The 123,682-nt window shown below is 61.8% G+C and overlaps 6 protein-coding genes and 2 long non-coding RNA genes across 11 annotated transcripts; 6 read left to right on the top strand and 2 right to left on the bottom strand.

Annotated features, from left to right (window-relative positions):
* Positions 1–5,818: 5,818 nt before the first annotated feature.
* On the top strand, positions 5,819–25,328 carry LOC128837273 (tyrosine-protein phosphatase non-receptor type substrate 1-like). 2 transcript variants are annotated; one of them, XM_054028301.1, is made up of 8 exons: positions 5,819–5,958; positions 7,535–7,864; positions 8,274–8,573; positions 17,206–17,493; positions 17,742–17,780; positions 19,308–19,415; positions 19,647–19,988; positions 22,679–25,328. In XM_054028301.1, the coding sequence occupies exons 1-8, from the start codon at positions 5,904–5,906 to the stop codon at positions 22,714–22,716; spliced, it is 1,500 nt and encodes a 499-aa protein (XP_053884276.1). In that variant the 5' UTR covers positions 5,819–5,903; the 3' UTR covers positions 22,717–25,328. The 2 variants fall into 2 exon arrangements, with proteins under 2 accessions (XP_053884276.1, XP_053884275.1); XM_054028300.1 differs by having other exon boundaries at positions 17,203–17,493.
* A 2,688-nt stretch (positions 25,329–28,016) lies between these two features.
* On the top strand, positions 28,017–37,182 carry LOC128837202 (NFATC2-interacting protein-like). Its single transcript, XM_054028172.1, has 9 exons — positions 28,017–28,056; positions 28,606–28,770; positions 28,994–29,063; positions 31,893–32,028; positions 32,359–32,430; positions 33,042–33,222; positions 33,868–34,012; positions 36,227–36,360; positions 36,666–37,182. Exons 1-9 carry the CDS (start codon positions 28,045–28,047, stop codon positions 36,822–36,824), a joined length of 1,074 nt encoding a protein of 357 aa, XP_053884147.1. The 5' UTR covers positions 28,017–28,044; the 3' UTR covers positions 36,825–37,182.
* A 397-nt stretch (positions 37,183–37,579) lies between these two features.
* On the bottom strand, positions 37,580–38,909 carry LOC128836946 (arylamine N-acetyltransferase, pineal gland isozyme NAT-3-like). Its single transcript, XM_054027678.1, has 2 exons — positions 38,871–38,909; positions 37,580–38,507 (listed from the first exon to the last, which is right to left on the bottom strand). The coding sequence occupies exons 1-2, from the start codon at positions 38,889–38,891 to the stop codon at positions 37,665–37,667; spliced, it is 864 nt and encodes a 287-aa protein (XP_053883653.1). The 5' UTR covers positions 38,892–38,909; the 3' UTR covers positions 37,580–37,664.
* A 1,624-nt stretch (positions 38,910–40,533) lies between these two features.
* Positions 40,534–61,966, top strand: LOC128837200 (protein spinster homolog 1-like). The gene is made up of 13 exons (XM_054028170.1): positions 40,534–40,608; positions 41,744–42,017; positions 42,302–42,367; positions 42,539–42,675; positions 45,423–45,574; positions 45,968–46,034; positions 56,825–56,967; positions 57,395–57,550; positions 58,351–58,540; positions 59,255–59,320; positions 59,661–59,759; positions 59,858–60,029; positions 61,479–61,966. Exons 2-13 carry the CDS (start codon positions 41,795–41,797, stop codon positions 61,571–61,573), a joined length of 1,566 nt encoding a protein of 521 aa, XP_053884145.1. The 5' UTR covers positions 40,534–40,608; positions 41,744–41,794; the 3' UTR covers positions 61,574–61,966.
* A 281-nt stretch (positions 61,967–62,247) lies between these two features.
* LOC128837201 (linker for activation of T-cells family member 1-like) lies at positions 62,248–79,999 on the top strand. The gene is made up of 13 exons (XM_054028171.1): positions 62,248–62,302; positions 70,582–70,692; positions 71,032–71,131; positions 71,409–71,461; positions 73,321–73,384; positions 75,675–75,736; positions 76,145–76,171; positions 76,434–76,500; positions 77,969–78,054; positions 78,519–78,572; positions 78,915–78,977; positions 79,407–79,472; positions 79,910–79,999. Exons 2-12 carry the CDS (start codon positions 70,587–70,589, stop codon positions 79,463–79,465), a joined length of 741 nt encoding a protein of 246 aa, XP_053884146.1. The 5' UTR covers positions 62,248–62,302; positions 70,582–70,586; the 3' UTR covers positions 79,466–79,472; positions 79,910–79,999.
* Positions 80,000–88,608: 8,609 nt separating this feature from the next.
* Positions 88,609–92,284, top strand: LOC128837370 (uncharacterized). Of its 2 annotated transcripts, XR_008444931.1 has the most exons (4): positions 88,609–88,647; positions 90,178–90,205; positions 90,412–90,479; positions 91,697–92,284. It is a non-coding gene; the product is annotated as an uncharacterized LOC128837370 (long non-coding RNA). The 2 variants fall into 2 exon arrangements; XR_008444932.1 differs by lacking the exons at positions 88,609–88,647; positions 90,178–90,205; positions 90,412–90,479 and adding an exon at positions 91,223–91,445.
* Positions 92,285–95,787: 3,503 nt separating this feature from the next.
* Positions 95,788–109,224, bottom strand: LOC128836484 (sulfotransferase 1B1-like). Of its 2 annotated transcripts, XM_054026808.1 has the most exons (8): positions 109,159–109,224; positions 102,395–102,810; positions 101,001–101,129; positions 100,792–100,889; positions 99,693–99,819; positions 99,325–99,419; positions 96,441–96,621; positions 95,788–95,965 (listed from the first exon to the last, which is right to left on the bottom strand). In XM_054026808.1, the coding sequence occupies exons 2-8, from the start codon at positions 102,573–102,575 to the stop codon at positions 95,853–95,855; spliced, it is 924 nt and encodes a 307-aa protein (XP_053882783.1). In that variant the 5' UTR covers positions 102,576–102,810; positions 109,159–109,224; the 3' UTR covers positions 95,788–95,852. The 2 variants fall into 2 exon arrangements, with proteins under 2 accessions (XP_053882783.1, XP_053882784.1); XM_054026809.1 differs by lacking the exon at positions 101,001–101,129 and having other exon boundaries at positions 109,159–109,222.
* LOC128836485 (uncharacterized) lies at positions 96,834–99,298 on the top strand. Its single transcript, XR_008444783.1, has 3 exons — positions 96,834–97,380; positions 97,476–97,610; positions 98,936–99,298. It is a non-coding gene; the product is annotated as an uncharacterized LOC128836485 (long non-coding RNA).
* Positions 109,225–123,682: the final 14,458 nt, after the last annotated feature.

Here is a 123,682-nt window from a genome sequence, read left to right as displayed (position 1 = left end):
GCTTTGGGGACACAGGGGGCGGGGTGAGGGGTTATATGGGGGGATATGGGGGGTGCAGGGGCCGAGGTGAGGGGTTATATGGGGAGCTCTGGGGGGTGCAGGGGGCAAGGTGAGGGGTAATAGGGGGCTAGGGGGACGGAGGGGGCGAGGTGAAGGGTTATATGGGGGGCTATGGGGGTTCAGGGGGCGAGGTGAGGGATTATGGGGGGGCTATGGGGACGCAGGGGGCGAGGTGAGGGGGTTATATGGGGGGGCTACAGGGGTGCAGGGGGCGAGGTGAGGGGTTATATGTGGGGCTATGGGGATGCTGGGGCCGAAGTGAGGGGTTATATGGGGGCTATGGGGGTGCAGGGGGCGAGGTGAGGGGTTATATGCCGGGCTATGGGGACGCAGGGGGCGAGGAGAGCGGTTATAGGGGGCTATGGGGATGCAGGGGGCGAGGTGAGGGGTTATATGGGGGGCTATGGGGGTGCAGGGGGCGAGGTGAGGGGTTATATGGGGGGCTATGGGGACGCAGAGGGCGAGGTGAGGGGTTATATGGGGGGCTATGGGAGTGCAGGGGGCGAGGTGAGGGGTTATATGGGGCTATGGGGACGCAGGGGGCGAGGTGAGGGATTATATGTGGGGCTATGTGGACGCAGGGAGTGAGATGAGGGGTTATATGTGGGGCTATGGGCAGTGCAGGGGGCGCGGTGAAGGGTTATATGGGGGTTATGGGGGTGCAGGGGTGAGGAGAGGGGTTATATGCCGGGCTATGGGGTCGCAGGAGGTGAGGTGAGGGGTTATAGGGAGCTATGGGGACACAGGGGGTGAGGTGAGGGGTTATATGGGGGGCTATGGGGGTGTGGGGGCGAGGTGAGGGGTTATATGTGGGCTATGGGGATGCAGGGGGCAAGCTGAGGGGTTATAGGGGGCTATGGGGACGCAGGGGGCGAGGTGAGGAGTTATAGAGGGGGCTATGGGGTCGCAGGGGGAGAGGTGAGGGGCTATAGGGGGCTATGGGGACGCAGGGGGCGAGCTGAGGGGTTATAGGGGGCTATGGGGACGCAGGAGGCAAGGTGAGGAGTTATAGGGGGCTATGGGGACACAGGGAGCGAGGTGAGGGGTTATATGGGGGGCTATGGGGGTGCAGGGGGTGAGGTGAGGGGTTATATGGAGGGCTATGGGGACGCAGGGGGCGAGGTGAGGGGTTATAGGGGGCTATGGGGATGCAGGGGGCGAGGTGAGGGGTTATATGTGGGGCTATGGGGACGCAGGGGGTGAGGTGAGGGGTTATATGTGGGGCTATGGGGACGCAGGGGGCGAGGTGAGGGGTTATATGGGGGGGCTATGGGGACGCAGGAGGCAAGGTGAGGGGTTATAGGGGGGGCTATGGGGACGCAGGAGGCAAGGTGAGGGGTTATAGGGGGCTATGGGGACGCAGGGGGCGAGGTGAGGAGTTATAGGGGGGGCTATGGGGACGCAGGGGGCGAGGTGAGGGGTTATAGGGGGGGCTATGGGGTCGCAGGGGGAGAGGTGAGGAGTTATAGGGGGCTATGGGGACGCAGGGGGCGAGGTGAGGAGTTATAGGGGGGGCTATGGGGACGCAGGGGGCGAGGTGAGGGGTTATAGGGGGGGCTATGGGGTCGCAGGGGGAGAGGTGAGGAGTTATAGGGGGCTATGGGGACGCAGGGGGCGAGGTGAGGGGTTATATGGGGGGCTATGGGGACGCAGGGGGTGAGGTGAGGGGTTATCGGGGGCTATGGGGACGCAGGGGGCGAGGTGAGGGGTTATATGGGGGGCTATGGGGACGCAGGAGGTGAGGTGAGGGGTTATAGGGAGCTATGGGGATGCAGGGGGCGAGGTGAGGGGTTATATGGGGGGCTATGGGGACGCAGGGGGCGAGGTGAGGGATTATAGGGGGCTATGGGGACGCAGGGGATGAGGTGAGGAGTTATAGGGGGCTATGGGGATGCAGGGTGCGAGGTGAGGGGTTATATGGGGGGCTATGGGGATGCAGGGGGCGAGGTGAGGGGTTATAGGGGGCTATGGGGATGCAGGGGGCGAGGTGAGGGGTTATATGGGGGGCTATGGGAGTGCAGGGGGCGAGGTGAGGGGTTATAGGGGGGACTATGGGGATGCAGGGGGTGAGGTGAGGGGTTATGGGGGGCTATGGGGACGCAGGGGGCGAGGTGAGGGGTTATAGGGGCTATGGGGATGCAGGGGGCGAGCTGAGGGGTTATATGGGGGGCTATAGGGGGTGAAGAGCTGTGGAAGCCGAGCTGAAAGCCGGGGACACGGCTGAGGAAGCATCGAAGGACTCGCCAGACGCAGACGGGGTGGGGGAGCGGCGTCGCTGCTCTGAACGCCAGAGGCGTAATAGGAACATGCCGATGATGAGCAGTCATTTAATTTGCCTGATTTTTATACTTTTCCCTCAGAGGAGTCGCCTGCCTGACGAGCGCCCAGTGGGCTCCTGACCTTTACCCAATTGATGCTTTAGGAGGAGACTGCGGAGCGGTGCCAACTGGACCTGACCCACATTCACTCCGGTATCGCTCATTCCCTGCAGCCCCCGCGCGCTGTCCCTCAAGAGGGTCGAGATGCCCGGTCGGCCCATGTGCCACTCAGGATGTTCTACACGTGTCGTTTGCTTCCCAGGGGACGGCGTCGCTGACCCGGAGATCAGGATGGATCAGACACGCAGCGTGGAGCCGTCAGCTTCACCTCGGCCGCCTGCCTGACGCCGAGAGAAGGATTCTGCTCCCAGAATCCTCTTCCGCAGTTCAGCCATGTCAAGCCGTGTTCTCCCCATTCATTCAGTAGGGCCACACCAATTCAGCGCCACCCAACTACCCCCTGCCCCAACGGAACCGCCTCCGATCCCCATGTAACCCCCCTCCGATCCCCACAGAACCCCCCTACCGATCCCCCTACGATCCCCATGGAACCCCCCTATGGACCCTCCCCCCATGATCCCCACGTAACCCCCTACTTACCCTCCTGATCCCCACGGAACCCCCCTACAGAACCTCCTACGATCCCCACGGAACCCCCATCTGATCCCCACATAACCCCCCTACCTATCCCCCTCAGATCCCCATGGATCCCCCCTACGAAACCCCCTCCGATCCCCTTGGAACCCCCCTACGAAACCCCCTCCGATCCCCATGGAGCCCCCCTCCGATCCCCATGGAACCCCCCTCTGATCCCCACGTAACTCCCCTACCTAACCCCCTCTGATCCCCACATAGCCCCCCTTGTGGGGAGCCACTGGATGTGTTGGGGTCCCCCCGAGCCCGCCGGCCCCGACAGCCTGGGTTCCCTGGCACTGGGCTGCTGTGTCAGGCCCTCAACCCCCTTCCCAGCACACACCAGGCCAGGCCAGGCCAGACCCAGCTGCAGACACAGACTGGAACCGGCTCTGTGTAGGCGGATCCAGCTAGGGGCTGCCGGGGTCTTGTTCTGGCCTGGGGGGAGGGGCAGGGGAAAGGCTGTTTGGGGCGGCTCTGGGCCCAGAAGGGCTGGATCTAGCCCACCTACAAGGCCCTAGTGGGGGCAGGAGCAGGGCCGGGGCCCCGGGGAAGGGGGTGGGTGCAAGGATGTTTGGTTTTGTGCAGTTAGAAAGTTGGCAGCCCTACGGGGCCCCACCCTGAGCTGGGGGTTTGGGGCTGTGTTTGTTTAATGCTGGGCACGTGTTCGGTTTGTTAGCGATTCAGGGGCAGCGGCGCACTGCGATCTGCCTGGCCTGGCTCGGCCTTTGCCTTTCACTTTCGGTTTGGGATTTAATTCACTGTCTGGCTGGGAGCTGGAGGCGAGTTGGTGTGGGGGGGGTCTGCACGGCACCCGACATGATGGGGGCCCCGACCCTGATCTGGGGGGGGGTGTCTGCGCAGACCCCGGCATGATGGGGGCCCCGACCCCTAATCGGAGGGGTGGGTCTGCTCGGCACCTGGTGTGCCGGAGGCCCCGCTCTCGGGGGTCGCTGGGAAGTGCTGCTGTAACAGATAATAATAAAGAGCCGTGTCGGTAACAGCGTTTGGGCTCCGGATTTAACTCCCACGCGGCCTTGGCAGCTTTTAAAACCCAAGTCAGCAGAAATCAGCTTCCCTCCTAAACGCGCCACACGTCCTGCTTCTGCTTTCGCTGGAGATGGGACGTTTCTACCCCAGGCTTTGGCGGATGGCCTGGTGCTGCCCGTTCTCCTACGTGGCGTTCCTCATTCCCCTCTGGGTTTGGCTTTGGGGCAGGTCTGTGGACACGGGGACGCAGGCTCTGGACCAGGCGTTGAGGCGAGGGATTTGCAGCCTGGGAACGTCTCCGGCGGGACAGAAGCGAAGGTGTTTGATTAATTCCCGAGTGACTCGTTTACAGACCTCGGTGCTCCGAAGAACTTTGCAGAATCGTCCCTTCCACGCCAGCAAAGGCGACTCGGCCGAGCCTGAGCTGGAGGGAGGGAGGGAGAGGGACCATCCAAAGGACGTGCTGGGTTTAGACGGGCCCGAGACATAGACCAGGGGATGAAATTCAATTCACAAACGGGAATTTCGCAAAGATCTGCAGGAGCCCTGAGCGCCGTGTCTAGCACGCCGAACGCAGTCCCGTCTGTCTGTCTCCAGCCGGCTGTCGTCTCTCCTCGTGCTGAGACTGTACGGTTCTCGGGGCAGGGACGTCTTGTGCAGCCCCTGGCACGACAAGGCCCTGATCCCGGCTGGGGGTCCTGGGGCGCCACCGTGAGGCAAAGAACAAATAATAAAAATAGCAGCAAACCAGGTGTGCGGGTGAGCTGTGTGGATGTAATGCACCCCTCCCCCCCCCCAGGGACCGGGGTGCAGCTGCTGGAAAGCAAAACAAACAGGGCTTCTCCGTCTTCTCCTGTATCTGTTACCGTTCTCTCACTAGCAGCGGAGTTCGGGCTGGACCCGGGGCCCGGGGCCTGCTCAGAACTGGGCGACAGTTTTTTGTAGCGGCTTCTTCACCAAAATGACAATTTTTCACCAAATTTAAATATTCCAGTTTATCATTTTAAAAATGGTCAAACTTCCTGTTTTCAATTAAAAAAACGTTGATTTCTGAGAACAGAAGAAACTCCCGAAGCAGGGCAGGTTCCCGCTGTGGGATGAAAAGCCAGGAAAAGTTTGCAGGAAATTTTTTAAAAATTAATTCCCTGTGAGAAGCGTGCGGCATTTTCTGTCCCTCTCTGATGAGGGGTGCGCGGCCGGCCAGGGGAACCGGGGCAGCTCCTGGCTCTGACACCCCCGGGCCCCTGAACCAACCCCACCTGGGCAGGTTTCTAGGTGGGGCGGGGGCACCGCCAGAACCGACGCCACCACCCGATGGGCCGAGCTCAGAGCCCCTAGGAGCCGGGACCCGGCCAGCGCTGACCCATCACCCGCCTCCGGGCCGGGCCTGAACCGAGCCAGACCCCAGAGCAGAGAGAAACTCGCTGGGCCAAGAGACCCCATAGGGAGCTGGACAGCGACCTCCAGCCTGAAACACACGGGTGACGGGGGGAGCTGTCCTACCCACCGGTAATGGGGGGCGGGTCCCCCAGCTCCCAGCCTGGGGCTCCCCCCGGAGGGATCCTCCGATCTCCCCAGCCCCAGGGGTCCCGGACCTTCCCGCTGGGATCCCCCCAGCGCACCCCCCATTGCTCCACCCCCCCAGGCAATCCCGCTCCCCCGACGGGTCCGCCCCCGGGTCCCTGCCCGGGTCTCTGCGCGCTGGGGCGGTGGGTCGGTGGCGCTCGGAGCCCCGAGCGGTGGGTCCCGCCCAGCCCCGTATCCTGCCCTTATCTCGCCCGCCCAGCCAGGCCGGCCCCTCCCCTCCCCTGCCCGCTGCAGCAGCGAAAGTCACGGGGGCTGGGGCCGCCCCACACCGCCCCACACCGCAGCGCCCCACACCGCCCTGCAGCGCACCGCACGATGCCCCTCGCCGTGGCGCCCGGCCTCCTGCTGCTGCTGCTGGCGAGCGGGGCCCGTGAGTAGCCGCCGGGGCCGCCCCCTGCTCCCCGGCCCCAGACCCTGCCCCAGGGGGGCGGCGTGGGCAGGAAACCCGGCCCCGGGGCCAGCCCGGGCGGTGCCTTGGCGGGATGGGGGTCCGGGCTGGGCGCAGGGTCCCGCCGGGCCTGGGGGGGTCTCCGAGCCGGAGGGGCTGGTGGGTGAAAGGGGGGACTGGGAGCCAGGACTCCTGGGTTCTCTCCCCGGCTCTGGGAGGGGAGGGGGGGCTGGTGGGTTAGAGCAGGGGGGGCTGGGAGCCAGGACTCCTGGGTTCTCTCTGGCTCGGGGAGGGGGGGCTGGTGGGTTAGAGCAGAGGGACTGGGAGCCAGGACTCCTGGGTTCTCTCTGGCTCTGGGAGGGGAGGGGGGGCTGGTGGGTTAGAGCAGAGGGACTGGGAGCCAGGACTCCTGGGTTCTCTCTGGCTCGGGGAGGGGAGGGGGGGCTGGTGGTTAGAGCAGAGGGGCTGGGAGCTAGGACTCCTGGGTTCTCTCCCACACTGACACACCCCATGGCCAGCCCCCACTACAAACCCAGGTCGCGCTCCCTCTAGGCCGCTCCTGCCCCCCAGCCCCATCGCACCCATCGCCCACAACCTGCCCTGGGGTTCTGGGGCTAAATTTCAACACCCCCCCGCCCCCCACAGGGACCAGCTCAGAGCTGACGCCAGGGCCCTGGGGCGACCACTGTGGGGCTGGCAAGGGGGGTGTCATGGCCACCAAATTGGTTAACGCTGCTGGGGGGTGCACGGAGCCCTGACCAAGTCAGCCCGGAGAGTTGCCCGATTAGTAGGAAGGCGGGTCGGGCAGGTGGTGTTGACTTTGGGGTGGGGGTTGGGTGTGGCGCTGACGTGGGGGTCAGACACAGGGCAGGGGTCCTGCTCACCACCCCAGCATGGGAGCAGTTGCGGGGAGGGTGGCCCCTGAGGGGAGCTTGAAATAGGAGACTCAGGCTGTGGGTACAGAGGGGGCAGGTGGGGGGCTGGAGCCAGGGGCTTAGGCGGGGGTCACAGGGCGAGTAGGGGCTGGGGCAGGGGGCTCCGGCTGGGGGGCACAGGGGGCAGGTGGGGGGCTGGGGGCTCAGGCTGGGGGGCACAGTGCAGGTGGGGGGCTGGGGGTTCAGGCTGGGGGCACAGGGCGGGTGGGGGGCTGGGGCAGTGACCGGGGTGGTGCCGGGGAACCATGTAACGGCCCCACCACAAGCTGCGCAAACAGGAAGCGTGTCGCTTCCTCTGCCTGACGCTCAGTGCCGCCTGCCCCCGTGGAAACCCAGCGCCCGGCCCACGTGGGACACGAGGCTGCCACGCCTCTGCCTGGAGCCCCCTTCCCCCCACCCCCAGCACTGACTGGCCCTTGCCGAGAGGATGTGGGCTCCCATGGTGCTGGGGCAGGTGGGGGGCTGGGGCAGGAGGCTTAGGCTGGGGGGCACCGGGCGGGTGGGGGCTGGAGGGGGTCAGTCCCGGGGGGGGGGGAGGTAGAGTCTCCCCCCTGGCTGCCCCACCCCTGCCCCCATGCCCCGCAGAGCGGCGAGTAATCCCGTCCGTCTGTCTGTCTGCGCAGGGGGTGCCCTGGTGGTCTCCGTCCCCACTTCCCCGGTGCGGGCCCAGCCGGGCTCCGACCTGCTCCTGGGCTGTCACTTCTCCGTGGGGGGCACCATGGACATGGAGCTGCTGGTGGTGCAGTGGAAGGTGGGGGACCGCCTGGTGGCCGAGTTCGATAGCACCCCGTCGTACCCCAGGGCCGGGGCCAGCCTGTCCCTGGAGGGGCTGCGGGTCGGCAACGCCTCCCTGCTCCTCCCGCGGGTGGGGGGCGCCGATGCCGGGCTCTACACCTGCATGGTCATCCACTCCCCGAGCCGGGAGAGCCGGCAGGTGGAGCTGCGTGTGGAAGGTAACTGCAGGATGGGCTGGGGGGGGCAGGGCTGGTTGGGGGGCAGGGTCCCAGGGCAGAGGCCAGAGGGGCCGTGGCTCCAGCGTTGGGTCCAGAGCCGCCCCGTGGCCCCAGCTCCTCTGGATAGATCTGTGTTGGGAGCTCCTGCCCACATGGCGATCAATGGAGGGGAGGGTCCCAGCTGCTTTGAGGGGTCAGCCCCACTAAGCCACCTCCCCAGCTGCCCCTTCCCCATGGCCCAGCCAAGTCTCCATGGACAGCACCGTGGGGGCAGATGGGGGCGGTTGGGGGTGGATGTGGTGGTGGTGGGGCAGATGGGGTGGGGAGCAGATGAGGGGTGTGTGGGGCGGTTGGGGGCAGCTGAGGGGGTCTGGACCCCATTGACTCCCCCCTTCCCTTCCCCCCCCAGCCCCGCCCCGTGTCTCGGTGAGCGGCACCGTGGTGAGGGCCGGTAAGCACAGCCCGGTGACCTGCAGCGTGAGCGGCTTCTACCCCGGGAGCGTGAACGTCACGTGGCTGCGGGACAAGCAGGTCCTGGGGGGCTCCGAGACGCCTCCCGCCCAGCTGGGCCCCGACGGCCTGTACAGCACGACCAGCACCCTCCAGCTCGTGCCCAGCATCTCCGACGACGACGCCAACCACTCCTGCCACGTGCAGCACGTCGCCCTGGGGGAGCCGATCCAGGAGCCCTTCCGGCTGAGCGTGTTGTGTGAGTCACCCCACAGCACCTCCACCGCACCCCCCCACTGCCAGAGCCCCACCCCACCCCACTGCACCCCATTCCCCCCACAGCACCCCCACAGCACCCCCAACTGCCCATCCCCTGCCAGAGCCCCACCCCCCCACTGCACCCCATTCCCCCCACAGCACCCCCACTTCTATATACACCCCCACCGCACCCCCCACTGCCAGAGACCCACCCCCCACTGCACCCCATTCCCCCCACAGCACCCCCACTTCTATAAATGCCTCCGCAGCACCCCCACTGCCAGAGCCCCACCCCCCCACTGCACCCCATCCTCCCCACAGCACCCCCACTTCTATAAATGCCTCCGCAGCACCCCCACTGCCAGAGCCCCACCCCCCCACTGCACCCCATCCTCCCCTCTGCACCCCCACTTCTATAAATGCCTCCGCAGCACCCCCACTGCCAGAGCCCCACCCCCCCACTGCACCCCATCCTCCCCTCTGCACCCCCACTTCTATATACACCTCCACAGCACCCCCACTGCCAGAGACCCACCCCCCACTGCACCCCATTCCCCCCACAGCACCCCCAACTGCCCATCCCCCGCCAGAGCCCCACCCCCCCACTGCACCCCATTCCCCCCACAGCACCCCCACAGCACCCCCCACTGCCAGAGCCCCACCCCCCATTGCACCCCATTCCCCCCACAGAACTCCATCCCCACAGCACCCCCACTTCTATATATACCTCCACCGCACCCCCCACTGCCAGAGCCCCACCCCACCCCACTGCACCCCATTCCCCCCACAGCACCCCCAACTGCCCATCCCCCGCCAGAGCCCCACCCCCCCACTGCACCCCATCCTCCCCACAGCACCCCCACTTCTATAGACACCTCCGCAGCACCCCCACTGCCAGAGCCCCACCCCACTGCACCCCATTCCCCCCCACAGAACCCCATCCCCCCCACAGCACCCCCAACTGCCCATCCCCTGCCAGAGCCCCATCCCCCTACTGCACCCCCACTTCTATAAATGCCTCCGCAGCACCCCCACTGCCAGAGCCCCACCCCCCCCTGCACCCCATCCTCCCCACAGCACCCCCACTTCTATATACACCTCCACAGCACCCCAACTGCCAGAGACCCACCCCACTGCACCCCATTCCCCCCACAGCACCCCCACAGCACCCCCCACTGCCAGAGACCCACCCCCACTGCACCCCATTCCCCCCACAGCACCCCCAACTGCCCATCCCCCGCCAGAGCCCCACCCCCCCACTGCACCCCATTCCCCCCACAGCACCCCCACTTCTATATACACCTCCACAGCACCCCCCACTGCCAGAGCCCCACCCCCCATTGCACCCCATTCCCCCCACAGAACTCCATCCCCACAGCACCCCCACTTCTATACACGCTTCCGCAGCATCCCTCAGTGTCCATCCCCCACCAGAGCCCCATCCCGCCGCTGCACCCCATCCTCCCCACAGCACCGCGCCCCATACTGCACCCCACAGCACCCCCATCCTCCCCTCAGCAGTGCCTACTCCACTGCCAGAGCCCTGTCCCCAGTGTAGCTCCCCCTCCCTGTACAGCACCCCATTCCCATGCAGCACCCCCTCACTGAGCCCCCCGTGCCACTGGGGGCCCCCTTCCTTCTGCCTGGACCCCACAGGTGTCTGTTCCCCTGCTCTTACCTAGAGAGCCCCCCTTAACCTGCAGCAAGGGAGGTTTCCGTTGGTGTGACGAACTGGGACTGTTCTTACTGTGGTGTGTGAATGCTGACAGGGGAGTGTGGCTAGGATAGTCTGCATTGGGGGATGGGAGACTGACCGGAGAATACCTGAGCAGGTAACATGAGAACCCAGGAAGGGGTTAGAGGCCAGGTGACACCTTTGCCTGGGATACAGAAAAAAGGCTGTGGGGGGGTTGCTGAAGGGGGAGTTTCAGGAGCTGGCTAGGGACTTGGCTGGGAGGCAGACGGGGCTCTGACCTCCCAAGGGGGCTGGGGGCGATTAACCCCTGGGAGTGTGTGACCAGAGAGAGGGGACTGTTGCAGTAACAGGGTCCCCCGGGGGATCGCAGCGAGTGGTCCCAGGGCGAAGGAGTCTGCAGCTTGACCCTGGCAGAGAGGGGGTGACCTGAAGAAGGGCTGGCACACTAGGGGTGCCCCTGGAACGGTGGAAAGCGGAGAGCACAGGCCGGCGAGTGGCCAGCAGGAGGATGGATGCTAAACACCTTAAGAGCGACCTGGTGGAGCTGTGCAGGCAGAGGGGGCTGCGCATTGGGAGGTCCACCAAAGAACAGCTCATTACCCAGCTGGAGGAGAGGGATCGCTTGGATGAACCGAGCCCTGTTCCTGAGAGAAGCCGCCCGGCGGATGCAGCGTGGGCCCCGGGGCCTGACATGGCTGGGAGAGGTCAGACTGCTGCCGAGGACATCCCGAGACCCTGCCTACCTATACCTAGGGGAGGGGTTGGGGGAAGCCCAGCAAATACTGAGGGCACCCCGACCCCGGCAGCCAGCAGGGGATCGTCCCGGCAGAGCTCCCCGTCCCTGGAACAGATGCGGCTGGAATGCGAATGGGAGATAAGACGAGAAGAGCTTGAGTTAAGGATGCAAGAACTGAAGCAGGAGCGGGAAGAGAAGGAGAAACAACGTCAGCATGAGCTGGAACTGGCCAGGCTGAGGAGCAGTGGGGCCCCGGCTGCGGTGAGCGAGGGGGGACCCAAGACTGCAAAGAGCTTTGATAAGTGCTTCCTGGCCCAGCGTAAGGAGGGGGAGGACATGGATACCTTCCTGACGGCCTTTGAGAATACCTGCGAGCTGCTCCAGGTTGACCCTGCAGACAGGCTCCAGTTTCTCATCCCCTCACTGGACCCCACAGCCAGGGAGGTGTACAGCCGACTGAAAGGGGCGGAGACAGGGGACTACGAACTGTTCAGAAAGGCCCTGCTCCGCGAGTTTGGGCTGACCCCTGAGATGTACCGGAAAAGGTTCCAGAGTCAGCGTAAAACCTGTGAGGTCACATACCTACAACTAGCCAACCGGGCACAGGGGTATGCCCGCAAGTGGACAGCTGGGGCCCAAACTATGGAGGACCTGCTTGACCTATTCGTACTGGAGCACGTGTATGAGCAGTGCCCATCCGACCTGAGGCGATGGTTGATGGACCAAAAGCCAGAGACCCCGCAGGCCAGCTCGCCGACGAGTTTGTGAACAGTCGGGCAGGGGATAACAGAGAGGAGTCCCAAAGGAACAGGCCCGTCACAACGCAGAGAGAGAGTCACCATGGGACCTCCCAGCGAGGAAATAGGGAGAACCCCCACCAAAGGGGAACATCCAGCATCAGGTCCATCCGACCGGCTCGAGGGGACCCACGGGACATGGGCTGTTATCACTGTGGCCAAAGAGGCCACATATGGGCCCAGTGCCCCAGGCTCAGGGACAGACTGAGCAGACCCAACCCACAGAGGGTTGACTGGGTAGAGACCCAGCCGGGCGAGGGGCAGCGTTCCCAGGCAAGGGGGGCTAGCAGAGTACCACCTGCTAAGGAGGGAGGAGAGCTCCAGGCCAGCTCCTCTAGGGGGCTGGATGCTCCAGACTCAGGGTTTTTGGTTTATACGGTGGGCGCGGGGCTGTCCCTCCGGAGAGAGTACCTTGTTCCCCTGGAGGTGGATGGGAGGAAGGTCAATGGATACTGGGATACGGGCGCAGAGGTGACGCTGGCCCGGCCCGAGGTGGTGGCCCCAGATCGGGTGGTGCCTGACACCTACCTGACCCTGACGGGGGTGGGTAGGACCCCATTCAAGGTGCCTGTGGCGAGGGTACACCTGAAGTGGGGGGCCAAGGAAGGCCCCAAGGACGTGGGGGTACACCCGTATTTGCCCACTGAGGTGTTGATGGCCGGCGAGGGGCACTGCGCCCTGGCCTTGGGGAGGGTGCCTTGCCTGAGGCGCAGGACCCTAACCTGGTGGGGAGGGAACACCCAGGGACACGGCTCAGGGAGGCTGCGGCTTCAGACCCAGCCGGCGAGAGAGAGCAGGTGGCCATCCCTGTCCCAGCTGCTGAGTTCCAGGCCGAGGTGCAGAAAGATCTTTGCCTGGGAGACAGAAAAAAGGCTGTGGGGGGGGTCGCTGAAGGGGGAGTTTCAGGAGCTGGCTAGGGACTTGGCTGGGAGGCAGACGGGGCTCTGACCTCCCAAGGGGGCTGGGGCACCCGGGGACCCCAAGATGGACCTAACTGGGGGGTCCTGTTGTCTGTGCCTGCAAGACCTGTCTTGGACTGTGTTCCTGTCGTCTAAATAAACCTTCTGCTTTACTGGCCAGCTGAGAGTCATGGTGAATTGCAGGAAGCCGGGGGTGCAGGGCCCTGAGTCCCCCACACTCGGTGACACCCTGCACACCCGGCCCCTCCAGTTTCACGCCCCTCCACTTAGGTTGGGTGTGCTCGATGGCACTCATAGTTCGCATGTGGGACGGTTTATGCGGCCTGTGCCCTTTTCCCACCCCCATACCTCTGGGGCTCCAACTGGGCTGTGGTCTTCTCCCAGCGCTCCAGTCTGGAGGTCTGTGCTTTGGGCTCTCTGGGTTTAGAGCCGCCCTTTTTACCCTGGCCGCCCTCTGGAAAGGATCCTTATTGCTGGGCAAGGGTCCTAAAGCTGTTTTCCCCTTGTCCCAGGCCTTCCTCCCCCTCTGACAGGGGTCACGGGATCGGCAGTACTGTCGGACAGTAACAAAGACCCCAGGCCAGTAAAAGCTCCGTAGCAGCCTCTGCTGGGTACGCCAGGTTCCCTGGTGCCCTGAGAAGGGAATGTCATGGGCCCGGCACAGCAGCTGGCGGCGATACTTCTGGGGTACCACCAGCTGCCTCCTGATCCCCCCCCTGACTCCATTTTCCCTGGGGGAGCCCATTCTCGGTACAGGAACCCCTTCTCCCACAGGAACCTTTTCCGTCCACCTCGTCCCATGGTCTGTACCGCATTGAGGTCGGCCAGGTCCCTTATCTTCCGCAAGGAGGGATCTCTCTGCAACTCGGCCTGGAACTCAGCAGCTGGGACAGGGATGGCCACCTGCTCTTTCTCGCCCGCTGGGTCTGAAGCTGCAGCCTCCCTGAGCCGTGTCCCTCGGTGTTCCCTCCCCACCAGGTTAGGGTCCTGCGCCTCAGGCAAGGCACCCTCCCCAAGGCCAGGGCGCAGTGTTGCTCGCCGGCTCTGACAACGGGTCACAACCAGAGGACCTTGGGGGTTGCTTGGCCAGTCCTCCAGCTCCCCCCCCCATCAACACCTCAGTGGGCAAATACGGGTGTACCCCCATGTGACGAACTGGGCCTGTTCTTACTGTGGTGTGTGAATGCTGACAGGGGAGTGTGGCTAGGATGGTCTGCATCGGGGAATGGGAGTCTGCCCCAGGGAACATACCTGAGCTTGTAACATGAGAACCCAGGAAGGGGTTGGAGGCCAGGTGACTCCGGGGGCCGGGAAACTGAACAAAGGCTGTGGGAGGGGTCGCTGAAGGCAGAGTGCGGGAAGCGAGCTGGAGAGATGGCTGGGAGGCAGAGATGGCTCTGACCTCCCAAGGGGGGCTGGGCTGGGATGCCCTGGGACCCCAAAATGGACCTAACTGAGGGGGTCCCTGTTGTCTGTGCCTGCAAGACCTGTCTTGGACTGTATTCCTGTCATCCAAATAAACCTTTTGCTTTACTGGCTGGCTGAGAGTCATGGTGAATCGCAGGAAGCCGGGGGTGCAGGGCCCTGAGTCCCCCGATACTCCGTGACACCCCACATCCTTGGGGCCCTCCTTGGCCCACCACTTCAGGTGTACCCTCGCCACGGGCACTTTGACTGGGGTCCTGCCCATCCCCGTCAGGGTCAGGTAGGTGTCGGGCACCACCCGATCTGGGGCCACCACCTCGGGCTGGGCCAGTGTCACCTCTGCGCCCGTATCCCAGTATCCATTGACCTTCCTCCCATCCACCTCCAGGGGAACAAGGTACTCTCTCCGGAGGGACAGCCCCGCGCCGACCGTATAAACCAAAAACCCTGAGTCTGGAGCATCCAGCCCCCCAGAGGAGCTGTCCTGGAGCTCTCCTCCCTCCTTAGCAGGTGGTACTCTGCCAGACCCCGTTCCCTGGGAATGCTGCCTCTCGCCGGGCTGGGTCTCTACCCAGTCAACCCTCTGTGGGTTCGGTCTGCTCAGTCTGTCCCTGAGCCGGGGGCACTGGGTCCGTATGTGGCCTCTCAAGCCACAGTGATAGCAGCCCATGTCCCGTGGGTCCCCTCGAGTGGGTCGGATGGACCTAACGCTGGATGTTTCCCTTTGGTGGGGGTTCTCCCTATTTCCTCGCTGGGAGGTCCCATGATGACTCTCTCTTTGAGTTGTGACGGGCCTGTTCCTTTGGGACTCCTCCCTGTTATCCCCTGCCTGACTGTTCACACACTCGTCGGCCAGCTGGCCTGTGTGCTGTGGGTTCTCTGGCTTGTGGTCCATCAACCATCGCCTCAGGTCCGATGGGCACTGCTCATACACGTGCTCCAGTACGAATAGGTCAAGCAGGTCCTCTATAGTTTGGGCCCCAGCTGTCCACTTGCGGGCATACCTCTACGCCCGGTTGGCTAGTTGTAGGTATGAGACCTCACGGGTTTTACGCTGACTCCGGAACCTTTTCCGGTACATCTCAGGGGTCAGCCCAAACTCGCGGAGCAGGGCCTTTCTGAACAGTTCGTAGTCCCCTGTCTCCGCCCCTTTCAGTCGGCTGTACACCTCCCTGGCTGTGGGGTCCAGTGAGGGGATGAGAAACTGGAGCCTGTCTGCAGGGTCAACCCAGTGCAGCTCGCAGGTATTCTCAAAGGCCGTCAGGAAAGTATCCATGTCCTCCCCCTCCTTACGCTGGGCCAGGAAGCACTTATCAAAGCTCTTTGCAGTCTTGGGTCCCCCCTCGCTCACCGCAGCCGGGGCCCCACTGCTCCTCAGCCTGGCCAATTCCAGCTCATGCTGACGTCGTTTCTCCTTCTCTTCCCACTCCTGCTTCAGTTCTTGCTGCCTTAACTCGAGCTCTTCCCGTCTCAGCTCCCTGTCATATTCCAGTCGCATCCGCTCCCAGGACGGGGAGCTCCGCCGGGACGATCCCCTGCTGGCCACCGGGGTCAGGGTGCCCTCGGTATTCGCTGGGCTTCCCCCAACCCCTCCCCTAGGTATAGGTAGGCAGGGTCTCGGGATGTCCTCGGCAGCAGTCTGACCCCTCCCAGCCATGTCAGGCCCCGGGGCCCACGCTGCATCCGCCGGGCGGCTTCCCTCAGGGACAGGGCTCGGTTCATCCAAGCGATCCCTCTCCTCCAGCTGGGTAATGAGCTGTTCTTTGGTGGACCTCCCAATGCGCAGCCCCCTCTGCTTGCACAGCTCCACCAGGTCGCTCTTAAGGCGTTTAGCATCCATCCTCCGGCTGGCCACTTGCTGGCCTGTGCTCTCCGCTTTCCACCGTTCCAGGGAGACCCCGAGTGTGCCAGCCCTTCTTCAGGTCACCACCTCTCTGCCAGTGTCGAGCTTCAGACTCCTCCGCCCCTGGGACCGCTCGCTGCGATCCCCCAGGGGACCCTGTTACTGCAAACATCCTTCTCTCTGGTCACACACTCCCAGGGGTTAATCGCCCCCTGAACCGTCTCTCTGATTCTTCAGCCCACCTGGTCCCCGTCGATCCCCCTTTGTTTTACTGCTCCCCAGTCACTTACTGCAGGAAGCGCCGTCCACGGGGTGCAGTAGATCCCAGCGCTGCCACCAGTTGTCACCGAGTGTGGGGGACTCAGGGCCCTGTACCCCCGGCTTCCTGCGATTCACCATGACTCTGTCAGCCTGTAAAGCAGAAAGTTTATTTAGACGACAGGAACACAGTCCAAGACAGGTCTTGCAGGCACAAACAACAGGATCCCCGGGCACCCCAGCCCCTTTGGGAGGTCAGAGCCCCATCTGCCTCCCAGCCATATCACCAGCCAGCTCTGAAACTCCCTCTGCAGCGACCCCTCCCACAGCCTTTGTTCAGTTCCCCAGCAAAGGTGTCACCTGGCCTCTAACCCCTTCCTGGGTTCTCAGGTTACATGCTCATAGGGTGACCAGATAGCAAGGGTTAAAAATCGGGACAGGAGGTAGGAGTAATAGACATCTATATAAGAAAAAACTCCAAATATCAGGACTGTCCCTATAAAATCGGGACATCTGGTCACCCTACATGCTCAGGTATTCTCCCTCAGTCAGTCTCCCATCCCCCACTGCAGACTATCCTACCCACACTCCCCTGTCAGCATTCAAAGAACACAGTAAGAACAGTCCCAGTTCGTCACACAGGGCCCTGTGTCCCCCCACACTCCGTGACAGTTGGATGTTAGGAAAAAGTTCCTAACTGGTTAAACACTGGAATAAATTGCCTAGGGAGGTTGTGGAATCTCCGTCTCTGGAGATATTTAAGAGTAGGTTAGATAAATGTCTGTCAGGGATGGTCTAGACAGTATTTGGTCCTGCCATGCGGGCAGGGGACTGGACTCGATGACCTCTCGAGGTCCCTTCCAGTCCTAGAGTCTATGAATCTATGATGGTCCCCTCTGGGGGCCCCAGCCCATGGGGAGGGAGCCCAGCACCCTGACCTTGTCTTCCCACCCAGCAGCCCGGCCCTCCCTGACCCTGCAGACGGTGGTGACACCGGCGGGGCTGGGCGCCCTGCAGGTCCGGGTGAGTCGCTACTACCCCCCCAACATCACGGTGGAATGGCTGCGGGACAGGGCGATCCTGCACAGCATGGAATCACTCCCCACACGGGAACCGGACGGGTCCTTCACCCTCCGCAGTAGCTACATCCTCGACCGCCCAGAGCCCGACACCCGGGTCGCCTTCACCTGCCACGTGCAGCACCCGGCGCTGCCCACCCCGCTGGCGCAGAGCGTCACCTGGAAAGGTGAGTGTGACGGGCGGGGGGTTGGGGTGGGGGAGTGTCTTTGACGAAGTGGGGATTTTCCCTTGTTACGTTGTGTTAAGTAAAAAGATTTTTTTTTTTTTTAAAGAATTAGGTAAGCATAGATGATATTGAAGGGGGGTTATTTGTGGTATTGGGAAGACTGACAAGCAGCTTCAAATATATGGTGCCATAGTGGCCAGTTATATACATTCTTTTATTAATTTATTTGCATTTATTTGTACATACAGAGACAGATGTTATAAGTCAAGACAGAACCCCAAACAAAGGTAAAAATAAGAACAGTGCGTACATATAGAGGTTATTTTATTTGCATTCAATTTGTATGGGTATTTTGCGGAAGAAGGAGGCGGGGGGTAGGGATGAGTGCTCACAGACATCCGGTGGGTTGTGAAGGGAGGGTCAGCGTTGTTCTTTTTTACTATTAAGCTGAGCTAAGTTACTAGGTATTGACAGAAACGATGTCCTTGCTTTTTAGCAGATTCTGTCTTTTTTGCTGGCTGAATTTTAACTCCTTCCTAACAGTTGTATGCGAGTTTTACTGTTTTGCATGAATACGGTTTGTGCCTCAGTTTCCCTGTGTGCTGCACCAATACCTCGGTGGTGGGAATAGGAGTGTGTGACTTTGGCTGAGACCTCTGGGGCAGGTGAGGCTGGGCCAGCTATGACTGGTGCCCTTCCTAACCTGAGACCCAGGAGGGGGATGCGACCAGGTGACTGTCCGGAAAGCGAGACAAAGAAGGAGGAGGAGGAGCAATGGGAGTGTTGGGGGTGGGCTCGCTGGAAGCTGGGCAGTTTGCTTGGGGGGAATGGAAGAGGGGAAGTCCAGGCCGTCTGGCCCACGACTCCCCAAGATGGACTTGGCCGAAAGTCACTGATTTCTGTGCTAACAAGCTCTGTCCTACGTTGTGTTCCTGTCGTCTAATAAACCTCTGTGTTACTGGCTGGCTAAGAGTCATGACTGACTGCGAAGTGGGGGTGCAGGACCCTCTGGCTCCCCCAGGACCCCGCCGGGGCAGACTCGCTGTGGGAAGCGCACGGAGGGGCAGATGCTGAATGCTCCCAGGAGAGACCCAGGAGGTGAAGCCATGTGAGCTTCTTGCCCTGGATGTCAAGTATCAGAGGGGTAGCCGTGTTAGTCTGAATCTGTAAAAAGCAACAGAGGGTCCTGTGGCACCTTTGAGACTAACAGAAGTATTGGGAGCATAAGCTTTCGTGGGTAAGAACCTCACTTCTTCATGTTCTTACCCACGAAAGCTTATGCTCCCAATACTTCTGTTAGTCTCAAAGGTGCCACAGGACCCTCTGTTGCTTCTTGCCCTGGAGACAGTCTGCTCCGAGGGAGAGGAGGCTCCCCAGAGTCCTGACTGGCTTTGTGGGGAGCAGTTCCAGAGCATCCCCCGGGGACTCTGTGACATGGTCTAACACCCCCCCAGGCCTAGCCGGCCTCAGCATCGCTCCGCTTGTGCTGCCCCCTTCCCTGGCATTGGTCCCTCCCTGCTCCCCCAACTGTGTTCAGATGACCAGCCTCCACCTTCATCTGCTCCCGCGGGCGCCGGGGAATCTGTGAGCAGAGTCTGTCTCAGCCTAGGGCAAGGTGGGTGGGTGGAGCCCATTGCTGGAGGGAGCAGCCTGCTTCGTCTGTCTCTGTTTTTGGTGCTTCTGGGGCATCGTCCTGGGCTCCAGACACTGAACCCGAGTCACGCCGCAGCCCCTGGCAGGAGCCTGGATGGTCTTTAACTGCTCTGGGTGTGGGGCTGGGAGCGGAGCAGTAACGCTGTGCCTCTCCCTCGCAGGACCCGAACCAAGCCCAACTCGGGTCTGGATGTGGTTATGGCTGGCCATGGTGTCCCCACTGGTCGTGGTCTTGCTGTGCATCGGGTACTGGAGCTTTCGCATCAGCAGTAAGTGGGCCCAGACCCCATCCCCGAGGGGTTCCTCCTCCCTCCCCAGCCTCATGCTCTGCGCTCCCCTCCCCCACCACCCCCTCCCTCCGCCTCATGCCCTTCCCCCGCCTCCCCTTCCCCACGCCCTCCTCCCTATGGGCTCACACCCTTCCCTCTCCCCCACACCGTCCCCTCTCCCCCAGCCCCACAGCTGCCCCCACCCAGCCTGACGCGCTCACCTCCCCGCAGTGTCTTCGATCCGTGTCTGGGAGTGTTGGCCGGAGGGCAGCGTGACAGCGCTGCTCTGCGAGGCTGAGGGGAGGCTCCGCGACACAGACAGCCTGACCTGGAGGAGCCTGCGCCCGGGGAAGGAGCTGGGGGCTGGGCAGCCCGGGGAGCTGAACACGCTGATGCCGAAGCTGGAGCAGCACCACGTGGTGACGTGGCGGCGCAACCTCGGGCTGGGCAGGCGGCGGCTCACGTCGGTCCTCACCATCCAGACCCCGCGCGAAGACGACACTTTCATCTGCACGTTCCAAGGCGCGAGGGGCATGAAGCAGAGGCACATCACAATCCCCGGCATGCCGGCAGGTGAGCGGGGCACGGACCGGGGGAAAGGGGCTGTGGGGGTGGCAGATCAGCGCAGCGGGAGCAGGAGGCTGTGGGGTGCAGGGCTGCAGGGGCATGTGTGGATTGGGGTGCCATGGGGAAACAAGGAGATTTGGGGCATAGGGGGCACAGAATGCAGGGGGAGGGAAAGGGGGTTCTGTGGGATATGGGGTGCAGTGGATGTCACGGAGTCCCTGGGCGATGCTCTGGAACTGCTCCCCACAAAGCCAGTCAGGACTTTGGGGAGCCTCCTCTCCCTCGGAGCAGACTGTCGCCAGGGCAAGAAGCTCACACGGCTTCACCTCCTGGGTCTCTCCTGGGAGCATTCAGCATATGCCCCTCCGTGCGCTTCCCACAGCGAGTCCGCCCAGGCAGGGTCTTGGGGAAGCCAGAGGGTCCTGCACCCCCCACTTTGCAGTCAGATGTGACTCTCAGCCAGCCAGTAACACAGAAGGTTTATTAGTTGACAGGATCACAGCGTAGGGCAGAGCTTGTTAGCACAGAAATCAGTGACTTTCAGCCCAGTCCATCTTGGGGAGGGGGGAGCCCAGAACCAGGCCTGCGCCCCAAGCCAGCCGAGACCGACTCCTTCCAGCTGCCTGGCCCCTGCCAGCCCGTTGCTCCTCCTCCGTCCTGGTCACATCCCCCTCCTGGGTCTCTGGTTATGAAGGGGCCGTCATAGCACCCATGTGTTCCCTGCACCCCCACTTCCTGCAATTCCCCGGGACTCTCAGCCAGCCAGGGACACAGAGGTTTATTAGCTGACAGGAACACAGTCTAAAACAGAGCTTGTAGGTACAGGAAACAGGACCCCTCCGTCAAGACCATTTTGGGGGGTGGGGAGCCCAGACCCCGGTGCTGGGCCTCCCCCATCTCCCCAGCCAGCTCCAAACTGAAACCCCTTTTTCCTGCCTTCCACAGCCACACACCCCAACTCCTCCTCCCCCTTTGCCCAGCTTCTGGGGCAGAAGTTGTCACCTGGGCCCAACCTCCTGGGCTCAGGTTATGAAGATCAGCCTAGTCTACAATCTGTTTAAGAGATAGGAAGGCTGGTCCTGTGTGATTTCCCCACCCCCCAGCATGAACCCTACAAAGCCAGGAAGCGCCAAGTTCTGGGGCAGCTCTGAGCCGTCCCCTGATGCTCCCACAACACGTTTCCGGGGCGGTGACAGACTCGCACCTCGCAGGGGAGCTCCTGGGGCCTGGAAGGGGTGTGCCCAGCCGCTGGGACGCGCCATGCTCAGCCCGGGTCGACAGACACGCACTCAATCTGCTCCAGCTACCGCCTGACAATAGCCGTGTGGGCACAGCGGGGGGTGGGGGGCCAGGCTAGCGCCAAGTGCGCCCCCAGGGGCCAGGCAGGGCTGTACTCCGGTGACTAGCCTGAGCTCCCGCGGCCACGCGGCTGTTTTTAGCACCAGCGCATCTGTCTGTCCCCGCAGGGAATGACCCCTCCCGGCTGCTGTGTAGACGTGCCCGGCCAGATACGGACACACTGCAAACAGCACCCGCATCTCCCTGCCAATACACCACCAAGCTGTCCCTGTGAGCTCCTGCTCGCCCCCCGCCCCCCCGTACACACAGCTCTCTGGGGTCCTAGCCTGTGCTCAGCTCAATGCAGAGCGCGGGGAGATTGTCAGCACCTTCGGCCGCAGCCCTGCGCCAGTCAGTGGGACTGGGAGCTTTTCACACCAGGGCCAGAGATCCGTTTGTTCTGGTTCGTTCCTCCCCGGCTCAAACGGCTGCAGGGCTCCTGCCCAGACGTTACACGAGTCACCTCGGGGACCAAACCTCACAGGAACTTTAGCAAAGGTGTAGAATGAAACCCCTTGTGCAGCCGTAAAAACAGCGTGTGCAGCATCGCCCACAGCAGCCTGGGGCAGGCGATAGGGCAGGGAGGTCGCCCCTTTCCTCCAAGGAGGGAAGGATTCCCTGGGATTTAAGGGCCAGCTGGTGATCCCCTCGTCAGGGTGGGTAGCAGAGCTAGAGTCACCTGTCAGCAGGTTCCCCTGGGCTCGGCCGTTACAAGCACATTACGAGCCCCGGGGGATTCCTGGCCCAGTCCTGGTGCTTCCTTGTTTGGGTGCGTGGGATTTAAATGTTTTCACACCTCAGCTCGGAGAGAGCCAAGAGCCAGGACATGGGCATCTCGTGTGAGATCAGCCCTGTCTGTCCCCACCCGCCCCCTTTCCCAGCGGCGCCTGAGTCAGTTCCCTGGAGAGACATGTTAAACTGTCCCCTTTACCAGCCAGTGTGGGACATATCTCCGCTCTCCACACTCCCTCACCATCAGCGCCCAGGGTGGACAGTACCTGACCATGCTGGCAGCCTGGTTCTCTGGCCTGGGGAGGGAAGAGCTAACGAACAGCTCAGAGGCTGGGGGGGCTGTTTCCCCGATACCCAGCCTGGAGCAGTTACAGCCAGGTCTGAGCTCGGTATGTCCCAGGATTCCCAGGGCAGGCAGCGAGCTCTGGGGCCCCCCCAGAACCCAGCACCCATCTGGGTGAGGTCAGGGGGTGGTTTCTCCCCCTCTCGGGGCAGGGTCTGTTCTGTGGATGGCAGGGCCTGGGCAGCGTTCGGAGCAGAGGTGGGTCAGCTCCCAGGAACTGAGCCTGGTGTATTCACAGGGTCCCCAGGCAGGGGCCTCATTCCCGTTCTGTTCCTCCCTCCAGGTGGCCCGCTTCTGGATGGAGACATGGCCATTTTTTGACCGTCGTGCACTCACGCTACGGCCGGTGCTGGGGAGAGAGAGAGCCAGCTGCAAACTGCTCGTAGAGGAGAGAACAAACTGACCCCTTGTGATGCTGTGTGATTGACATGTGACTGTGTACAGCATTGGTGTGGCCACTGTGCTACAACTGCAAGAGAACTTGTACCAAGTGCGTCATGTCCGGTGTCACTGGAAAAGTTGCGAATAGCTAAGTATGGATATCCTGCTTATATGTGTACCACCCCCCCGCCCCCGTCCACTGGCCCAGTGTGAGGTTGTTCCAGATAGGGGAAGCCTCTTTGTGACCTTTTACACAACTTTAGGGGACTGGGCCTGAGGCTCCTTTGTGTGCTCTGCGTTGTGTGTCAGTGTGTTCACCTCAGCCCAGACCCACTCAGACAAACCACCAGAGAGCGCGACCGCACTGTCCCTTTAAGGCGCTTTAAGCTGCTAAGTGTCGACTCAGGCTACGGCTACACGAGAGAGTTCAAAGCGCTGCCACCTGAGTGCTCCCGCAGCAGCACTTTGATGTGCGAGTGGGGTTGTGCGCGAGACAGCTCTCCCAGCGCGCCTGGTAATCCACCTCCACGAGGGGAGTCGCTCCGAGCGCCGGGAGCCTGTCTACACTAGCGCTTTAAAGCGCTCAGACTTGCTGCGCTCAGGGGGGTGATTTTTCACCCCCCTGAGCAGCGGCGGCTCCAGGCACCAGCGCCCCAAGCACATGCCTGGGGCGGCAAGCCGTGGGGGGCGGCAGTCAGGCAGCCTTCGGCAGCATGCCTGCGGGAGGTCCGTGGTCCCGCGGCTTTGGCGACAATTCGGTGGCAGGTACGTCGAAGCCGCTGGACCGGCAGACCTCCCGCAGGTGTGCCGCTGAAAGCCGCCTGACAGCCGTGTTTGGGGCGGCAGAAAAGCTAGAGTCACCCCTGCCACTGAGCCAGCAAGTTAGAGCGCTATAAAATCTACGTGTAGACAAGCCCTTAGCCCTTGTGTTTGTTCCTGGGGTAACACCGCCCAGGCGTGGACTATCCGAGTTCAATGGCCCATTAAAGGAGACTCCCCTAACCATACAGGGAGCTGGTCCCGCCAGGTGAGCCTTCCTGTGGACGCCCCAGCCAGAATCCGGGTAATGGCTGCCGCTGTGAGTCAGCAAGGCGTGTAAGGTCATGTGACATGCTCATGTGACCCTGGGCTCCATCTTGGGCCAGTAATTTTCCACACGCTGTGCCTGTGGGCTTTGTTTGGGACAGTAACATTCCCAGCACATGGCAGAGGCTATCAAAGACCCCTGAGACATCTCCAATTTGTCTTCATTTCCTGCTCCGATTCTCTGGACTGGATTTACAGCTACAAGGGTCATTTGAACTATGGACCGAGGACCATCCAATCTTTTGGAAATTGGCTACAAGACTTTACAAGCCAGCCGTCTAGTCCATCACTGATTCACTGCTACAGCCCTGATCCAAGAACATTGCCATTATTGTATGCATATGAGCTAGTAACCATGTTTAAGGCTTGTCGTCTTTTCTCTATTAATAAACCTTTAGATATTAGTTACTAAAGAGTTCGATTCTGCCCAGAGGGAGGCAGCTGCAGGAAGCCGGATGGACGGCTGGATGAGCTGGGGAACAAAGGACTGAGGAGGGGCCTGGCAGGGTTGTTAAGTGTGGGCTGCTGGAAGATGGAGACTCTCGTCAGAGGGCGCTGGGCTGAGCAAGCAGGACCCTGCTGTAACGTTGTGTTCTCTGTTTGCCAACCAAGCCGTTCTGGGCCGTGTCCCAGACAGCTAATAAACCCGACTGCTCTCACCCCGGAAGTTTCAGTTCCTAACAGCCAGAAATTTTCTGTGGTGAATGGAGCCACTGACTTTCCTTGTGAAAGATCCAGTGTGGGTAGCTTAGAGAAGGTCTCAGATGGAGTAAAAGCTGTTAAGGAATTTAAACAGCCCTATGACCAAGTGGCTGTGCTTGGCCAGCTTGTTGGGGAGACAAGGTTGTTGGGACAGGAAGGTCTCCAGGCTGATTCTGGGAGTGACCAGTCTGTGACTCCGGTTCAGAGGGAAGACGGGGTAGCGGAGTCTGCAGAGCAGGACAGCTGAGCAGTGAATCTCTTGAGAGTTTACCTGCCATCCCCTGCATTCTCATCTCTAGATACTTGGGAGATGACTTGTAGTCTCTCAGTGAACTTAACATCTGAAACCCTAAGCCATAAGGATTGAGATCCCCAGTCACTGACTGGAGTCACCCTGAATATGGACATTGGACTATAACCTGGACCTGGGAAAGTGACAGAACAACCTTTTGCCTTCACGTCAGTTTGGGTACATAGTGCTGACAACTTCCGCTGGCAGCATGGACCATGGGGAAGCAAGGCGAAAACACTGGAGGCAAAATCCTGGGATTCTTTTTCTAAAACTTGTAAAACAGACATACTAATAAATTGTTCAAATGGAGAAAAACAACAACCTACGGACTATTTCTAAAAGGACTTTTGGCAACTACAAACTCACCATCTCTGCTGGGTATCTGAACCTCAAGAAATTGAACTCAAGTCTGTCTGTATATTGATCTTTTAACCAACACACTCTTTTCTTTTTTAATAAATTTTAGTTTAGTTAACAATTGACTATAGCGTGTATTTTGGGTAAGATCAAGTTATCATTGGACCTGGGTGTGTGGCTGATCCTTTGGGGTTGGAAGAACCTTTTCTTTTATATGATGAGATCAGATTTTCAGGAATCATCATCATATCTGACGTGTGTGTCTGGACGGAGGCTGGACGCTGGGCACTTTAAGGGAATTAAATTATTTGGACTTCTGAGTAACCAGTGAGGTAATACAGAGGCTGTTTTGGGCTGGTTGGGAAATCTAAGTATTGGAATATTCACCAGCGTTTGGGGTTTGGTGCCCCGTTCTGTTTGCAGTTCACCCTGATTGAGTGACCTCAGCCGGCTCCCACAGGCAGCACCGTCACAGCAGCGCAAGACGGTACAAGTTTGGGTTTATCGTCTAGAGGGGGGGGTGTATTTGAGTACTGGGCAACTCCTCAGCTGATCTCAGCATCCCTGTGTACAAGCTGCAGTTGGGTGTGTCCCTACAGCTGTGAGCTGGAGGGGGTGTGAGAGCCTGTCACAGCAGCACAGGGTAAAGGGAGCCCAGGCTGGTGGGTCAGGCGGGCTCAGTGGTACCCCAGTTCCAAGTGGCACCCCGGGGGGATCCCGTCACACCCGGATCCCTGAGCTGGAGCCCAGCTGGGCTGCCCTGTCCCATCTCCCAGGCAGACACAGTATGTGGTTCACTTGTGGAACTGGCAGCTGCAGGGTGTGACTGGGGCCTCCCCACACAAAATCACTCAGGATGGAACTGCGGCTGCACTGGCCCAACCCAGTGTCCCAGGCCAGAAACCCCCAGGGGTGGGGGCTGCTTTGCGCTGGCTCCCCCCATACCCCGATAACCCTGGGCGCTGGGGAGGAGCCTGCAGACACAGGGAGAGCGCGTCTCTGGCTTGGTTAATGGCAGGAGAGGTTTTGGGGATGGAGATCCCGCTGGCAGGGCCTGGCTCTGGGGCTGTCATGCTGGGGGCATTGGTACCAGCAGGGGGTCTCAGCCCAGCTCCGGGACTCAGGGTGAACTCCCAGCCTGGGAGTCACTGCAGGGTGGAGACCGGAGGATGGCACATTGTTCCTTCCGGGGGTGGAGGCCCCGGGGGCCCAGAGCGAGGGGACTCCTTGAGGGGCCCCACTGCACAGACAGGCTGCTGAGGGCTCAGAGGTGCGGTCACCGGAGGCAGCGGAGTCAGAGGGACCTAACCCCAGAGAGAGAGCGCAGCCTTCGCGGGGGGCTGTGTCACACCGAAGTGAGAGCCTGATAAAGTATTAAAACACAAAGTGAGAGCCTGATAAAGTATTAAAACACAAACTACCAATGTCACGTGACAGCAGATACAAAGGCAAAAGGCTGAAGTCAAATTCAGGCATTCGCAAGCAGCATTCTTCTTACTTTGCCTGTTTGCAAACCTCAATGATCATCCATGGGACTATTGTTTTGTGAGGCCTGCAGCCCCCTGCTATCCCAATGGGGCCAAAGCCACCTGGTACCACTCGAGAGAGAGATCTGGGAGTCACTGGGGACAGTTCTGTGAAAACATCTGCTCAGTGCGCAGCGGCCGTCACAAAATGAGCAGAATGCTGGGAATCACTAGGAAAGGGAGAATGAGACAGAAAATATCAGGTTGCCTCTATATAAATCCATGGTATGTCCACACCTTGAATATTGCGTGCAGATGTGGTCGCCCCATCTCAAAACAGACTGGAATTGGAAAAGGTACAGAAAAGGGAATAGAAATGATTAGGGGCATGGAACGGCTGCCATGTGAGGAGAGATTAATAAGACTGGGACTGTTCAGCTTGGAAAAGAGACGACTAAGGTGGGATACGATAGAGGTCTGTAAAACCCTGACTGGTGTGGAGAAAGTGGATAAGGAAGTGTTGTTTACTCCTCCTCATAACACAAAACGAGGGGTCACCCAATGACAGTAACAGGCAGCAGGTTTAAAGCGAAGGGCAGTGTTTCGTCACACAGGCTGGGAGCCCGTCTCCGGTGCTCCCTCGAGGTTGAAGCTGATCGCTTTCACAGGGTTTATTTTTCATGGGTCCTTAGGAGTCTGACCCTCGAACTCGTTGGCCGACGTGGCAGGTGGTGTTGGAAGACGGGGTTGGCCCATGATGGCTGCGTGACCGTTGTCTTTCCTTTCTTTGGGCCTCCCCGTTTCCTTTCTCCTTTGGGGCGTTGGGCGCACGGAGGTTGTTCTGGTGGGTGGACGTCGGGCGCACGGTGCCTGCTGCACCTCAGCGGGGGCTGGATCACCGGGGCCTCGACGCTGACGATGTTGGCGCCTCTCGCGGACACTGGCATTGGCGCGACAATCCTCCCGCTTTACGGCGAGGCGGTGCCGGTGCTGGCGTGCCAGGCTTGCGCGGGGTTTCCTGTGGTTCACCCAAGTCTCCCAACCACCGGGCCGAGCCCCCCAGCCCCACCTGGGAACTACAACTCCCAGCGGCCCCTGTGCTTCAGGGGGTGGAGCCGAGCCCCAGCCCCACCTGGGAACTACAACTCCCAACAGCCCCTGTGCCTCGGGGGGGGGGGGGGGTGGAGCCGAGCCCCCCAGCCCCACCTGGGAACTACAACTCCCAGCGGCCCCTGCGCCGCGGGAGGCGGAGCCGCCTGGTCTGGCGTCACCGAACCTCCGGAGCCGTGGCCAATGGCAGGGCAGGGGCGGGGCTGAGTGGGAAGGTCTAAGCCAATGGGTGGGAGCGACCTGGGAGCCCGCGCCATGGCGGAGCAGGTGAGTGGCGAGGGTCTTTGGGTGGGGCTGGGGGCTAGTCAGTGGGGTGGGGCTGTGGGGGGCAGGAGGGGTAGTGGGGGTCTCTGGGGAGCGAGGCTGTGGGGGGCTCTCTGGGCAGGGGTGTGGGGCTGTGGGGGGTCTCTGGGGGGCAGGAGGGGCAGTGGGGGTCTCTGGGGAGCGAGGCTGTGGGGGTCTCTGGGGGGCAGGAGGGGCAGTGGGGGTCTCTGGGGAGTGAGGCTGTGGGGGGGTCTCTGGGCAAAGGGGTGGGGCTGTGGGGGGTTTCTGGGGGGCAGGAGGGGTAGTGGGGGTCTCTGGGGAGCGAGGCTGTGGGGGGGGGTCTCTGGGCAAAGGGGTGGGGTTGTGGGGGGTCTCTGGGGGGCAGTGGGTGAGGGGGCTTGGGGTCTGCTCCTCCCTAGCCCCTGTCTTGGCGCAGGGTCGAGGGGGCGGCTGGGCAGGTGGGGGGAGCCCCCCTGGGGCTGCACTGGAGGAATCCCAGGGTAGAACCTAGGAGTCCTGCCCCCTAACCCTGGCTCTCCCATCCCCATCTAGGTTGGCCCTGCCCCACCCCCAATATACGTGGGGGGCAGCAGCAGCAGTGACAGCGAGGGGGAGCTTGTGAGACCCCCGAGGGGGGCAGCGGGGCAGCCGCGCCCCAAGCGCCGGCGTGTCCTGTGCAGCACCGAGATCCCCGCTGTGCCTGTCTACTCGAACAAGGTAACAGGGACCCAGGCATCCGAGCACCCCCTCTCCCCCAGCACTAACCACCAGACCCCTCTCCACTCCTGGAGCCGGGGATAGAACCCAGGAGTCCGGGCTCCCAGCCCCCCCCCCGCCCCCCGCCATGCTCATCCCTCTTGTGCCCATCCTGAGGCTCGTGCTCCGATGGGGGTGCCCGTGCAGCAGGGCCCTGTGGGTAACATGCCCCCTTCCTCTCCAGGTGAACAGCAGCTTCCAACTGTGCCCCGCGGAGCTGCGCCAGGAGGTGCCCGCCCTGCAGTGGCAGGGAGGTAAGGGGGTGCTAGGGCTGGGCGGGAGTAGGGGGGTTTGGCCTCGGGGAGGTGGGGGCTATGTATGTGCTGTGGGGGAGTGGGAGGAGGCAGCAGGGATACATCTCGGGGGCTGTGTCTGGCCGGGCTGTGGTTGGAGTCCCCACAGGGGTGGTGATGTTTGATGGCCTCCTGTGCCCTTAAAGTCTGAGAGACCCCCCCGATCTGATCACAGACCACAGAATCTCCCTCCAGCTGAGTCACTGACATCCTCACATCATGGGTTAAAGTTACAGAGACTCCACCACTGACACTAGTTCTAGCCTGTGAGTGACCCGTGTCCCACGCTGCAGAGGAAGGTGACCCCCCCCCCCCCCCCCCCCCCAGGGTCTCGGCCAGTCTGACCTCGGGGAAAAATTCCTTCCCAACCCCAAATACAGCGATCAGTTAGCCCTGAGCGTGTGGGCAAGACCCACCAGGCAGGTACCCGGGAAAGAATTCTCTGTAGTAACTCAGAACCTCCCCATCTAGTGTCCCGTCTCTGGCCGCTGGGGATTTTTGCTACGGGCAGTCGCACGCCATTGTAGGCAGTCCTGTCATACCAGCCCCTCCATACACTTATCAAGCTCGGGCGTGAAGCCAGTTGGGGGGTTTCCCCACTGCTCTCCTTGGGAGGCTGCTCCAGAACTTCACTCCTCTGATGGTTAGAAACCTTGTTAATGGCCAGTTTATAGCCATATGTTCTGGGTCCACATTGGCGCTTAAGTTAAATAACTCCTCTCCCTCCCTGGTATGTATCCCTCTGATGTATTTATACAGGGCGATCCTATCTCCCCTCAGCCTGCGTCTGGTCAGGCTAAACAGGCCAAGCTCTTTGAGTCCCCTCTCATGAGGGAAGTTTTCCATTCCTCGGATCATCCTAGCAGCTCTTCTCTGCACCGGTTCCAGTTTGAATTCATCTTCCTTACAAATGAGAGACCAGAACATCTTTGCCAGAAGCTGGGAATGGGCGACAGGGGATGGGTCACTTGATTCCCTGTTCTGTTCATTCCGTCTGGGGCACCTGGCTTTGGCCGCTGTCAGAAGACAGGATACTGGGCTAGATGGACCTTTGGTCTGACCCAGTCTGGCCGTTCTTATACAGGACTCCAGATGAGTCTCACCAGTGCCTCGTATAATGGTACTGACACATCCCTTTCTCCACTGGAAACACCTCGCCTGATGCACCCCAGGGCTGTTATCCTTTTTCATGGCCACATCACATTGGCGGCTCCTAGTCAGCCTGTGATCAGCCAATACACCGAGGTCTTTCTCCTCCTCTGTCACTTCCAACTGAGAAGTCCCCAGCTTAGAGCAAGACTTCTTGTTGTTGGTCCCTCAGTGCACTTTGCACTATTAAATATCATCCCGTTTCTGTTACTTCAGATTACAAAATCATCCAGATCTTCTTGTAGGATATTCCGGTCCTTCTCCATATTGGCAACGCCTCCCCACTTTGTATCATCCCCAAATTTTATTAGCGTGCACCCACTGTTTGTGCCAAGCTCAGTAATAAAAACGAGGGCTGTCAAGCGATTAAAAAAATTAATCACAATTAAAAAATACCTATATGTAAATACCTTGCAAGCTGGCTACAAAAGTGCCATGCAAATGCCTGTTCTCACTTTCTGGTGCCATTGTAAACAAGAAGCAGGCAGCAGTATCTCCTGTAAATGAAGAGAAACAAGTTGGTTTATATTTAGCGATTGGCTGAACAAGGAGGAGGCTGAATGGACCTGTAGGCTCTGAAGTTTTACGTTGTTTTGTTTTTTTGAATGCAGTTATATAACAATCTACATTTGTTTAAGTTGCACTTTCACAACAAAGAGATTGCACTACAGGACTTGTATGAGGTGAACTAAAAAATACTCTTTCTTTTGTCATTTTTACAGTGCAAACATTTATAAAAAAAACTATACACTTTGATTTCAGTTATAATACAGAATACAATATATAGGAAAATGTAGAAAAACATCCAAACTATTTAATACATTTCAATTGGTATTCTATTGTTTAACAGTGCGATTAAAACTGTGATTAATCACGATGACATTTTTTGAGTTAATTGAGTGAGTTAACTGCAATTAATCGACAGGTGTAATAAAAATGTTAAATAAGGTTGGTCCCAAGACCGATCCTTGAGGAATTCCACTAGTAACCTCCCTTCAGCCTGACAGGTCACCTTTCAATAGGGCTGGTTGCAGTCTCCCCTTTAACCAGTTCTTACCCACCTTCCAGTTCTCCTATCAATCCCCCTCTTCTCCAATGTAACAAATAGTTTCCCATGTGCAACTGGATCCAAACCCTTCCGGACATCCGGGTGGATTGGATCCACTGCACTTCCTTGGTCTAAAACATCCGCTCTCTCCTCAAAGAAGGAGCTCAGAGCGGTCTGGCAGGATCCACCTTTTGTAAAACCCGGTTGTAGTTTATCCCAGTTACCGTTCACCCCATGTCCTTAACAACTTCCTCTTTCAAAATTGGTTCCAAGTCCTTGCGTACAATTGAGGTCAAACTAACAGGCCTGGAGTTTCCCGGATCACGTTTTTTTCCCTTTCTTAAAAACAGGAGCTAGATTAGCAGCTCTCCAGTCATAGGGTACGACCCCCGAGTTTACAGAGTCGTTACAATCCTTGGTGTTGGGCTGGCAATATCCGGAGCCAGTTCCGTTAATGTGTGGCTGTGTGCTGGATGTGTTTGGGGGGGTCGGGGTACGTGCACTGGATGGGGGTTTATTGTCTTTGGGGGGCAGCTGTGGGGAGAGGTGCCCCCTGCCTGGCCGTCACAGCTGCTGTCTCCCCTCCCCGCCAGGGGCGGATCTGGACGTCGATGAGATTGGCCCTGTCACGCCCCCCCGGCCGGAGCGGCCTCACGCCCCACGCCTCCCCCAGGGCCCCTGCACTGACTGGCCAGAGGAGGAGCTGCAGCAGCAGGGGGCAGCGAGAACGTAGGTGGGGGGGAGGGACTGCGGCAGGGTTACCGTGGGGGGTGTATGGGGGGAGGGGACAGGACTCCAAGGGGAGGTGGGGGTATCGGGGTGGGGGCAGGGTTACCATGGGGGTATATGGGGGGAGGGCTCTAATGGGAGGTGGGGGCAGGGTTACCATGGGGGTAGGGCTGTAAAGGGGAGATGGGGGCGTGGCTCAGGCTCTGTGGCCTCTGGCTTTGGGGTCTGTCCCCTGGGGGGGGTCACTTATGGGGCACAGCTTCCCAGGCCCCCTTCACAACAGCCCCCATCTCACCCCCTGCGCGCTCGCTTGCTCACACTCTCTCTCAGGGTCCGGGACGAGTCTCCCTCTCCCCCTCCCCCACCACAGCCCACACGCCGGCAGAGGGGCCGGACCCGACGGTGAGTAGCTCCCCGGATGTGGGGGGGGGGGTGTTGAGGCTGGGTGTGGGGGTCTCTGCTGGAATCTCTGCCCCGTCAGGAGTTGTGGAATTGAGGGACAGGTTCTCTGGGGGGCACCTCTCTTGTAGAGAGCGGGGAGGGTCTCTGGGGGGGATCTGTCTGGGGAGTCTCTGGAGGTGGGGAATGGGGGGAGTCTGTCAGGGGTCTGATGGTACCTGACCCCAGGGAGAGGTGTGTGTGTGGGGTGTCTGCGGGGCACAGGGATCTGTGGGGTCTGATGGCCCCTGCCCCCAGGGAGGTGGGGGGGGGTCTGTGGGGGTCTGATGGCCCTGCCCCCCAGGGAGGTGTGTGTGTGTGGGGGAGGTCTGTGGGGCACAGGGGTCTGTGGGGGTCTGATGGCCCTGCCCCCCAGGGAGGTGTGTGGGGGGGGTCTGTGGGGCACAGGGATCTGTGGGGGTCTGACGGCCCTGCCCCCCAGGGAGGTGTGGGAGGGGGGTCTGTGGGGCACAGGGATCTGTGGGGGTCTGACAGCCCTGCCCCCCAGGGAGGTGTGGGAGGGGGGTCTGTGGGGCACAGGGGTCTGTGGGGGTCTGACGGCCCTGCCCCCCCAGGGAGGTGGCACGCCAGCTGCGGGGTCTCAGCACGTGGCTTTCGGCCGCCCAGCGCAGCCTGCGGGAGGAGCCACCCGAGGATGACGTGATCCTGGTGGAGCCGCCCCCGTCCCCCGCGCCCCGGCAGCTGCAGCTCAAGGTGCGGTGCCGGGCCGAGATCCACCGCGTCGCCATGGAGATGGTGAGTGACCCACCCCCTGCACCCCACACCTCTCAGCTTTTCCACATCCCCATGTGGCTGGAGAGTGAGCCCCCCATCCCCTCAATGTGTGCCGGGCCCCTGTGCAGGCCGTATATATCCCCCATGCCACCGCCCAGCCCCACAACCTTTCCCCCCCGCAGACACTGTATCTCCAACCCTGCCCCCACAGCCGGGCTCTGAGCTAGCCCCTGCCCCAGCGTGCAGACCCTGGCCATGCCCTTGTGGGGTGGAGGATCTCGGGGAAGGCAGAGCGCAGATCACACAGCGCACCGCTCAGGCGGGTGTGGGTAGGGCATGGGAGGTGCCGGGGCAGGACAGCGGCCAGGTGGAGGAAGGGTGTCAAGGGGCTGGTTCACCCCCTCAGTGTAGAGCTGGGAGGCCGGGGTGGGATTAAGACTGATTGCAGGGGGCGGCGGAACTGCCCGACACTGGATCTCTTGGAAATGGCCCAGGGGCTGTATGGGCCCAGCTGGAGTCACTCGGTGGTGAATGTACCAGGCGATTGGCACCGGCCGTGCCAGCCCTGCTGCCTGGCTCACGCTGGCCCCGAACAGCCCAGCAGGCTGCCAGGCTGAGCCGAGCTGTCCCCCTGTCCCTCCCTGACTGTCCCCTCCCCCGGCGCAGTCACAGCCCCTGCAGGCGGTGGTGGAGCACATGGCCGGGAGGCTGCAGGTCCGGCCGGAGCAGATCCTGCTGCTGCTGCGAGACACAGAGCTGCCCCCCGACAGCACCCCCCTGGGCCTGGGCCTGGGCGTGGCCGACATCATCGGTGAGTGAGGGGCAGGGGGCTTCTCTTGGCACAGGTGCAGGGTCTGTGGGCAGAGCGGGGCAGGCGCGGACGGGCCGCGGTTGTGGGACAGGCAGCTCTCGGCTGGGGGTGTGAGCAGCAGCGCTGTATGTGAGACACGGGCGGGAGCTGTTCCACGTGCGCTGGGCAGGCCCAGCTGGAATGCCAGGGGCAGCTCTGGGCACCGGGCGTTAGCCAAGTGGGGACAAAGGGGAGAGTCCAGAGCCGGGGTCTGTAACCCTGACCCGAGGAAGGTTAAAACCTGGGTGAGTTTAGAGCCCAGCAGCCGGAGGGGCCCTGAGAGCAGGGGTCAGCTCTAGCGAGGGCTGGTATCGGAGCCACGGGAAATGCCGTCCATGTGCCAGACCCCCTGGGGTCTCCCTCCCGCCAGGCTCGGCCACGCAGCCTCACCGCCTTGGACTGAACCTCTGGGCTGCAGCCTCCTGCTTCCCCCGTGAGCTCTGCCCAGCGAGTCCCCCTGAGCCAGACCCTGGCAGAGACGTGCCCATGATGCCGGGACGGTGCCCCTCGCCCAGCGTGGCAGGGACAGCCCCATAGCGCTGGCGTGCAGTCGGGTGTGTTAGCTGGCCATGGCACAGAGAGCCCTTAGGGTAGCGCAGAGGGGTGCAGGTTACAGCCCAGTCTGTTCTGCTCAGCCCAGAGCCCCGCCAGGCTGTGGGGAGTCCCTTGGGGCAGGCTGTCTCTCGCTCACTCGCTCTCTGACTTCCTTCCTGAGTCTGTTCCCGGGTGAGAGCCCCCAGCGTCCACCTCGCCCCTCCTAGCCCCTGGTTCCCCAGCTGGGGTCTGTGCCAGCTTCCCACTGAAAGCATGGGGCCAGGAGTCAGGAGCGCTGCCATCGGCTCTCTGGCCCCACTGCTGATCTGGGGCGGTTTCAGCCAGTTCCCTAATGACTGTTCTTCCACCAGCCAGGGCGGTGATGCGCAAACCCCGTGTCTTAGGCTGCCCTGAGAGCAAACTTAGTCCTCCCCTGGCACTGGGTAGCCGTGCAAAGTATAGGGGAAACCGAGGCAGGCGTGAGACTCCTACAGATGCTACAGAAAATTCCCCGTTCGTCACAGGGATCAGTTATTCTCCATGTTCGCTGGAGGCAGGACAGGCAGTGATGGGCTCCGTCCATGGCCAGGGAGACTTAGGTCGAATATTAGGAACCACTGTCTAACTGTAAGAGGGGGAGCTCGGCCTGGAACAGGCTGAGGGAGGTTGGGGAGTCCCCTGCACGGGAGGTGTCTAAGAACAGGTTGGACAAAGAGCTGTCAAGGCCGGCCCAGGTTTGGCTGGCCAGGGGCTGGGCACGGTGACCCTGTCACGGAGTATCGGGGGACTCAGGGCCCTGCACCCCCGGCTTCCTGCGATTCACCATGACTCTCAGCCAGCCAGTAAAGCAGAAGGTTTATTTGGATGACAGGAATACAGTCCAAGACAGGTCTTGCAGGCACAGACAACAGGGCCCCCCTCAGTTAGGTCCAGCTTGGGGTCCCAGGGCATGCCAGCCCACCCCCCTTGGGGGGTCAGAGCCATCTCTGCCTCCCAGCCATCTCTCCAGCCTCCTTCCAGCCTGCTTCCAGCACTCTGCTTTCAGCGACCCCTCCCACAGCCTTTTCAGTTTCCCGGGCCCCGGAGTCACCTGACCTCCAACCCCCTCCTGGGTTCTCATGTTACAAGCTCAGGTATGTTCCTTCGGGCCGACTCCCATCCTCCGATGCAGACCATCCTAGTCACACTCCCCTGTAAGCATTCCCACACCCCAGCAAGAACAGTCCCAGTTCGTCACAGACCCGTCCAGGTCCCTTCCCGCCCCACATTTCTGTGTTCTAGGGGTGCCCGATGCTGCACACGGCTTTCCAGCGGAGCTGTCCCCACAGCATCTCTGCTGCACCCGCCTGAGCCGTGCTGGGGTCCCCTTGCCTCCCCCATAGCCGCCTCCCACTGGTGGCTCATGGTGGCCCCACGCACCAGGCCTCTCTCCCGCTCCATGGCGGCCAGCTGACGAGTCCGCGGCCAGTAGCGGAAATTGGGTTACTGGCCCCGAAGTGCATGCTGTGCCCCCTGGGCTGGGGCGGGGGGTCTGACATCAGTGGGGGTCCCCCAACCCGGGACGGGGGGAAACAGGAGTGATCAGTGCAGCGCCCCCAGCTGCCCGCCCCCGCGCTCTCTGTCTCCGTCTGTCCCCTGCAGATTGCGTGGTGGACATGGCAGCTGGGGAGCCGCAGGGTGGGGGAGAGCCGGGGGCCAGGCCGGGCCCTGGGGAGCTACGTCTGACCGTGCGAGGCCAGGAGAAGGACTCACAGCTCACACTCAATGTGCCCAGGGTAAGGGGGGGCTACGGGGGGGGGGTCATCATCTGGGGGGGCACCTACAGGGGGAGGGGCCATGCCAGGGGGCTGTGAGGTGCTGTTTGCAGAGGGGAGGGAGGGGGGGTTGTCACAGCCTCGGGGGGGAGGGGCTGTTGACTGAGGGGGGGCTGGGGCAGTCGCGGGAGGGCGGCTAGTCTGGGGCAGGCCCCTCTCCTCCTGGGGCTGCTTTGGGAGGGATGCTGGGGCAGTCCCTGTAGTGCCCCCTCCCAGGCATGTCTGCGGCGTGTGCTCCCACCCTGCTAACCCCCCACCCCCGGCAGGCGGAGCCGCTGCACTGGCTGATGGAGCGCTACCAGGAGGCCATGGGGCTGGGTGGCCACCAGCTCCGCTTCTTCTTCGACGGGCAGCGCCTGGCGGGGACCCGCACGCCCGAGCAGCTGGGCATGGAGCCCGACGACGTCATTGAGGCCTGGGCCTAGCCCCCCCGGGATGCCCCCGCCCCTGCATAGCTGGACATGGAGCCCGATGGAGGCCTGGGCCTAGCGCCTCCTCCCCCCCCCGCGGGATACCTCCCCACAGCTGGGCACGGAGCCGGCTGCTGCTGTCCCTGAGCCTGGGGGATCCCCCTTCCTACCCCCTGCAGCAGCTGGGCACGGCCCTGCCCCCACTCCCTGCACCTAGGCATGGCCCGGAGCCTGCCCATCATGTCAGCGAGGCCTAGACCCAGACCCAGCCCCGCCGACCTGTTCTGTAAATAGGGGACTTTAGGGGCGTTTATCCCCAGCACTGAGGGGGGCGAAGCTGCTTTTATGAAATAAATAAATGAACCCAGCTGTCGGTCCTGAGCCTCTTGCCCTTTACTTGTGGGGAGGGGGTGGGTGGATGCAGCTGTGGGGCCAGAGCGACTGGCACCATGCCAATCCCTGCCCCCAGGGCTCAGGGCCCCCTCGCTGCTCAGTGTGAGACAGGCCCTGCACCCACAGAGCTCACACGCTCAATACACAGCAGGGATGGACCCACCCAGGATCACACAGTCTGTGTCCCAGCCAGCCATGGAACCCAGGAGTCCTGGGCCCCAGCTCTGCCCCAACCCCCTAGACCCTGCTCCCCACCCAGAGCTGGGGACAGAAGCCAGGAGTCCTGGCTCCCAGCCCCCCCCCCCCCCGCCGCCCCGTTCTTCCCTTTGGGCCCAGCAGCTCCCCCCAGCCAGGTTTCTGCCCTGGCCGGCCTGTTTTACAGCTCACCCTCCCGACAGCTCTGAGCCGGGCACCCAGGGGTGTTTCTGGGTCCCTCCACCTCATTTCTCGGAGCTCCTTCATTCAGTGGGGGGGAGCTGGCCCCATCTCCTCCCCCTCGGGGGGCGGCTGTATCTCCTGGTCCTTGGGCACCAGGGTCCCGCTCAGCTGGGCCCCGAAGGCGTGCTGCAGCAGGGCGGGGATCTCGTGGGGCTGCAGGGGGGTCTCCGTGCGCTCCCCGCCCCGCGTGGCGATGAGACGCCAGCCCATGTAGGTGAGGCGGCCGCCGCCCGGCTGGGGCAGGCTGCAGAAGGACTTGCAGGCGAAGATGGAGCTGGGGGCCTGTTGGTGGTAGCAGCACATGGCGGCGAAGTCTCCCAGCTCCCGCTCCTCCAGCGTGAAGGTGTAGAGCATCTGCCCCTCCTCGCCTGGCGCCCGCAGCCGCTCCAGCGCCCAGACGCCCCCCGCCAGGCCCAGCCGGAAGGTGCCGCCCTCCTGCGGCTGCTCCAGGCCCGGCTCCAGCCACAGGGGCTCCAGGAAGCCGTCCCCGAAGCCCACGTCGCACAGGAAGCGCTGGTCCCCCAGCCGGGCCAGCAGCACCAGGTGGTCGCAGGGTGGCCCGAGGCGCCCGGTGAAGCGGTTCCGGACGCGGCCGGCCAGCCCCACGACACAGAAACCCAGCGCCCGCAGCAGCCACTGGAAGAGCCCGTTGTTCTCGTAGCAGAAGCCGCCGCGCCGCCGCCGGACGATCTTGTCGTAGAGCAGGGGCAGCGCCAGGGTGATGGGCTCCCCACAGTGCACGCTCAGGCTCTCAAAGGGCACCGAGAACAGGTGGCAACGGTGCAGCCCCCGCAGCGTCTCCAGGGTGGGCTCTGTCAGGCCCTGGTACCCGATCCGGGAGAGATAGGCACCCACGTCCATCCCAGGCTGGGGGGCAAAGCGGGGACTGTGAGCAGAGAACCCAGGAGTCCTGGCTCCCAGACCCCCACCCGAGCCAGGGATAGAACCCAGGAGTCCTGGCTCCCGGCCCTCACTGCTGGACCCCCCTCCCCACCCTGAGCCAGAGTTAGAACCCAGGAGTCCTAGCTCCCGGCACTCACTGCTGGATCCCCTCCTCCCCGAACCAGGGAGAGAACCCAGGAGCCCTGGCTCCCGGCACTCACTGCTGGATCCCCTCCTCCCCGAGCTAGGGAGAGAACCCAGGAGCCCTGGCCCTGAGCCCCCCGCTCTAACCCCCCAGCCCCCCTCCTCTCCCAGAGCTGAGTTCGAATCCGGGCCTACAGCACTCACACTGGGGTTGCAGCTGGCCATGCCCAGGGTTTTGCTTCCGCATCTCCAGGGGGGCGGGGAGGCACGTGGTTCTGCCCCCCCCCCCCACGTGACAGCTCCTTAACCCCTCCTAGCCTGGCAGGGCCTCCCTGGCCTCTCCCCGGTAGCCATGGGGCAAAGGGGGTTGGCATCATCTGTGGGAGCAGCCCCCCACTCTCCCACCTACCTGTCCAGGGGAGGGGAGGTAATCACCCCCCAGTCTCCCAACTCCCCCTTCCCAGTGCCAACAGATCCCCTGACATCTGAGGCCCCTGTGCCCCCCATGCCCTGTGTTCCCAGCCCCCATTGCCCCCCCCCCCCCCCCCCCCGTTAACCACTGAATTCAAAGCACAGGGAGTATTACCTGTGCACCCCCGCACACACACACAGGTGATTTGATGAGTTTCGGAGATGATGGATTGGGGGGGCAGGGGCAGCAGGGGGTGAGGTCAGAGGTCAGCACAGGTCACATGGCATGGTCAGCAGGTGCACGCTCCTCCCGCTTGGGGAGGGCGGCTCCGGGGCACTGACAAGCAGCCAGAGGTGGGGCCGGGGGCAGAGCATGGGCACCTGCTGGGCCTGCACCTCCCACCCCTGCCCCAGGGGGGCGTCATTGGGCACCGCTGTGGGCAGGGGCTGGCAGCGGGATCGGGCACCGGGGCCACTTGGGCAGCAACTCCCCCTGCTCCTGCCGCTGCCAGCCCCGGGCGCCAGCCTGTCAGGGGTCCAGCAGCCACAGCGCCCGCAGGGTGGGCATCCAGCCGCTCCACCAGCCGGGCGACGCAGCCTCTTCTCCCGGTGCTTGGCCTCCCCACTGAGCCCCCCACCCTGCCGCACAGCGCCCCCTAGTGCCCCACTGGGGCCAGCCCTGACTGCGGGGGAGAGCGCCCCCCGCTGAGCCCCCCACCCCACCGCACAGCGCCCCCTAGCGCCCCCCTGGGGCCAGCCCTGACTGCTGGGGAGAGCGCCCCCCGCTGAGCCCCCCACCCCACCGCACAGCGCCCCCTAGCGCCCCCCTGGGGCCAGCCCTGACCGCGGGGGAGAGCGCCCCCCGCTGAGCCCCCCACCCCGCCCCACAGCGCCCCCTAGTGCCCCCCTGGGGCCAGCCCTGACTGCTGGGGAGAGCGCCCCCCACCCCGCCCCACAGCGCCCCCTAGCGCCCCCCTGGGGCCAGCCCTGACTGCGGGGGAGAGCGCCCCCCGCTGAGCCCCCCACCCCACCGCACAGCGCCCCCTAGCGCCCCCCTGGGGCCAGCCCTGACTGCGGGGGAGACCATCCCCCACTGAGTCCCCCACCCCACAGCGCCCCCTAGCGCCCCCCAGCCCCGCTCCCGCTTCCGGCGAGCCGAGCCCGGCCCCCCCGCCCCGCCCCGCCCCGGCCCTGGCCCGGCTCCCCCGAGTGCCCCCCCCGCCGGGCAGCACTCCCCGGGGCCTGGGCTCAGCGCCTGCGCACGGAGCCGGTCCCGGTGGTTGCCATGGTGACGGCGACAGGGGTTGCTGTGGGGAGGGGGGTTGTCCCGGTGGTTGCCATGGTTCTGTCTCCGCTGGAAATCAGCGGGGGGTCGCGGCTGGTTACCATGGTGCCGCGGGGGTTCCCCGTTACCATGGTTACCGTGGCTAGGGGTCAGCGGTGACGTCCCGGAAGGGGCGGGACTCGCGATGGGTCAGGTGACGCGCAGGGGGTCACATGATCGAAGCAGGGAATAGCGTGCCCCGCATCGGTAATGGGGTCATGGCGGGGGGAGCCGCGGGGTTATGGTTATGGGGGGCGGGGGGATCGGTGGGAGGAGTTGTGGAATTGCAGGGGCCGGGGGGATGGGGAAGCTGCGAGTTTGGGGTTACGGGGGCGGGGGGGATCCGTGGAGGGAGCTGTGGGGTTGGGGTTACAGGGGATGGGGGGGAGCTATGCGGTGACGGGGGGTGGGGGGAGTTTCAGGGAGAACTATGGAGGTGGGGGGAGCTATGGGGTTACGAGGGGCGGGGGGATGGGGGAGCTGCGAGTTTGGGGTTATGGGGGTGGGGGAGCTGTGGGGTTGGGGTTACGGGGGCGGGGGGATCTGTGGGGTTATGGGGGCGGGGGATCCATGGGGGGAGCTGTGGGGTTGGGGTTACAGGGGATGGGGGGAGTTATGGGGTTATGGGGGGCGGGGAGAGCTGCAGGGAGAACTATGGGGCGGAGGGATCGGTGGAGGGAGCTGTGGGGTTACGAGGGGCGGGGGGATGGGGGAGCTGCGAGTTTGGGGTTACGGGGGCGGGGGGGATCCGTGGAGGGAGCTGTGGGGTTGGGGTTACAGGGGATGGGGGGGGGAGCTATTGGGTTATGGGGGGCGGGAGTTGCAGGGAGAACTATGGAGGTGGGGGGGATCGGTGGGGGGAGCTGTGGGGTTACAGGGGGCGGGGGGATGGGGGAGCTGCGAGGTTGGGGTTATGGGAGCGGGGGGATCTGCGGGGGAGCTGTGGGGTTGGGGTTACAGGGGATTGGGGGGAGCTGCGGGGTGGGGTTATGGTGGGCTGGGCTCTTGGGGGGGTTGGGAGGTCATGGGGGGTTGGCTATTGCTTGGATGGGATATCATGGGACGGGGCTATTGGGGGTTGGGAAGGTGATAGGGGCAGGGTTATGTGGGGATGGGAGGTCATGGGACGGGGCTATTGGGGGTTGGGAAGGTGATAGGGGCAGGGTTATGTGGGGATGGGATATCATGGGGCGGGGCTATTGGGGGTTGGGAAGGTGATGGGGCAGGGTTATGTGGGGATGGGAGGTCGTGGGGCTGGGGATATGTGGGGATGGGAGGTTGTAACTGGCAGGGGAAGCTGTAGTGCTGGGGTAACTAACCTCTCTCTCTCTGCCCTCCGCAGGCCTCGCTCCGGAGCCGGGCTCCCTGTGAGGCGGCTGCACAACTCCCGGCCATGGCGACCCGGCACGGCCCCCACCCCGACGCTGCCCCATTCCTGAGCCAGGCGGATGAGACGGAGGAGGAGGTGGCGGAGGGGGGGCCGCGGGCGGGTCGGGGGCAGCCGGAAGTGGGGGTGCAGGCCGTCACCGGGATCTCATACCCCCGCTCGGTGATGATCGTCGCTGTTCTCTGCTACATCAACCTGCTCAACTACATGGACCGCTTCACCGTGGCCGGTGAGGGTTGGGGGTGCGGGGGAGGGGGCGGTGGCCCTGTTTGTGCGTGGGAAGGTTGTGGGGGGTATTGGTGGACGGGGTGGGAGCTGTGGGGGTCGGGGCTGCATGATGGAGAGGGTTGTGTGAGCAGTGGGGGGTTGGGGCCAGCAGAGGTCGGGGGGACTGCATGGGGTGTGGAGATCTGCCGTGGGAGGTGGGCTAGGGGTTGGCAGAGGTGGGGGGTTGCAGGGTCCATGGGGGGCTCTCCCCACTTTTTAACACCCCTCCACCCCCGCTTTCCCCAGGCATCCTGCCCGACATTGAGTCGTTCTTTCGCATTGGAGACAGCAGCTCCGGGCTCCTCCAGACAGGTATGGGGGCAGGGGGAGGGAGGGAGGGAGGGGATCCCATAGCGATGGGAGAAGGGACGCACCGGGTATGTGGGGTGACACCCTCTGGGGGCTGGGGCGGCGTCTTCTCTGGTGGGGAGGGGCTGTGCCCCGCACAGTGCACCAGTTCTAACACCCCCCCCACCCCCGCAGTGTTCATCAGCAGCTACATGGTGCTGGCCCCGATCTTCGGGTACCTGGGCGACCGCTACCACCGGAAGCGGCTGCTCTGCTTGGGCATTGCCTTCTGGTCGGCCGTCACGCTGGGCTCCAGCTTCATCCCCAAGGAGGTACCGGCTGGCAGGCCGCGCGCGGGGGGGGCGCTGTGGGCTGTGCGTGGGGGGAGCTGTGCGCGCAGGCTGGGGGCGTTGTGGAGATGAGGGGCTGGAGCGGTGCAGGGGGTACTCCTAGGTGAATTCTGTGCCACTGCGCAATGCAGAATTTTTACTCCTGGGGGAATTCTGCACCAAAAATTTAAAATTCTGTGCACAATATCTTAAAATTCTGCATATTGTATTTGTCAAAATAACACCATGTAATCACACCAGTTTCAATTATTTTTGGTCATTTATTTTAAAATTCTGTCAGCCAGTACGTCTGAAACAATACAGACAACAAAAAAGATTCAGAAAATCTCTTTTTGACAAGTAGATTCCTTACTAGGCATATTAACACAGTAACAATTCATGTAAACTACCATACGGAACCGTATTTCCCGCCCCCCTCAGAAGCAGGGCAAAGGCTGGGGGGAGTCAGGGGTAACGCAGGAGCTGAGGGAGAGGGAAGGAGCCTGGGTGTGAACTTGGAGGGTTGTTGGGTGTGGGTGCGAAAAGTCTGGAACAGGTTTGGAGGGGGGGGGGGGGGGGGGGGATTGTTAGGGAGCTTCCCCCATGCAGACTCTGGCTGACCCCTAGCCTCTCCCATTCAGTCAGGCACATCTGCCCTGTCCCCGCCACCCCCATGTGTCCTTGCACCCCCTGTCCACATGTTTCCCTCCACCTAGACTCAGACACCCACTCCCCCATCCCCATGTGGTTCTGCACCCCCTTCCCCTGTCACTTGTGTGTCCCTGTACTCCCACCCCCATGTGTCTGTGTGCCTCCTCAGCCACCCCCTGTCCCTATGTGTCCCTGTACCCCCTGCCCCCATGTGTCTGTGTGCCCCCACTCAGCCACCACCCAGCCCCTATGTGTCCCTGTACCCCCTGCCCCCATGTGTCTGTGTGCCTCCTCAGCCACCCCCTGTCCCTATGTGTCCCTGTACCTGCTCCCCCATTACCATGTGTACCTGCGCCTCCACTCCCATTCATCCTCTGCCCCAGTCTGTCCTCCCTCACTAGCCCCTATGAGCCCCTGTGTGACCCCCCAGCTCTTCACGCTGTCTGCCCCCCCCCCCCCCATAGCCCCTGTCTCCTGACCTGGCCTGCTGCAAAGAAGGCCGTCTCTTTCTCTTTCTTCGCTGGCCGGGAGCTGCTGCTGTGTTCTATCGCCACAGCGCCCTCTGGTGGCCAAAGGTGGAACTGCAGAAGTTACTGTCTGCTGGGAGCTGCTTGTTCTTGTGCCACAGCACCCTCTGGTGGGCAAAAGGCAGAACTGCAGCAACGTTTCGGTAGAAGCTTTTTTCTGCATAAAAAATGTAAAATATGCACGGCTTATTAATTATGTGCATGCGCAGTAATGCTGGGATATCTAGCAGAGAATTCCCCCAGGAGTCGATTTTGCAGAAATTAACGTGTGCGCAGAATTTCCTTTCCCCACAGAAATGGGCTGCAGGGCTTCAGGCCACCACTAGGGGCTGCTGGACCCACAGAGCCCAGCTCGTACATAGAGGACACTGCTGGGGGGAAGGGGAGGGAGCTGGAGGGCTCCTGGAAGCTGCAGTTCCCAGCATGCCTTGGGGGAAGGAGACGGTGGTGTGCAGGAAACTCCATGCAAACCTGGGACTGAACATCAGGCTGTTTCTCCCTCTGGGCTTTGGGGCGGAGGGGGGTGAGTGTCTGGGCAAGGGGGGTCGGGGCCTGTGGCTGAGTTCTTGGGAGGAGGAGGGCAGGTGCTTGGGCGGGGGGGGGGCCACGGCTGGGCTCGGGAGGGGGTGCAGGTATCTGAGCAAGGAGGGCCCTGCGGCTGGCCTCTGGGGAGGGAGGTGTTGTGAGTGTCTGGCCCCCTGGCTGGGCTCTGGGGGGGGAGGGTACCTCGGCCGAGGGGGATTGCGGCTGGGTTCTGCGGGAGAAGGGGTGCTGGTATCTGGGCCGGGGGACCCTGCGGTTGGGCTTTGCGGGGAGGTGTTGTGGGTGTCTGGCCCCCTGGCTGGGCTCTGGGAGGGGGAAGGGGGCAGAGAAACAGGAACTGGGTTGTCAGAGGGGTTTCTTTAACTCTCTGCTCCTGGGGGGATTTTTGTGTGCGTCTGTATTGTTTCAGACGTACTTGCTGACAGGTATGTTGAAATAAATTACCAAAATAATTGAAACTGGCATGATTATGTAGTGTTATTTTGACAAATAAAATTTGCAGAACTTCAAAAGATTGTGCGCATAATTTTTAATTTTTTGGTGCAGAATTCCCCCAGGACTAAGGGGGGTGCAGAGGGGCTGGGGGCTGTGCGTGGGGAGAGCTGTGCGCACAGGGGGGTGAGGGGCTGGGGGCTGTGCGTGGGGGGGGCTGTGCGCACGGGGGTGAGGGGCTGGAGCTGGGCGGGGGGCTGTGGGTGCAGGGTGGAGGGGGTGAGAGCTGGAGCGGTGCAGAGGGGCTGGGGGCTGTGCGTGGGGGGAGCTGTGCATGCAGGGCGTGGGGCGCAGGCTGCTCCCCATGGCACTCGGAGTGAATCGTTACAGACAGGGTTCCCCCCCGTACTGGGTTCCCCCATCTCCAGGTTCCTCAGCGTGATGGGGAGTTTACTGTCGTGGGGTGGCCGGGCCGGACCTGTGGCTCGTGGGGAGCTGGGGGGTGAACTCCCCATTCCTGGGCATCTCAACCCCTCGGCAGGCTGGGGTGCGTCACCGTCTCTAAGCCGTCTCTCCCTCTTCCCCCCCCCCGCACAGCGGTTCTGGCTGCTGCTGGTGACGCGGGGGCTGGTGGGGGTGGGGGAGGCCAGCTACTCCACCATCGCCCCCACCATCATCGCCGACCTGTTCGTTAGCGACCAGCGCAGCCGCATGCTGGCCTTCTTCTACTTCGCCATTCCCGTCGGCAGGTGAGGGGCGCTGGGGGGCACAGGGCAGGCCGGGGAGGGGGTGGGAGTCACAGTTCTCACCTCCCCTCCCCCACAGTAGGCGAGGGTCAGTGTAAGGAGGTAGGTGTGGGGGGTGTTGAGGTCAGTGGAGGCGGGGTTGGGGATGTTGAGGGACAGGTAGGGGGCTGGGTAAGGGGTGTTGAGGTCAGAGTGGGCAGTGTGGAGGAGTCGGTGGAAACAGTGGGGGTGGGATGGGAGCCCAGGGGCAGGGTGGAGGTGGAAGCCTGGAGTTGGGGGCAGTGGGGGTATGGCGTGGGTGTTGGGGCCGGGGGCAGGTTTTGGGGCAGTGGGGGTAAGGGGCGGGTGTTGGGGTGTTGGTGCGGGTCCCAGCTCTAACCTCCCCCTCCCCTGCAGCGGGCTGGGCTACATCGTGGGCTCGAAGGTGAAGGACTTGGCTGATGACTGGCACTGGGCCCTGCGGGTGAGTCTGGGGGGCTGGGCGGGGGTGGGGTGTCACGGGGGCCGGCTCGGAGCTCTGGAGCCCCCCTGAGTGACATGCTGACAGGACCCTCTTGTCCTGTGACACCCCTCGGGGAACATTATCAGTAGGGGGAGCGTCCTGGGTCTGACCTCAGAGCATCCGGCCCCCCGTTCACTCCATGAGCTCCCCTCAACGAGTCCCCCTGGACGGGGCCGTGGGGCAGGCGGAGGGGCCCTGCCCCCCCCCCCCACACTCCACAGCCAGCCGGGACTCCCCCTCTCCTCCCCCTTCCCCCCCGCCGCCAGCCGGGACTCCCAGCCAGCGTGTGACACAGACAGGTTATCAGCCCTCAGGAACTCAGCGTAGAACAGGGCTTCTTAGCACAGACATCAGGGACTTCCACCTAAGCCCGTCTTTGGGGGACCCTGAGTCCTGGACTCTCCCCTCCGAGTCCCAAACAGGAGCCTGCCCAGTTCCAGCTGCCTGGCCCCAGACCTCCTGTTCCCCCCCTCCATCCTTTTGTCTCTTTCCCAGGCCAGCAGGTCACCTGGTCGGCACCGACACCTCCCACCTCTGGCTGGTCCTTGCAGAGGATGGGCCCGGCCATTGCCTGCCAGGTGACAGTGTCGGCCGTTCTCTGTCCCAGGCAGCCAGTCGCAGTCACACCTGCCCGCTAGGGGTCGCTGCAACGATCACACACCCTCATCCCACCACCAGACACTTAAGTAACACATAGGGGAAACTGAGGCACGCACAGTATTCAGAGAAAACATGAAGACCATTCCCACTTTGTCACATTCCCAGTTTGTCGTCGGGAGCACAGCGTAGAACAGAGCTTGTCAGCACAGAAAGCAGGAACTGTCAGTGAAGTCCAACTTGGTCGAGCCCGGGTTCTCCCCTCCAGACCAAGGACCCTCCGTCACACCCAGAGTTGCCCCTTCTTGTCCTTTGTCGTCTTTCCCAGGCAGACCTTTGTTCTCCATCCCAAGGTTCTCTCTCCCCCCCCCCCCCCCCCCCGCCATCAGTTGCTAAGTTACAAAGTGTCTGATCATTGGCTGGGCCCAGGCAGCTGCTAGGTGACAGTCACACCTGGTCTTAGGCAGGGGTTCTCCTGTGCCCCTTTCAGGAGTCTCTGCAAAATCCAACGCTCTTGCCCCACCACAGAATGAATTGTGCAATACATAGGGGAAACCGAGGCACATCGAACATTCAGACAAAATATTAAGAAAATCCCCCACTTTGTCAGATCTCTCCCATCTTCAAGACTGAACTGAGCGGGGGTTGCTTCAGCCTGTGACCTGGGGAAGTTCAGGCCCCCCTCTCCGTGACAAAGCATCGGCTGTAACGTTTGCACTTCCCTTCACGTGGACCACGTCCATCTCCTAATCCTGCAGGATCAGGTTCCACCTCAGGAGCTCGGCGTTGGCCCCTCTCAGCTGGTGCAACCATGGCAGGGCGAGTGGTCCGGGTACACAGTAAAGCGCCGCCCAAATAGATCCGGCTGCAGCGTTTTAAGAGCCCACCCCAGGGCCAGGCATTGCTTCTCTGTGGCCCCATAGCCCTGCTCCCGGGGCAGCAGTGTCCTGCTCCGGTACCCGATGGGGGGTCTCTCCCACTTAGCTTCAGCACCGTGCCCAGCTCTGCGTCTGGGGCATTGGTGAACACCATAAAGGGCTTGTCAAAGTCTGGGTTTCCCAGCACTGGGCCCCTGACCAGAGCTTCCTTCAGCGTCCGGAGAGCCTCCGGTACGGCCCAGTCCAGACCAGCTTGTCTGGCTTCCCCTTCTCGCATAGCTCAGTGCTGGGAGCTGCCAGGGAGATAAAGTGGGGCACAAACCTCCGGTAGAGCCCCCCTATCCCAGTAAAGGCCTGGGCCCGTTTCATAGAATATCAGGGTTGGGAGGGCCCTCAGGAGGTATCTAGTCCAATCCCCTGCTCAAAGCAAGACCAACCCCCAACTAAATCATCCCAGCCAGGGCTTTGTCAAGCCTGACGTTAAAAACCTCTAAGGAAGGAGATCCCACCACCTCCCTAGGGAACCCATTCCAGTGCTTCACCACCCTCCTAGTGAAATAGTGTTTCCTAATATCCAACCTCGACCTCCCCCACTGCAACTTGAGACCATTACTCCTTGTTCTGTCGTCTGCCACCACTGAGAACAGTCTAGATCCATCCTCTTTGGAACCCCCCTTCAGGTAGTTGAAGGCTGCTATCAAATCCCCCCTCATTCTTCTCTTCTGGAGACTAAACAATCCCAGTTCCCTCAGCCTCTCCTCATAAGTCATGTGCTCCAGACCCCTAATCATTTTTGTTGCCCTCCGTTGGACTCTTTCCAATTTTTCCACATCCTTCTTGTAGTGTGGGGCCCAAAACTGGACACAGTACTCCAGATGAGATCTCACCAATGTCGAATAGAGGGGAATGATCACTTCTTAACCTGGTTCTCAGTCTGGGGAGCGGCCAGTCTCTGATCGCCGCCACCTTAGCCGGCTCTGGCTTTAGGCAGCCACTCCCCACCTTGTGGCCCAGGTACGACGCCTCTGCCATCCCCAGCCTGCACGTCCCAGCTTTTACAGCCAGCCCTGCATCCTGGAGGTGACCCAGCCCCCTCTGCACCTGGGACACCTGGTCCTCCCAGCTCTGGCTAACGACACAGATCTTATCCATGATGTATGCCAGGGCAAAACTCTCCACCCCCTCAGTAACTGATCCCCTGCTGGCAGGTGACCGGCATCCTTGAGGCCGAAAGGCAGGACCAGGAGCTCACAGAGCCCAGGGGGTGATAGGAGCAGATTTCAGCCTGGCCTCTGGATCCAAAGGCACCTGCCAGTCGCCCTTGGTAAGATCCATAGTAGTGAGGTAATGCGCCCCCCCCACACACACACTTGTCTAGGGTCTCGTCAGGCCCAGGCATGGGGCAGGCATTGGACACGGTGATGGCACTGAGCTTCCGATAGTCCACACAGAACCGGATCGACCCGTCTTTCCTGGAGACCAGCACCACGGGAGAGGACCCGGGGCTGGAGGACGGCTGGATCACCCCCAAAGCCAGCATGTCCCCGACCTCTCTCTCCAGGCCCTGGGCTGTGTTCCCAGTGACTCTGAACAGGGAGCACCTGATGGGAGGGTGGGCTCCTGTCCCCACGCCATGGCCAGCCAGGTTAGTGAGCCCCGGCTGGCTGGAGAACACCTGCGGGTAGGAACATGGGGTCACGAGTCAGTCTCCTGGCCGCTCTGAATGAAGTCTGTCAGGTCTCCGGGGCAGCATGACTCCTCTCACTCTCACCAGCGCAAGAAGCCTGCTTGGCTTCGGCCTCCCTGGGTCTGACCTCGGAGCGTTCAGTCCCGTTCACCCCATGAGCTCCCCGCAGTGATCGGACTCCTGGGGAAGCCTCACATGCCCCTCAAAGGGGCCCCCCCACTCCGCAGCCAGCCGGGACTCCCAGCCAGCGTGTGACACAGACAGGTTAGTCGACAGGAACCCAGCATACAACAGGGCTTGTTAGCACAGACATCAGGGACATTCAGCAAAGTCCATCGTGGGGGGATGCAGGGCCTGACACCCTGCCCCCCCCCCCCGACTCCAGCCAGCCCGGCCTCAGACACGCCCATTGCCCCTCCTATGTCCTTTGTCCCTTTCCCGGGCAAAAGGGTCACCTGGTCTGCACCCCTCCCCCGGCTCCACCTTGCTGCAGGCACCGTTGCCGGGTTACGGAGTGCTTCCGCCATTCTCTGGGCAGGCAGCCAGAGGCAGCCCCACCAGCTCGGTCTTGTGTAACACACGGGGAAACTGAGGCACACACCGTATTCATGCAAAACCTCAAGAAGAAACCTCCCACTTTGTCACATGCGGCACTTCTCTGATCTCTGCCCGCTGGGCCGGGGTTGGCTGGTCAGAGAGGGGAGCTGATTCCAGCAAGGGGCCGGCTCCTGGCTCAGGGAAGAGACCCCCCCGGGGATCTTCCCCCTTCTCCCATTGGCCACACACGGCCAGGACCAGCCTCTCCCTGTCCCAGTTCAGCTCCATCACGTTGACCTGGTCCTCTCGGTGGCTGTGAGCCCGGCTGGGCAGTTCCACCGCATCGTTCTCCTCACTCGGCTGCTGGATGACCTCGAAGGGCCCGTCCCAGGTGTTGCGGAGTGTGGGGGAGTCAGGGCCTTGCACCCCTCTTCCTGAGATTCACTGCGACTCTCAACCAGCCAGTAAAGCAGAAGATTTATTTAAGGACAGGAACACAGTCTCAAGCAGAGTGTGTAGGTCTGACCAGACCCCCTCAATTAGGTCCCTCTGGGAGGTTCAGGGAGCTTAGACCCCAGCTTGGGGTTCCCTGCGTTGCACCACCCAGCCCAAACTGAAACTAAACCCAAAACTCCTCCTGCTGCTCCTCTCTTCCTCCTCCCCCCAGCTCCTCCTCTCCTTTGTTCAGTCTCCAGGGCAGAAGGTGTTAATTCTCCCCACCCCCATTCCTGGCTCATGTTACAGCTCTGGTAGCTCCCTTCAAGGGAAGTCCCATATCCCCACTGCAACCCCCCTGCAACATTCCCAGGTCAAATCTGCCCTGCTCCCTGCTCCGTCACATCTCTCCCCCCTTCGAGACTGAACTGAGCGGGGTCACTCTGCCTGGTGACCTGGGGAAGTTCAGGGCTCCCTCTCCGGGACAACGCGTCCGCTATCAGGTTGTCACGTCCCTTCACATGGACCACATCCATGTCATAATCCTGCAGGAGCAGGCTCCATCTCAGGAGCTTGGCGTTGGCTCCTTTCATCTGGTGCAGCCAGGTCAGGGGAGAGTGGTCGGTGTGCACGGTGAAGTGATGCCCAAAGAGATATGGCTCTAGTTTCTTGAGGGCCCAAACCATGGCCAGGCATTCCTTCTCGATGGCCGCGTAGTTCTGCTCCCGGGGTAGCAACTTCTTGCTCAGGTACACGATGGGGTGTCTCTCCCCCTTTTCATCCTCCTGCATTAACACCGCCCCCAGTCCTGTGTCTGAGGCGTCGGTGAACACCATAAAGGGCTTGTCAAAGTCTGGGTTTGCCAGAACTGGGCCACTGACCAGAGCCTCCTTCAGCGCCCGGAGAGCCTCCTGGCACTCCTCGGTCCAGACCACCTTGTCTGGCTTCCCCTTCTTGCACAGCTCAGTGATGGGGGCGGCTATGGCGCTAAAGTGGGGCACGAACCTCTGATAGTACCCTGCCATCCCAATAAAGGCTTGGACCTGCTTTTTGGTTTGAGGAGCGGGCCAGTCTCTGATCACCTCCACTTTGGCTGATTCCGGCTTTAGGCAGCCGCTTCCCACCCGGTGGCCTAGGTAGGATACCTCAGCCATCCCCACCTTGCACTTCTCCGGTTTTACGGTCAGCCCAGCCTCCTGGAGTCGGTCCAGCACTTGTCCAACCTGGGATATGTGGTCCTCCCAGGTCTGGCTAAAGACACAGATGTCATCGATATACGCCACGGCAAAACTCTCCATCCCCCTCAGTAGCTCATCCACCAGGCGCTGGAAGGTGGCTGGCGCTCCCTTGAGGCCAAAGGGCAGGGTCAGGAACTCATAGAGCCCCAGAGGGGTGATAAAGGCCGATTTCAGCCTGGCATCTGCATCCAGCGGCACTTGCCAATAGCCCTTTGTAAGATCCATAGTGGTAAGGTACCGAGCACCTCCCAGCTTGTCTAGGAGCTCGTCCGGCCTGGGCATGGGGTAGGCATCGGCTACAGTGATGGCATTGAGCTTCCGATAGTCCACACAGAACCGGATCGACCCGTCCTTTTTGGGGACCAGCACCACTGGCGAGGCCCAAGGGCTGGAAGACGGCTGGATCACCCCCAAAGCCAGCATGTCATTGACCTCTCTTTCCAGGTCCTGAGCAGTTTTCCCTGTGACTCGGAAGGGGGAGCATTTTATAGGCGGGTGCGATCCTGTCTGCACCCGGTGGACAGTCAGATTAGTGCGTCCAGGCTGGTTGGAAAACAGCTGTTGGTACAGATGCAGCACCCTTCCGATCTCAGCTCGCTGGGCAGGGGTTAGCCGATCAGAGAGGGGAATTGCTTCCAGGGGGAAGCCAGCTCTTGTCCCAGGGAATAGATCTACTAAAGGGTCATCTCCCTGCCCCTCCCACTGTCCACACACGGCCAACACCACATTCCCCCTGTCATAATATGGCTTCATCATATTCACATGGTACACCCGGTGGTGGTGTGCCCGGTTCGACAGTTCCACCACATAGTTTACCTCGTTTAGTTGCTTGACAACCTTGAAGGGCCCTTCCCAGGCGGCCTGGAGTTTGTTTTTCCTCACGGGGATGAGGACCATCACCTGATCCCCAGTGGCGAAGGCGCGGGCCCGTGCTGTGCGGTCATACCAGACCTTTTGCTTCCTTTGGGCTCTGGCCAGACTCTCCCTGGCCAGGTCCATGAGCTCGGCAAGTCGTTCCCGGAAGGTCAGGACATACTCCACCACCGACTCTCCATCAGGAGTGGCCTTCCCCTCCCATTCGTCTCTCATCAGGTCCAGGGGCCCCCTTACCCGCCTTCCATATAGCAGTTCGAAAGGCGAAAACCCGGTAGACTCCTGGGGTACCTCTCTGTACGCAAACAGCAGGTGAGGTAAGTACTTGTCCCAGTCCTGCGGGTGCTGATTCATAAATGTTTTCAGCATCATTTTTAGCGTCCCATTGAACCTCTCCACCAGCCCGTTGGATTGGGGGTGATATGCTGAGGCCCAGTTGTGCCGGACCCCACATCTCTCCCACAAGCACCGGAGTAGGGCCGATATGAAGTTGGACCCTTGGTCCGTCAAGACTTCCTTGGGGAACCCCACTCGGCTGAAAATGGTCAGCAGCGCATCTGCCACAGTGTCTGCTTCGATGGACGATAAGGGCACTGCCTCGGGGTAGCGGGTGGCGAAATCTACCACCACCAGGATGTATTTCTTCCCAGACCGGGTCGTCTTGCTGAGAGGTCCCACTATGTCCATGGCCACCTTCTGGAAAGGCTCCTCTATGATGGGCAAAGATCTCAACGCTGCTTTCCCCTTGTCCCGGGCCTTCCCCACCCTCTGGCAGGGGTCACAGGATCGGCAGTACTGCCGGACGTTGGTGAAGACCCCGGGCCAGTAAAAGTTCTGTAGCAGCCTCTGCCTGGTGCGCCGGATCCCCTGGTGCCCTGCGAGAGGGATGTCATGGGCCAGGTACAGTAGCTTGTGGCGAAACTTCTGGGGAACCACCAGCTGCCTCCTGATCCCCCACGACTCCACTTCCCCTGGGGGAGCCCACTCTCGGTACAGGAACCCCTTCTCCCACAGGAACCTCTCCTTGCATCCTCTCCTCATGGTCTGTACCACACTGAGGTCAGCCAGGCCCCTTAGCTTCCGCAGGGAGGGGTCCTTCTGCAACTCGGCCTGGAACTCGGCGGCTGGGGAAGGGATGGGGACCTGCTCCGTCTCGTCGGCTGGGTCGGAAGCCCCAGCCACCCCGAGCCCTGTCCTTGGGTGTTCCCTCCCCACCCGGGTAGGGTTCGGTGCCTCCGGTGTGACATCCTTCCCAAGGTCAGGGCGTAGTGCCCCTCGCCGGCTCTGGCTAGGGGTCACAACTAAGGCGGTCTGGGGGCTGCTTGGCCAGTCCTCTAGGTCCCCCCCCATCAACACCTCAGTGGGCAAATGGTGGTGCACTCCCACGTCCTTGGGGCCCTCCTTGGCCCCCCATTTCAGGTGTACCCTCGCTACGGGAACCTTGAATGGGGTCCCGCCCACCCCGGTCAGGGTCAGGAAGGTGTTGGGCACCACCCGATCTGGGGCCACCACCTCGGGCCGGGCCAGTGTCACCTCTGCGCCCGTGTCCTAGTATCCATAAACTTTCTTCCCATCCACCTCCAGGGGAACAAGGCACTCGCTCCGCAGGGACAGCCCCGCGCCAACCCTGTAAACGGAGAACTTTGAATCCGGAGCATCTGGCCCCCCAGAGAAGCTGGCCGGGGGCCCTTCTCTCTCGAGCAGTTGATAAGCTGCCAGCCCCTCTTGCGTGAGAAGCCTGCCCCTCGTCCGTCTGGGCCTCTACCAAGTTAACCCGGTGCGGGTTCGGTCTGCTCAGTCTGTCCTTGAGCTTGGGGCACTGGGCCCGAACGTGGCCTCTTCGGCCGCAGTAATAGCAGCTCATGTCCCGTGGGTCCCCTCGAGCCGGTCGGTTGTCCCTGACGCTGGGCATTCCCCGTGGGAGGGGATTCTCCATATTCCCCCTTTGGGAGGTCCCAGGGTGACTCTCTCTTTGCATCGCGGCGGGCCTGTTCCTTTGGGGCTCCTCCCTGCCACCCCCTGACCGGCTCTTTACAAACTCATCGGCCAGCCGCCCTGCGTGTCGCGGGTTCTCTGGCTTTCTGTCCATCAACCACAGCCTCAGGTCGGATGGGCACCGCTCATACAGTTGCTCCAGTACCAGCAGTTTAATCAAGTCCTCCTTCGTCTGGGCCCCATCAGCCCACTTGCTGGCGTATCTTTCCATGCGGACGGCTAGTTGCAGATATGAGATCTCAGGGGTTTTATCCTGATTCCGGAAACTTTCCCGGTACATCTCAGGAGTCAGCCCAAACTCTCGTAGCAGGGCCTTTTTGAATAGTTCGTAGTCCCCTTTCTCTGCCTCTTCCAGTTGGCGGTACAATGCCACGGCTTTGGGGTCCAGTAAGGGTGTAAGGACCCGGAGTCTGTCCGCGGGATCAACCCGGTGCAGCTCGCAGGCCGTCTCAAAGGCCTCCAGGAAGTCATCCATGTCCTCCCCCTCCTTGCGTGGGGCCATGATGCACTTATCAAAGCTCCGTGCAGTCCTGGGTCCCCCCTCACTTGCCGCAGCCGGGGGTTCGCTGCCCTTCAGTCTTGCCAGTTCCAGTTCATGCTGTCTCTGTCTCTCTTTCTCCTCCCGTTCATGCTGTCTCTGTCTCTCTTTCTCCTCCCGTTCATGCTGACGCTGTCTCTCTTCATGCTGATGCTGTCTCTCTTCACGCTGTCTCTCTTGTTCACGATCCTCCAGCTCTCTCAGTTTTAGCTCTTTCTCCCATTCCAGCCAATTCCGCTCCACGGATGCCGAACGTCGCCGGGAGGATCCTCTGCTGGCCAGCGAGCTTCGCCGGGAGGATCCCCTGCTGGCCGGGGGGGTCACGGCGCCCTCGGTATTTGCTGGGCTCCTCCCCACCCTTCCCCTAGGCATAGGAAGGAGGGGTCTCGGGAAGCCCTCAGCAGCCGGCTGACCACTCCCAGCTGGGACAGACACTGGTGCCTGCGCTGCATTTGCCAGGCTGCTTCCCTGAGACACAGGGATCAGTTCATTCGCGCGATCTTCCGCCTCCAGCCGGGCAATGAGCTGTTCTTTGGTGAGCCTCCCACTGCGCAGCCCCCTCTGCTTGCACAGCTCCACCAGGTCGCTCTTAAGCCGCTTGGCATACATCTTCCTGCTGGCCACTCACCGGCCTGTGTGCTCACAGCTCCCCACAGTTCCCAGGGGGCCCCCTAGTGTGCCAGCCCTTCTCGAGGTCACCACCTCTCTGCCAGGGTCGAGCTGCAGACTCCTCCCCCCCTGGGACCACTCGCTGCGATCCCCCCGGGGGACCCTGTTACCGCAAAAGTCCTTCTCGCTGGTCACACACTCCCAGGGGTAATAACCGTCTCTCTCTCACGCTTCAGCACGCCTGGTCCCCGTCGATCCCCCTTCGTTTTACTGCTCCCCAGTCACTTACTGCAGGAAGCGCCGTCCACGGGGTGCAGTAGATCCCGCCGCTGCCACCAGTTGTTGCGGAGTGTGGGGGAGTCAGGGCCCTGCACCCCTCTTCCCGAGATTCACTGCTACTCTCAACCAGCCAGTAAAGCAGAAGGTTTATTTAAGGACAGGAACACAGTCTCAAGCAGAGTGTGTAGGTCTGACCAGACCCCCTCAATTAGGTCCCTCTGGGAGGTTCAGGGAGCTTAGACCCCAGCTTGGGGTTCCCTGCGTTGCACCACCCAGCCCAAACTGAAACTAAACCCAAAACTCCTCCTGCTGCTCCTCTCTTCCTCCTCCCCCTAGCTCCTCCTCTCCTTTGTCCAGTCTCCCGGGCAGAAGGTGTTAATTCTCCCCACCCCAGTTCCTGGCTCAGGTTACAGCTCAGGTAGCTCCCTTCAAGGGAAGTCCCACATCCCCACTGCAACCCCCCTGCAACATTCCCAGGTCAAATCTGCCCTGCTCCCTGCTCCGTCACACCAGGCAGCTTGTGGCTTGTTCTTCCTCACCGGGACGAGACCCCCTCACCTGGTCCCCGGTGCCATAGGCTGAGCGGTCGTCCCAGAGCTTCTGCCTCCCTGGGGCCCTGGCTGGGTTCTCCCTGGCCGGACCCATGAGCTCAGCGAGCCTTTCCCAGAAAGTCAGTCCATGCTCCAGCACTGGTTCTCCCTCGGGGGAGCCTTCCCCTCCCCAAGCCAGGGGTCCCCTCACTCCCCTCCCATACAGCAGCTGCAAAGGGGAGAACCCCGTGGGGTAAATACGTGTCCCTGTCCTGCAGATGCTGGTCCAGGAAAGTCTTCAGCATCATCTTCAGGGTCCCATTGAACCTCTCCACCAGCCCCCGAAGGGACTGTTTCCCTGCAGCCCCCCTTTAAGGGTTCCTCGGCGCTGCGGCCAGCAAGGCCCTTCAGCTTGTCTAAGGAGGAATCGTTCTGCAGCTCTGTCTGAAATTCAGCTGCAACACACAGGGGAAACCGAGGCACACACAATATTCATACCAAACATTAAGAAAATCCCCCCATGGTGACACGGGGTCACCCTCTCTGCCCCCCCAGGTGACACCGGCACTGGGCGTGGTGGCTGTGGTGCTGCTGGTCACGGTGCTGCGGGAGCCGCCACGGGGGGCCGTGGAGCGTCACTCCGACTCCCCCCTGCGCTACACCTCCTGGGCCGCCGACGTCCGGGCACTGAGCCGCAAGTGAGTGGGGCGGTGCAGTGGGGCCGGTGATGAGAGAACTGTGGGTGCTCGGCAGGGGCCAGGGATGGGAGGAGCAGAAAGTGCGGGGGTGTCAGACAAAGAAGGGGTCAGGAGGAGGTGGGGCTGGGAGGAGCAGGGTATAGGGCTGGGAGGGGTGGAGATGGGGAGGGGTGAGAGGCACTGGGGTCAGTGCAGCTGTGAGGAGTGGGGCTGAGCTGGGGATTGGCAGGGGACTGGGAGGAGTGGGGTGGGGCCAGGGGGCTGGGAGGGGTGGGACTGTGGGTCAGTGAAGGGCTAGGGGAGCAGGATGGGATCGGGGCAGAGGGGGGGGCGGGGCTGGGGATCAGTGGGGGCGCTGGGAGGAGCAGGATGGGATCGGTGCTCGGGGGGGGCTCTCACCTCTCCCCCGCCCTCCCCCCCCCGGCAGCCGCAGCTTCGTGCTGTCGTCACTGGGCTTCACGGCGGTGGCGTTCGTGACGGGGTCGCTGGCACTGTGGGCCCCGGCGTTTCTGTACCGCTCCTGCCTGGCCACGGGGCAGTGCCGGCCCTGCCCCGACGGGGACACCTGCAGCTCCCAGCAGAGGTGAGCGCCGCTGGGGGGCTCGGCCCTGAGCTCCACTCTGGAAAAGGGAGTCACCCAGTGACCCCTGAACTCTGACCCCCAATGTCGGGGCTGTTCTCTCCCCAGTAACTCCTGAACTCTGACCCCTGGTGTCAGTCGTTCCCTCCACAGTGACCCCTGAACTCTGACCCCCAATGCTGGGGCCGTTCCCTCCCCTGTGACCCCTGAACTCTGACCCCCAATGTTGGGGCCGTTCTCTCCACAGTGACCCCTGAACTCTGAACCCTGGTATCAGAGCCGTTATCTCCCCCAATGACCTTTGAACTCTGACCCCCTGGTGTCAGGGCCGTTCCCTCCCTGGTGACCCCCAAACTCTGACTCCTGGTGGCAGGGCTGTTCTCTCCCCAGTAACCTCTGAACTCTGACCCCCTGGAATTGGGGCCGTTCTCTCCCGCAATGACCCCTGAACTCAGACTCCTCTCCAACGTCGGGGCCGTTCTCTTGCCGTGACCCCTGCACTCTGACCCCCCCAATGTTGAGGTCATTCCCTCCCCAGTGACCCCTGAACTCTGAACCCCGGTATCAGAGCCGTTATCTCCCCCAATGACCCCTGAACTCTGACCCCCTGGTGTCAGGCCCGTTCCCTCCCCAATGACCCCTGAACTCTGACCCCCTGGTGTCAAGCCCGTCCCTCCCCAGTGACCCCTGAACTCTGACCCCCGGTGTCGGGACCGTTCTCTCCCTGGTGACTCCTGAACTCTGACCCCCGGGTATTGGGGGCCGTTCTCTCCCTGGTGACCTCTGACCCCCTGTCTTCACAGCCTGATCTTTGGGCTCATCACCTGTGTGACGGGGTTCCTGGGCGTGGGGTCCGGCGTGGAGATCTCCAAGCGCCTCCGCAGAACCAACCCCCGGGCCGACCCCCTGGTCTGCGCCGCCGGCCTGCTGGGCTCCGCGCCCTTCCTCTTCCTGGCCCTGGTGTGTGCCCAGGGCAGCAGCGTCGCCACCTACGTGAGTCCTGGGGCGGGGGCTGGGGGTGCCTGGAGCCGGGGGGGAGGGGCTGGGGGGGCCCAGGGCAGCAGCGTCGCAACCTACGTGAGTCCTGGGGGAGGGGGGCGGGGGCTGGGGTGCCTGGAGCCGGGGGGGGGAGGGGCTGGGGGGGGCCCAGGGCAGCAGCGTCGCAACCTACGTGAGTCCTGGGGGAGGGGGGCGGGGGCTGGGGGTGCCTGGAGCCGGGGGGACAGGGGCTCGGGGGCCCACCACCTATGTGAGTCCCGGAGGGGCCAGGGAGAGCAGGGCTGAGGGGAGCAGGGCTGGGGGGTGCCTGGAGCCGGGGGTGCCTGGGGCCAGGGGGTGCCCGGGACTCCAGAACCCTGTCTTGTTGAGCCAGACATGCTAGCCTGCTGCAGCACAGACCCAGGTCTGGTCCACGCCCCCAAAGCTGCAGACTTTAACCAAAAACTGCTCAGCCGGTCACCTATCTCCAGCACCCAGATTTACCCAGGGCTGGGGGGTGCCTGGGGCTGGGGGGTGGCCGGGGCTGGGGGGTGCCTGGGGCTGGGGGTGCCTGGGACCGGGGGGTGGCCGGGGCTGGGGGGAGCAGGGCTGGGGGGTGGACACCCCACACACTCGTGTGCCTGGTGCCCAGCGTTGGCCGGGGAGGGAGGACTCAGGGAGGGGCAGGGGGGGTCCTTAGCCTCAGTAACCGGCTCCCTCCCCCTGCAGGTGTTTATCTTCATTGGGGAGACGCTGCTGTCCCTCAACTGGGCCATCGTGGCAGACATCCTGCTGGTGAGTCCGTCCTGCGGCCGCGTGTCCAGAGCCACAGGGCCAGCGCTGCCCCGGCCCCTGGGAGTGATCTTCACCCCGGCCCTTAGCCGGCCCCTGGGAGTGATCTTCACCCTGGCCCTTATTCGGCCCCTGGGAGTGGCACCCGCCCTCCGCACTGGCCCCTGGGAGTGACACCCCCCCGCCCCGGCCCTTAGCAGGCCCCTGGGAGCGACCTGGGGCGGCAGGGACAGACAGACGGACACAGAGCGGGGGAGGGGGCAGGGGCAGACGGACACACAGCGGGGTGGATGGGGGGCAGGGCCCCCCCAGCCTGTGCTGACCCCGCCCCTCTCACCCGCAGTACGTCGTGGTCCCCACACGCCGCTCCACGGCCGAGTCCTTCCAGATCGTCATGTCCCACCTGCTGGGTGACGCCGGCAGCCCCTACCTCATCGGCGTGGTGAGTGCGCGGCAGCGGCACTGCTGGGGGGAAGCTCGCAGCACCGGGGGGGTGCTGGGGATTGTGGGACGGCTCCGCTCACCCTCTCTGCCCCCCAGATCAGCGACAGGATCCAGCGGGGCCGCCCCCCGTCCTACCTGCTGGAGTTCCACAGCCTGCAGTATGCCCTAATGCTGAGTGCCTTCGCCGGGGTGCTGGGGGGCAGCTTCTTCCTCGCCACCGCCCTCTTCATCCAGGGCGACCGCAAGCGGGCGGAGCTCAGCACCCAGGGTACGTCCCCTGACCCCCAGCACCCCCTAACCCCATCACCTCCTGCTGCCCCCTAACCCCGTCGCCTCCCGCAGCTCCCCCCGGCCCCCCACACCTGCCCTCTTCATCCAGGGCGACCGCAAGCGGGCCGAGCTCAGCACCCAGGGTACGTCCCGCCGACCCCCAGCGCCCCCTAACCCCATTGCCTCCTGCTGCCCCCTAACCCCATTGCCTCCCGCAGCTCCCCCCCGGCCCCCCACACCTGCCCTCTTCATCCAGGGCGACCGCAAGCAGGCCGAGCTCAGCACCCAGGGTACGTCCCCCCAGCGGCCCCTAACCCCATTGCCTCCCACTGCCCCCTAACCCCGTCGCCTCCCGCAGCTCCCCCCCGGCCCCCCACACCTGCCCTCTTCATCCAGGGCGACCGCAAGCCGGCGGAGCTCAGCACCCAGGGTACATCCTCCCGACCCCCAGCGCCCCCTAACCCCATTGCCTCCCACTGCCCCCTAACCCCGTTGCCTCCCGCAGCTCCCCCCTGCCCCCCACACCTGCCCTCTTCATCCAGGGCGACCGCAAGCGGGCCGAGCTCAGCACCAGGGTACGTCCCCCCAGCGCCCTCCAGTGTCCCCCAAACTCCTAACCCCGTCGCCTCCTGCTGCCCCCTAACCCCATCACCTCCTGCTGCACCCCCACCCCCCCACGCTGCCGCCGAATTGAGCAGCCAGGGTATATCCCCCCCCAGCGCCCCGCAGCCCCCTAACCCCGTCACCTCCCTCTGCCCCCTAACCCCGTCACCTCCCACAGCTTCCCCCGGCCCCCCACACCCGCCCTCTTCATCCAGGGTGACCGCAAGCGGGCGGAGCTCAGCGCCTAGGGTACGTCCCCTGACCCCCAGCGCCGCTCAGCGCACCCCAGCCTCCTGCTGCCCCCTAACCCCGTTGCCTCCTGCCGCTCCCCCCTGAGCTCCCCACACCTGCCCTCTTCATCCAGGGCAACCGCAAGCAGGCCAAGCTCAGCGCCAAGGGTACGTCCCCCTGACTCCCAGCGACCCCCAGACCCCTAACCCCGTCACCTCCCGCTGCCCCCTAACCCCATCACCTCCTGCTGCACCCCTGCCCCCCCACGCTGCCGCCGAATTGAGCAGCCAGGGTACATCCCCCCCCCAACCCCCAGCGCCCCGCAGCCCCCTAACCCCATTGCCTCCCGCTTCCCTCTAACCCCGTCACCTCCTGCTGCACCCCCAGCCCCCCACGCTGCCGCCGAGCTGAGTGCCCAGGATACGTACAGCCCCACAGTGCCCCCCACTGCCCCGAAATCTTGGTAATCAAGATTCCCCCCCCCCATCCCCAATGGCACCTGCAGCTCTGTGCCCAGGCTGCAGCCCTGGTGCCCCCACATCGAGCCCTGCCCCAGCCCTGCCCCACTGCCCACCGTGTCAGCCCCCCTGACTCTCCCCCCTCCCTCCGCCAGGCCTGCTGCCGGAGGAGACCGAGCCGGAGGAGCGTATTGTGGTGCCGAAGCGCGGCCGATCCACCAAAGTGCCCGTCTCCAGTGTCCTCATCTGAGAACCACCCACACCCCCGGCGCTGGGGCCGGGCACCGCCGGCCATGCAGAGACTCTCGCTGCCCCCCACTGGCCGGGCTCAGGGCGGGCGGAACTGTGCCAGTTTGGGGGGCTGGTTTTTATGTGGGCGTGGAGCCCCCTGTGAAGGAAACGGGGTCAGGGACATGGATGGGGCACCCTGGGCTGGGACAAGCCAGGGACCCCCAACTGAACACCCCCAGGCCCCTGGCGCAGGGAGGGCTTAGGGACTATGGGGGGGCTCTTGGATTCCTTGGGGAGGTGGGCTGTGAGGCCCCCCAAGGTCATACAGGTCCCCATTGCATTGTGGGGGGCTGGGGTCCTGCCCCCATCCAGCCACCATATTTTCACCCCATTAAACTCTTTGTTACGTCTCCTGCTGCTGGTCTCTGTCCCGGGGGGCAGGACTCCGGGCCATGCTGCGGGGCCCGGCTCCCCCCTGGGAGGGCATTAGCCCCCCACTACGCCCCCCCTACCCTGGGTGTGAGCTCTGCTCCTCGGTGAGCCACTCGCCCCCTTGCACAAGAGCGTGAGCCCTCGTGCCCCTGTGGGGGGGGCCCTCCGAACCTCGCACACCTGCCGCTCGCTCAGCGCTACGACTTCCTGCCGGGAGCTCATTGCCCGCCGCAGCTTCCTGCCGGGGGGAGAGCGCGAGCAGCGCGGCGTGGGTGGCAGCGCCGGAGGAGCCAGCGCCGGACGCGCCACGGCCCAGGTAGGTGCGGGCCCCCCCGCCCGGCTGCAGCCACAGGAAGCCGGACGTGGCGTCTGTCCCCCGGGGCCGGCCAGATGCACGGACGCTCCCCTCCGCCTCCAGCTGCTAGCATCAGCCTGCCATCTGGGTGACCCTATTGTGCGCTGGATTCGGGGCTGGGGCCCTCTCGGGGGCCGGGCGAGGGCCCTGGACTGGGGGGTCTCCAGCCTGTCCTGTGGGTCTGAGCCAGACTCTGCTTGGCCCCCTGTCTGTGAAATCCCCCCGCCTCTCCTGATGGGGAGTTGGAGTGGGGGGCCTCTCAGCTCCCCCAAATCTCCAGTCACTGGCCCAGACCCACGGCGCTATTCCCTGGACCCCGCGCGGCCACTCCCGGAGACGGGGGCTGTGGCCCCCCAGCCGGGGCTTGTGCCTGTGACCCCTGCAGGGACAGAGGTGGGGGCGAGGCTCAGTGGGGGCCTTGGGCGCTGTCCGGAGATGGGGCCTGGACCAGGCATCTCCCCTCTGGGGCCCGCTGGGGTTCGCAGATGAGGTTGCGAAGGGGCCAGTGGTGACCCTGGGGGGCTGCCCAGAGCAGGTGTTGCCGTGGGGCACGGTGGGGTTGGGCACCGGGGGGCAGCGTCTCCAGGGTGTGCCGCGCCCCCCGATACCATCTCGGCTTTTCCTGTTTTGCTGCCTCGAGCGCGAGCTCCATCCGCGGGGCGTTGGCGTGGGCACGGCGCCCCCCTCGGGCCGGGACAGGCAGTGCAAGCATGCGGCCAGGGCCCACGCGGAGCCGGATGGTCACTCAACGGCGCCGTGGGGTTGGGACCCTTCAACCCCAACCCACCGTTAGCCCTGGGCTCCCCTGCTGCTCCCCCACCTATCCGGTGTCACTCAACCCTGACCCACAACCCCCATTAGCCCTGGGCTCCCCCCTGCTCCCCCATCTCTCCACTGCCCGTCAACCCCGACCCACAGCCCCCATTAGCCCTGGGCTCCCCCTTGGCCCCCCCCCACCTCTCCACTGCCCCTCAACCCCGACCCACAGCCCCCATTAGCCCTGGGCTCCCCCACTGCCCCCCCACCTCTCCACTGCCCCTCAACCCCGACCCACAGCCCCCGTTAGCCCTGGGCTCCCCCACTGCCCCCCCTTCCAGTGCCCCTCAACCCCGACCCACAGCCCCTGTTAGCCCTGGGCTCCCCCTTGGCCCCCCCACCTCTCCACTGCCCCTCAACCCCGACCCACAGCCCCCGTTAGCCCTGGGTTCCCCCCTGCCCCCCCACCTCTCCACTGCCCCTCAACCCCGACCCACAGCGCCCGTTAGCCCCGGGCTCCCCCACTGCTCCCCCCCACCTCTCCAGTGCCCCCATCAGCCCTGGTCTCCCCACCCTACTCCTGCTGGTGCCCCTCAATCCTGACCTTGATGGGGGTCCCCCCCATCTTGTTCTCCAGCTCCCCTACACCCCCCCCTGGTTCCTCTCGAGTGAGTTCCCAAGCGCTGCCGGTTTCCGCCCCTAACCGACCCGGTGGTTTGTGGTCGCCCCTTGGCCACGCTCCAGGGCTCAGGCTGCCCGGCCAGGGCCTGTTTGCAGGAGCGGCACTGGCAGGGCCTGGCCTGGATGGGGGCCTGCCAGGGAGACGCGTCCAGCCCTGTGTGGGGCTGTGCCCCTCTGACACATGGGGACTGGGACAGGCGCAGGATGGGGGTCGTGACTGGGAGCCAGGACTCCGGGTTCTGTCGTGGTTCGGGGGTGGGGGGTCTAGTGGGTAGAGCAGGGGGGGCTAGGGGTCAGGACTCCTGGGTTGTCTCCCCGGCTCTGGGAGGGGAGTGGGGACTGGTGGGTTAGAGCAGGGGGTGCTGGGAGCCAGGACTCCTGGGTTCTCTCCCCAGCTCTGGGAGGGGAGTGGGGGGAGGGCTGGGAACCAGGATTCCTGGGTTCTTTCCCGGGCTCTGGGAGAGGAGTGGGGGCTGGTGGGTTAGAGCAGGGGGGGCTGGGAGCCAGGACTCCTGGGTTCTCTCCCCAGCTCTGGGAGGGGACTGGGGCCTGGCTGGGAGCTGTGTGACTTGGGGCTGGTCCCTGCTCCCAGCAGAGCGTCAGTTTCCTTTCTCACCCTTTGTGTGTTTTGGGCTGCGAGTGCTGTGGGGCTGGGACTGTCTCTTCCTCTGTGTCTGGGCAGCACCTGAACTCATGGGCCTTTGATCTGGGCAGTGGGGGAGGAGCAACTGGGCAGAGCCCAGGGAGTTTGGGTAGGTCCTATTATAATAAGGGACAATCAGAGAGGTGTGACTCTGGCGTGTGTGGGGATGGTGCAGACGGCTGGGGCAGCGGGAGCCTGGCGCACCCCGGGGTCTCTGGCCCAGGGGCCTGGCCTGCGTGTGAGCTGGGCCCCCCTGCGGCTGTTTGCCGGGAGCTTGGTGCAGGCCCCAGCCGAGGCTCCCCGGGGGCGGCAGCTGCAGCGAGAGCTGGGCGCCGCTGGGGTGGAAACCGCAGCTGCAGAGACGGAGCCGAGCGGCGCCTGAGCCAGCAGCCCCGCTCCCTCCACCCACCTGCTGCAGCAGCAGATCCGGCCTCCCCCACCCCGGTGACTCAGCCTCGCCCCCCAGGAACCGGCAGGATCCGGTCCCACCATCAGCCAAGCCTGGGACCCGGCGCGCTGGGCGCTGCACAGACCCCACGAGAGACGGGCTCAGTGATGCCAGGCTCAAGGGTCGAGGGCCTGGTGCAGATATCACAGCCGGGCAGCAGCAGAGCCAGGGATGGAACCCAGGTGTCCTGGCTCCCAGCCCCCCTGCTCCAACCCACCAGGCCCCACTCCCCTCCCAGAGCCGGGGAGAGAACCCCGGAGTCCTGGCTCCCAGCCCCCCTGCTCCAACCCACCAGCCCCCCTCCCCTCCCCTCACAGAGCCGGGGAGAGAACCCAGGAGTCCTGGCTCCCAGCCCCCCTGCTCCAACCCACCAGCCCCCCTCCCCTCCCCTCACAGAGCCGGGGAGAGAACCCAGGAGTCCTGGCTCCCAGTCCCCCCTGCTCCAACCCACCAGCCCCCACTCTCCTCACAGAGACTGGGAGAGAACCCCGGAGTTCTGGCTCCCAGCCCCTGCTCCAACCCACCAGCCCGCACTCCCCTCCCAGAGCCAGGGAGAGAACCCAGAAGTCCTGGCTCCCAGCCCCCACTGCTCTAACCCACCAGCCCCCACTCTCCTCACAGAGATGGGGAGAGAACCCCGGAGTCCTGGCTCCCAGCCCCTGCTCTAACCCACCAGCCCCCCGTCCCCTCCCAGAGCCGGGGAGAGAACCCAGGCATCCTGGCTCCCAGCCCCTGCTCTAACCCACCAGCCCGCACTTCCCTCCCAGAGCTGGGGAGAGAACCCCGGAGTCCTGGCTCTCAGCCCCTGCTCCAACCCACCAGCCCGTACTCCCCTCCCAGAGCTGGGGAGAGAACCCAGGAGTCCTGGCTCCCAGACCCCCCTGCTCTAACCACCAGCCCCCACTCCCCTCCCAGAGCTGGGGAACGGACCCAGGAGTCCTGGCTCCCAGCCCCCCCTGCTCTAACAACCAGCCCCCACTCTCCTCCCAGAGCCGGGGACAGAACCCAGGAATCTGGAGAGATCCCATGCACTGCTACAGACTAGGGACCGAGTGGCTAGGCAGCAGATCTGCAGAAAAGGACCTGGGGGTCACAGTGGATGAGAAGCTGGATCTGAGTCAACAGTGTGCTCTTGTTGCCAAGAAGGCTAACGGCATTTTGGGCTGTATAAGTAGGGGCATTGCCAGCAGATCGAGGAACGTGATCGTTCCCCTCTATTCGGCACTGGTGAGGCCTCATCTGGAATACTGTGTCCAGTTTTGGGCCCCACACTACAAGAAGGATGTGGAAAAATTGGAAAGAGTCCAGCAGAGGGCAACAAAAATGATTAGGGGTCTGGAGCACATGACTTATGAGGAGAGGCTGAGGGAACTGGGGTTATTTAGTCTGCAGAAGAGAAGAATGAGGGGGGATTTGATAGCAGCCTTCAACTACCTGAAGGGGGGTTCCAAAGAGGATGGCTCTAGACTGTTCTCAGTGGTGGCAGATGACAGAACAAGGAGTAATGGTCTCAAGTTGCAGTGGGGGAGGTTTAGGTTGGATATTAGGAAACACTATTTCACTAGGAGGGTGGTGAAGCACTGGAATGGGTTACCTAGGGAGGTGGTGGAATCTCCATCCTTAGAGGTTTTTAAGGTCAGGCTTGACAAAGCCCTGGCTGGGATGATTTAGTTGGGGTTGGTCCTGCTTTGAGCAGGGGGTTGGACTAGATACCTCCTAAGGTCCCTTCCAACCCTGATCTTCTATGAGTCCTGGCTCCCAGACTCGCCCACCCTGCTCTAACCCACCAAGCTCCACTCCCCTCCCAGAGTCTGGGAGAGAACCCAGAAGTTGGGGTTCCCAGCCCCTCCCCTAAATACTAAACCCCACTGTAACGAACTGGGACTGTTCTTAATGTGGTCTTTAAATGCTTTACTGGCTGGCTGAGAGTCATGGTAAATCGCAGGAAGCCAGGGGTGCAGGGCCTAGTGTCCCCCCACACTCCATGACAACTGGTGGCAGCGGCGGGATCTACTGCACCCCGTGGACGGTGCTGTCTGCAGTAAGTGACTGGGGAGCAGTAAAATGAAGGGGGATTGACGGGGACCAGGTGGGCTGAAGAGTCAGAGAGAGACGGTTTCAGGGGGCGATTCACCCCTGGGAGTGTGTGACCAGCGAGAAGGACTGTTGCAGTAACAGGGTCCTCCGGGGGATCGCAGCGAGCGGTCCCAGGGCAGAGGAGCTGCAGCTCGACCCTGGCAGAGAGGTGGTGACCTGAAGAAGGGCTGGCACACTAGGGGTCCCCCTGGAACGGTGGAAAGCGGAGAGCACAGGCCGGCGAGTGGCCAGCAGGAGGATGGATGCTAAACGCCTTAAGAGCGACCTGGTGGAGCTGTGCAAGCAGAGGCGGCTGCGCATTGGGAGGCTCACCAAAGAACAGCTCATTGCCCGGCTGGAGGAGAGGGATCGCTTGGATGAACCGAGCCCTGTCCCTGAGGCCAGCCGCCCGGCGGATGCAGCGTGGGCCCCGGGGCCTGACATGGCTGGGAGGGGTCAGACTGCTGCCGAGGACATCCCGAGACCCGGCCTACCTATACCTAGGGGAGGGGTTGGGGGAAGCCCAGCGAATACCGAGGGCACCCCGACCCCGGCGGCCAGCAGGGGATCGTCCCGGCAGAGCTCCCCGTCCCTGGAGCAGAGGCGGCTGGAATATGAATGGAAAATGAGACAAGCTTGAGTTAAGGAAGCAAGAACTGAAGCAGAAGCGAAAAGAATGGAAAAAGCGTCAGCATAAAAAGAAACAACGTCAGCAGGAGCTGGAAGAGAAGGAGAACCAAGGTCAGCATGAGCGGGAACTGGCCAGGCTGAGGAGCAGTGGGGCCCCGGCTGCGGTGAGCGAGGGGGGACCCAAGACTGCAAAGAGCTTTGATAAGTGCTTCCTGGCCCAGCGTAAGGAGGGGGAGGACATGGAGACCTTCCTGACGGCCTTTGAAAATACCTGCGAGCTGCTCCAGGTTGACCCTGCAGACAGGCTCCAGTTTCTCATCCCCTCACTGGACCCCACAGCCAGGGAGGTGTACAGCCGACTGAAAGGGGCGGAGACAGGGGACTACGAACTGTTCAGAAAGGCCCTGCTCCGCGAGTTTGGGCTGAGCCCTGAGATGTACCGGAAAAGGTTCCGCAGTCAGCGTAAAACCCGTGAGGTCACATACCTACAACTAGCCAACCGGGCGCAGGGGTATCCCCGCAAGTGGACAGCTGGGGCCCAAACTATAGAGGACCTGCTTGACCTATTCGTACTGGAGCACGTGTATGAGCAGTGCCCATCCGACCTGAGGCGATGGTTGATGGACCAGAAGCCAGAGAACCCGCAGCATGCAGGCCAGCTCGCCGACGAGTTTGTGAACAGTCGGACAGGGGATGACAGGGAGGAGTCCCAAAGGAACAGGCCCGTCACAACGCAGAGAGAGAGTGACCCTGGGACCTCCCAGCGGGGAAACATGGCGAACCCTCTCCCAAGGGGAACACCCAGTGTCAGGACCAACCGACCGGCTCGAGGGGACCCACAGGACATGGGCTGTTATCACTGTGGCCAGAGAGGCCACGTTCGGGCCCAGTGCCCCAAGCTCAAGGACAGACTGAGCAGACCGAACCCACAGAGGATCAACTTGGTAGAGACCCAGCCGGACAAGGTAAAAACAGCCCAGGCAAGCAGGGCTGACAGCTTCCCAACGGCTCAGGCGGGAGGGGTGCCCCCGGCCAGCTCCTCTGGGGGGCCGGATGCTCCGGACTCAAGGTTCTCCGTTTACAGGGTGGGCGCGGGGCTGTCCCTGCGGAGAGAGTACCTTGTTCCCCTGGAGGTGGATGGGAGGAAGGTCAATGGATACTGGGATACGGGCGCAGAGGTGACACTGGCCCGGCCCGAGGTGGTAGCTGCAGATCAGTTGATACCCAACACCTACCTGACCCTGACGGGGGTGGGCGGGACTCCATTCAAGGTGCCCGTGGCGAGGGTACACCTGAAGTGGGGGGCCAAGGAGGGCCCCAAGGAAGTGGGGGTGCACCACCATTTGCCCACTGAGGTGTTAATGGGGGGGGGGACCTTGAGGACTGGCCAAGCAACCCCCAGGGTGCCCTGCTCGTAACCTGTAGCCAGAGCTGGCGAGGGGCACTGCACCCTGACAACGGTGGGGACGGAACACCCAGGGACACGGATCAGGGAGGCTGCGGCTTCAGACCTAGCTGGCAAAAGAGAGCAGGTGGTCATCCCTGTCCCAGCTGCTAAGTTCCAGGCCAAATTGCAAAAAAATTTCTCTTTGTGAAAAATAAGGGACCTGGCCGACCTCAGTGCGGTACAGACCATGGGACGAGGTGGCCAGAAAAGGTTCCTGTGGGAGAAGGGGTTCCTGTACCAAGAATGGGCTCCCCCAGGGGAAATGGAGTCAGGGGGGATCAGGAGGCAGCTGGTGGTACCCCAGAAGTATCGCCGCCAGCTGCTGTGCCGGGCCCATGACATTCCCCTCTCAGGGCACCAGGGAACCTGGCGTACCCAGCAGAGGCTGCTACGGAGCTTTTACTGGCCTGGGGTCTTTGTTACTGTCCGACAGTACTGCGGATCCTGGACCCCTGTCAGAGGGGGAGGAAGGCCTGGGACAAGGGGAAATGGCTTTAGGACCCTTGCCCAGCATAGAGGAGCCTTTCCAGAGGGCGGCCAGGGTAAAAAGGGGGGCTCTGAACCAAGAGAGCCCGAATCACCGACCTCCAGACTGGAGCGCTGGGAGAAGACCACAGCCCAGTTGGAACCCCAGAGGTATGGGGGTGGGAAAAGGGCACAGGCCGCATAAACCTTCCCACATGCGAACTACCAGTGCCATCGAGCACCCCTGACCTAAGTGGGGGGCGTGAAACTGAAGGGGCCTGGTGTAATTCTCACCCAGGAATGGGAGGGATGCTGGGGCATCCACAGGAATGGGGGTAGGTTCGAACTTCCCCAGGTCACTGGCTGAAGTGACCCCGCTCAGTTCAGTCTTGAAGGGGGGAGAGATGTGATGAACTGGGTCTGTTCTTAATGTGGTCTTTGAATCCTGAGTGGGGAGTGTTGGCTGGGAAGGCAGGGGAGTGTGGCTAGGATGGTCTGCATTGGAGGATGGGATACTGACCGAGGGAGAATACCTGAGCATGTAACATGAGAACCCAGGAAGGGGTTAGAGGCCAGGTGACACCTTTGCCCGGGAAACTGAACAAAGGCTGGGAGAGGAGCCAGGAGTGGCTGGGTGAGAGATGCTGGAGGGAGTTGGAGTTGTCAGGAGCTGGCTGGTGTAATGGAGGGGAGCCCAGGCAGGGCTCTGACCTCCCAAGGGGGCTGTGGGGCCCTGCGACCCCAAAATGGACCTAACTGAGGGGGGTCCTGTTGTGTGTACCTGCAAGACCTGTCTTGGACTGTGTTCCTGTCATCTAAATAAACCTTCTGCTTTACTGGCTGGCTGAGAGTCATGGTGAATCGCAGGAAGCCGGGGGTGCAGGGCCTTGTGTCCCCCCACACTCCGTGACACCCACTCCCTGAGCTGGGAAGAGAACCCAGGAGTCCTGGCTCCCCTCCCCCACACCCCCAGGTGCAATGGAGGCCGTCTCTCTGGCCGGGGGTCCCCCTAACTCCCTCTCTCCCCCCCCCCCAGGTGCGATGGAGGCCGTCTCTCTGGCCAGGGTCCCCCTAACTCTCTCCCCCCCCCCCAGGTGCAATGGAGGCCATCTCTCTGGCCGGGGTGCTCTGGGCCTTCGTGCTGGTTCTCCCGGCGGTGCTGGCCACGGCTCTCTGCATCGGCTGCCGGGACACGGGGTCTCCTGGTAAGTCCAGTGCCCCCCCCTCCCCGCCCCCATACAACGTGGCCCGGGCCTGGGGGGCTGCACATGGGCTGCCCCAGCTCCAGCCATGGGGGCAGCGTGACATTCACCTGCCCCCCATGCCTTTCTGCCCCCCCAGGTACCCCCTTACCCCCACCCCTGCTCCCCCCCAGAACCCCCCCACAAACACCCTGCTCCCCCCAGGGAAACCCCCACACGTTCCTCCCCCCTGAGCCCCCCCAACATACACCCTGCTCCCCTCCAGACCCCACACCAGCCCCCTCCCCCGTGCTGGGCTACCATGGGGGGTCCTGTCCCCTCAATCTCTCCCATCCCCCGCAGGAGCAGAGTGGGACGGCCCCCCCCTGCCCCCACCCCTAACGCTGCGCCCTGCTCTCTCGCCAGCCCACGGAGCCCAGGCAGTCGGGGACTACGAGTACAAGTGAGTCCGTCTGTCCCCATGTCTGTCTGTCTGTCTGTCTGTCGCACAACGAGGGAGCTGCCCGGCAGGGGCTTGGGGTCCCTGGGGGAGGGGCGAAGGGCGGGGCAGTGGGGTGGGGTGTTAAGGGCTGGGATTGGCCAGGGGGCAGGGGGGTCTGGGCATAGGGGGGCTCCCTTGGGGTGAGTTTGGGGGGGCAGGGGGGCTCCCTGGGGGTATCTGGCAGGTGCTGAGGGGGGACCTTGCCTGGCTCTAATGGCATCTCCTCTGCCCCCCACAGACCCCCACCTTGTGTCCCCCCCAACAGCTTCATGGTGCTGACCAGAGCCAACTGTGAGTACCCCCCATGCACCCCCCCTGTACCCCTGTGACCCCTCGTATCCCCTGCACCCCACCCCATACCCCTGTGACCCCTCGTATCCCCTGCACCCCACCCCGTACCCCTGTAACCCCTTGTATTCCCTGCACCCCACCCTGTATCCCTGTAACCCCTTGTATCCCCCGCACCCCATCCTGTACCCCTGTAACCCCTTGTATCCCCCGCACCCCACCCTGTACCCCTGTAACCCCTTGTATCCCCTGCACCCCACCCTGTACCCCTGTAACCCCTTGTATCCCCTGCACCCCATCCCCTATTCCCCACCCCCACCCTGTACCCCTGTGACCCCTCGTATCCCCTGCAACCTGTAATGATGCGGTTCTGGCAGGACCCAACTGAGGTGCCAACTCAGGACAAATTGCTCAAACAGGGCAGTTACAGCCCAAGGCTGGGGTTTTTCCACCTCTAAGGCAAACCAAACCAGCCAGACTAGGAGGACTTCGGTCTCACCCCACTGGCTAACCACAAGTCACACAAGCAATCTCCTTAGACACTCCAGTTTCCCAGTATTACCACCAGTGCCACTCGTTATGGGGACGAATGGTTATGAAAACCAATACCCCAGTAAAAGAAAAAGGTTCTCCTGATCCCAAAGGACCAAGCCCCAGACCCAGGTCAATATACAAATCAGATCTTACCCACAAATCACGCTGTTGCCAATCCTTTAGAATCTAAAATCTAAAGGTTTATTCGTAAAAGGAAAAAGATAGAGATGAGAGTTAGAATTGGTTAAATGGAATCAATTACATACAGTAATGGCACAGTTCTTGGTTCAGGCTTGCAGCAGCGATGGAATAAACTGCAGGTTCAAATCAAGTCTCTGGAATACATCCCCCGCTGGGATGGGTCCTCAGTCCTTTGTTCAGAGCTTCAGTTTGTAGCAAAGTCCCTCCAGAGGTAAGAAGCAGGATTGAAGACAAGATGGAGATGAGGCATCAGCCTTATATAGTCTTTTCCAGGTGTAAGATCACCTCTTTGTTCTTACTGTGGAAAATTACAGCAAAATGGAGTCTGGAGTCACATGGGCCAGTCCCTGCATACTTTGCTGAGTTACAAGGCGTATCTGCCTTCTCTCAATGGGTCCATTGTATAGCTGATGGTCCTTAATGGGCCATCAAGCAGGCTAGACAGAGCTAACACCAGTTTGTCTGGGATGTCACCCAGCAGCATAGCATAAGTGTGAAATACAGACAGTATAGAGCCAATATTTATAACTTCAACTACAAAACTGATACACACATATAGACAGCATAATCATAACCAGTAAACCATAACCTAGTCCTAGACACCCCATTTGACCCCCTTTATACAAGATTTGGTGCCACTACAGGACCTTGGTGGCACCTTAAAGACTAACAGATTTATTTGGGCATAAGCTTTCGTGAGTAAAAACCTCACTTCTTCGGATGCATAGAGTGCATCCACTCTATGCATCCGAAGAAGTGAGGTTTTTACTCATGAAAGCTTATGCCCAAATAAATCTGTTAGTCTTTAAGGTGCCACCAGACTCCTTGTTGTTTTTGTAGATACAGACTAACACGGCTACCCCCTGATACAGGACCTTGGTTGCAACCATGTTCTATATGGTCCCAGATTATGTCAATAATGTCACACACCCCGTCCACTATTCCCCACCCCCACCCTGTTCCCCTGTGACCCCTCGTCTCCCCTGCACCCATCCCCTATTCCCCACCCCCACCCTGTACTCCCTGCTCCCCCATCCCCGGCCATGTGCCCCACTGCACCTCCACACCTTGAACCCCCATCTTCCCACCCCCTGCCCCCCAGTCACGCCATTGTCCTGTCTCCCCAGATCCCTCCAGGAACCAGATCAAACAGCAACCAGTGCCACCCGCTGAGCAGTTCCTGTCCATCCCGTGAGTACCCCAGCGACCCCCCCTCCCTGCCCTGCCCCCCACTCCCGGGACACCCCCATTCTGAGCAGTTCCTGTCCACCCCATGAGTACCCCAGCGACCCCCATCCCTGCCCTGCCCCCCACCCTGAGCAGTTCCTGTCCATCCCGTGAGTACCCCAGCAACCCCCCTCCCTGCCCTGCCCCCCACTCCTGGGACACCCCCATCCTGAGCAGTTCCTGTCCATCCCGTGAGTACCCCGGCGACCCCCCTCCCTGCCCTGCCCCCCACCCTGAGCAGTTCCTGTCCATCCCGTGAGTACCCCAGCGACCCCCCCTCCCTGCCCTGCCCCCCACTCCTGGGACACCCCCATCCTGAGCAGTTCCTGTCCATCCCGTGAGTACCCCGGCGACCCCCCTCCCTGTCCTGCCCCCCACCCTGAGCAGTTCCTGTCCATCCCGTGAGTACCCCAGCGACCCCCCCTCCCTGCCCTGCCCCCCACTCCTGGGACACCCCCATCCTGAGCAGTTCCTGTCCATCCCGTGAGTACCCCGGCGACCCCCCCTCCCTGCCCTGCCCCCCACTCCTGGGACACCCCCATCCTGAGCAGTTCCTGTCCATCCTGTGAGTACCCCGGCGACCCCCCCTCCCTGCCCTGCCCCCCACTCCCGGGACACCCCCATCCTGAGCAGTTCCTGTCCATCCCGTGAGTACCCCAGCGACCCCCCCTCCCTGCCCTGCCCCCCACTCCCGGGACACCCCCATTCTGAGCAATTCCTGTCCATCCTGTGAGTACCCCAGTGACCCCCCTCCCTGCCCTGCCCCCCACTCCCGGGACACCCCCATCCTGAGCAGTTCCTGTCCATCCCATGAGTACCCCAGCGACCCCCATCCCTGCCCTGCCCCCCACCCTGAGCAGTTCCTGTCCATCCCGTGAGTACCCCAGCGACCCCCCCCCCTCCCTGCCCTGCCCCCCACTTCCGGGACACCCCCATCCTGAGCAGTTCCTGTCCACCCCATGAGTACCCCAGCAACCCCCCTCCCTGCCCTGCCCCCCATCCTGAGCAGTTCCTGTCCATCCCATGAGTACCCCGGCGACTCCCCTCCCTGCCCTGCCCCCCACCCTGAGCAGTTCCTGTCCATCCCATGAGTACCCCGGCGACTCCCCTCCCTGCCCTGCCCCCCATCCTGAGCAGTTCCTGTCCATCCCATGAGTACCCCGGCGACCCCCCCTCCCTGCCCTGCCCCCCACCCTGAGCAGTTCCTGTCCATCCCATGAGTACCCCAGCAACCCCCCCCTTCCTGCCCTGCTCCCCACCCCCAGGATACCCCCACTCTGAGCAGTTCCTGTACATTGCTGACTTCCACCCCATGGGGCTTTCCCTCAATCCCTGCCCAGAACCCGTGGCTCCCCCAGTGCCCCATGAGTCCACCCCACAGGCCTTGGCCGCCCCAGATCCAGTCTCTTGGGCTGGTGGGTGCCGGCCGGGCCCCACAGACACTGCTGGGGGGTGGGGGGGCGCTGCAGTCACCTTGCTGTGGTGTGTCAGCAGGGATAAGTCAGGGTGTGTGTTGGTGCAAGCGTGTCAGGGCGTGTGCTGGTGTCACAGAGCCACAGGGTCGGGACTACAGACCCCAGGGGTCCCACTCTTCCTCCAGGGTGAGCCCCACGAGTCCCCCTGAGTCGGAGCCTGAGGGAGACGTGTCACCCCCAGCGCCAGCTCCTGCGGGGCCAGGCAGCGGCTGCAGACCCAGCCGGGTCCCTGTGGGACTGGCCGGGCACAGCCCTCGGGTAGCCCAGAGAGAAGCAGGTTAAAGCCCAGCCCGGCCCGGCCCGCTGCAGAGACCCCCTGGCTCCTGCTCTGAGCCCTGTCCGCTCCCTGGCTCCCCCCCAGCCAACACTTACCAGCCCCGCCTGGCTCCTCTGTCCTCCCCGGCGGGGCACACCTGGCTGCCTGCCTGCGGGTGGGGGGGCGCCAGGCAGTCGTTAGCAAACGTCCCGGTGATTGGATTTGCCATTGACTTCACACACGCTCCATGGACCTGGCCCAAACCCTCACACCTGCATCGCTGGGCCTCTGCAGAGAGCACAGGGCCCTTCCCACCCGCCAGTGAACAATGCAGCATCCAGGGAAACTGAGGCACCCACCGTATTCACTCAAAATCTTACAGAAAATTCCTCTCCGGGGGTATGGTGGGCGTGTGCTCCGGATGGGGCAGGACATGTCGGGGATGGCAGGGGTGTCCGTGTGCTGGCTGGGGGGGGCTCAGGCCTGGCCTGCCCCTCCTAATCCAGCCCCCCATCCATTTCAGGCGATCCCCACAAGCGCCCCAGAGCCGCCAAGTCTCCTTCACCAGGACAGAGACCGACAACGGTGAGTGGGGGGGGGGGGGTGAGAGAAATGGGGATGTGCAGACAGAAACACGGGGAGACAGACAGGGGGATGGATAGACGGCTGGGGGGGACGGATGAGATAGTCGTGATGGACAGACAGACGGGGGATGGGCAAATGGGGGATGGGCGGACGGTTTGGGGGATGGGCGGACGGCTGGGGGGACGGGCAGATGGCTGGGGGGACGGGCAGATGGGATAGCAGTGATGGACAGACAGACGGCTGGGGGGACGGGGACGGGGGATGGACGGCCGGGATATCAGTGATGGACAGACAGATGGACGGGGAGGATGGAGGAGGCGGGAGTGACAGGCAGAGATATGGGGAGGGGGAGGAGGGGTCATTGGTCTTTGGGGGTGACTGACACCTTTCTCTCCCCTCCCCCTCTAGACAGCGTCCCCAGCTACGAGAATGAGGGTGAGTCTGGACCACCCCCCTCCCCGGGAAGCGTGGGGGGGGGCAGGGGCCAGTGTCAGAACCACTGCCAGGTTGGGGGGGCAGGACGATGCAGGTGATGGGAGGGGGTGGGGTGGGCAGAGGGTGGGGCAGGAGTCGGGAGGGGGGGTGGGGGGGTGGGCAGAGGGTGGGGGGCAGGCAGGAGGGGAAGGGGCAGGGAGAGAAGGGGTCAGAGCAGCCGGTGCCCCCCTATGCTAACCCACCCCCCGTGTCTCAATTGCAGAGCGACCCCGTGGGGACGACGACGACGACAACGACTATAACAACGAGATCTACACCCCCGGCTACGTGTACGGGCTGCAGGGGAGGAGCTGTTGGGGGAAGATGGGCAGGGAGATGAGAGGGGGGAGACGGACTCGGGGCGGGAGATGGGCCGGGGAGGCCTGGGGGGACAGCCCATGGGGTGGCAGGACTGGGCGTGACACTGGAGCCAAGCCTGGGGGTCAAAGATCATGGATGGGAATTGTGACAGATTGCCCCCCCTACCGGGGGACCACCTGATGTTCTGGGGTCCCACTGAGCCCCCCCGGTTCCACCCGCCTGGGCTCCCTCACCCTGCCCTGCTGAGCCAGGCCCTCAAGCCACCTCCAGCACACACAGGTAGGGCCAGACACAGACACAGACATGGAGATTGCCCAGCACTCAAGTGCAAACCCCCTGTGGAGAGTGAACCCCAAATTGTATCATCTGGCACTGCCCAGAGACCCGCAGAGCGCAAGCTCCTGAAATCCACCCCCTCCTCAATGTGGGGGAAGATCTGCACAGCTTTCGGCCCCCGGCTATGAATCCCACACACGGGTTTAGAGAAAACAAAAACAAGTTTATTCACCACAAAGGATAGATGTGAAGTGATGATGAGGGACAGCAAACAGATCAAGGCAGATTACCGTAGTAAAACCGCAACCTGAGCCTAACACACGAGATAGGTGGGATATAAATGAGTAAATTCTCACCCTGAGTGATAACCAGCCGGGCAGACTCTTCAGGCACAAGCTGCCTTGGCTTTCCCAGGTTTTCATTCACAGGCTAAAGCTCCTTCTAGCCTGGGCCCATCACTTCCCCCAGTTCAGTCCTTGCCCCTCAGGCGTTTCCAGGTGTGTTGTTGCGGGGGGAGTGAGGTCCCCCCAGGATGTCATTTCCCCCTTTTCTATCTTCTCCCCACTTGCTGGAAAGCTCTTTTTCTGTGGCCTGGCTCAGACAGTCCCCATTGTGTGGTGCTCTCTCTGAGAGGTTTTTAAGGCCCGGCTTGACAAAGCCCTGGCTGGAATGATTCAGTTGGGAATTGGTCCTGCTTTGAGCAGGGGGTTGGACTAGATACCTCCTGAGGGCCCTTCCAACCCTGATATTCTATGATTCTATGATTCTATTGTACGCAGTTCCTGGGGTGATCCTTGTGCTTGTGCATTTCCTCAACAAGCCATTAACGTTGTTGTACCTGGAAGGCTGCTTGTGGGTGTTCTCAACCTCACAACATGTTTCAGTAACACTTACACAGCCAAACTTCATAACTTCACATACGACGATAGCACCTACAATCTAACGAAATATTAATATCTAGCAGATCAGGACTTTTAGAATGACACCTCACAAGGCAGACTTTGTACAAACATACCCTAGTGACATGACAGTGGTGAATATGGGGGTGTCAGGGTGTCACAGGGGTCATTGCTATGGGGGGGGTTGGGGCAGGGTCAGAGGCAGGAGTGTGGTGCATGCTCTGGTTGGTCAGTCTCACCCTTCCCATTCCACCCCCTGCAGTGAGGTGCTTCCCGACAGCGTCACCGAGACGTCCCCCACGGAGCTGGTCACCTCGGGGCCAGAGCTCAGGGACAGCGCGTCCTCAGGTGAGTCGGGGCCACCGCCCAGCCCACCCATCTCCCACAGGGCCGGAGCAGAGGGCCACTCTGAGTACCTGTCCCCCAGCATTGGCGTGGGCCCATACTGTCCCGGGACCGTTTCTGAGTGGATCTAGTGTCAGGCAGTTCCACTGTCCCCTGCAATCAGCATTAACCTCTCTCTGCCCCCTGGCATTGCGCTGGGGGGGGGAACAGCCAACTGACCCCTTCTTGCCCTGGTCACTATCTCATCCCTCGCGCCCCATTTGGGTGTGTCCCCGGCCCCCAGTCACCCAGCTGTATTGGGATCCAGGTGTAATCTGTAGGGAGAGGGGTGACCCGAACATCTCTGGGTGGGTCCCAGATTGGAGCCTGGGGGGTGGGGCCTGGGGAGTTCCCAGGTCCCTGCTGTGGGGAGAAGTTGGAGGGCAGGCCCTCCCCGCTCACTGACCCCTTCTCTCGCTCTCTGGCAGTGGGAATGGGGGATGAGTACGAGAACATGCCGGAGGCCCAGAGGGAGTCGCTGGGTGAGTGCGGGACCCCCAGCCCCATCTGTCTGTCCGTGCCTGGCCCAGCTCATGGAGGGGGGATCCTGGAACTGGGGCTGACGGGGGAAAGAGAGCGATTCTCGGGCAGGGACCATGGGGAGGAGCAGCAGGGGAGGGGTTGGGGGAGGAGATGAGACTGAACCCCCCCCCCACGGGATCCCCAGGGGCCGGGTCGAGATCCCAGTGCATAGGTGGGGGGGTAGTGGGGACTGAACCCCCCAGGGGCCAGTGCACGGGGATCCCCTGGAGCAGTTCCTCCATCCCCAGTCGGGGGTCCCCCTGCACCCCCCGTGGCTCACTGCCCCCGATCGCTCCCCACAGCTGACAGCCTGGAGTACGTCAACATGCCAGAGCCTGTATCCGGCCTCCCTGACGCCCACTACGGTGAGTGTGTTTGGGGGGGTGTCTGCCCCTCCCCCGCTATTGTGAGTGGGGGGGTCCCCAAGCCTGGGGGACCTGTCCTCCCAGGAACCCACCTCGCTGGGGACCCAGGAACCTCCTTACAAGCCAGGTGTATGAGTAGCACCCAAGGGGGCTGGGCTGTGGGGAGGCCTTGTGTGTGGGGCTGGGGAGGGCGGTTCTGAGGATCCCTGAGGGTGGGGCCTGGGAGGATTGTGAGGAGCCTGGGGGGGGGTTCTGGGGAGCATGGGGGGAGGGGGCCGGAGCAGTTCTGGGACAGTCCCGTGGGGAGGGGCTGGGGGGGCGGTTCTGGGAAAGCCCTGGGGGGCCGAAGGGGTTCTGGGGAGCCCCAAGGGTTGGGTTTGGGGGGGTTTCTGGGAAGCCCCGTCTCACCCCCTCCGGCTCCCGTCACAGGCGCCAGCGACCGGGAGAGCGAGGACGACGGGCCCGACTACGAGAACCTGCACCGCTGAGCGCGAGGTACGATGCCCCTGGCCGCCCCCCCACGCCTTCCCTGCCCCAGCCCCCCCCATGCCTACCCCGCCCCAGCCCCCCCATGCCTACCCCGCCCCTCCACCCTGTGCCCTGCCCTGGCCCCCCCACACCTTCCTTGCCCCACCTCCGCCCTGTGCCCTGCACCCCAAACCCTGACCCCTCCCCACCCTCACCAGCACTCCCAGGGCCACCTGCTCAGGCTGCACCACGTGGGAGCCTCCACAAAGGACTCTGGGAGGGGAAGGGCCTCCCCACTTACCGCCCCCATGGCTGTGGTAGCAGCCGTCCCGTGCAGGAGGGGCTGGGTCCCCATCTGTCTCTCCACCCTGGGTCCCCGTTACCCTGGACTGCCTGGTTCCCCCCAGCGCAGGGGCCCAGGTCGGACCCGTTCCCCCCCATGACCCCCCGGCTCTCTGTTGCAGGCAGACCCCCAGCTCTGGAGAGCGACCCCCCCCGCCCCCCGCGGGGAACCCGCCTTCGAGGAGCGAACCAACAGCTGGATGAGCCCCGAGGAACCTTGCCACAGGGGGCCTGAGAAACTCCCCTGCTGGCCCCCCCTGCACCCCACATCCTGAGAAACCACCTGTGAAAGCCCCACGTGAGGGCTCCTTCTGCCACCTGAGATCCCCCCCCCGGGCTCCCTGCCCCCCAGCCACCATCGTTAATTTATTGCCCTTCCCCCACTCAATGCTGGTTCTGCACCTTTTCTGACATAGCCTGAGAATTTCCCAGCATCCTTTGAGGTCTCCCCCCCCATGTCCCCCACCCCTGGGGGGCAGCCTGGGCCCCCAGATACCACGGGGGGCGCGGTCATGGGCCGCACTGGGAGCCCCCCACCCTCTGCTGTGCTGAGCGACCCTAGCGCGTCCGGTCGCTGAATAAAGCCGTAGGTGCCGCCTGCGTCCATCTGTCACAGGGCCTGTCTTTATTCTCCCACCGAGGGGCTGGACTGGCCCTGCCCGCCCCGCTGTCCCAGCTCGAAGCCGCCTGGCCATGGGGGGCACCGGCTGCCCTGGCGTCTGAGCGGGGAGGGGGGTCAGGCCCTGGCCCCACGGGGCGGAACCGGCTGAGAGCCCTGGGAGGGGACCCACATTGCCGGGTTACACAGCGTGGGGGGCAGGGGCGTCACTGCAGGGGGCCTGCTGGGCCCAGCCGAGAGCCTGGGGCCAGGACCCCCGCCGGCTCTCGCCAGGGTGGGCAGCGGGACATGGGCAGTTCTGCACACCCAGGCGAGCGCCCCCCATCCCCGCCAGGGGCTGTTTTCTCTGTGTGCCCAGCAGCGGGGGCAACTGGGATCTTTGCTGCGCTGCCCCATCCCTCCTGGAGCCACCCTGCCCCACCGTGCGGGAGCTGCACTGTCCCCATAAGGTACGGTGAACGGGTCCCCACGCCAGTGTCACAGAGTCCCCGGGCGATGCTCTGGAACTGCTCCCCACAAAGCCAGTCAGGACTCTGGTGAAGTCTCCTCTCTGGGAGCAGACTGTCTTCAGGGCAAGGAGCTCACACGGCTTCACCTCCTGGGTCTGACCCCGGAGCATTCAGCATCTGCCCCTCCGTGCGCTTCCCACAGCGAGTCTGTCCAGGCGGGGTCCTGAGGGAGCCAGAGAGTCCTGCATCCCCACTTCGCAGTCAGACGTGACTCTCAGCCAGCTGGTAACACAGAGGTTTATTAGACGACAGGAATACGGTCTAAACCAGAGCTTGTTGGTACAGTGGCGAACGGGACCCCTCGGCCGGGTCCATGATGGGGTCTGCACTTCACCTTACGTCCCCAGCCAGCTCCAACTCTGAAACCCCCTCCAGCCCCTCCTCCTCTGGGCTTTGACTCTTTCCTGGGCCAGGAGGTCACCTGATCTCTTTGTTCTCCAACACCTTCAATTGGCACCTTTGCAGGGGAGGGGCCCAGTCCATCAGGAGACAGGGTGTCGGCCATTCTCTGTGCAGACAGGATCACAGGGGCCCACTTGGGCTCTGCAACAATCACTCCTCCTGATCCCCCCACCTAGAGCAGGGGTAGGCAACCTATGGCACGTGTGCCGAAGGTGGCACGTGAGCTGATTTTCAGTGGCACTCACACTGCCTGGGTCCTGGCCACTGGTCCGGGGGGCTCTGCATTTTAATTTAATTTTAAATGAAGCTTCTTCAACATTTAAAAACCCTTATTTACTTTACATACAACAATAGTTTAGTTCTATACTATAGACGTATAGAAAGAGACCTTCTAAAAACATTAAAATGTCTGACTGGCACGGGAAACCTTAAATCAGTGTGAATATAGGAAGCCTCGGCACACCACTTCTGAGAGGTTGCTGACTCCTGACCTAGATGCTTAAGAAATACATGGGGGGAAACTGAGGCACCCACACAGTATTCAGAGGAAACATTAAGAACAGTCCCACTTCGTCACATCAGTGCCCCACAGGGCAATGTGGGGCAGGGGGATGGTGCTGGTACCCCCAGGGCACTACGCCAGGAGTGTTTGTCAGGGGCACTGCGCAGGTCGGTGCAGCCGAAACCTGGGGTCCTGGCCTTGCCCCACAGCCCATGGGGGTCAGGGCATGGCACACCGGGAGGGCAGCACCCAGACCATAGGGCATACACGGGGGTAGGGGGAGGTTTGCAGACCCCAAATCAGGGCCCCATTGGACTAGGCATGGCACACAACGAAACACAGCCCCACAGCCAGAGGGGCTGCCCTGCCTCATAGCAACTGGGGGGCTGCGGTGATGGGGGAGGCCGCAGGCGGCCCGAGGCCGTGAGGAGCAGTGGGGGCTGTGGTGTGGCAGGGAGGAGGTAGGATAGGGCGAGGGAAGGCAATGGAGCCCCGCTGGGTGCTGGCTGGGAGAGGGGGGGGGCTGGGGGCCCTGTCGGAAGTGGCAGGCGGCTGTGGGACAGGGGGAGGTGACGCTCTGACAGGAAGCCCCAGTACAGGCGATGCGCTGTCACACCCGCCTGCCACAGACTCACAGCTGGACCCCTGAGCGCAGGTGAGCAACCCGCTGGGCCAGAGTGGGAAACTGGGGGGGCCCTGTCCCTGCCATCCTGCCCCACAGCATGGGGGGGGCTGCCCTGTCCCTGCCGTCCTGCCCCACAGCACGAGTGGGGGGAGCTGCCCTGTCCCTGCCGTCCTGCCCCACAGCGTGGGGGCGGGGCGGGGGGGGTCTGTGTCCTGGAGCTCAGGCAACACCATGCAGGAAGGATGTGGGGATAGCTCAGTGCCGGAGCGGGGCAGGGAGCCAGGCCCCACACTGGGGGGGGCTTAGGGGGCACAGACCAGGAACAGGCCCCACTGACTCCAATGGAGCTACGGCTGAGTGATGCCAGCCTGGGGTCTGGCCCCATTGATGCTAATAGAGCAGGGCCGATGGCCCCCGCTCGCTTCCCGTCTGCTCGCCACCCCCCCCCCCGACCTCACCACATCCTGCACCGCCGGGCAGTGGAAACGTGTGGGGGAGGGGAGGACCAGAATCGAGGGGCTCAGGGCCAGGCCAGGGCGCTGCCCTTCACCCCCGTAATGGGGGCAGCCCCCTCAGTGTGTCACTAGTGCTTCCCGCCCGGCCCCGTTCCTCTCGTCTGGCCCAGCCGTGAGCCCTGTTTCTGTTCGGCACCCACGAGGTTAACGATGCCCGGTCCCTGGGCTGGCTGCAGTGCCCATGGGCCCTGCCAGGGAGCTGCCTGCCCTGGGGCCTCCCGTGGGGTAGCAGCACCTGCCCCTGGCTGCTCTGGGGCTGGGGCCTGCTGCAGGGCCAGGGGTGTCATGGGGTCCCCGGGCGATGCTCTGGAACTGCTCCCCACAAAGCCAGTCAGGACTTTGGGGAGCCTCCTCTCCCTTGGAGCAGACTGTCTTCAGGGCAAGAAGCTCACATGGCTTCACCTCCTGGGTCTCTCCTGGGAGCATTCAGCATCTGCCCCTCCGTGCGCTTCCCACAGCGAGTCCGCCCAGGCGGGGTCCTGGGGAAGCCAGAGGGTCCTGCACCCCCACTTCGCAGTCACACGTGACTCTCAGCCAGCCAGGGACACAGTAGGTTTATTAGACGACAGGAGCACCTGTCACGGACTCACAGATCGTGCCCACTCTTGGCCCCGTGCAGTCCGTGGGGGGTGCCCCTTTCAGTGCGACAGCCCTTCTCAGGGGTCCACTCTCTCCCGGGGTCAGGCCCCTCCACCTCCTGGAGCCGCACCTCTCTGAGCCTTAGCACGTCTGTCTCTGCCGTGGGCCCCCTCAGGGAGTCCACTCGCTCTGGACCCCTGCAGCCTCCACTCCCGAAGGGGTTGACGCAACCCTGTCCTCTAGACCGGAGCGACTCTCAGCCAGCATAAAACAGGAGGGTTTATTGAGAGTTGAACCCAGCACAGGAAACTCTCAGGGCCTCAGGCCTGGCCTCCCTCAGCCCAGCACATCCCAGTCTCCCTGCATCCAGGTGGGCTCTGCCTGCTCCCCCTCTCCAGCCCAGAGCCCCCCTGCTCCCAGCTGGGCATCTGAGATCCCCGGCCCCAGGTCCCGCCTCTGTCCATTGTCTTCTCTCCAGGGAAACAGGGTCGCCTGGGCCTCCTCTCCCCTCTGCCCACCTCTGTCTCTCTCGGGCTGGAACCGGCTGGTCCGGTCACCAGGGTCCTCTCCCCGCAGCCCATTGTCCTCCCACTGGCCAGAACCGGCTGTAACTCCTCAGCTGGGTCTCCGGGTCGTCAGGTCACCGGTCGCTGGCGTCTCCATCCTCCCGGCCATCGGCTGGGTCCCCAAGTCCTCTCTCCGGTCCTGTGTAACCACAAACTCCCTCTCCCCTCCCCTCGTTAAACCAGTAACACCCAGGGACACTGAGTCCCACCCCCTCCGCATGCAACCATTGGAAAACCACGGGAAAAAAACCCAAGAAAACCCCCCACTTTGTCACACACGCACCCCTAACTTCACAGTCAGACGTGACTCTCAGCCAGCCGGGGACACAGACGGTTTATTAGCCGACAGGAACACGGCATAGGGCAGAGCTTGTTAGCACAGAAATCAGTGACTTTCAGCCAAGTTCATCTTGCAGGGAGGGGAGCCCAGAGCCAGGGCTCTGCCTCCCCCTGCACCCTAAGCCAGCCAGACTGACTCGCTTCCAGCTGCCTGGCCCCTGCCGGCCCGTTGCTCCTCCTCTGTCCTGGGCCAAGAGTCACCTGGTCGCGCCCCCCTCCTGGGTCTCAGGTTACGAAGGGGCCACAGCATCCCTGCAGGCAGCTGGAGCAGCCCCCGCAAATCACCCCCCTTATTCCCACCACCTGGACATTGGTGCAATACACAGGGAAACTGAGGCACGCACAGCATTCATGCCAAGCAGTAAGACTCACCTAGGCTCCCGTACAACATCACAAGAAAATCCCCACTTCGTCACAGGGGGCTGGGGGCTGTGCCAGCTGTGGGGGGGCTGTGTCTGGCTGTCCCTCTGTCCAGGCGGGGGGGGGGGGGAGGGTCCTCTGCTGTTCTAACTTCTCGCCCATTTCTCTCCCCACAGAGCCGCCCATGGCCTGGGCCGAGGGCACGGCGAGCAGCTGGGTGGGGGGCTGGGCTCTCGTCCCCCTGGGGGGCTGCCTGCTGCTCTGCGGACTCTGCCGGAGAAGTGAGGGATGGGGGACCGGGGGTGGGGAGATGGGACTGGGGAGATGGGGGCTGGGGGGGAAGGGAGATGGGGGAGCAGGGAGGTACAAGGGGTGGGGAAGGGGAGACGGGGCTGGAGGCTGGGGGTGGGGGAAGGGAGACGGGGAGCAGGGGGGGTACAAGGGGCGGGGAAGGGTGGCAAGGGAGGGAAGTTGGGCTGTTTGTTAATGAGGTGGCATCACTGACCCATCTCCCCCCCACCCCCCACCCCCCCAGAGCTGCCTGTTTTCCCCACATCGGGCCCACAACCCAGGTAAGTGCTTTACACACACACACCCCGCGGAGCTGCTCCCGTCCCCCAGACGCTGCCCATCCCGCTCCCCGTCTCTCCCCCCCCCGCTGAGTTGCCCCTGTTCCCCCGTGATGCTTCCCCTCCCCATTCCCCACCCCTACCGCCATCCCCACGGAGCTGCTCCCGCCCCCGAGACGCTGCCCCTCCCTGTCTCCCCATCCCCGCGGAGCTGCCCCTGCTCCCCCATGATGCTGCCCCTCCCCATTCCCCACCCCCACTGCCGCGGAGCTGCCCCCCCAGATGCTGCCCCCCCAGACGCTGCCCCTCCCCATCTCCCCCCCCGTGGAGCTGCCCCTGCCCCCCAGACGCTGCCCCTCCCCGTCTTCCCCCCCGCGGAGCTGCCCCTGCCCCCCAGACGCTGCCCCTCTGCCCATTGTGTATTGCAGGGACTCGCCTCCGGAGCTGGGGCCACGCTACATCTCAGGTGAGTCCCTGGTGCAGGGCTGCTGCCCTGCCCCTTACCCTGGGGGGGCCAGATCCCCCCAGCACAACTCACCCTCCTGTTCCCCCCAGATCCTACCGCTGGCACCAGTGTCGCCGCAAGCCCACGGCCTCCTGTGGGCCCCAGGAGCACGGACAGTGAGTACCCCCGGGGAGCGGGGTGAGATGGGGGGCAGGCTCGACGGAGAATCATAGAGATGTGGGGCTGGAGGGGACCTCGAGAGGCTGCCACCGCGTCCGGCCCCGGCGCCGAGGCAGGGCCAGGAACCCCAGAGCAGCTCCGAGAACCCCCCAGTGACGTGGCCCCCCCAGCCCGTCCCGGGGCTGAACGTTACCGGGTTTGCTAATGTCCGACGGTGCGCCCTGGCTGCCCACGACACCCATCGCTGCTTGTCCTGCCCCAGGGGCCACAACAATGGGCCCCGTCCTGGTTACAGCCGCCTGTAACCGACCTGAACGCCCCCCCAGTCGTCTCGTCTCTGCACTGAGCACCCAGGTTTAACCGCCCCCCCAGGCCGGGTCTGGGGCTCCCCTCTGGCATCTCCCGCCTGTCTCCAGCTCTCCTAAAGCGCAGCGCCGGCCCCTCTCCCAGACGTGTGACCTGGGGCACGGGGCGGCCTGGCCGGGACGGGGGGGGGATGGAGGGCTGCATGGCTGGTGTCACAGGTGCATTTCCCCTCTCTCTAGACCAGGACGAGGATGATTTCCAGTATCGTAAGTACCACGGCCACAGGCGGAGACCAATCTTGGGCAACCCTGGGACACACAGCGCGTCTCCATGTGACACGCCTCAGAGACACGCAGCCCCCAGACATGCACCCCGGCACTATGCACCCCGAAACACGCATCCTGCACCGCACCCCTGCTCTATGCACCCCCAGACATGCACCCCTGCACTATGCACCCCAAACCACACATCCTGCATCACACCCCTGCACTACACACCTCCAGACACACCCCCCCCAGACATGCATCCTGCATTGCACCCCCTGCACTACCCACCCTGTGTGACGGAGCAGGGAGCAGGGCAGATTTGACCTGGGAATGTTGCAGGGGGATTGCAGTGGGGATGTGGAACTTCCCTTGAAGGAAGCTACCTGAGCTGTAACCTGAGCCAGGAATGGGGGTGGGGAGAATTAACACCTTCTGCCCGGGAGACGAACAAAGGAGAGGAGGAGCTGGGGGGAGGGGGAAGAGAGGAGCAGCAGGAGGAGTTTTGGTTTAGTTTCAGTTTGGGCTGGGTGGTGCAACGCAGGGAACCCCAAGCTGGGGTCTAAGCTCCCTGAACCTCCCAGAGGGACCTAATTGAGGGGGTCTGGTCGTACCTACACGCTCTGCTTGAGACTGTGTTCCTGTCCTTAAATAAACCTTCTGCTTTACTGGCTGGTTGAGAGTCACAGTGAATCTCGGGAAGAGGGGTGCAGGGCCCTGACTCCCCCACACTCCGCAACACCCTGAAACACACAGCCCTGAGACACGCACCCTGCACTACGCACCCCCAGACACGCACCCCTGCATCTCACCCCCCGCAATACACGCCCTTGAGACACACCCACCCCAGACAACAGGCCTGAAACGCACTGCGCAGACCCCCCCCCCCGCACTGCAGCCCCCCACCGCTGCCACCACCTGCAGCGCGGCAGAACGGGACGGAGCTGCCCTAGGCCGGGACCCAGAGGTGGCAGCTAGTGTCTGGCATAGAGCCTGCCCGGATGGCTGCCGTGCCCCCGTGTGCGGCGGGGCTGGGGGGGGGGCCTGTCTGTGCGTCGGAGTCACCCTCTCCCCCTCTCTCCTCACAGCTCCTGCCCCGTGGACAGAGTCGCGGCAGACCCCGTAGGTGTCAAATCCCTGCCCACACCTGGGCTCCCCCCGGACCTTCCCCAGTCCTGGGATTGGGATCGGTGCTCCGTCTAGGGGTCACCTCCGCAAGGGGGACCACCGGCCCTACCCAGGTTGCTAAGGGGGAGCTGGGTAATTGGTGTGGGGTCCCAGTTAGCCAGGAGGGCTCTGGCTGGGCAGGGGTGGGGAGGGGCTCCTGGCTGGGGCGGGAAGAGGAAGGGATCCCAGCTGGGGTGGGGAGGGGATTCCAGCTAGGGAGGGGATCCCCGCTAGGAAGAGGTGGGGGTCCCGGTGGGGACGGGGTGGGGGTCCTGGCTGGGGCAGGAAGAAGAGGGGGTCCCGGCGGGGGCGGGGTGGGGGTCCCGGTGGGGGCGGGAGGGAGTCCCTTCTAGGGCCGGGGTGCCGGGAACTCCCTCACTCTGACCCCACTCCTTCCTCCCCACAGGGTCTTTGAGCCCCTGAAGCAGGCCCGTGAATCTGGCACTGGTGAGTGGGGCCTGGGGGAATGGAAACCTGGCCCGTGCTGGGTGGGGGGGCAGCACCAGGCGGTGCCAGCCCCCAGTCTGCGCCTGCCCCCCTCCCCGTGCCCCCCTGTGTCTGTCTCTAACCCCCTGTATTTCTCGGCAGACGTGGACAGCCACGGGAGCTACGTGAACATCAGTGAGTGCCGGGGCGTGGGGGGTGGGTGTGTTGGGGGGGGCAGGACGCGATGGGCAGGGCCCTCCTGGCTCTGCACCCCAAGTGCTGTCCCCAGCCCAGCGCTGTGGGGGGAGGCTGAGGTTGGCGGGAGGGGTGCAGGGGGGAACGGGAGAGCGGGGTGGGGGGCAGTGGAGGGGGTGGGGCGGGGGCACTTTGCTCTGCCCCCCAGGCCATGGGGCCGGGCGACTCAGGCCGCATCTCTCTCTCAGGCTCCGAGGAGGACTATGTGAATTTGCAGGGTGCCACGGGGGGAAGTAAGTGAGACATGGACTCCAGCCAGGACCCCTGTGAGACCCTGCCCCACTGCTCTGCCCCATAGAGACCCTGCCTTACTGCCCTGCCCCCAACAGAGACCCTGCCCCACTTCCCTGCCCCATAGAGACCCTGCCCCACTGCTCTGCCCCCAACAGAGACCCTGCCCCATAGAGACCCTGCCCCACTGCTCTGCCCCATAGAGACCCTGCCCTACTGCCCTGCCCCAATAGAGACCCTGCCCCACTGCTCTGCCCCCAACAGAGACCCTGCCCCATAGAGACCCTGCCCTACTGCCCTGCCCCAATAGAGACCCTGCCCCACTGCTCTGCCCCATAGAGACCCTGCCCCACTGCCCTGCCCCCAACAGAGACCCTGCCCCACTTCCCTGCCCCATAGAGACCCTGCCCCACTGCTCTGCCCCCAACAGAGACCCTGCCCCATAGAGACCCTGCCCCACTGCTCTGCCCCATAGAGACCCTGCCGCACCCCCTGCCCCCAACAGAGACCCTGCCCCACTGCCCTGCCCCCATAGAGACCCTGCCCCACTGCTCTGCCCCATAGAGACCCTGCCGCACCCCCCTGCCCCCAACAGAGACCCTTCCCCACTGCTCTGCCCCATAGAGACCCTGCCCCCATAGAGACCCTGCCCCACTGCTCTGCCCCATAGAGACCCTGCCGCCCTCCTGCCCCCAACAGAGACCCTGCCCCACTGCCCTGCCCCATAGAGACCCTGCCCCACTGCTCTGCCCCACTGCCCTACCCCATAGAGACCCTGCCACAGCCCCCTGCCCCAACAGAGGCCCTGCCCCACTGCCCTGCCCCCAACAGAGACTCTGCCCCACTGCCGTGCCCCATAGAGACCCTGCCCCACTGCCCTGCCCCATAGAGGCCCTGCTGCACCCCCTGCCCCATAGAGACCCTGCCCCACTGCTCTGCCCCATAGAGACCCTGCCCCACTGCCCTGCCCCCAATAGAGACCCTGCCGCACCCCGCTGCCCCCAACAGAGACCCTGCCCCACACCCCTGCCTCCATAGAGACCCTGCCCACTGCCCTGCCCCCCTCCTGTTAGAAATCCCTCTCCGGCGCTTCTGAGAAAGACCCTGCCCCACGGCCACATCCCTTTGTTTACCCATCATCCATCCCCAGACACCCCCCTCCATCCATCCATGGTGCACCCACATGCCCCACCCTAGATCCCTGCTAAAGCAGAGTTTTGGGGTCTCCTCAGTTACTAACACTCCCAAGTGGGAATGTTCCCCACTGAGGGCACCTCAGCAAAGGCCCCTTGGGGCTGGGGGCAGCCATGGGGGGTGGCGCGAGTTTGGCCCACGCTGAGCCATGGGGAACGCCCCACACGCTGAGCCCGGGTGGCCACAGGCAGGGCCAGTGCCCCACGTTACACTGCCGGGGGGCAGCCTGGGGATGGCCTGCCTGGGGCGGGGCGCTGTGTACGGGTGCTGACGGGCCCCCCCGATCCGTGTTCCCAGCCGCGGCCTCTCACCCCACTCCCGTGTCTTGTGCTTTGCAGGCTCCGTGGAGAAGGACAAGGAGTATCTGTGAGTACTGGGGGCTGCGCCCTGGCCGGGCAGGGGACAGCGTGAGCTGAGGGGGACACTCAACTCGGGGGGGTGGGTCTCTAGGCCCTCAGGTGTGTGTAGGCCCTGACCCTTTCCTGAGCACATCACCCTGGGAGGGGGGAAGGGGGAGGCTGGGCCCCTGCCCCATCCACACGGTCACCCCTCTGCTCCCTCCCCATCTGCAGGGAGGTGCTTCCATTGGGGACCGAGAGAACCGGGCCCCACAGGCAGAAGGGCCCCAGTCACAACCAGGGTAAGTGCATGTGTGAGTGTGAGTGCAGCCCCTGTGTGCGTGTGAATGTGTGTGAGTGCGTGTGTGCAGCCCCTGTGTGTGTGTGAGTGTGTGCGCGTGTGTGCATACCCTGGCATGTGAGTGTGTGTGTGCAGCCCCTGTGTGCATGTGAATGTGTGTGAGTGCGTATGTGCAGTGCCTGTGTGAGTGTGTGTGCACATCCTGACATGTGAGTGCGTGTGCAGCCCCTGTGTGCGTGTGAATGTGTGTGAGTGCGTTTGTGCAGCCCCTGTGTGTGTGTGTGTGTGTGTGTGTGCGTGTGTGCGTGTGTGCATACCCTGGCCTGTGAGTTTGTGTGTGCAGCCCCTGTGTGTGTGTGAATGTGTGTGAGTGCGTGTGTGCAGTGCCTGTGTGAGTGTGTGTGCACACACCCTGGCGTGTGAGTGCGTGTGCAGCCCCTGTGTGCGTGTGTGTGTATGTGTGCATGCAGCCCCTGTGTGTGTGTGTGACTCCTGCAGGGTGTGCGTTGACTGGCATGTGCATTGTTCCCTGGGTGGGAACGTGTCCCCAAGCGGCTGCTCCATGCGACCGGCTCACGAGGCTGCGGCTGCTCCCAGCCGGGGCTGGCCGGGCTGGGGTCGCCGGGGTCCCGCATTCACGCCCCGTGCGTGCCGCCTGTGAGGACGCACCGTGTGACTCGCCCTCACCAGCGTGGGCACACGTGTCCCTTTCACACGTACGCACAAGGGAGACTGTGCAGGTGTGCATCTCCCAAGCACGCTGCCCCCTCCGCGTCCCACAGGAATATTTCCTGCCCTGCCAGAGGGCGCGGCGACGGGGCCTGAGGCCCGCAGGGGAGCCCGGTCCGCGTCACCCCAGTCCTGCCCCCGGGTGGGCACACTTCACTCACCCACAGTCCCCTTCCTTTCTCCCGGGCAGGTGAGAATGTCTCCTACGCGAACCTGGACGACAAGGAGCCGAAACCCCGTAAGAGCTCTGCCCCCCCCACCCCCACCCCCCGAGTGTGACCCAGCCGCCCCCAGGCCCTGTGGGGTTCTCCCTGACCCCGCAGGCACTGGACATGCACTGTCTGCTATGCCGTGGGAAGAAGCCCCAGGCCAGGTGCACCAGGTAGCCAGAGCCCCCCGGACTGGCGGGGACCCCCAGCCCCGAGTCCCGATGCCTGCTCCCCTCTCCCTGGGGGTGAGCCCACAGTTCTCTCTCTCTCTCCCTCGCAGCCTCGCTGGACGAGCAGAAGGCCGACTACGACTATGTCAACGTGCCGTAGCTGCGTGGGGCCAGGGACCAGCCGCCTCTGTCTCTGCCCCCTGGCGGGTCCCTCCGTGGGGCCCTGGCTGCGGGCGGGGGCTCTCGGAGAGCCCCAGATAAGGAGACGTGGCCCTCGTTGCCCTGCTAGCCTGATTCTGGGCTCCCCAGCGGGGCCGAGTACCCTGCCCCACAGCACAGGGGCTGGGCTCTCTAATCTGAACAGCAGGTCTGGCTTGGCCGGTGCGGCCCGGTCCGGAAGGGGAGCTGCGGAGGGATCGGCCCAGCCCTGTGCGGGAGGGGACGGTGCTGTGGGACGGGGGCAGGCACTGCCCTGTTGTCTTCCCCACACCTCCCCCGGCCGGGACAAACGCACCCGCAGCCTCCCCCATTGTTTAGGGGCTTGTAAATATTTGTGAGTGTGAACCTTCCTGGTGAACCCGGGGACGTCACAGCCCCACATCCACCACCGTGCCGGGGCCCCGGTCTCTGTCCACACCTGGGATCATGGTGTGGGCATAAAACCGTCCCAATAAACCGGGAACTTTCCCCTAAACCTCTCCATGCCCCGGTGGTGTCTGTTCTCAGCGACTATGTTACCGCCCCCAAACTGCTAGCTGCTCCCGACCTCAGCTGGGGGGTGGGACGCTGAATGTCTCCCCATGAGCCGGCTCTCTGCCCCTTTGTATGGCCCTGCCCTGCTCTCCTGCCCCGTCAGCCCCCCATGACCCCTCCCCGTGACCCCCTGCTCCCCTCCTCCCATCATGGCCTTCGTCTCGTAACCTTCTATGGTAACCCCCGTAACTCCCCACTGCCCCATAGTTCTGCCCCTCATGACCCCCTGCCCACCTCCTGCCCCACGCTGGCCCCGCCCCCTTCCTTGTGCTGGCCCTGCTCCTGCCCCACCTCCTGCCCTGTGCTGGCCCCACCCCCTGCACTGCTGACTGGGCCATTAAAAGTCGGGTCGGCGCGGGGCTGGCAGGCTCCCGTCCCGGCTCCGTGCAGCTCTTGGAAGCGGTGACACGTCCCTCCGGCTCCTAGGTGCAGGGGCAGCCAGGGAGGCTCCGTGCAATGCCCCCGCCCTGAGCGCCGGCTCCGCAGCTCCCATTGGCTGGGAATCGATAATGTCGATGACAACACGCGGCCCCAGGCAGGCTGCTGTAAGGCCTTGTCTGCACTAGAGTCCTGACTGATTTGTGCTGTTTGTATTGCCCCAGCCGACGCACACGCGATTCGCTGGATCCCCGCTGGCACTCGGCCCCGGCCTGGCCCAGTTCTCTGTGTGGTGCCAAAGCTGCTCCACGGCCCCCCCCAGCTGGTGCAGTTTCTAGAGCTCCTCAGCTGAGTCCGGGCTGGGTAACAATTGTAACTGCACAGAATTGTCTTAACGTTTTATTTGTTTCTTCCCATTGACGGTGTGAAATTGCCGAAGTGGCAGTCGTGTCTGGTCCTAGCTGCTTTAACCGGGTTTCTAGAGGTGAGCAGGTCTGTAGATTTTACTTGGAGATGTTTCTGCTAAGAAGTTTCACACTTACAAGGCTGAACGCCGCTGCAAAGGACAAGCGCCCGGGCTTCAGTCATAGATTGCCAAGACCAGAAGGGACCCCTGGCGTCTAGTCTGTATAGCGCAGGCCAGAGAACTGCCCAGAATTATTCCAGTGTGAACTAGCCACCAACATCTCCCCGATGAACTGCAGCATAAAGCCCGGCTGTAGTTTAGGCCAGCGAGAGCCGTCTGGAGCAGTAATGCAATTTTAGTCCTTGGTGGTGCAACTGCTTAAGGACGTGCTTCATTCTGAGCACCCGACTATCCCCTTGGACACTTTCGTCACTCTGAAGTCGGGGGGAGGGGAGTTACAGACCTGCGTAAGGGTGTCAGGATGGGGGGGGGAGTTACAGACCTGCGTAAGGGTGTCAGGATGGTGGGGGGAGTTACAGACCTCCGTAAGGGTGTCAGGATGGGGAGGGGGGGGTTACAGACCTGCGTAAGGGTGTCAGGATGGGGTGGGGGGAGTTACAGACCTGCGTAAGGGTGTCAGGATGGGGTGGGGGGAGTTACAGACCTGCGTAAGGGTGTCAGGATGGGGGAGGGGGTTACAGACCTGCGTAAGGGTGTCAGGATGGGGGGGGAGTTACAGACCTGCGTATGGTGACAGGATGGGGGGGGAGTTACAGACCTGCGTAAGGGTGTCAGGATGGGGGGGGTTACAGACCTGCGTAAGGGTGTCAGGATGGGGGGGGGAGTTACAGACCTGCGTAAGGGTGTCAGGATGGGGGGTGGAGTTACAGACCTGGGTAAGGGTGTCAGGATGCGGGGGGGAGTTACAGACCTGCGTAAGGGTGTCAGGATGGGGGGGGAGTTACAGACCTGCATAAGGGGGTCAGGATTCGGGGGGGAGTTACAGACCTGCGTAAGGGGGTCAGGATGGGGGGGGGAGTTACAGACCTGCGTAAGGGGGTCAGGATGCGGGGGGGAGTTACAGACCTGCGTAAGGGTGTCAGAATGGGGGGGGGTTACAGACCTGCGTAAGGGTGTCAGGATGGGGTGGGGGGAGTTACAGACCTGCGTAAGGGTGTCAGAATGGGGGGGGAGGAGTTACAGACCTGCGTAAGGGTGTCAGGATGGGGTGGGGGGAGTTACAGACCTGCATAAGGGTGTCAGGATGGGGTGGGGGGGGGTTACAGACCTGCGTAAGGGGGTCAGGATGGGGTGGGGGGAGTTACAGACCTGCGTAAGGGTGTCAGGATGGGGTGGGAGGAGTTACAGACCTGCGTAAGGGGGTCAGGATGGGGGGGGCTTTCCCAGGGGGTGGCTAGTCCGTTTCACTGGGGCGTAGTACTGCAGTTGGGTGAAACCACCTTAGGGGTTGATTTCAATTCTTATTGAGATTGACAGGTGCGAACTCACCCTTCGGTTAGTGGCTGCCAGGCCAGGACACAGGCGAAGGCAGCCTGCCCAAGTGGTGCCGAGGATGGTTTTGGGTCGGGGGCGCCTGTGGCTGTGGGAAGCCAGAACAGACCCACAACTCAAGGGCTGGGGGCTTATCTAACCAGCACGTCAGTGAAGACGCTGCGTGCGCCAGGACTTGGCCCATCGGCGTCGGTATCCACCTCCCCGAGAGGCCGTAGCCAGGTCGATTGGAGACTTCATCCCTCGACCTAGCGCTGTCTACGCTGGGGGTGAGGTTGGTATAACGGGCGCTCAAGGGTGTCGATTTTCACACCTCTGAGGGCTGTAGCTAGGCCGGAGTAAAGTCCTAGTGTAGACCAGGCCTGCAAGAGTCAGAGCCAGCGTGGAGGAGCGGCCGGCGGCACGGTGTCTGCCCCTGGAAGAAAGAGGCGGAGAGGTTTTTGGGTGGGGTGCAGGCTGAGAAGAGCGGTCTTGGTGCTCTGAGCAAACATACACCCCCCGCCACTCCCCACAGCTTCCTGTGATTTGTGTCTCTCTGCGTTCCGCGACACAGGACTTTGTCCAGTCTTTAAATAAACAAAACTGCATCAAAGAACTCCCCGACGGCCGCCGAGTTCTGCTCCGAACGGGAACAAGCTGCTGGATTTGGGGCTAGCTGCTCAGGTCAAAGGGTTACACTCCTTGCTTGCTAGCGGGTCTGGGGACGAGGGGGCTGCGGAGACCCCCCAGCCCCATGGAATCTGTCCCCCCAGAGTCGCCCTCTTTTCCTGTGGGGCTGGCAGGGCCTCCCAGCCAAGCCCCTTTTCCCTTTCCTGGCTCACAGAGAACAACCTTGAGTTCACTGCTGTTTACACAGCACCATGGAGGAAATGCAGCTCGGCCCCCCCACCCCCATATCGATCTGTGTGTACACTGACCCCACCCCCACAGTGTGTCCTGGACTTCCCTTCCTGGCTTGTGAGCTCTGCGGTGCGACTCACGCTCCCAGCAGCACCTGTGCCCCGGGGGGGAAGGGGGGATGGACACTTGGAGGGGGGGCGCCATCGGGGCCAGGGTGGGACATCCTGTCTCGGGCTGAAGGGGAAGTTTCCTGCAGCACCAGCCCCCACCCCCACCCCATGATACCCCCTCCCAGGTATCACAATGTCCATGGTCAGGAGGTCAACTTTTATTGCAGCACCGTTCATGGCGGCCTGTCCGCACCCACGGGGTGGGGCCTAGAGCTGGGTCCGGAAGTGCAGGCCGGTCCCCTGCATGCGGCGCTGGTAATGGGCGTCGAACACCTTGCTCTGCGCCACAGTGAAATGGTTTTTCCAGTCGCCAACTTGGCCTGGGGAGGAGAGGGGGGTATTAGTGGTGAGACCCACCCCCCAGCAACAGCCGCCCCTTCCCCAGGAAGTGCCTTCCACCCCCAGGCAGGGGACCCCAGCTCCAGGGAGCCCCCCCGCATCCATACCCTGCTCTGCAGCCGACTGGGCCCCAGGACAGGACCGCCGGGAAGAACGCCATGGGGACCCAGCCCAACAGGACTTACCCAGAATCCCTGGGAAGAGCCGCAAGGACACGACCCCCCCCCTCGCCTCCCGCCTGTGACATTATGGGGAGCTAATGCCAAGTGAGCATGACCCCCTGCAAGGGACTATGGGTAATGAGGCATGGCTTCAGACCAAGCAGGCATTACCCACAGTACCTTGCTCAAGTTGCCCAGGCCCTGTACCAACGGGCTACAGGGAACTTTCCAGACAAAGCCAGTGGGGGGGGGGCGGGTTCCCCACAACCCCCAGGTCCCCTTTCCCCCCGCTCACCCTTGCGCATGAAGGGGCTGACGGTCTGGTCGAGGATGGTGCTGGGGACACTGCTGTAGTTGGCCATGGGGTTCTCCTTCATGATCTGGAAGGACGTTTGCTGGACAATTTTTTCCAGCACCTGCGGGGGCAGCTCCACCTCCAAGAAGTCCATGACCCTGCGGATCTCCCGGGCCGGGTCCTGGTGGGGGAGAAGGATGCTGACCCAGCGGCCTCCCAATGGCAACTGGCCAAGGGCCCAGGGGGGCATATGGGGTTACAGGGGTCCCTTGGGTCTGGTAGCTACATACGAGTTCGCCCAGGGACGTGGTGTGAGGTCTTTACTGAACGCCTGTGTTGCACTGGCCATAGGCGTATGGAGATAGGTAACGAGTTACGTATAGACACTGAACATTGTCACCTCACTGGTTACCCTTTTCCCAGATAATCTATTAATATATTGAGTAGCGCTGGTCCCAGTACAGACCCCTGGGGGACCCCACTATTCATCCCTCCCCACTGTGAAAACTGACCATTTCTTCCTGCCCTTTGTTTCCTGTCTTTTAACCAGTTACCAACCCATGAGAGGAGCTTCCCTCTTATCCCATCACAGCTCACTTGGTGTAAGAGCCATTGGCGAGGGACCTTGTGAAAGGCTTTCTGAGCGTGTCTCCGCTGCAGTAAAATACCTGCATCTGCTGACAGTCTCGCAGGGCTCGGGCTGCGGCTATAAAGCTGCAGCGAAGACATTCGGGCTCGGGCTGGAGCCCGGATTCTGGGCCTCCCGGGGGGAATGTTCCAGAGTCTGGGCTGGAGCCCAAGCCCCATGAGACCAAGTCAGCGACACAAGCCGCCCAGGGGTATTGCAATGCAGAACTACCCGGAAAGTCCAGGTCCCAGATCCACTGGATCCCCCTTGTCCACATGTTTCCTGACCCCCTCAAAGAATTCTAGTAGATTGGTGAGGCATGATTTCCCTTTACTAAAACCATGTTGACTCTTCCCCAGTAGAGCATGTGCATCTATGTGTCTGATAAATTCTGTTCTTTACTATAGTTTCAACCAGCTTGCCTGGTACTGAAGTCAGGCTTCCCGGCCTGTGATTGCCAGAATCACCTCTGGAGCCTCTCTTAAAAACCAGCGTCACGTTAGCTACCCTCCAGTCAGCTGGGGCAGAGGCTGATTTAAGCGGTAAGTGACCTGCCACATTTAGCAGTTCTGCAATGTCATATTTGAGTTTCTTCAGAACTCTTGGGTGATGCCAAACTGATTGAAAATGCTGGGAGAAGGACTTGGAATTAACGACCCTGCAGGAGACAGGCAGGGGAATGCCTTGTGAGATCAACTGAGGCACTAGAAAGCACAGGGCCGGCTCTAGGTTTTTTGCCGCCCCAAGCAAAAAATATTTTGGCTGCCCCCCGTCCCAGCCCTGGGCTCCTCTCCGCACCCCCTGCTGCCCCAGCTCTGGGCTCTCCCCCCACCACTCACACCCCCTGCTGCCCCAGCTCTGGGCTCCCTCATTCCCTCCCACCATTGCCCCCCACACACACCTCCTGCCACCCCAGCCCTGGGCTCTCTCCCCCGCCACCTTCTGCGCGAAGCCAGACACGCTGGTCTGAGTGGCACAGTAAGGGGGCTGGGGGGTTGGATGGGGCAGAGGTTCGGGGGGGCAGGGAGAAGGGGGAGTTAGATGGGTCAGGGGTTCGGGGGGGCAGTCAGGGGCAGGGAGAAGGGGAGGTTAGATGGATCAGGAGTTTGGGGGGGCAGTCAGGGGCAGGGAGAAGGGGGGGTTAGATGGGTCAGGGGTTCAGGGGGGCAGTCAGGGGACAGGCAGCAGTTGGATAGGCATGGGAGTCCCAGGGGTTGGTCAGGGGACAGGAAGGGGGGTTGGGTCCTAGGGGGGCAGTTGGGGCAGGGGTCCCGGGAGGGGGTGATCAGGGGACAAGGACCAGTGGGGCTTAGATAGGGGGTTGGGTCCTAGGGGGGAAGTTGGGGCAGGGGTCCCGGGAGGGGGTGATCAGGGGACAGGGAGCAGGGGGGTTGGATGGGTTGGGGTTTCTGTGGGGGGCAGTCAGAGGGAGTGGATGGGGGCAGGGTGGGGCTACCCTCCCTCCCCGTGGAGTGTCCTATTTTTTGAATGTTAAAATATGGTCTCCCTGCCCTTCCCAATGCAGCTCTCCATTCACAGCAGGCTGCAGCGTGAGGTCTCAGCTCCCTCCCTCCCCCTCTTTCCTGGTGGTAGTGGCCAAGGGAATGCTGGGAAATGTAGTTCTTTCCCTGCTCCAGGGCTGGCTCTCTAGGCAGGGAGCGAACCAAGGAACTACAGCTCCCAGGGCCCCTGTTGGTTCTCAGCTCCCAGGCTGGATCCCTGCCGCCCCTGCAAATGGGCTGCCCCAAGCCCCTGCTTGCCTTGCCGGTGCCTAGAGCCGCCCCGGGAAAGCCGGTTTTGCGTTTTCCAGTCTGTAGCTGTTTCCAATATTCTCGTTCTATCACGACTCTCTCTTCTTCGATGCTAGGTTCTGGCTGTTCCCACTATCACTGTGTCGACACGGGCCGAGCGGAGCGGAGCAGAGCGGGGAGCTGGAGGGGATTTGACAAGCCGGTGGGTTCTGGCTCTGGGGTCGGTAAGCGCGGGAAGTGTGCAGGAGATCGGGGCTGGTAACTCCAGAGAGGTGCTCTAAGGGGTCAGGGTCTGCGCCGGCCTCTCGCTAACCTGGACAGAGTGCGGCCGGCGGAGGCTGGGACGGCAGAGCTCGTGCTGCCAGAGGCTGGTGGTTTCAGGGAGCCGACCCACGGCGGGGCCAGACACGACGCCGTCATGCTAAGGGCAGGCGGCAGCGAGGTGACTCAGACCCCTGGGCAGCATCACTGCCCCTCGCCCCCCGTCCCCTCCTTCCACACTCACCTCTTTCATGTCCTCATAGAAGACGTAGAGGATGCAGTGATTGGCCCGTTCGGCCCAGTATCGACAGACGTGGTCATACCACGAGCCCCAGGCCACTGTGGGGAGAGAGGACAAGCTGACATGACCATAATCCCTTGGGGCAGAGGTCACAGGATGTGGTCACCGTATGGACTCCTGCCAGAATGCCTTGCTAGCCTCCCCCAGCAGGTAAGGACCGGTCCGTATACCCCGATGGGGGAAACCTCAGGTCTGGAACCAATGGAGCTTCATCACACCCACAATCCTTTAGGCACCCCACAAGCTAGGATGGGGTAGGGAGGGAGGTGGAGCTGCCATGGGAGCTCTGAACCCTCTGGCCCACTACTAACGTTTCCCATCCATGAACTTCTGCACATAGAGCTCCCAGGGCCCCGGCTCGGGCTGCGTCTTGTTCATCTGGTCAAAGAAGTAATAAGAGACCACATTATCCTTGGCATTTCGGGCCACGTAGATCACCTGGGGAAGAGAGAACAACGTGACTGCGGGTCGGGAGTGAGGGGCACCAGCAGGGCTGGGGGGGGGGCAGGGCTGGACTAGCAGGGGCTGCGGGTCGGGAGTGAGGGGCACCGGCAGAGCTGGGGGGGGGCAGGGCTGGACTAGCAGGGGCTGCGGGTCGGGAGTGAGGGGCACCGGCAGAGCTGGGGGGGGCAGGGCTGGGCTAGCAGGGGCTGCGGGTCGGGAGTGAGGGGCACCGGCAGGGCTGGGGGGGGCAGGGCTGGGACAGCAGGGGGCTGTGGGTCGGGAGTGAGGGGCACCGGCAGGGCTGTGAGGGAGGAGCCCAGGGCTGGGCTGGCAGGGGCTGCGGGTCGGGAGTGAGGGGCACCAGCAGGGCTGTGAGGGGGGAGCCCAGGGCTGGGACGGCAGGGGGCTGCGGGTCGGGAGTGAGGGGCACCGGCAGAGCTCGGGGGGGGCAGGGCTGGGCTGGCAGGGGCTGCAGGTCGGGAGTGAGGGGCACCGGCAGAGCTGGGGGGGCAGGGCAGAGCTGGCAGGGGCTGCGGGTCGGGAGTGAGGGGCACCGGCAGAGCTGGGGGGCCCAGGGTTGGGCTAGCAGGGGCTGCGGGTCGGGAGTGAGGGGCACCGGCAGAGCTGGGGGGCCCAGGGCTGGGCTGGCAGGGGCTGCGGGTCGGGAGTGAGGGGCACCGGCAGAGATGGGGGGCCCAGGGCTGGGCTAGCAGGGGCTGCGGGTCGGGAGTGAGGGGCACCGGCAGAGCTGGGGGGGGCAGGGCTGGGCTGGCAGGGGCTGCGGGTCGGGAGTGAGGGGCACCGGCAGAGCTCAGGGGGGGCAGGGCTGGGCTGGCAGGGGCTGCGGGTCGGGAGTGAGGGGCACCGGCAGAGCTCAGGGGGGGCAGGGCTGGGCTGGCAGGGGCTGCGGGTCGGGAGTGAGGGGCACCGGCAGGGCTGTTAGGGGACAGGGTTAGGGTCTCTTGCCTTGCATCTGTTCTCCCAGAAGGACTTGGGAACCAGCTGGAAGGGCAAGTGGGTCTTGATGACTCGGGGGGAAGGAACATTCGCCAGCTGCTGCACACCTGTGAGAGACGGGACCAGAGGGGGCGTCAGCCCTCGGGGGGAGCCCAGCAAGGCTGTGGTGGGGTTGCAGCCTTGCCCTGCCCCCAGGCAGGCAGATCGGAGGCACCGACCTGAGGGCACTGGGGGAGGGGAGCAGATCTCCAGGAAGGGGATCCGGATGTGGGTTGGGGCTCGACAGGCTTTTTCCACATCTCCTTGGACCAGGATCAGGTCCACGATCTCCTGCATCCATGTGGTCCCTGCAGAGAGACAGTCACAGAGAGAGACACCCCCATCCACGCTCACGCCCAGGCGGCCTGGGCCAGAACCCTTGGCAAGGGGCAGTTGTTGGCTATGATGCTACAGCGCCCCCTGCTGGGAGAGCAGCGCCCCTTCCCCACCCCATGGTGCCCCCTACAGCGCCCCTCTCCCTCCCCACAGCGCCCCCTGCTGGGAGAGCAGCACCCCTCCCCCTCCCCATGGTGCCCCCTATAGTGCCCCTCCCCCACCCCACAGCACCCCCTTCTGGGAGAGCAGTGCCCCTCCCCCTCCCCATGGTGCCCCCTATAGTGCCCCTCCCCCACCCCACAGCGCCCCCTGCTGGGAGAGCAGCACCCCTCCCCCTCCCCATGGTGCCCCCTATAGTGCCCCTCCCCCACCCCACAGCGCCCCCTGTTGGGAGAGCAGCACCCTCCCCCACCCCATGGTGCCCCCTGTAGTGCCCCTCCCCCACCCCACAGCGCCCCCTGCTGGGAGAGCAGCGCCCCTCCCCCTCCCCATGGTGCCCCCTGTAGTGCCCCTCCCTCACCCCACAGCACCCCTGTTGGGAGAGCAGCACCCTCCCCCACCCCATGGTGCCCCCTGTAGTGCCCCTCCCCCACCCCACAGCACCCCCTGCTGGGAGTTTAGGGATTTGGAACAGGTCCCATATGAGGAGAGATTAATGAGACTGGGACTTTTCAGCTTGGAAAAGAGGAGACTAAGGGGGGATATGATAGAGGTCTATAAAATCATGAGTGATGTGGAGAAAGTGAATAAGGAAAAGTTATTTACTTGTTCCCATAATATAAGAACTAGGGGCCACCAAATGAAATTAATGGGCAGCAGGTTTAAAACAAATAAAAGGATGATGTTCTTCACGCAGCGCACAGTCAACCTGTGGAACTCCTTGCCTGAGGAGGTTGTGAAGGCTAGGACTATAACAGCGTTTAAAAGAGAACTGGATAAATTCATGGTGGTTAAGTCCATTAATGGTTATTAGCCAGGACGGGTAAGGAATGGTGTCCCTAGCCTCTGTCTGTCAGAGGGTGGAGATGGATGGCAGGAGAGAGATCACTTGATCATTGCCTGTTAGGTTCACTCCCTCTGGGGCACCTGGCATTGGCCACTGTTGGTAGACAGGATACTGGGCTAGATGGACCTTTGGTCTGACCCGGTACGGCCTTTCTTACGTTCTTAGGGGAGCAGTGCCCCTCCCTTTCCCCACAGCACCCCCTGCTGGGTGAGGCCGGGGCTGGTCTCTTACCTGCCTTGGGGTAGGTGGAGATGAGGAGGTCGTCAGGCCGGGCCTGGAAGTTCTCGATGGGGCCCCACTGCTGGGCGATGGGCTCCATGAGCGGGATCCCGTGGACCAGCTGGAGGGGGAAGCGGTGGAAGACATCCTGGGATTCTTGCAAGGCCTTAGTGTAGTTCTCTGGTGCTGCCATGCCAAGGTGCGGGGTGGGGAGCCTGCTTCGGGATAGGGGCCCCTTGGGATCCTGCAAGGGGGGATTCCTAGCCAGGGGAGCAGGCTGGTTTCTGGGGGTGCTGGGGGATGTAGCCGGGGGAGCAGGCTGGTTTCTGGGGGTGCTGGCTCAGGGTTCCCTGGCTGAAGGCGCAGGCTGGGTCCTGCCTGATCCTGTCTGAGCTGCTGGCCGTGTCCTTTGCAGCTGAGATTTCTCCCTGCACAACGATCAGTAAATAACCTTCACCTGCAGTCCAGCCCCCTGTGACGTTATGAATGTAATATAATATTTCATTGGAGGGTGACAGGGCCAGAAAGAGTTAATTAACTCAGACTGACCTGACCCATGGGTGAACCTAGACTGGTTAGGAAGATAGATAAATGAATAGACCTTTGAAATGCAGCCGGCAGTGTTAGAGGTAAAAGGGGAGATGTTTGCTCAGGTCTTGTGATGTAAGCAAACAAGTCTTGTCTATTGCTGTAACTTTAATTCGAAGATCAAAAAAGGAGTATTAACATTTATGATGATACTTGAGGGAAATAGTATTATTGTCTCTGTCTCTTTGAAGGTTGTGGTAACCTGGATCTGAACCGTTTAATGGGTAAATGACCCTGTGCTAATTGCCAGGATGTTTGGAAGAAGGAGAGTTAAGACTATTGTTTTCTCAGGCCGAAAGGCTACTGGAAATGTATAAGACCCTGGGACACGATCCTGCTTCATTTCAGATCTGCTTTGGGTTTCAAGAGGGGGAAACCTTAAGCCACAAGGATTGAGATCCCCAGTCACTGACTGGAGCCACCCTGAATATGGACATTGGACTATAACCTCTGGACTATTTCTAAAAGAACTTTTGGCAACGACAAGCTCATCTCTGCTGTGTCTGAACCTCAAGAATTGAATTCCAGTCTGTCTGTATATTGATCTTTTAACCAACACTCTCTCGCTTTTCTTTTTTAATACATTTTAGTTTAGTTAATAAGAATTGGCTATAAGCGTGGATTTGGGGTAAGATCTGAGTTATAATTGGACCTGGGTATGTGGTTGATCCTTTGGGGTTGGAAGAACCTTTTCTTTTATATGATGAGATCAGATTTTCAGGAATCATCATCATATCTGACGTGTGTGTCTGGACGGAGGCCGGACGCTGGGCACTTTAAGGGAACTGCGTTGGTTGGACTCTGAGTAACCAGTGAGGTAATACAAAAAGAAGAACAGGAGTACTTGTGGCACCTTAGTCTGTATCTGTACGAGTTTTTTCATGAGGTTGATGGATTTCCATTCCATACGGCTAAATGCAGTGCCTTGCATAATGACAGGTTTCAGAGTAACAGCCGTGTTAGTCTGTATCCGCAAAAAGAAGAACAGGAGTACTAAGGTGCCACAAGTACTCCTGTTCTTCTTTTTGCGGATACAGACTAACACGGCTGTTACTCTGAAACCTGAGGTAATACAGAGGCTGGTTGGTAAATCTAAGTATTGGAAGATCCACCAGCGTTTGGGGTTTGGCTGCCCCGGTCTGTTTGCAGTTCACCCGGATTGAGTGACCTCAGCTGGCTCCTACGGGCAGCACCGTCACACCCCCATGAAGCCAGCTGGCCACGCAAAGACGGGTTGAACTTGTAACCCCTCTGCCAGGTGGATCCGGCAGCAACCAGGGCCGGGTTCAATATCTAGGGGTTCCTCTGCACCGACACAGCACAGAACCGGCTCCAGCCTCCAGCCAGTAACTTGGGGAAATTACACCCCCCACCCCGGGCGCCGCTGAGAGGCAAAACTCCCCCATCGCACGCACAGAGTCTGAGTGTAGAAAAGACACTTTTCACGAGAGGAGGGAGGTCGCCCGGCATTAATTAGGGAAAATGCCACAAGCAGGATTCATACACATAACCCTGTGAGCAGGACGCCCGCCCCAGAGTGCATGGGGCAGAGCTTCCCCCCACGTGTTCCTGAGACCTACAACCCCCAGTTCCTTTCCTGTACCCCTCCCGTCTCCCTCCACTCACAGGGGGGTCCCTGGTCAGTGAGGACCCTGCGTCTGTGTGAGCTCCCCTCCCACCCAGGAGAAGGCACTTGTCTTGTTCCCCCCCGCTTGCTTTGGCTGGTCCCCCTGCCAGCCATGGTGCCTCTCCACTAGCCACCCCGACAGCAACGGCTCCTCTCTACTAGCCGCCCCACCAGCCACGGTGCCTCTCTGCTGGCCGCGCCGCCAGCCACGGCTCCTCTCTACTAGCCGCCCCACCAGCCACGGTGCCTCTCCGCTGGCCGCCCCGCCAGCCACGGCTCCTCTCTACTAGCCACCCCACCAGCCACGGTGCCTTCCGCTGGCCGCCCCGCCAGCCACGTCTCCTCTCCACTAACCGCCCCACCAGCCACGGTGCCTCTCCGCTGGCCGCCCCGCCAGTGTCACGGAGTATTGGGGGACTCAGGGCCCTGCACCCCCGGCTTCCTGCGATTCACCATGACTCTCAGCCAGCCAGTAAAGCAGAAGGTTTATTTGGATGACAGGAATACAGTCCAAGACAGGTCTTGCAGGCACAGACAACAGGGCCCCCCTCAGTTAGGTCCAGCTTGGGGTCCCAGGGCATCCCAGCCCTCCGCTTTGGGAGGTCAGAGCCATCTCTCCCTCCCAGCCATCTCTCCAGCCCGCTTCCAACACCCTGCCTTCAGCGACCCCTCCCACACCCTTTGTTCAGTTTCCCGGGCCAAGGTGTCACCTGGCCTCCAACCCCTTCCTGGGTTCTCAAGTTACACGCCCTCGGGCAGACTCCCATCCCCCAATGCAGACCATCCCAGCCACACTCCCCTGTCAGCACTCACACACCCCAGCAAGAACAGTCCCAGTTCGTCACATCTCCCCCCTTCGAGACCGAACTGAGCAGGGTCACTTTAGCCAGTGACCCGGGGAAGTTCGAACCTACCCCCGTTCCCATGGATGCCCCCGCATCCCTCCCATTCCTTGGTGAGAATTACACCAGGCCCCTCCAGTTTCACGCCCCCCCTTAGGTCGGGGGTGCTTGATGGCACTCGCAGTTCGCATGTGGGAAGGTTTATGCGGCCTGTGCCCTTTTCCCACCCCCATACCTCTGGGGTTCCAACTGGGCTGGGGTCTTCTCCCAGCGCTCCAGTCTGGAGATCTGTGCTTTGGGCTCTCTTGGTTGAGAGCCGCCCTTTTAACCTTGGCCACCCTCCGGAAAGGATCCTTTATGCTGGGCATGGGTCCTAAAGCTGTTTTCCCCTTGTCCTGGGCCTTCCTCCCCCTCTGACAGGGGTCACAGGATCGGCAGTACTGTCGGACAGTAACAAAGACCCCAGGCCAGTAAAAGCTCCGTAGCAGCCTCTGCTGGGTACGCCAGGTTCCCTGGTGCCCTGAGAGGGGAACGTCATGGGCCCGGTACAGCAGCTGGCGGCGATACTTCTGGGTACCACCAGCTGCCTCCTGATCCCCCCTGACTCCATTTTCCCTGGGGGAGCCCATTCTCGGTACAGGAACCCCTTCTCCCACAGGAACCTTTTCCGGCCACCTCGTCCCATGGTCTGTACCGCATTGAGGTCGGCCAGGTCCCTTATCTTCCGCAAGGAGGGATCTCTCTGCAACTCGGCCTGGAACTCAGCAGCTGGGACAGGGATGGCCACCTGCTCTCTCTCCCCGGCTGGGTCTGAAGCTGCAGCCTCCCTGAGCCATGTCCCTGGGCGTTCCCTCCCCACCAGGTTAGGGTCCTGCGCCTCAGGCAAGGCACCCCCCCCCAAGGCCAGGGTGCAGTGCCCCTCGCCGGCTCTGACTGCGGGTCACAACCAGTGCCCTTTGGGGGTTGCTTGGCCAGTTCTCCAGGTCCCCCCCCATCAATACCTCAGTGGGCAAATACGGGTGTACCCCCACATCCTTGGGGCCCTCCTTGGCCCCCCACTTCAGGTGTACCCTTGCCACGGGCACTTTGACTGGTGTTCCGCCCACCCCCGTCAGGGTCAGGTAGGTGTTGGGCACCACCTGATCTGGGTCCACCACCTCGGGCCGGGCCAGCGTCACCTCTGCGCCCGTATCCCAGTATCCATTGACCTTCCTCCCATCCACCTCCAGGGGAACAAGGTACTCTCTCCGGAGGGACAGCCCCGCGCCCATCGTATAAACCAAAAACCCTGAGTCTGGAGCATCCTGCCCCCCAGAGGAGCTGGCCTGGAGCTCTCCTCCCTCCTTAGCAGGTGGTACTCTGCCAGCCCCCCTTCCCTGGGAATGCTGCCTCTCGCCCGGCTGGGTCTCTACCCAGTCAACCCTCTGTGGGTTCGGTCTGCTCCGTCTGTCCCTGAGCCTGGGGCACTGGGCCCGTATGTGGCCTTTTTGACCACAGTGGTAGCAGCCCATGTCCCATGGGTCCCCTTGAGTGGGTCGGATGGTCCTGACGCCGGATGTTCCCCTCTGATGGGGTTTTTCTGTATTTTCCCACGGGGAGGTCCCATGGTGACTCTCTCTCTGCGTTGTGGTGGGACTGTTCCTTTGGGACTCCTCCCTTTTATCTCCTGACCGGCTCTTTACAAACTCATCAGCCAGCTGCCCGGCGTGTCACGGGTTCTCTGGCTTTCTGTCCACCAACCACAGCCTCAGGTCGGATGGGCACCGCTCATACAGTTGCTCCAGTACCAGCAGTTTGACCAGGTCCTCCTTCGTCTGGGCCCCATCAGCCCACTTGCTGGCGTATCCTTCCATGCGGACGGCTAGTTGCAGATATGAGATCTCAGGGGTTTTATCCTGACTCCGGAACCTTTCCCGGTACATCTCAGGAGTCAGCCCAAACTCACGTAGCAGGGCCTTTTTGAATAGTTCATAGTCCCCTTTCTCTGCCTCTTCCAGTTGGCGGTACAATGCCACAGCTTTGGGGTCCAGTAAGGGGGTAAGGACCCGGAGTCTGTCCGCGGGATCAACCCGGTGCAGCTCGCAGGCCGTCTCAAAGGCCCCTAGGAAGTCATCCATGTCCTCCCCCTCCTTGTATGGGGCCAGGATGCACTTATCAAAGCTCCGTGCAGTCCTGGGTCCCCCCTCACTCACCGCAGCCGGGGGTTCGCTGCCCTTCAATCTCGCCAGTTCATGCTGACGCTGTCTCTCTTCATGCTGTCTCTGTCTCTCTTTCTCCTCCCGTTCATGCTGTCTCTGTTGTTCACGATCCTCCAGCTCTCTCAGTTTTAGCTCTTTCTCCCATTCCAGCCAATTCCGCTCCACGGATGCCGAACGTCGCCGGGAGGATCCTCTGCTGGCCGGGGGGGTCACGGCGCCCTCGGTATTTGCTGGGCTCCTCCCCACCCTTCCCCTAGGCATAGGAAGGAGGGGTCTCGGGAAGCCCTCAGCAGCCGGCTGACCACTCCCAGCTGGGACAGACACTGGTGCCAGTGCTGCATTTGCCAGGCTGCTTCCCTGAGACACAGGGATCAGTTCATTCGCGTGATCCTCTGCCTCCAGCCGGGCAATGAGCTGTTCTTTGGTGAGCCTCCCACTGCGCAGCCCCCTCTGCTTGCACAGCTCCACCAGGTCGCTCTTAAGCCACTTGGCATACATCTTCCTGCTGGACACTCACTGGCCTGTGTGCTCACAGCTCCCCACAGTTCCCAGGGGGCCCCCTAGTGTGCCAGCCCTTCTCGAGGTCACCACCTCTCTGCCAGGGTCGAGCTGCAGACTCCTCCGCCCCTGGGACCACTCGCTGCGATCCCCCCGGGGGACCCTGTTACTGCTGAAGTCCTTCTCGCTGGTCACACACTCCCAGGGGTAATAACCGTCTCTCTCTCACTCTTCAGCACGCCTGGTCCCCGTCAATCCCCCTTCGTTTTACTGCTCCCCAGTCACTTACTGCAGGAAGCGCCGTCCACGGGGTGCAGTAGATCCCGTCGCTGCCACCAGTTGTCGCGGAGTATCGGGGGACTCAGGGCCCTGCACCCCCGGCTTCCTGCAATTCACCATGACTCTCAGCCAGCCAGTAAAGCAGAAGGTTTATTTGGATGACAGGAATACAGTCCAAGACAGGTCTTGCAGGCACAGACAACAGGGCCCCCCTCAGTTAGGTCCAGCTTGGGGTCCCAGGGCATCCCAGCCCACCCCCCTTTGGGGGGTCAGAGCCATCTCTGCCTCCCAGCCACCTCTCTAGCCCGCTTCCAGCACTCTCCGTTCAGCGACCCCTCCCACAGCCTTTGTTCAGTTTCCCGGGCCAAGGTGTCACCTGGCCTCCAACCCCTTCCTGGGTTCTCAAGTGACACGCCCTCGGGCAGACTCCCATCCCCCAATGCAGACCATCCCAGCCACACTCCCCTGTCAGCATTCACACACCACAGCAAGAACAGGCCCAGTTCGTCACAGCCAGCCACGGCTCCTCTCTGCTAGCCGCCCTGCCAGCCACGGTGCCTCTCCGCTAGCCGCCCTGCCAGCCATAGCTCCTCTCCGCTAGCCGCCCTGCGAGCCACGGCTCCTCTCTGCTAGCCGCCCCACCAGCCACGGCTCCTAGCCGCCCTGCCAGCCACGGTGCCTCTCCGCTGGCCCCCGCCAGCCCCAGTTCTGCTCGTTCTGCTCAGCGCCTCGACTGTCAGTCACCTTCTGCTGCCACCTGCCTCTCTGCTGCGAGCTCCGCACGTCGTCTCTAGTGATGTTCAGCGCTGGGCAGGCACTGCCCCGCCACAAGCGATTTCAGCTCCCTTTGAGCATTGAACATAACAAAAGGCTCCTAATGAAACCTATTTAGCTCTGTCTTTGAACAGTGGGAGGAGCAGGCTAAACCAGTCTGGGGCCCCTAGGCAGAGTCCACCCCTCCTGGCTGGCACACCCGTCCCCACCCCTTATCGCTCCCACAGGGCTCTGGCGTATCTGTAACACGGGCCATAGAACTGCCCCAAACAATTCCTAGAGCAGATCACGGCAGCATTTCATTTCAGAAAGGGGAACTACACAAAAATGAGGAAGTTAGTTGAACAGGAATTAAAAGGTTTCAGAGTAGCAGCCGTGTTAGTCTGTATCCGCAAAAAGAACAGGAGAACTTGTGGCACCTTAGAGACTAACACATTTATTAGAGCATAAGCTTTCGTGGGCTACTGCATCCGAAGAAGTGGGCTGTAGCCCACGAAAGCTTATGCTCAAATAAATTTGTTAGTCTCTAAGGTGTCACAAGTACTCCTGTTCTTTTTGAGGAATTAAAAGGTTCAGCACCAAAAATGAAATCCCTGCAAGCTGCATGGAAACTTTTTAAAGACACCATAATAGAGGCTCAACTTAAATGTATCCCCCAAATTAAAACATGTTGTAAGAGAACCTAAAAAAGAGCCCCCGTGGCTAAACAACAAAGTAAAAGAAGCAGTGAGAGACAAAAAGGCATCCTTTAAAAAGTGGAAGTTAAATCCTAGTGAGGAAAATAGAAAGGAGCATCAACTCTGGCAAGTGAAGTGTAAAAATATAATTAGGAAGGCCAAAAAATAATTTGAAGAACAGCTAGCCAAAGACTCAAAAAGTAATAGCAAAAACATTTTTAAGTACATCAGAAGCAGGAAGCCTGCTAACCAGCCAGTGGGGCCACGGGACGATCGAGATGCTAAAGGAGCACTCAAGGACGATAAGGCCATTGCAGAGAAACTAAATGAATTTTTTGCATCGGTCTTTATAGCTGAGGATGTGAGGGAGAGTCTCAAAACAGCCATTCTTTTTAGGTGACAGATCTGAGGAACTGTCCCAGATTGAGGTATCATTAGAGGCCTCTTAGTCACCTGGTCACCAGTTGTTAGGGTTCCCCATCTCCAGGACGTTGTCTGGGGCTCCCGGCTGCCAGGCGAGGTCACACCTGGTCCTCTGCAACAACAAACCCTCTCCCACCACCTTGTTAAACATGCAGCACACAGGGAAACTGAGGCATGCACTATTCATGTAAAACACTACAAAAATCCCCAACTTGGTCACAATTAGGAAAGGGATAGATAATAAGACAGAAAATATCATAACGCCTCTATATAAATCCATGGTACACCCATATCTTGAATACTGCGTGTAGATGTGGTCGCCCCATCTCAAAAAAGATATCTTGGACTTGGAAGAGGTTCAGAAAAGGGCAACAAAAATGATTAGGAGCATGGAGTGTCTGCCATATGAGGAGTGATTAATAAGACTGGGACTTTTCAGCTTGGAAAAGAGACGACTAAGGCGGGATATGAGAGAGGTCTATAAAATCATGACTGGTGTGGAGAAAGTAAATAAGGAAGTGTTATTTACTCCTTCTCATAATACGGGAACTAGGGGTCACCAAATGACATTAATAGGCAGCAGGTTTAAAACAAACAAAAGGAAGTATTTCTTCACACAATGCACAGTCAACCTGTGGAACTCCTTGCCAGGGGATGTTGTGAAGGCCAAGGGTTCAAAAAAGAACTAGATACATTCATGCAGGATAGGTCCATCAATGGCTATTAGCCAGGATGGGCAGGGATGGTGTCCCTAGCCTCTGTTTGCCAGAAGCTGGGAATGGGCGACAGGGGATGGATCACTTGATGATTCCCTGTTCTGTTCATTCCCTCCGGGGCACTTGGCATTGGCCACTATCAGAAGACAGGAGACTGGGCTAGGTGGACCTTTGGTCTGAACAAGTCTGGCCACTTTTATGTTCTTATCCTCTATAACAGCCCATCATTTCCTTTTTTGACAGGGTTGTTGGGCTAGTAATTAGGGGGAAGCACTAGCCAGGATATATCTTGATTTTTGGTAAGGTTTTTGACACAGTCCTACAGGACAGTCTTATAAGCAAACCAGAGAAATGTGGTCTAGATTAAATTACTATAAGGTGGGTGTGACATTCTCTACCTTGGGGGAGCATGCTGGAACCCCCATAGTCCTCATTTTTATATAATCATGATCTCACATAGAAAGCAGGCCTTGTAAGGTATCCGGGGAAAGGTTATGATCTGCTGGGAGTCATTTCTCTATCCCTAGATGTGTATCTTTAGTGCATAGGAAGTTATGAGATTGTGTTGTGTGGTTGTCACTGAACCATGCTGTGAGTTGGGGAATCGCCCACATATTAGCTCCCCAGAGGCAACAGCAAGGAAAGTAACTAACACCCAGGCGGGGTGTGAAACAGCCCATCACCAGCCATTGTCTAGCAAGGGAGCTACAATGCAATGACTCACCTGCACGAGGCCACACCAGGGGAACTGCTCAGCCTGGCCTGGGGACTCAGCAACGCCCCCAGACAGGCCTGGACTTGTGTGTCCCAAGCCCATGGACTGAGGGTATGAAACAGACACAGGGGCCCCACGCTGGGCCTTTCTCCTCCCCCCACCTACACTGCAAGCAACAAGGGTGCGCAGAAGACTCCAGCTGAGGGGACTGGGCCAGGTTTCAAGGGTGAAATCTGTGTACTAGGAACTGCAATATCCAGTGGGCAGTCAGGAATGCAGTGGGGGGTTGGATGGGGCAGCAGGGGGCAGTCTGGGGTGGCGGTTCCGGGGGGGGTCAGGGGACATGGAGGGTGGATGGGGCAGGGGTCCCAGGGGGGCCATCAGGGACCAGTGGGGTTTGGATGGGGCAGGAGTCCAGGGGGGCCGTCAGGGGGCCAGAAGCGGGAGGGCAGATAGGGGGGTGGGGGCCAGGCCACGCCCCCCTCCCTTAACTGGCCCTCCATACAATTTCCAAAACCCGATGTGGCCCTCAGGCCAAAAAGTTTGCCCGCCCCTGGTGTAGAGGGTCCCCCCAGGAACCGGACGGAGCTGAGAGAGAGCACAGGGCCTCGGAGTGCATGACACCGATAGATGCGCACGGGAGATGGGGACGGCAAACAGAGGAGTTTGGCTACTTAGCCGTGCCGTGGTTCAGGTGGCAGACGGGCGCGGGGGACAGGGACAGCAGGGAGGATCTTTGGCTGGTTAGCCGTGCCATGGTCCTGTCCCTCGCTGGCAGGTCCTAGTGCTGCCCCAGTCACACTTCCCTGTGGCTGGGAACTCAGTTGCTCTCATGGTAAAAGACCCCTTGGGTTCTCCTGGGGCATTGGCCCTGCTCACAGGTTTGTGACCCCCCCTCTCTCCAGCTGCCCCGCTGCCCCCATTGCTTCTGTCTGACAACTGTCACTTCCAGCAGCCATGGAACCTTCCCGCCCCCAATGTTCCATCACCCCAAAGGCCATGGAACCTTCCCGCCCCAACGTTCCATCACCCCAAAGGCCATGGAACCTTCCTGCCCCCAATGTTCCATCACCCCAAAGGCCATGGAACCTTCCTGCCCCCAATGTTCCATCACCCCAAAGGCCATGGAACCTTCCCGACCCCAACATTCCATCACCCCATCATAAACATATAGCTACAGGTAGCATAAAATCCCTCCTTTACCTGTAAAGGGTTAAGAAGCTCAAATAACCTGGTTGGCACCTGACCAAAAGGACCAATAAGTGGAGAAGATACTTTCAAATCTGGGGGGGAAGGTTTTTGTTGGGGCTGTTGTTGTTCTCTCGGGAGACAAAGAGAGAGACCAAGCAAGTAATCCAGCTCCTACTGAATGATACATCTAAAAGTACAGAAATTGTAAGTAATAGCAAGGAAATGTGTTAGATTATCTTTTGTTTTAGCTTGTGAATTTTCCCTGTGCTAAGAGGGAGGTTTATCCCTGTTTGTGTAACTTTAAAGTTTTTCCTAGAGGGGAATCCTCTGTGTTTTGAATCTGATTACCCTGTAAACTACCTTCTATCCTGATTTTACAGAGGTGCTTCTTTTACTTTTTCTTTATAATAAAGTTCTGTTTTTTAAAAACCTGATTGGTTTTTAGTGTCCTAAAAACCCAAGGGGCTGGTCGGTGCTCACCTTGGTTACTCTCAAGCCTCCCCCAGGAAAGGGGGTGAAGGGGCTTGGGGGGATATTTTGGGGAAACAGGAACTCCAAGTGGTCCTTTTCCTGAATCTTTTTCTAACTCACTTGGTGGTGGCAGCAGTACCCATCCAAGGGCAAGGAAGGAATTTGTGCCTTGGGGAAGTTTTTAACCTAAGCTGGTAGAAATAAGCTTAGGGGGGTCTTTTATGCGGGTCCCCACATCTGTACCCTAGAGTTTAGAGTGGGGAGAGAACCCTGACATGGCGGCAGAGTGATGAGATCATTTTGACCCAGAAGCACAAACCTCAGGATATTAAAAGGATTTTTTCCCCCTTTCTTTTGGCTGCTTGGAAAGCAAGGGAGGTTTTTTTTTTTAAGAAGGACACTTTATTTTTGTTTTTTTAGCTGAGAGCAGTTGGAGGGTTTTTTTTCTCTGCCTCAGGGCAGAGTAGTTAAGTCCTGCAAGGGAATTCACAAGCTGTTTTTTTTTTCTTTCTAGCTCTCGGGTTAGGCTAGGCTAAGCGCAGGAAGGCTAGGCAGACAGAAAGTGATATCCAGAAAAAACTAGAATTAGCCAGATTTGAAGCTGAAGAGAGCCAGAAAGAACATGAAAGACAGATGGAGGCAAAAATGCTTGGAGACAGAAGTGGAGACAAAACGCTTTGAGGCAGAGGTGAAACGCTTCAATACAGAGAGCTGAAGCACTTAGATCTGGAAAGGGCTAAGATGGGTCTACCGAATAACCCCAACAATCCTTCCCCAAAAATCTACAAATGGGAGCAACTATGTCCACAGTATGATGAATCCAGTGATATTGCTGAATATTTCATCACCTTTGAGAGACCAGCCAGCCAGAGAGGACTTTGGTTTTATCCCACTGGCTAACCACAAGTCACACAAGCAATTCCCGTAGACACTCCAGTTTCCCAGTATCACCACCAGTGCCACTCGTTATGGGGACAAATGGTTATGAAAACCAATATCCCAGTAAAAGAAAAAAGGTTCTCCCGATCCCAAAGGACCAAGCCCCAGACCCAGGTTAATATACAAATCAGATCTTACCCACAAATCATGCTGTTGCCAATCTTTTAGAATCTAAAATCTAAAGGTTTATTCATAAAAGGAAAAAGATATAGATGAGAGCTAGAATTGATTAAATGGAATCAATTACATACAGTAATGGCAAAGTTCTTAGTTCAGGCTTGTAGCAGTGATGCAATAAACTGCAGGTTCCAATCAAGTCTCTGGAACATCCCCATCTGGGATGGGTCATTCAGTCCTTCTTCACATCTGTATCCTAGAGTTTGGAGTGGGGAGAGAACCCTGACAACCCCAAAGGCCATGGAACCTTCCCGCCCCCAACATTCCACCACAAACACCTGTCAGGGATGGTCTAGATAATACTTAGTCCTGCCATGAGTCCTCTCGAGGTCCCTTCCAGTCCTATGATTCTATGATCATCCCAAGGGCCATGGAACCTTCCCGTCCCCAACGTTCCATCACCGCAAGGGCCATGGAACCTTCCCGTCCCCAACGTTCCATCACCGCAAGGGCCATGGAACCTTCCAGTCCCCAACGTTCCATCACCCCCAAGGACCATGGAACCTTCCCGTCCCCAACGTTCCATCACCGCAAGGGCCATGGAACCTTCCCGTCCCCAACGTTCCATCACCGCAAGGACCATGGAACCTTCCCGTCCCCAACGTTCCATCACCGCAAGGGCCATGGAACCTTCCCGTCCCCAACGTTCCATCACCGCAAGGGCCATGGAACCTCCCTGTCCCCAACGTTCCATCACCGCAAGGGCCATGGAACCTTCCCGTCCCCAACGTTCCATCACCGCAAGGACCATGGAACCTCCCTGTCCCCAACGTTCCATCACCCCAAAGACCATGGAACCTTCCTTCTGCGTATTAAAGGGACTCCTCCCACAGGCAGCATTTCCTGTCTTGTAACCCAGCCCGACCCCATTTGAGGTGTTGGGGTCGCTGACCCTCTTCAAGGGGGTGCAGGGTAAGGGCTCCTCACAACCTGCCAGGAATTTAACCACTACAGCACACCCCATGGAGTCCAGCGAGACAGTTTATTTTTCTAGTCCGGGCACTGACCAGCCATTTGTGTGGGGTCAGAGCGAGGGGGGAACCACATTCCAGCCACAGGCAGGAGTGAGGGGCTGGAGCAAGGCCCTGTGGGGCTGAATCTAAGGGTTTGCATGAAAGCGACAGAGAGGGGATACAGAGGCATCCTGCATCTGCCGCACAGGGAGGGGGATGGGCAGCTTTTATTGACACCCGGATCTCGGGGAGCAGGGATGCTGCTGCGACCTCGCGGGGGAGACAGGACCGACGACGCAGGGATGGACCCATCAGCAATTCAGCTGGGGCCCCAGTGAGAACGAGGCGCGATGCACAGGCAGCTCCATGGGCCGCGCTCATGGGATCCCCTTCTCTAGCCGCTCAGCAGGGACGGCACCGCCTGTCCCTCTGCCGCTTCCTCTGGCTGCACCCCACGGTAATCTCCAGTGTCGGGGAGTCCAGATCGACTCCCGCACCTGTGCCAGCAACAAGGAGAGCGTTAGAGCCCAGGCAGAGGGGGACACGGTCGCTGGCAGCGTGGGTGGGCAGAGCTCTGGCAGGTCCCTTGGACCAGTTACCCCACAGGGGAGACGCAGCCACGTCCTGGGGGAAGCGTCTCCCTGCCCAAGGAACTGGCTTCCTGCCGTGAGCTCGTGTCACCAGACCGAGGGCTGGCGTCCCGGCAGGGCCATGCCAGTACCGATGCTGTGCTCGCCCGTAGGAGCCTCTGCCCTTAGCCCTTACCTGCCCACGCCTCCTCCCAGAGCAGTAACAGCTCCAGCCCCCCAGCGCCATGGCCAGCAGGAGAGCCCCTCGCAGCGTCCACAGTAGGATCTTCAGCCCCGGCTCCAGACGGCCGCACTCCTCCTCTGGCCCTGGCAAAGGGAGCAGGTGAGAGAGAGACGCCCGGCACCTCTGCCCCCCCTGCTCCTGCCGTGGTCCCTGTGACCTGCGGCCTAGCCAGGGAGCTGAGCCCAGCTCCTGGGGAAACGCCTGAGGGTTCCCCCACCCGGCCCGTGGACACTTCAGGAGATTCCCCCGGGATGTGCCTGCCAACGGGAGCCCAGGTGTTACCCCCGGCACCAGAACGTCCAGCTCCATCAGCGTCTGGCCCTGGAAGTACCAGGTCACCCGCAGCTGCCCGGCCCCCTCGTCTGCCCCATGTGGGGCCGCAGGGAAGCTGCATGTCAGGAGCACGTCGGAGCCCAGGAGCGCAGTCACCGGGGAGGGGTCGGTGGAGACGAGGAAAGCGCCAGCTGTGGGGGAAGCACAATACAGATCTGGGGTCCTGGGAGGAAAGGCCTCGTGTCCCATTCCCCCCACAGCCTGCCAGCCCCCTGCCCTGGAGCTGGGTGGGAGCTGGCACCCCCCAGAATGGAAAGGCCCCATGTCCCATTCCCCACCCCATCCCCCACCCTGAGCCAGCCAGCCCCCTGCCCTGGGGCTGGATCAGAGCTGGTGCCCCCTAGGGGCAGGGTTGCCAACTTTCTAATCACAGAAACCGGAACACCCTTGTCCCACCCCCTTACCCCAAATCCTCACCCCTTGCCCCACCCCTTCTCTGAGGCCCCGCCCCTCTGGAGCTCCTGGTCCTTCCCACAGAGAGGGGAGCCCCTGGCTCACAGACCCCCACACACACCAGGAGGGGGCTCTGGGCTCGAGCAGGGGGTTGGGGTGTGCGAGGGGGCTCCTGGCTGATGCAGGGGGCTGGGGTGTGGGAGGGGGCTCCAGGCTGGGGTAGGGGGGTTGGGTGTGGGAAAGGGATCCGAGCTGGGGCAGGGGTCTGGGAGGGGGCTCCAGGCTGGGGCAGGGGGGTTGGGGTGTGTGAGGAATCTCTGGGCTGGGTCAGGGGGGTTGGGGTGTGGGAGGGAGCTCTGGGCTGGGGCAGGGGGCTCCAGGCTGGGATAGGGGGTTCGGGTGTGGGAAGGGGCTCTGGGATGAGGCAGGGGGTTGGGTTGTGTGAGGGGGCTCTGGGCTGGGGCAGGGGGTTGGGTTTTGTGAGGGGGCTCCGGGCTGGGGCAGGGGGTTGGTGTGTGGGAGGGGGCTCCAGACTGAGGCAGGGGGTTGGGGGAGTGGGAGAGGGCTCAGGGCTGGGGCAGGGGGTTGGGTTGTGGGAGGGGGCTCAGGGTTGGGGAAGAGGTTTGGGATGTGTGAGGGGACTCTGGGCTGGGGCAGGGGGGGCGGGGTGTGGAAGGGGGCTCCGGGCTGAGGCAGGGGTTAGGGTGTGGGAGGGGGCTCAGGGCTGGAGCAGGGGTTTGGGATGTGTGAGGGGACTCTGGGCTGGGGTGGGGGGTCAGGGTGTGTGAGGGGGCTCCGGGCTGAGTCAGGGGGATCAGGGTGTGGGAGGGTCTCCGACCTGGGGTAGGGGGTTGGGGTGTGGAAGGGGGCTCCAGGCTGGGGCAGGGGGTTGGGTTTTGTGAGGGAGCTCCCGCCTGGGGCAGGGGGTTGGGGTGTGAGAGGGGGCTCCGGGCTGGGGCAGGGGGTTGGGGTGTTGCGGATTGTGGGGGAGTTAGGGCCCTGCACCCCTCTTCCCGAGATTCACTGCGACTCTCAACCAGCCAGTAAAGCAGAAGGTTTATTTAAGGACAGGAACACAGTCTCAAGCAGAGCGTGTAGGTACGACCAGACCCCCTCAATTAGGTCCCTCTGGGAGGTTCAGGGAGCTTAGACCCCAGCTTGGGGTTCCCTGCGTTGCACCACCCAGCCCCAACTGAAACTAAACTCCAAGCCCCTCCTGCTGCTCCTCTCCTTTGTTCAGTCTCCCGGGCAGAAGGTGTTAATTCTCCCCACCCCCGTTCCTGGCTCAGGTTACAGCTCAGGTAGCTTTTTTCAAGGGAAGTCCCACATCCCCACTGCAACCCCCCTGCAACATTCCCAGGTCAAATCTGCCCTGCTCCCTGCTCCGTCACATCTCTCCCCCCTTCGAGACTGAACTGAGCGGGGTCACTCTGACCAGTGACCTGGGGAAGTTCAGGGCTCCCTCTCCGGGACAACGCGTCCGCTATCAGGTTGTCACGTCCCTTCACATGGACCACATCCATGTCATAATCCTGCAGGAGCAGGCTCCATCTCAGGAGCTTGGCGTTGGCTCCTTTCATCTGGTGCAGCCAGGTCAGGGGAGAGTGGTCGGTGTGCACGGTGAAGTGACGCCCAAAGAGATATGGCTCTAGTTTCTTGAGGGCCCACACCATGGCCAGGCATTCCTTCTCGATGGCCGCGTAGTTCTGCTTCCGGGGTAGCAACTTTTTGCTCAGGTACACGATGGGGTGTCTCTCCCCCTTTTCATTCTCCTGCATTAACACCGCCCCCAGTCCTGTGTCTGAGGCGTCGGTGAACACCATAAAGGGCTTGTCAAAGTCTGGGTTTGCCAGAACTGGGCCACTGACCAGAGCCTTCTTCAGCGCCCGGAGAGCCTTCTGGCACTCCTCGGTCCAGACCACTTTGTCTGGCTTTCCCTTCTTGCACAGCTCAGTGATGGGGGCGGCTATGGCGCTAAAGTGGGGCACGAACCTCCGATAGTACCCTGCCATCCCAATAAAGGCTTGGACCTGCTTTTTGGTTTGAGGAGCGGGCCAGTCTCTGATCACCTCCACTTTGGCTGGTTCCGGCTTTAGGCAGCCGCTTTCCACCCGGTGGCCTAGGTAGGATACCTCAGCCATCCCCACCTTGCACTTCTCCGGTTTTACGGTCAGCCCAGCCTTCTGGAGTCGGTCCAGCACTTGTCTAACCTGGGATATGTGGTCCTCCCAGGTCTGGCTAAAGACACAGATGTCATCAATATACGCCACGGCAAAACTCTCCATCCCCCTCAGTAGCTCATCCACCAGGCGCTGGAAGGTGGCCGGCGCTCCCTTGAGGCCGAAGGGCAGGGTCAGGAACTCATAGAGCCCCAGAGGGGTGACAAAGGCCGATTTCAGCCTGGCATCTGCATTTAGCGGCACTTGCCAATAGCCCTTTGTAAGATCCATGGTGGTAAGGTACCGAGCACCTCCCAGCTTGTCTAGGAGCTTGTCCGGCCTGGGCATGGGGTAGGCATCGGCTACAGTGATGGCACTGAGCTTTCGATAGTCCACACAGAACCGGATCGACCCGTCCTTTTTGGGGACCAGCACCACCGGCGAGGCCCAAGGGCTGGAAGACAGCTGGATTACCCCCAAAGCCAGCATGTCATTGACCTCTCTTTCCAGGTCCTGAGCAGTTTTCCCTGTGGCTCGGAAGGGGGAGCATTTTATAGGCGGGTGTGATCCTGTCTGCACCCGGTGGACAGTCAGATTAGTGCGTCCAGGCTGGTTGGAAAACAGCTGTTGGTACAGATGCAGCACCCCTTCGATCTCAGCTCGCTGGGCAGGGGTTAGCCGATTAGAGAGGGGAATTGCTTCCAGGGGGAAGCCAACTCTTGTCCCAGGGAATAGATCTACTAAAGGGTCATCTCCCTGCCCCTCCCACTGTCCACACACGGCCAACACCATATTCCCCCTGTCATAATATGGCTTCATCATATTCACATGGTACACCCGGTGGTGGTGTGCCCGGTTTGACAGCTCCACCACATAGTTTACCTCGTTTAGTTGCTTGACAACCTTGAAGGGCCCTTCCCAGGCGGCCTGGAGTTTGTTTTTCCTCACGGGGATGAGGACCATTACCTAATCCCCAGTGGTGAAGGCGCGGGCCCGTGCTGTGCGGTCATACCAGACCTTCTGCTTCCTCTGGGCTCTGGCCAGATTTTTCCTGGCCAGGCCCATGAGCTCGGCAAGTCGTTCCCGGAAGGTTAGGACATACTCCACCACCGACTCTCCGTCAGGAGTGGCCTTCCCCTTCCATTCGTTTCTCATCAGGTCCAGGGGCCCCCTTACCCGCCTTCCATATAGCAGTTCGAAAGGCGAAAACCCGGTAGACTCCTGGGGTACCTCCCTGTACGCAAACAGCAGGTGAGGTAAGTACTTGTCCCAGTCCTGCGGGTGCTGATTCATAAATGTTTTCAGCATCATTTTTAGCGTCCCATTGAACCTCTCCACCAGCCCGTTGGATTGGGGGTGATATGCTGAGGCCCAGTTGTGCCGGACCCCACATCTCTCCCACAAGCACCGGAGTAGGGCCGACATGAAGTTGGACCCTTGGTCCGTCAAGACTTCCTTGGGGAACCCCACTCGGCTGAAAATGGTCAGCAGCGCATCCGCCACAGTGTCTGCTTCAATGGACGATAAGGGCACTGCCTCGGGGTAGCGGGTGGCAAAATCTACCACCACCAGGATGTATTTCTTCCCAGACCGGGTCGTCTTGCTGAGAGGTCCCACTATGTCCATGGCCACCTTCTGGAAAGGCTCCTCTATGATGGGCAAAGGTCTCAATGCTGCCTTACCCTTGTCCCGGGCCTTCCCCACCCTCTGGCAGGGGTCACAGGATCGGCAGTACTGCCGGACGTTGGTGAAGACCCCGGGCCAGTAAAAGTTCTGTAGCAGCCTCTGCCTGGTGCGCCGGATCCCCTGGTGCCCTGCGAGAGGGATGTCATGGGCCAGGTACAGTAGCTTGTGGCGAAACTTCTGGGGAACCACCAGCTGCCTCCTGATCCCCCACGACTCCACTTCCCCCGGGGGAGCCCACTCTCGGTACAGGAACCCCTTTTCCCACAGGAACCTTTCCTTGCATCCTCTCCTCATGGTCTGTACCACACTGAGGTCAGCCAGGCCCCTTAGCTTCCGCAGGGAGGGGTCCTTCTGCAACTCGGCCTGGAACTCGGCAGCTGGGGAAGGGATGGGGACCTGCTCCCTCTCGTCGGCTGGGTCGGAAGCCCCAGCCACCCCGCGGCCTGTCCTTGGGTGTTCCCTCCCCACCCGGGAAGGGTTCGGTGCCTCCGGTGGGACATCCTTCCCAAGGTCAGGGCGTAGTGCCCCTCGCCGGCTCTGGCTACGGGTCACGACTAAGGCGGTCTGGGGGCTGCTTGGCCAGTCCTCTAGGTCCCCCCCCATCAACACCTCAGTGGGCAAATGGTGGTGCACTCCCACGTCCTTGGGGCCCTCCTTGGCCCCCCATTTCAGGTGTACCCTCGCTACGGGAACCTTGAATGGGGTCCCGCCCACCCCGGTCAGGGTCAGGAAGGTGTTGGGCACCACCCGATCTGGGGCCACCACCTCGGGCCGGGCCAGTGTCACCTCTGCGCCCGTGTCCCAGTATCCATAAACTTTCTTTCCATCCACCTCCAGGGGAACAAGGCACTCGCTCCGCAGGGACAGCCCCGCGCCAACCCTGTAAACGGAGAACTTTGAATCCGGAGCATCTGGCCCCCCAGAGAAGCTGGCCGGGGGCCCTTCTCTCTCTTGAGCAGTTGATAAGCTGCCAGCCCCTCTTGCGTGGGAAGCCTGCCCCTCGTCCGTCTGGGCCTCTACCAAGTTAACCCGGTGCGGGTTCGGTCTGCTCAGTCTGTCCTTGAGCTTGGGGCACTGGGCCCGAACGTGGCCTCTTCGGCCGCAGTAATAGCAGCTCAGGTCCCGTGGGTCCCCTCGAGCCGGTCGGTTGTCCCTGATGCTGGGCATTCCCCGTGGGAGGGGATTCCCCATATTCCCCCTTTGGGAGGTCCCAGGGTGACTCTCTCTCTGCATCGCGGCGGGCCTGTTCCTTTGGGGCTCCTCCCTGCCACCCCCTGACCGGCTCTTTACAAACTTATCAGCCAGCTGCCCGGCGTGTCGCGGGTTCTCTGGCTTTCTGTCCACCAACCACAGCCTCAGGTCGGATGGGCACCGTGTGACGGAGCAGGGAGCAGGGCAGATTTGACCTGGGAATGTTGCAGGGGGGTTGCAGTGGGGATGTGGGACTTCCCTTGAAGGAAGCTACCTGAGCTGTAACCTGAGCCAGGAACGGGGGTGGGGAGAATTAACACCTTCTGCCCGGGAGACTGAACAAAGGAGAGGAGCAGCGGGAGGAGTGAGGAGTGTAGTTTCAGTTTGGGCTGGGTGGTGCAACGCAGGGAACCCCAAGCTGGGGTCTAAGCTCCCTGAACCTCCCAGAGGGACCTAATTGAGGGGGTCTGGTCGTACCTACACGCTCTGCTTGAGACTGTGTTCCTGTCCTTAAATAAACCTTCTGCTTTACTGGCTGGCTGAGAGTCGCAGTGAATCTCGGGAAGAGGGGTGCAGGGCCCTAACTCCCCCACAATCCGCAACAACTGGTGGCAGCGGCGGGATCTACTGCACCCCGTGGACGGCGCTTCCTGCAGTAAGTGACTGGGGAGCAGTAAAACGAAGGGGGATTGACGGGGACCAGGCGTGCTGAAGAGTGAGAGAGAGACGGTTATTACCCCTGGGAGTGTGTGACCAGCGAGGACTTTTGCAGTAACAGGGTCCCCCGGGGGGATCGCAGCGAGTGGTCCCAGGGGCGGAGGAGTCTGCAGCTCGACCCTGGCAGAGAGGTGGTGACCTCGAGAAGGGCTGGCACACTAGGGGTCCCCCTGGGAACTGTGGGGAGCTGTGAGCACACAGGCCGGTGAGTGGCCAGCAGGAAGATGTATGCCAAGCGGCTTAAGAGCGACCTGGTGGAGCTGTGCAAGCAGAGGCGGCTGCGCATTGGGAGGCTCACCAAAGAACAGCTCATTGCCCAGCTGGAGGCGGAAGATCGCGTGAATGAACTGATCCCTGTGTCTCAGGGAAGCAGCCTGGCAAATGCAGCGCAGGCACCAGTGTCTGTCCCAGCTGGGAGTGGTCAGCCGGCTGCTGAGGGCTTCCCGAGACCCCTCCTTCCTATGCCTAGGGGAAGGGTGGGGAGGAGCCCAGCAAATACGGAAGGCGCCGTGACCCCCCCGGCCAGCAGGGGACCCTCCCGGCGAAGCTCGCCGGCCAGCAGAGGATCCTCCCGGCGACGTTCGGCATCCGTGGAGCGGAATTGGCTGGAATGGGAGAAAGAGCTAAAACTGAGAGAGCTGGAGGATCGTGAACAACAGAGACAGCATGAAGAGAGACAGCGTCAGCATGAACGGGAGGAGAAAGAGAGACAGCATCAGCGTGAAGAGAGACAGAGACAGCATGAACGGGAGGAGAATGAGAGACAGCATCAGCGTTAACTGGAACTGGCGAGATTGAAGAGCAGCGAACCCCCGGCTGCGGTGAGTGAGGGGGGACCCAGGACTGCACGGAGCCTTGATAAGTGCATCATGGCCCCATACAAGGATGGGGAGGACATGGATGACTTCCTGGAGGCCTTTGAGACGGCCTGCGAGCTGCA

This window comes from Malaclemys terrapin, chromosome 4 (genome assembly GCF_027887155.1).
Source record: "Malaclemys terrapin pileata isolate rMalTer1 chromosome 4, rMalTer1.hap1, whole genome shotgun sequence".
In the NCBI taxonomy this organism is placed as follows: Eukaryota; Metazoa; Chordata; order Testudines; family Emydidae; genus Malaclemys; species Malaclemys terrapin.
The sequence above is the reverse complement of the archived record's forward strand: the minus strand, read 5'-3'. Positions and strand labels throughout refer to the sequence as shown.

Bases quoted from the DNA above. Each gene is read 5' to 3' on its own strand.
- LOC128837200 (XM_054028170.1), top strand. From the start codon at position 41,795: ATGGCGACCCGGCACGGCCCCCACCCCGACGCTGCCCCATTCCTGAGC. The intron at 57,551-58,350 runs GTGAGCGCCGCT...CTGTCTTCACAG, and splicing joins ACCTGCAGCTCCCAGCAGAG to CCTGATCTTTGGGCTCATCA. The intron at 59,760-59,857 runs GTGAGTGCGCGG...TCTGCCCCCCAG, and splicing joins GCCCCTACCTCATCGGCGTG to ATCAGCGACAGGATCCAGCG.
- LOC128837273 (XM_054028300.1), top strand. From the start codon at position 5,904: ATGCCCCTCGCCGTGGCGCCCGGCCTCCTGCTGCTGCTGCTGGCGAGC. The intron at 17,494-17,741 runs GTGAGTGTGACG...TTGTACATACAG, and splicing joins GCAGAGCGTCACCTGGAAAG to AGACAGATGTTATAAGTCAA. The intron at 19,416-19,646 runs GTAAGTGGGCCC...ACCTCCCCGCAG, and splicing joins CTGGAGCTTTCGCATCAGCA to TGTCTTCGATCCGTGTCTGG.
- LOC128837201 (XM_054028171.1), top strand. From the start codon at position 70,587: ATGGAGGCCATCTCTCTGGCCGGGGTGCTCTGGGCCTTCGTGCTGGTT. The intron at 71,462-73,320 runs GTGAGTACCCCC...CTGTCTCCCCAG, and splicing joins GGTGCTGACCAGAGCCAACT to ATCCCTCCAGGAACCAGATC. The intron at 78,978-79,406 runs GTGAGTGTGTTT...CTCCCGTCACAG, and splicing joins CCTCCCTGACGCCCACTACG to GCGCCAGCGACCGGGAGAGC.
- LOC128836946 (XM_054027678.1), bottom strand. From the start codon at position 38,891: ATGGCCAGCTGCAACCCCAGT. The intron at 38,508-38,870 runs GTGAGTGCTGTA...TTTGCCCCCCAG, and splicing joins TGGCCAGCTGCAACCCCAGT to CCTGGGATGGACGTGGGTGC.
- LOC128836484 (XM_054026808.1), bottom strand. From the start codon at position 102,575: ATGGCAGCACCAGAGAACTACACTAAGGCCTTGCAAGAATCCCAGGAT. The intron at 101,130-102,394 runs GTAAGAGACCAG...GTCTCTCTGCAG, and splicing joins CTCCACCTACCCCAAGGCAG to GGACCACATGGATGCAGGAG. The intron at 96,622-99,324 runs GTGAGTGTGGAA...CTCCCCCACCAG, and splicing joins TCTATGAGGACATGAAAGAG to GACCCGGCCCGGGAGATCCG.
- LOC128837202 (XM_054028172.1), top strand. The intron at 28,771-28,993 runs GTAACAGGGACC...CTTCCTCTCCAG, and splicing joins TGCCTGTCTACTCGAACAAG to GTGAACAGCAGCTTCCAACT. The intron at 34,013-36,226 runs GTGAGTGAGGGG...TGTCCCCTGCAG, and splicing joins GGGCGTGGCCGACATCATCG to ATTGCGTGGTGGACATGGCA.